The sequence below is a fragment of the Athene noctua genome, chromosome 1, assembly GCF_965140245.1.
Source record: "Athene noctua chromosome 1, bAthNoc1.hap1.1, whole genome shotgun sequence".
Taxonomy (NCBI): domain Eukaryota; kingdom Metazoa; phylum Chordata; class Aves; order Strigiformes; family Strigidae; genus Athene; species Athene noctua.
This window is the reverse complement of record NC_134037.1, coordinates 218,343,139-218,487,317: the sequence shown is the minus strand read 5'-3', so window position 1 is coordinate 218,487,317 and position 144,179 is coordinate 218,343,139. Positions and strand designations below refer to the sequence as shown.

Sequence of the window (144,179 nt, the reverse complement as noted above, 5' to 3'; positions counted from 1 at the left end):
GAAATCCATAGCTTGGTGGCAGTAGGTGTACATATGCTGGTACTGGCATGTAGATCTACACATCACAACCCAGACAATAATTGCATTGTTCAGACAATCACAGACAGCCTTTCTGGATGCAATTTATCCTTTTATTTTTCTCATTATAGCAACTAACTAAATATTTGACAAAAGATGGGAGAAAATTTAAAAAACAGATAGTGATGATGAAAATTACATTGTTATTTTTCCAAGTACTAAATGCTACTAAGTCCAGAACAGCTTCCAGGGAGAATAAATCCTAGCTGCATTTACAGCAGTTAGACTTGAAGAGATGGGACTGAAGCAAACAAGACACTTTCTTTGTCCACTTTATTAATAATGTAATCCTTTGGAACAGTAGAAATTATTAGAAAATTAACTGAGAGCAAACCAGATACCACTGTTCAGTCATGGTATGAACCTGTTTTGCATATCTTGAACACTGCATGTAGCATTTCACTTATGTGAAGAGACTACAATAGAACCAGAAAAAACTAAATAGGAAGGTAAGAAAGGATGACCACAGGGATTGAATAGCTTTCACGTGCTGGATGTCTGAAGAGACAAAGATTTGTCAGCTTGGAAAAGAGTGATATAGGGAAAGTGAGTAAGGAAGGAATATTTTCTGTTTCTTGAGCTGTAGGAATGAGGAGATATTCTATAAAATGTTTAGGTAATGATTTCAAGAAAAAAATATAAAAAAGACAAAAAAAAAAAAGAGAAGAAAAGAAAGAAATAAAGAACATTTGTTTTTCCCTTAACATATGTATTAATTATACAAGCCAAAACCACAGGATGAGGCCAGAAACTTAAATTGCTTCAGAAAAACATTAGATAGGTTAATGGATCATTGATCTAAAGGTGTCTGTTGGAGACAGCATTCTGGGTGCAAAGAGAGAATATTCTTTGACCACTGCTTATCAGAAATTGAAAAGTTTTGAAAGGAGAAGTTAACATAGTTACCATTCTTTGAATTTTTTTAAAAGCTTCTGCTACATTGGGCAGCAGTGGAGTAGGATGCCAGATTAACCATTTAAGTCTTTAAAATAAGCAAATGCAGAGCTACTTAAAGTATTGTGCTGAAATTTGAAAATACGAAGCGAAACGTGAAAGAAATGCTGGTTCATTGTATAGTTGTGAATTAGAAGAAATTCTCATGTTTGCAATCCAAAGTAATGCTAGAAAGTTTAGTGAGACCTCTAGTGATCTTTCGAGTAACTGTAACTGCCGGTCACAATCACAAGCTCCCCGTGTCATGACACAGTTATTTGCACAATTAAACAATTTGAAAAAAAGTCACAGAGCACATGCTGGTGCAGATTGTATCCTACAGCTCCTTTGAAGGCTTTTTATTAAGTACAACAGTATTCTGTGATACTTGGCTGAAGGCAGGATACAAAATGTTTTGCACATAATATTGGATTATATTTCTAGGATTATTTTGTACCTTCAGTTTATATATGTTTGTAGCTTCAGTTTATAGATAGGAATAGATAACTAAAATTAGGTAATTTCTATATGTAAATGAAATGCAGCTCAAAATATATTTCAGCTGTTTTAACCAAATATTTAAAATAACCCTCCCAATTTAGTATTTGTAATCTACTTCAATGTACATCACTTTATATTTGAGCTTTTCAGAATCCCCCTGTTCTTACTAAAGGATATTCCATATATGGGAAGAAAGTTGAAATAAAATCAGTATTTAAGCTTTTTCAGCTACTATAGCTACATGGTGCTTTCTGAGAAAAATCAGAAGGGTTTTCAGAAGGGTTTTAGGCAACAACTGTAGAATCTGTAAAAGGCTTGAAAAATCACATGGTTGCTTCTTAGTGTAGATTTCATGGCTTAATGAAATTAATTCAAGCACAAATACGTTCTTTGTTATTTGTTATTCCTTAGGTCACTACCGTGCTTTATCTGGGATTTTACATGAGTATTTTCAAATCACATTAATCTCTTAAACCTATAAATAAAATAAGACTGTTGCATCTCTCAAGGGATGGTGAGGGAGAGGAAAAGGGGATAGTTTTATGTACTGCTTGACTGAGCGTTCTTTTCTTTCTAATATTCTCATCTAATTCAAAGGAGTTGCAATAAATTGTTAACGAGACTTGATACAGTATGCTAAATAGTGTTTGAACACAACCTTTTAAAACAGTTCTTTCCAGTGAGCTAATTAGACTCTTTAGATATTAATGCATTAGACTGTTATTAATTCAACTTTTGTTCTATAACTATCCTGATACTGGGGAATTTTTAATCTGTACACAGGGCAATGTGGTGCTCCATCTTTGAACTTTATTGAAAGTGATTTTGTTTAAAAAATGATCTAGAGTGTATACTATAAATAATTTATGTGTTTCTGACAGAATTCCAGCCAGAAGTGATACTGATAAAACAAATAAGTCCCCAACTCTGAATAATAAGCAAAGCAACAGGTATGAGTTTTGGAAACTTTATCATCTAAGTATCTTATATTATAATTTATCACGTATCACATATCATTTATCATGCATTATCATCTGAATATTATATATTATCATATTTTGGATTACATATACATACCAAGAAAATACAGAGAAATTATTTGTGTCATATGGCCTAATATTAGGCTACATTTCACCACCTGACATCTGGAATGCAGATATCTATATCTAGGTTATCATAGATTCTCTTTATAGCCAAGTGAGGAGAGAAAGGGTCTTTTTGGAGGACATTTCATCTGATGTTTCTCATGTATTTTCTTTAAAATAAGAGGAATTTTTCTTAAAAATGTCTATTTCTCCACATAGATTAAAAGAGAGACCAGCTCAGATTACACATTTACTCAGCATAGCAATTATTTAAGAAACAAAGTATTTTACATTCAGAAAAGAAAGAATGAATGTTTTGAAAACAGTTCAGTGTGATTATGTTCTAGAGCTCTACATTTCTCTGCATGAATTCTACCCAATATAATATGTATTTCTGAGGAAAGACCACATGAAAAAATTCTAATTAAGGTTTCCAGTGTAAGATGCCATTGCACATTGGCAGTGGAAAAACTGAGTACCCAAACATAAAAAATACTTTTTTGATACACAGGCTAACTTATTTTTCCAGTGGAAAGCTTTTCTTTTGTTAGAAGGTCAACGTTTTTATTAAACCAGGTTGAAACAATTTTTAATTTAAAATAAGTTAGCACGAAATGATTGGTATGTTATTAGAAAAGCTGCTATGATTCAGAGATGGCCAGTCTATATAGGTAATATGACTACACAAATCTGAACATTTATTTTCTGAGGAACATATAGCTCTTACCTAAATGAAATTTTTACTTAAAAAATGAAAGTCAGAAGAGTTCAGCCACTATATTTATGAATGTAAAGCGACAAATATATCACTTTGTGCCTTCATCAGTGTCAGTAGTGTTCTGTCAGTAATAAATTACACAGAATATGGTTGCTAGTAAAGACTGAGCACAGCAATTAAGTGTCATTTTGTGGAGTGTTGAGATATTGCTCTGAAGAGCAAATGAGTATCTCTGGCATTTAAAGTTCAAGTGAGGTCATCCTTTTAAATTATGACTTTGCACCATTATGCTGTAAATCACAGTGATGATGACACATAAAACATCATATAAATTGGATTTTATGTAAATTTGTGTGGAGATTATTTTTTAATAGACCCACCATGAATTCTGAAGTGGGATTTAAGTGAGACTTAAATGGTATATACTTTTTTCTGCCAGCAATCAGTAAAATGATTTGTAAAGCTCTGTTCTTCAGTTATTCTCTTTAAGAATTGAAGAGGACAAGACAATAACTTTTTTATAAACTTTGTGAGACAAATCACTGGCTTGGAATTTATAGTTAGGTGTATGAGGAATACCAGCTTCTTTTACAGGCATAACATAAAATAGAGTAGCATTGACATAACTGAATAAAAAAAAAATAAGGTTTAAAGTATGAAAAATAAGGATAATAATATTTTAGTGATTGGAGACTGAAGTGCAGGTACAGAAGTCAAGATTTTAAGAAATAAGGAATTACTTTGCATATCAAGTAAAAACACATCTGTACTCTAAGCATCGGAATCCCTTAAAGTGTTGCAAGTCTTGTATCCTCTGAGGTATTTCCAAAATTTAAGTTGGCATATACAAATATTTACCATACACGGTTGTATCACTCTGATAGTTGAAATACTTTTTTTTTTTTTTTTTTTTCATTTAAAATGATACAGTTATTAAGGATTAATGAATTAAGTATATTTCCCTAACAGACAATCATGGACTCCTAATGCAGCATCCACAAACACTGCTGTGACTTCTCCAATCAAGAAAAAAAGGTATTCATTACCACCATTGCTTTATTGCCAGTGGATATATAGCACTCTGTTAAACCTCAGTAATGTATCACATAAAAAAAAACATTACCTACTTTCTCCTCTAGCACACTTTAACTCTTCAGCAAGCTTCAAGAATCAAACTTTTATGTTCTCTGGCTTCTTCCATGGAGTACTGTATTGCAAGGCTGTCTCTGTAGAACCATTTTTGTGAGCCTGGTGGACATAGCACAACAGATGCTAACTCTTCGCTGCAGCCCCTAACTCAGCTAACGTATGCTTTTTCAGTGTCTAAATTTAAAGCACTGTAGCTCACTAATTGCGACCAGCTGAAATTTCTGATGCTGAACTTGACCCTCTGCTGTTACAGTGCATATGAACCACACAGTTTTCTGCATGATATACAGCTAGCTTTAAACATTTGGATATCAGATAGTATTATCTGGGCAAGAATAAAAACAGAGTGTAGAACCAAGAACTACATTTTAAATTTAAAATATAGCACTGGTGATAGCCATGTTTTTATGCATCCTTCCCAGCCACAAATTCTATCTCTTTGTGATTTTCTCTTCCATATTTCATGCGTAAAAACTGTGATCAGTAGAAATATGAAAATAGAAATTAAAATGTCATTGTTTTCATATTAACAGCCCTTCTTGTTCAGTGGAAGTTTATGGTTTTTTTCAGCCCAGTAGTTCTCTTCAGGCTCTATGAAGATGTGAAAGGCTATCACTGAATGATGAACCTCTGTTTATGGTGCAATTGCTTTTTCCTCACAATTTCTGGAGTGATAGTTCTGGAGTGATAGTTTTGTGAGGGGGGAAAAAAAAAAAAAAAAAGAACTGAGAGTGCTTGTGATGTTTATGTGAACTCTAATACCCGCCTTAAAGTGGTTTTTGGGTTGATACTTGACACCCTTTCCTTTGTGCATTCTATTTGGTTGTCCTTCCCATGAATGATCCATTTATTTATACCATTCAGGTTGCAAAAGTAACACCTAGCATCAGAGAACACGTTTTTCACAAGAGTAATTAAAATTACTGTATTATTTCCAATTTCATTTAATTGTCTGGAAAATAATGGTCTAAAAAGTATCTGTGTGCAGTATTTCAAAATACTAGTAATTTAAGAAAGGTTTCAGGTATTTCTACATCACTTCTGACAATCTAATATTCACAGTATGCTGTTCAGCCCCATAGCATGAAACTAATACTCAAAAATTTGTTGCTTAATACTATCAGGCAATCTTGGATGCCTCCCCCGGTTTCAAGTAGTAAGACAACAGAAACAGTGGAAACCAAACAGTAAGTACTGATTGTTAGTTGTTTCCTAGTGCTTGGCTAGAGCTGATTTTGGAAGTGAGCCAATAGGGTAATTCTTTGAGGGACTTTGAGAGTAAGATGGCATGGGAAGAGAAAGCATTCCATACCTAAATACTTGTTTGGGCTCCTAGCAGCTTGATGCCCAGCATTAACTGAGGTCTGAGTGCATGAACTGCCAGAGACTTGAGTTTACATAAGTGCTCCCAAAATTTTGCTACAATGCTTTTTGTTGCATTTCATGGTTTTGCTTTGGACTATTCCAGATAGCTCTCCACAAGACAAATCTGCTACAGAGCAACGACCCATGAGGGCAGGAACCTATTGGTGCTATTTGGTCTAACAGCCAGGGACTAACACTGGGCCCTTTTGGTTAACAGTGCAGGCAAAACCTCAAGATCTCCTTAGTCAGCTCTCAGTAAGGTGTCTAAGAAATAATTTAGAAGAAAATCTCAGACTAAAGTTACTTGCAGATGAATGTTTAATGTTTATTTCTAAAGTTGTGGTTGCTTTCTGGCAGATCAGAAAGAGAACAGAGAACATTTCTTGTGCTCTCAACTAAAAGCAGAATATAGATGGTTTAAAATATTTATGAATGAACTTTCATTATATTCTTTGCTTAGGTCCCCTATTGGCTGCAGCATGGCCTTGTCCTTCCCTAGTTTTAATCTGGAAAATTTCCGACATGAGTGTCATGAATATCAATAATGAAAATTAAAGAGGAATGAATGGGTACATTGCAATGTTAGGTATAATTCCTTGGTAGACCACTGCCTAGGGAGTTTATGGAATCTTTGTCACTGGAAGACTATAAGATGAAGCCTTAAAACCAAGTTTAGCAATTATTTTTAATCTAATTCTGTGTTTACTACTGTCCATCTCTTTGGCCAAGATTCAAAGTCACTCACCACCCAGCAGAAAGATAGCTTCTAGATGCTAAAGTTTATTTTAAATCAGTGTTTACTAGATATTTTTAATATGTCACCTATGATGAATTTATCTGGTTTCATTTCAATAATCTCACTATGTTCATGGTAATTTTGAAAGTATAGGATAGGATGCATCTTCTATATGGCATTTGCCCAGCTTCCAACAGAAGCTGGGATTCCTGTGTCCTTCTCAACACTAATTATCCAGTTACTCCTCTACTCTCATAGTTCAGAGAAGACTGAAATACAGGCTTATTCTTTCTGAAGTTTTCACAGCCCTTCCTGGATCATCTAACAATGACACCAAGGACAGTTGGTTAAACAGTGATGTGCATTAAATAATTAATTTATCTTTTAAAAGTGTTTGAAAATGTGAAAGCTATTTCAAATTGTGAATATTGCTGAAACCGTTAATAGTCGCCAAAGGAAAACCTTCTACTCACCTGTGAGTTTCAGGAAATAGAATGTCAATAACCACAGTTTTAAAGGGTCACTATCAGTCGTAAAGATGAGTGGAGAAAAGAGCTGTGTCTTTTCTTCAAAATATGAGAATGCTGATTATTCTGCTGTCCTCAGGAAGGGAATTCAGCAATCATAGGGTTGTGGGGTTTTTTGATCAGGGTTTATTATTTCCTTACCTTTTCTGATTCTGAGACCTGATTCTAGCCTTCTGTACTCAAGCATGACATGTAAACTTCTAGAGTGCTTTGCCTCAGGTCCACGCTGATTTACAGAATGCTTAAAAAAATTGCAGTTGAAAACAAGAATGTAAGCAGCTCACTGTAACTGAGTTTTTGGGTTGTGAATTGTGTGCTGAAAACAAAACACTATTGATCAGAATGATTGACTGGAGAATGTTAATTGAAGAATGATTGTCTTAGTAACATATAAAAAATATGATTAGAAATTAGTATTACGCTACTGGAGTTAAACAGGTTATGTTCCACATTAAGAAACAAAGAAAAATAACATATTGGAAGGAAGGAAAACTAAAATTAATTGCTCTTGGCTGATCTGAAATCTTGCCAAGTGCTTTGTTACTAGCATTTTGCTACTTGGTTTCTGAAATGTTTATTCTTTTCTTTCTGTAGGACCACTTCAGAAGATTCAGAGGCTCCAACAATGTATGTTTTATTTACTTTGCTTCTTAGTAGATTTGGAAATGCAACACACTCCTGTGCACAAACCTTGATTATTATTTTACATTTATGTATAATACAAAACCTGTATAATTTACCTGGGAGGGTTCCTCCATAGCCAACGTCACAGAATTGCAGAAGAAGACTTCCTTCCTTGCAGAAATGTAATTATTTTCACATGGCTTAGAACATTTCACTGGATATTTATTCAAATTGAAAAAACAACTACAACTGCATAAAAAATTAAAAACTGCTCCACAATTTTAGTTCACAGTTATATATGTTGCTAATGCAAATATTCCTTTATATTAAATTGATACTTTAAAGAGAGAGTGAAAAACAGAGCCTGAGCAAAGTGAAGAAAAAGTAGCAAATTAAAAAGCTGTGCACATGCAATGGCTTGTAATAGAAGGCATTAACATAAGATGAATTGATGTAAAGTACTCTAAACTTATTTGAGTGTCTGCAAAGAGTACTCTAATTTTAGAAAATAAATTTATTAAATTAATTCATTAATTACATGTACATTTCACATTGTCTAAATCAGGAAAAGGTTACTTAACCAACCTGTAATTTCATGGATTATAATTAAGACATCTACACAACTTGTCATGGTTTAGTTGCCTTCCTAAAAGAAACATTATCTAAAGCAGCATGTAACTCTCACTTCTCACTTTATTGCCTACCTTCTCCCTTTCTTATAATACCTTATAATTTCAGTATTCCTTTAATGGCCAATCTGTCTGTTCACACAAAAAAGTAAAAAGAGGGAAGTGCAACTGATCACTTATTTAGCTTTTTAAAAATCAGTACTTTGTTAAATAAGTAATATGTTAGTCTTTACTAAATAAATAAAATTTATTTAATAGTTATAGAAAAGTATTTTAAAGTTCCTTTATTACTAAAATAATTTTGAAACAGTGAAGGAACCACTTCTTACTATATCCATACTAGCAAAACATCTAGTCTTGGAATACTAATTTTCAAAAATCTCAGTGGTTGAAATAATCTAGTCAAGTAAACTATTACATAACTTTATATATATTTTTAATATATATAATTCTTTATATATATTTAAAGAAAAAAAACAGAAAATACTTTCTCAAAGAAAATCCAAATTCACTGTAGTTACCCTTGTAAGAATTATAATATCAACAATGATAACCCATTAAAATGATATAATGTGTTTCCAAATATCTTCTTGTGCCTTAAGTGTGTTTTTACTATTCTTCTTGCAGGGATGCCTTTTCACCAGAAGAAGTGACCTCTCAGAAATCAAAGACTGATGTGGACAATAAAGATACAGCAAGGTAACATAAGCAGACATACTCAAAACAATGCTTTGATAAACATTGATAAATGTGATAAATGCTGTATTAAGTACGCAGTTTGTTTGATTTCCATATTTGATAGCTCATTTGGACACAGTGTGTGATAAATGGAGCACTTCTCTAGTCCTACCAATTGACCCAAAATGCAAACTTAGAGCTCCATCTCACTGACTTGCTAAGTTATCTCAGATGTTTAATTTTTTATTCCTTCAGTCTGTCTAGCCTGCATCTTTAAGAGCGGTATATAGATAGTTGCTGCAAATGTTTGGAAACAGATGAATTGGAGTTGTATGGATCATATAGTATATTTTCTTTGGTCTTCAATAAATTGTAGGAGAGGTAATATCTGCACACTACTATGTATATATAATAAACCCTAAGTTGTACACTGCACTGTTAAAATTTTAAATAGTACAAACCCAACACATACCATTTACTGTGACAAAATTAGTATATCTAAACAGATGGACTTGTTCTTGTAGTATGAGTTAGATGGCATCTGTACTAATGTATCTTGGAAAGTGTACAGGATACTATGAAAACTATTGGTGGAAAAGACATAGATTTTTTTTTTTTTTTTTAACTGAAATTCCAGCAAATTGTAAGGTTCTTTACTGATGGAGATGTTACATTTTCCAAAACAATCAGCAATAAACATGCAAAACTTTGACTCTGTGACCTTGACAGGATAAAATGCTTGAATATGCAATTAAAAAGTGAGTGAATTAGAAACAGATTTTTAGGTGTGTGCATTGAGAATTACAGTATCTCATTTTGCAGTTTTTACCTGGAAATATTAAATGGTGCAGACACTAAAATCAGTTTAAATTAGCTAATTTTATTTAATTAGATTCATAAAGTACAGTTTTCTGGAAGCCACAGTCCATATTATTTTGAATCGTGCCCCTCTCCCCTAAAGCCCCCAGTATATAAACCGAGTACAAAGTCATGAAGAAAAACATCCAAAAGATGTCTGACAGTTTAATCCCAAGGAAAACAAGCAACGTTTCAGGGAAACATTTTCTTGCCAACAAATGTGGGAGATCTTGGAGTATTAAATGTCACTCTATTAACTAGGGAAGTCACAGCTATTCTTCACTCCTACAGGCTTGTTAAGGTCTGTCTTAATCCCCACCCTCAATCAATTCATATTCATCATCCCTTGGTGGTTCTCATTACCATATCGAGCTTTGTATTCCTGTCCCTCCATTGGTGGAGAGCTGGAGGAATATTTTACTGGTCTACAAGTTTCTATGGTAACATTGTGCTGCTACAGCTATTTCTGTCAGTATATAAACTATAAGTAGCCTGTAATCTTAGTGGGCAAAATTCAGCCCTCTCTGCTCCTGCTATAATTCCTTTACATTTGACTGGTGCTTCAGATGTCATCCATCTTCTGCTGCTGTGTTAGCTTCACAGAACTACAGATTTCTGTTAAACTTGTGCTAACCAAAACTGCATTAAGCAGCTGTCAGCAGAAGTGCCTTTCTTCTATTAAAGACGTCATATAAATACTACACTTTTGGAAAAATTATTGTGTCACACAGGAAGTAAACAGTACATGAAGAGTATTTCTAGTAACACCGACATTTACTAGGATAATATTTCATCTTACGTCCTTTAATTTCCTATATTTTTACATAGAGTGGAAAGATTTCAGGTCACGCTTTTTAAAGCCATACTTAATTGATTATCTGTCTCTTGTTCAGGATTCTGGTAGGGATGTTAAAGGAATAATAAATTCATTTCAGTATAAAACAAGTGGAAAATGGCAATTTGTTTTCTCTCACACTGGTCAGCAATACAAGGAAAATCTTTTGGAAGGTATTTACCTGAAAAAGATGTCAGATACTATCTCTTCTGGCTAAAAGTGTAAGTTTCACTGTATACGGTTCCATGCAAGGCCTAACACTGATTCTGTTAAAGTAATTTTTGCATTATTTTCAAGTACAAAAATTAGACGTGGCACCCATCTTAAAACACAGAGTATACAATAATATAACTGGAGGCATGGATATATGGCTCTCCAGCTTTTGGATATGATTAACAAAATGGAATAGGTGTCTCATGATTAGTTAGGGCATCTATAGGTACCTTAGACAACATAAGTAGGCTAGGATCCAGCAAAAGTAAAGATAATGACTGTCGAATAATTGTGTATTTTTCGGAGTATAATAGGTCGCCCTCAAATCCTGTCTCTTGGTATCTTACCAATGCAGCAACATATGAGCACTGCACTTTAGATACATACAGAGACATTTTTTCTGATTTACTCAATGAGTTTTTTATTCATTGCTGGTCAAGTACTTTTTGTGCTCTCTTTCCATTTCAGTGGAGATCCAAGATTCTCTCTGTTACAGAATTGTAGCGAACATTAAATGCAGGTGTTTAAAAAACTGCGTTTTTTGAAGAACCATGTTCTGTGGGCAGTCTTGTTAAATCACTTCAAACATCCAGAGGGTGTTTAACACAGCTTTAGTCAATCTTTCATTAATGATTATAGTTATGATGCAGAAACATGTATTTGTATAAAATGCTTTTATATGGGATTCACTTGTATTCAACTACACTGCCTTCTTGCGTATAATCTATACAGAAAACAACAGTATTTGGCACAGTGAGCCACATTTACCATGGCAGTAACCAAGATATTACCACCAAAAGATGCAGAATAAGCAAAACCCCATATTTTCAAGAGTTCATAAATTATAGAAGTAATGAATTTATCTCTTATTTTGCATAGATACATCAGAATTTGTTTTGGATGTACTTGAGGAGAAGCTTTTGAGATAAGAGTAACAGGAGCTATACAAGAACTTAGAGATCTCACTCAGCTCTTAAAGCATCCCTAGTGAGATTATCTGCTACCAGTGAATGACTATGAGTCTGTAGGGGCACAGGCCATATTGTAGAAATTTTTACATCAGCATGTCTTATTGGTATGTCATCAACAGCAGTGTTAGGTTGAAGAAAATGTTTCAGCTGTGTATTTGTATGTATGTGGGTGAGAGAGTCATCTAAATTTCTAGAGAACAGAAACAAGGAACTAGAATATTTTTTCTGACATAATTAAGCAGCTACTATATTCCTGGCTCTTTAGGTTTTTGTCTTCTATAAAGTACAGTACACTGTATAATAGTTCTGTACAGGATTTTCCTATATTGTAGAGGGTAATTCACTATAATTACTCCTGTCAGTAGCAAATTTAGACAATGCTGTAAATATGTTTGTATTATGCATCCTTTAAATTATATTCTTATTTGACCTGAGATGTGTTGCCAGTTTTCATTATAAAAGATTTTGAAAGAACAACACATTAATTACCTGTCCTTTAACTATCTCTTGTAACAATGACACATTTTTCCATGTCTATCAACATTTGGAAACTTTTAAGTGTGGGAAAAATGAAATACAGATATTTTTTCAAATTATTTTATAAATATGAGTAAATTGGTATCAACTTGGAATTTTTCAAACCAATGGAATGAAAATCATCACGTCAGATCTCCTAAATGAACACTTATTGATAAAACTTTTATTACTCTAGAGCTGCAAAGAGCACAAAACTGAGAGAACATGTAGGTGCATTTTGAGGCATTGGCCAATTATGTGTTCCCATGACATGAAAAAGAATTCTGGTCTATGGAGAGAGACAGGCAATTCCAAGCAACCACTAGAATCATCTTAGAGAATTATCTAAGGTTGGGCTAAGCTTAGATGACCAAAATTAGAAGGCATGACTCCCACATAAGGTATTTCTGTGTGACTTTTCCATTATGATGTCTTTTTTATTTGCCTTCACTTTTTAGTGACACCTTCAGGAGACCTCTAAAATGTTCTGAAGGACACTTGTGTCACTCAAATGTTGTAAGCAATGATACTAAAACAGAACTCATGTAGGCATACTCATAATTCAGTAGCTGTGACAGCAGCCAGATCCTGCTTTGGCTACAATGATGATTTTTTCTTTATGGTAAATTGAAGTGGCTTTACACTTTCTAAATTGCTTTTGATAGTACAAATTAATACCGTCATTTCTGATGGTACATTTTTGCATTTCAGCAGAAGGTACTTCCTAATGACCAGGGACCTTCTGCCTCCCAATTCTGACATATTCGGCATTCAGTGGAATTCTGGTTTACAGCTTTTCTGCATGTTAATATAAATGATTTGCTGTTGCAGACCTTATGTGAAGAGACCCAAGCCCATTATTCCTAACTGAAAAGTTAATACAGTGTTTACAGGGTCATACATATCCTCCAAGCAAAACTGAATCAGTTTTTGTTCTTTTTCAGTGATCCTTCCTAGTCCACCTCCTATAAAACCTTCCGATCAACAGCTTCTTCCTCTGTATTTAACTCCAAAACCCTCTGGGCTAAGCATTACACTGGTTTTGGCACAGTATAAATTGGCTTTCACAGTTGACTGCAGACCTCTTCTGTTCCCTCATCCTCGGCTGTTATTGATGAAAGGTCTGAATGAGGGTTTCTGGCACTGATTAGTGAACATAGCGGTGTGGAAGGAAATACACCCTGCTTCAGAATAAATGCCATTCTCTTCTCAAAGAACTTCTCTATTCATTCTCAGTTATATATGACAAAGTCTGATATAGGGACTGTAAAGTAGCCATGGATGGCAGATCAAAATTCAGTCAGGTCCGTGATGTTAAGCTTTATCCAGTGAGATGGCTGACATACTTAATATACTCTAGATCCACTCTTTTAGTCCAGATTTGGAAGGTCCAATTGGCAATCGGATGTTTTTGTCTTCTTCTGTGCTGGCATGACTAGATCAGAAATGCCTTAAGGTTTTAGCCAGACTTGGTTAGTGTGGTCTTTGCAGATTACATCATGTCAGAAGAAGCAGCTGTTGATCAGAATGCTTTGTAGGAGGTCGACTGGAAGAGATCACTGAAGAAAGGACAATAGACTCAACTTGTTCGGTATCATGTTTAGGAATATTATATATATATCTTATAATATCATCTGTTAGAAATAGGGAGTCACCTCCGTAGTTTTTATAAACCTGCTTGGGGCTTTTAATGAGAAAACAGATGGAGACCTATTGTACTGTGCATGACTCCTTTAATAGATGTGCCTCTGGATTGCTGACAGCTGATTGCTGATTGATTGATTCTGGATGATGACAGAGTGAGTAGATCTGAAACCTCACTGAGTATTCGGGAATTTGACAGGAAGTGCTCCACTGATTAAAGACATTACAGCAAGTCTTCTGAAATTTGTTTGGTCCTTCAGTATTCTGGTCCATAGACCAACATCTACAATATCGGTGCTTTGCTGATATACATGTGTATATGTATATCAGCAAAGAGGGCTGATGAAATTCTAGGTAAGAAGGCAAGAATGCCTTCAAGAATTAGGGAATATCTCGAACTAGAAATGGGCTCGACAAGACTTTTACAGGTTAAGTAAACACTCAATGAATGACTAGGGAGTTACGGGCACATACTCTCCTGCCAGACACTTGAGGTTCAAGAGCATGGCTGAGGTTTGTTTAAAATTTAGTTTTGCACTGTCTTTCCTATACCTGTCCAGGATCAACTTCAGTTTGGCCTCAGCATAACAACAGTCAGAAAAATTTGATCAGACTTTTTAAAACCTATTTTTCTTGACTGTTTTCTTCATTGCCTTCAGAATTTTCAGATACAAACATTAGAAAGGTTTTAGTTGCTTTTATCAAACAACCAATGACACCACTCAAGCTCTTTTAGTTCACATTTCCTGTTTCTATGCCATTTGAAACTTTATCTGAATGTTTTCAAGTATTAAAAAACAACCAACCAAACAAAAACGATTAGCTGTGCTTGAATGCTTGGATGCGATTCATTTGTGTTTTCCATTTTGATGGTGATCTGACTTGTCACCAGTTAAACCAGAATTACAGAACTATTATCCACCAAGAAAGTGAGATTCACAAACATATCTCACAGAGCAGAAGGGCTGAAAAGTATTAGATCTTTATCTCAAGTGAACTGAGTTAGAAATCAAATGCAGACTGAAAGTCAAAGCAAAATGTAGACAACTCATATCTCTGTTTGTGTCTGAGAGCCATAGAGGTCTAAGATATGGCAGTATAAGAGTGTCTGGTTAAACTAAACCACAAATTTTGCTTGCAGCCTGCCTTGACAGCTTTTTTTTAAACCTACTTTACTTATCTTCTTTGCTAGCCTTCTATTTGCTGAACTATATTCATTAGCTGTCAAATTTCTAATCCTATTTTCGCAGGCAGCTAGAAGCAAAATAGCACACAGCAGCCGCAAGATTCATGGTTAACAAGTTTATAGTATGAGGCCCACAGTAGCTCAGTTGCACATAGGTTTTTCTGCCCCTCAGAGTGGGTCTTTCTTGTAGATTCATAGTGCTATAAGCATTTTTCTGCAATTAAAGGCAAAATAAACTTTTTTTTCTGGAGGTGGTCACTCACAAAGAGAAAGGTAAATGAATCAGTAGAATAGTCATCCATACTTTTGTGATGATAACAAGCACACCTAAGTCTTAATCTAGGTGTTAATGTTTTTATTTTATAATAAATTCATTAATTTTTTTCAGTACTTGATCCTTTTGTATGAAATGTGATACAAAATCCTCTGTACTGTTGTTCCAAGTGTTTTTATACAGAATACAAAAATATATATTTATTATCCTGAGTCAGCTGCTCCTAAAAAAATTCCAGTCATGTCCTGTGGCTGTATTAAAATATCTCATCTTCTTGAATTCATGAGCAAACTATATATTCTCCTCCTGGCAGGCTGTCTAATCTAACCTACCTCATTCTCATCCATTTTGAAAAATACTCACCCTAGGCAGAATGTTCACAGTGATGTAATGGCTGTCTCTGAATATACTATGCTTGGAGGTGGCTTCCTTTGGAATGATATATAAAAAATGTCAGCATCTATTGCAAGCCACTTACCATATTTGAAAGATATTTCCCCAGATTTGTCTAAACTGCTTTGTGTAGAAGTTTTATGCTACTGTTTTCCATCATCATCTATGTTTTAAAAATTTTTTAACAAATTTAAGAAGTATGAATTCAGTTCAGCCAGCCTTGGACACTGAAATAGTGTATTTTTGCAAATGACAGTTATACCTGCAACTGGAAAGGCTTCACTGCACCTGATATTTCAATATTCAAGGAGCTTCTTTAATGTATGAATATATAGGTTAGTCTCTTCCCCACTTTAATACTTGACATCTCTTGTAGAAGTATTAGAAAAGGTATAAATCTTATTGTTGATTATTAGCATGCTAACAACTTTCAAATGAAACCTAAACTGAAATTCTGTTTAGGCTCTGTACATTCAGTCTAATTTTTAATGTGAGACTGGGTTATATGGTGATATCAACACCGGTGCCCACTGTGTGCTATTGCTAAAGTAAAAATGTAGCTTTGTTAACAATGACAGATTAAAAATATCAGTGGAAGTATGCCCTGAACCTAATCAGATAAATTCTGACATATTCACTATGTCATATAGCTTGCCCTACTTTACATTTTATCCTTTTATAAGTAACAGCTCTCAAACTTTAACTTTAATTGTTAATAACCTGAACTATGTTTGAACCAGTAGTCTGAAGTTGCTTATCCCGTGACCTCTCCTTTGCACTAGCCAGACACCTCAAGGCAAAGAACTTTCAAGACGTCAGCCCTGATTACTTGCTGCAGTCATGTCAAGCAGATGTTTCATGAGGGTGAAAGCTTGAGAAGTGTTACCAGTGCAATAAATTATACATCTTCTACAGGTTATGCTTCACAGAAGTTTTGTTCCATAGGAACCATAAAGTGTAGCTGAAAAGGACAGTCAGCATACTTTTGTGCTATAATCTGCAGCTGCAACTGTTTCTGTTCACTTGTTAGCACTCTTCAGTGTTGGCATTCTATAAATCAGGTTACTAGCTGACAAGGAGTGCACATGCAGCCTAGACTTTTATTACTTTTATTAGTATCCCTTTGGATGGCAAGTAGCATCTTCCTCTCAAGTCAGTCGGTGCATTGGGATACTCAAAGCACTGAAAATAATGTATGACGAAGTAAAAAAATGCTGTTGGCTGCAAAGTCATGATGTTTTAAAATCTACATAAGGGAACTAATTTCTTTGAGTTGCACCAAGGATTAATCTGGGCCACATTTCTGAAGGAATAATTCTCAAGTTATCGGAAGTCTGTAAATCTCATGGGCTGTTTTTGTTTTTTGTTTTTTTTTGTGGTTTTTTTTCCCATTATTTCCAAATAGGCAGTAGGTCAAGGTTGAACCATTTTAGATAACTTTTTTTTGTTTGTTTGAAAACTTGGTGCAAAGTGAACAGAGCAAGCTAAGGTAAAGTAAATCTGAAGTTACCTAGGAAGAGTGTTAATATACATGTGAAAATTTTAAAAGATCATGTTTTAATGTCAGAATCTTTCCTGCTGATCTTGAGGGAATTTCTTCCTTCCCTGTTGGTAGAAAAATGTTACCTACAAGTATATAAATGACATAACTTCCCAGTGTCCTACAATCAATTTCTTATCATTATTAAATCAATTATGTAACATTTTTTACAAAAACACTAAAATATTTTAACATATCTTACAAAGATTAAACCAAAAATTTCTAGTATTTGGTCCTTGCGGTGTAAGCATATTTTATAAGCATTATAGTTGGTTATTTTTATAGGAAGATGTCTTTAATGTATCTGTTTCTGAAAGAAGAACCCCACTAGGAATTATTAAAAAATATGAAGCTGAAAATTGTAAAAATGTGAATACAGTATTCTATATCTATACCGGGAGTAAAAATTTCAAACATCTGTTATACTGAGCTAAGTCTCATAAAAAGCATATTGTAATTTGGTTTGCCAAATGCTTATACTCCTTGAAAATCAGACATAGGAGCATACTGGCTTGCAGGACACAGCTTTGCTGCTGTATTGTGGTTTAACCTCAGAGAGTAGCTCAGCCCCACACAGTCACTCTCACACTCCCTTCTGGTGGGATGGGGGAGAGAATTGGAAGAGTAAAAGTGAGAAAACTCATGGGTTGAGTTAAACTCAGCGCAAATCCAAAATGTAGCACCATACTAGCTACTATGAAGAAAGTTATCTCTATCCCAGCCAAAACCAGCACATACTGTTTCAGCCTTTCTTTTGCTCCATGCTGTGAAAGTCAGCAGAAGTAAGAGAGGCTACTGATAACCCTGATGAGTAAACTGTATATAACCCCGTGATTGCAGCCAGAATGAACAGGAGTCCTAGATCCTCTGCTTTCTATGTTTTGGATGAATAATCAACACTGAGGCCAATATATATGTGAGGGTTGCATAGCACATAACAATCATAATTGAGGTAGCTGGAATTGCAGGGCTTCAGTAGGCTTTATAGAAGATTTGAGATGCGTATTTTAAATACCTCTAAGAACATAAAGGAATGGAGGATGCAGAGGACAAGAATAATAATGTATATTTTACTCAAGCCACACACATGCACAGCTGGAGATTTTTTCTTAATGAAATTGAAAAAAATGTAAGTTAACAAAGTAACTACCTGAGGTCTTACTAGACTTATCATTTTAGTGTTGCTACCTTCAAGTACTGAGCAACCTGCCATCCCATTCATAAAGGAAAAGATGTTTTTGGGTAACCACAAGACTCCAGCTTCTGAAGGAAAAGTGTGAAAAGCCTGAAATCTGTAATATAAAGAGAATTTGCCAAAGTACTTAATGTGTAGATTTATTAATGATTGGTATGGAATTCTAGCTAAATGGTAGTAGATACTCCTTGCATCCAACTGGTTTTGTTTCGTTCCTAAACAAATGGAGATTTTAATATATTATCTCATCAAAGGGAGCCCCAAAGCTGACAAATGTGACCAAGAAGAAATCTGGAAAGACTGTCTTTATCTTTCACTGAGATATCGTTTCATGACAAAACTGTTCAGAACGAAATGTCAGTAATGAGATGTATCGAACATTGTTGACTACCAGGTTATAGAACAGGTTCTACAGCTGGGGCACTGTCATGGCATCATGGGCATCACTCTTTTCCCATTACTTTCTTTTGAGGCGTCAATTTTTCAATTTTTTTTAGTGAGTCGGGGTTAATAAGTGGTTACTTTTTAGGTAAAATTGCTGAAAGTTTTTCAGTAGAGGAGTTTGCATCTGGAAAACGCATTTCCATGGAAATTAAGTGTTTTATAGAAACATTCACACCAGTGCAATCCTTTGAAGGGATATAAAGGCGGCCAAAACAATGCTCCATGTTTTGACTTGATAGTACTAAATGTTCCATTGAAAGAGTATAAAAGACATTGATTTACACTTTTATTTTTAACAGTTATGTTACATTAATATATATTATGTTTATTTAGTATAAATTATTAATTAGTATACATTAATATATTAATGTTTAATCTTAGTATATTGAAAAATAAATATACCAACAAGATCTAATTTAAGGGATTTTTTTTTTCCTTATATCAGATAATAATAGTAAATTACATCCTATCTCTTTTATGGAAGTTCAGGAATCAGTAGATGCAACCAGTTCTCAGCATCCCTCAGTTTAAATGTGAGATATCTTGTGAGCAGGAAGAGTTTATTTGGGAAGAATCTGGTCTAGATAGCCTACCAAATAGACTAATGGATTTTTTTGACTGATTTAGCCAGAAAGACTTAGTCCATAATTACATTTTAGGTAAGAAATTGTCCATGCACATATCTGGAATATTTGCCTGGTTGTATTATCTAGTAAAGATTTTTGCTATATCATAACGTGTTAGAGGTCAGGCACTATTTGTGGTTGTCCATGATGCATGTTCAGGAGGAATTATCTTTTTTGATGTAAATATTAGGTATAAAATGTTTCCAAAACATAATTTGGTCCTCTTATTCCAGGAACAGCATGGGCTTATGTGCATATGAGGGGCATATGGCTGTGTCTGTGAATATCTTTGAATTACTAAAATTATGTATGCTTTGAACTTTTCATCAGTTTAATTTTGTCTTTCATAAAGAATGTGTCAATTATAATTTCTTTTAAAGTGAGTATTTAATTTGGCTAATTGACAGCTGGCTATACTAATTGTGATTTGATCTAGTTTTTGTTGTGTCTCTAAAGGAACCAAGATCTTGATAACCTCATCAAAGTGAATCCAAGTTCTTTCACAAGTGACAAGAAGTAAGTCTTCAAAGCTTCTCATGCACTATGTTTTAAGGCAGTGAGTAGTTTGTAACTATGAGAACGTCAGGAAAGGTAATGATGCAAATCTGTAAAATGTTTATAGATTAATAAGTAGCAGTCCTTTTACAGAATGCTGGATAGAAAAATACATATTAATTAACTGGTATGTGCACTATCAGCTGAAAAAATAGTATCTGTGGCATGCTTCCATACATGCCTTATATGCTTGCCCAATAAAACTATTAAAGAAAAGTTTTAATATAGTTAGAGAAATGGAATTATACAAAATATTGTTGGACTCATAGATGACAGGTCTTGTCCCAAAAGGGTGTAGCAAAGCATTTCAGTCAGCAAGGGCACTGATCCATGAAGAACAGCTTGAGCTGACATTTTTGAACAGCGCATCAGTTCAGTGTGTTTCAGGCCAAGTATCTTGCGGTCTGTACATAGACCTTCAGCATACAAAAAGGGAGGAAGTGCCAGGGTACTGTGATAGTAAGAGCTGTGTAATATTTGTCACACCTAACACTGAAATTCTACAGAAAACTTCAAGAACAGTACAGGACATAAATATTGCCTACATGTGATCATCTATTTTACAGTAGACAACCTCACATATATGCATACATACATATTTGTATACGTACACTTAGCACTAACCCATAAGCTGAGTATGATGTTTTCATTCACAGAGAATTTATTATGTCAGAGTCCAAGACTTTGGGACACTATTGAATTTTAAGAGACATCCAAAGTTTCAAGATTAATGTCTATTACAGACAGAAGTGACCAAGTTAACAGTTTCACAGAGCTAACAGCCTTTTGCTTTTGCTCCCTACTTTACCTAAAGAGAATCAGGATTTTTTTACATTAGTTAGAGTGCTTTTCAGAGGTCATTCCATTCTCTGATTCACTGAAGCATTTTAAAATAATTAAAAAAAAAAAAAAAAGGAAAAAATAGCCACTAGTTTAAATGTATTTATGAAATTAAAAAAATATTTCCTCATACGTAAACTTTGTGAGTCTTTGAATGCTTGCATTTTCAGTATAAGTACAGGCATAATCAGTGCTTTGTTAACTCTGGTGACACAGGGAGGTAATTTCTTGTAATTCCAGAAGCAAAAATACGTGGCCATTTTGACATATGGACATTTTGACATATTTTTAGGTGTCATCTTAAGAAGCACAAGTTTCTTGTTTTAAATAAAACTTTTTTTTCCGTTGTTTTTTGGTTTTTTTAGTTTTCAAATTAATGATGCAAACAAGGATTAAGCTGCTTTGGAGCCTGTAAATTAATACCAAGTTCTTTGAAAGTTCATGATTCTCCTTCATTATCTTCACTGGCAAAGAACAATCTTAAACTATGGCATTGATGTGATTAATCAAGGCCTTTTTATTTTCTTGGCTGTACTAGATAATATTTTATAATAATATTTTATATTTAATTGTACAGAACTTTACCTTGTGAGTGGAAAATTTTAAACATATTTTCTTATTATGGTCAATGATATAAGTATTTGCAAATTTTTAACATAAACAACTATTTATTTTTTCTTTTTAAATGTGTGCATAAATATATTTATTTCTTTTACCTATATTTTCCCTCTCTCCAGATAGGAGGAATATTTTAACAGTTTTATTTGTCTGTTGTTTCAGAGGAAAAGACCTTGAGGATTTTACTGGAATAAATACTGCTGGTCAGAAAAATAAGAGGCAAGGCTGTCATAACCTTTCCCTTACATACTTATAAAATATTTGTGGTTGGTTGGATACTACTATTAATAGGTTCTATTATGTAAAAATCATTATAGGAGTCAAAATTACTATTTTTATTTGATTGAAACTCTAGAATTTTAACTTTTTTTAATTTCTCATCAAATGCAGGCTAGTAAGCATAAATAATTCAGGGCGGAAGAAGGTAGTACTTGACTTTATCTTACTGGAACTCTAAACAGCCAGTGCATGGCCATTCAAGTTCTTTAAATTAGAGTGAAATTGTCTGTCAAACCAAAATTTGTCCTTTAAATACAAAAGAGGAGTATCATAAATAAATTTTTTAAAAATCCTTTTTTTGTCTTAGTATCGTTATTCATTTTCAAATGAGAAACAGTGTGGCTTTTTCTTAATCTTAAACAATTATTCAGTGGATAACATTATTATTTTTAATTACAGACCATTTAATATAAAATATTAATGTACATTTAAATGAATATATTATATAGACTACATCTGCTAATATATTAAAATATGAATATGGGAAAATATATTATATCAAATCAGCTTTTTCACAGCCAGTGATTTACAAGTTACTAGTATAAATGTGGTCATATGATACTAGAGATTGTATACAACCCTATACAACAGCAGTTATAAGAGGAATCTTGGCTGGATATAATGACAAAGCAATTAACACACTTTGATAGCAATTTCCATAGCTCATGGTGCTGATGCCTGTACTGAATGATATTATATTATCACATTAAAACGATGGAGCCATGGTCAGTTTAGGTGATGTAGGCAGGCCGTTTGCCTGTAGCATAGCAACACAATGCAACACAGTGACCATGAATTGAAATGAGATTCAGACGATATAAGGAGGGCTGTCCTGCGTGGAGCAGGTTGCATGGAGAGGTTGTGCCTTCTCTGTCCTTGGAGGTTTTCAAGACCCAACTAGAAAAAGCCCTGAGCAACCTGGTCTGACCTCGTATCTGCCTCTGCTTTGAGCAGGAAGTTGGACTAGAGACCTCCCAAGGTCCCTGAATTCCATCCTGAATTATCTTATTATATTACAATAAAAGTAGCATTTTTTAGTCATTTATCATTCTTTTGTAGTGTCACACTGGAGAGAAACTGAAAAATATTGAAGTTTGAACTGATAACTCTTACTTCATAACTAAATACTTATGATATGAATCAGTTGTGATACATCCTCAGTGTAGTTAGGAATCTTCTTTGTGAAATGCATATAATGTTGTCTTCTTAAACATAAATAATTCAACACATTTATTATGTTTTGGCTGAATAAAAAAAAATTAAAATTATTAATTCTGAGGTCTTTCTCACTTTCACAGAGACGAGGACCTTGGTGGTCACACTGAAGTAAAGTCTGATGATGACCAAAGTAAAAAGTGGTGAGATTCGATTCATAGTTCTCTATAAAATTTAAAGAGCCAATATAAAGAGTTGTAACTGTTTAGTGTGATACGAGAAAATGTGAATTCCTAATACAAGCAAGCAGAATTTTTATAACTTGAGTAAGATATCTGTATTATTTCTAAAATATGTCTGATTAAGCAAATATAACAATATAGATGCATGCATTTTGATAATAAGCAATGACTCAAACCTATAATTTCTTGTAGTGAATAAAAAAGCCTGGTGACAAGATGCTCCTAAGTAGTTTTGTGCTTATCTAGGTGTTTTGTGAACTCAGGTGTTCAAAGCTTTCTCAAAGAAAATAAAGTAAATGCATTCATACTTTAAAAGTTTCACTGCTATTATGTTTCTTTATTTGCAAAAACTAAGATCCATTTTTGTCAATTAAAGTGAAGTTAGTATTACATTTTTAGGTAATATTCTGATGGTATCTTTCTGAGTCTTCCATTTAGTTTTATATCTAAATGAAGACAAAGAACATAGCTATCTGTATACATAAGCAGTTTTGCTATCCTTTATTATAAAATATTTTTATCCTAGCAGTCCCATTTGACAGTCTGACCAGAAAAGAAAATACTGAATATCTATGGTGAATGAGCTTCTCTTTTAGTTCTGAAAGGGGGCCTGCCAGATTAGGAGTCAAGCACAATAGAGGGTGCTGCTTCATGCAGCATGCTATGCATATAAAACAGTGACCAGCACTGAGCAAGGTTCATTTAGCAAAGCTTCAGACACTGGCAAGCTCAATGAAATAAATCAAGCTGCAGCCCAAACATACAGAATTAAGGCTTATAATCATCAAGTTGTTTCAGATATAACCTTTGGCAGAACCAAACAAGAGCAGCCTTTGTATGAGCTGCTTTGTAAAATCATCAAAACCATTATTAGCACTTATTCCTGAAATCCTATAATTTGTCTGACAAGGTTTGTTTTTATGTTTGGTTGCATGTCATGTTTGTGGCCGGGAAAACCACGGGAAACAAGGTTTCTTTTGCTTGAATCACAATCCTTCTTTTTGATAAGTCTATGTATCTGTTTAGCTGGTCATTTCTAAAAGAAACATAACTGTAATATATCTAAAAAAAAAATTGGAACTAAAATACCATAAAAGCCAAGAACAAAACATTATAGAATACTGCCAAGAAAATGCAGAATGTTATCAACCACTGAGACAGATATTAGGAAGCATTTCTTTACAGGATGGGTTGTTAGGCGTTGGAATGGGCTGCCCAGGGAGGTGGTGGAGTCCCCATCCCTGGAGGTGTTTAAGAGTCGGGTCGACATAGCGCTGAGGGATATGGTGTAGTTGGGCACTGTCAGTGTGAGGTTATGTGTTGGACTGGATGATCTTCAAGGTCTTTTCCAACCTAGAAGATTCTGTGATTCTGTGACATTACTGCACAGTTGAAAACCTCAGTGGGCATTTTGAGGAAATTAGAGTTCAGTTACAGTTAGATGAAGTTTCTGATATGAATATATCTACCAGCAGAAACTGGAAAATTTAAAATTATAGGTCAGTAATTCCATTATTTTTCACAAGCAACAATTTAACAACAGTAAGAAAATGATACATTTCTTTTACCTACAGTTTGCAGCCCAAGCTTCTACATTTATGGCTGTAAGTGTAACTGAAAGCTGCATAGATGAAAATTATTTCTGAAAAGTGTTTGTTTTCTTGTTGTGCGTTTTCTCTTTTTTTTTTTTAGGATAACTGAGCAAGCATATGAAAATCATCCAAGGGCTCCAAATAATCTCCCAGAAACAAACTACTCCAGTGACAGCGAAAGAAAAACCAGGTACTGTGGACAATTAATTGAGAACCGTAAAGTGCCCTTTCTTGCAAAAAATTAAGAGAAACCATCTTTATGCAAGAAATTTCAGGGACGTTTAGAAACCTCCCACTGGTCTCTGGAATCATGCCAGCCTGTTCCAAATCCCATGCACAGAAGCCCACAAAGCATAGCTCTAGTGCACAGAGCAGGGAACACAAGACATGCCCTGTAGCTCTAGAGATGTATCTGAGGCATGAAATTTAGGAGAGTAGTTAAGACACAATTCTTACATAACCAATAGAGGAAAGGCATTTCCTGCATGTTAGATACACCATGCTCTCAGGGAGCTTATTTCTTTCCAAGGCTGTAAGGAAAACATTACACTCTTCACTCAGGTGCTTTGTTAAATTCCTAAAACTATATGGGATTTATCTGAACCCATGTATCACGTATCATGAACCCATGTCTTACCCTAGTCATTGAAACTGTAACATGGGTTTCTGATTTTTTGACCAGGTAGAAACTATTTTAAGAAACATTTCTCTTGCAATATTCTTTCTCTAGCTGGATTCTGTCTCTACAAGCACATGTACTGCAAATTTGAGTGAAAAATATGATGTAGGGGTATTTAATAGAATAAACACCAGGTTTGTTGGTAACAGAAAATCATTGAAAAAAAGGGAAACAATATATTTTTCTTCATAGTTAAAATATATTTTCAAGAAATATGACAACAAAAAATATATAATTCTCGAATAAAAGATATTTTGGGATTAGGAAAACCTCTATTCAGTACCAACTCGCCATCTATGTGGCATAAGTATTAATGTAGACAGGATTGTTTAAAGATATAGTCCTATGTGTGAGGTACTGCTGTATAGGGGTCGTGAACTGCCCGAGTCAAGGCTGATTACTTGGAAGGGATAGGAGAAATCTTTTCTTGAACCTTACCAATAGGGAAAATAGCAGTCACACTCTCGTATTTTATGGGAATTATGGCCAATGTCCCAATCCTTAAATTTATGCACACCTGAGCCTTGGTGTGGGTATGACTGGGCACAGGGTCTTTGATCTCTCATTTTCTTACATTTGCTGTAGGAGGTTGGAGTACAGTTGAAATTTGTGTATTCTGAAACTCCTGCATGGTCTTGAAAGCCAAGGCCATAAATTGGACGAGAATAAAAGCAAATCCAAACAGCATACAATTTTAAGATTCAAAATTCATGTTCAGCACAAAAATTAATTAGCATTTTGCAGACATACGGCTTCTGAGGTGTAATATTCTGATTATCTTTAAAAAATAAAATATAGAACAATAATACAGGAATGGCAGGGCAAAGGATGCACTTCAATACACAGTGTTACTTTACACTTGACAAAATGTAAGCCCTACCTGAAGCTTTAATCCCAATTTAACTCAAGAAAGTTTACTGAATGAATGATCTTTGCAGGTTATCCTTTCAGGGTTTATCCAACAGGATCTACAGAGTATATATTGTTAAGTAGTTTGCTGTATAAACAAGTCACACCATAGCAGATAAAGGGGAGGGTGATATGAAATGAAAAAAGGGACTTGATGAGATATGCAGCTATCAGGCTACATTCTAGCTCAATTTCAATTTAGTGTCTTCTCAAGCTGTCAGACTATGCATTTATTTGAAAAGTTTCTGAGTTTCCTCACATTGCAGCTGGAAAGACTAGAAACTGATGCTTTGGAAATATTTTTGCTGTAGTTTCATAGATTTTTGTTCTATACAGTACAATTTTTTTTTATTTTTTTTTTTAAGATGAGTTTATATATGTATTTTTGTGTATTTCAACCATAATACTGTAGACAGTTCTTAATATCCAAGAGACACTGTTCTCTACACTAGGACACTAGGAAAATATTTTCTCTAGACAACTTTCTAAAAGATAAACAGTGTTATTTTCAGGCATGGTGCATCTAAATATCCATATTATGTTGAGTGTGCAATGCACAGTATTCACTTTGCCCTGATCTCAACCTGCATTTAACTAGATGATTTGAAATGTCAACCCGACTCAGCACTAGATTCTGTAGCTAAATACAATGACTTATATGGAATATTTGGGAAAAATGAGCTTAACGAAAAAAAAAAAAAGCACAGACAGACCCTTACTTTATAGGAATAGAGAGGTGATATTCTTATGCCACTTTTCACTATAGGCAAGAAACTTTAGGTGCTTACACCAGCAATATACTCCACCCTGTGATGTGGTGTGCATGTGTCTAGCTTGCTTGGGGCAAAAATAGCCAGAAAATCTCTTTCAAAAGGCAATCACTCAGCTTCAGTTTGCTTTCCTGCTTAGTAAGCTGACTTTCATCTTGTAAATGGAGTGCTGGATGCTCATTTGAGGAGATGCTTTCTCTGTGGTGAGCAAACCCAGTTTACTGCATTGCCATTGAATAAAAAGCATATTGTTATGTTCTATGAAATATAAATAGAACATTTATCATTTAAGGTTCTCACTGAGTGTGCAATTTTAATAAATTTCTGGTGTTACATAGAAATTAGTCATATATACACATTATGAAAGACAGGTATGTAGAAAAGTGTATCTGGGCCATGTAACACCTTACATGTTATCAGTTTGTTATACTTTCCCTGAAAAAAAGACATGTTCTTCAAATACATATGGTTATCAGAAGTTGTTCTTGACATTGCTAAACATTGTTCAAGAGTGATATGAAACATGTAATAATTACCATATACCTTATGAATTTCTGGAGGAATAGGATAATTAAATCAGTTCAGAGATATTCCAAACATGTAAGGCAATGTGACTTCTTCAGCTGTCACATACATGCTCATTCCTTCCATGCAAACAAAACTGACAGTTATGCAACTAGAACTTGAGACTGTTAAAAAAGGAAGTGCTAGTTAAATTCAGTATATTCCTTCCTACTCTGATACGAGGAACAATATAGTTACTTTAGAGAACACAAATCTCACACTGAACAGCGTGTATTATAAAAGACCCTTGCTCTACTTCGAAGGGACATGTTGCAATTTTGTTTGGCTTTTTGACAGGTCTTTGAGGACTAGTGAAAGAAGGGGAAAAAAATAACTAAAAGCAGCGTGTCACCACTTCCTGATATGTATCATTTAGGCTGGGATATCAGCACAGGCAAACACAATACCGTCATGCAGATTTTGCTTTATGGCCTTGTGGAATTAATTTTGAAATGTTGAAGAATTAGTCTAAGAATGCTGTATTTCTAATTTATGCTTTTTTATTTCATATATTTTCCTTGACGGTTGTGAAAATACAGAAAAATAACACCACCAATTATGATGATTTTTTAACGAGCATGTCTCATTAGTTAAATTTACATCTTATCATCAGTGTAGTGAAACCTTTAAAAAGTACCATTTAATGATTGCTATGCACTCATTGCTTTACAGCAAATCATCATATCGTGCCTATGAAGAAAATATAACTGGAAATACTATCAAAACTGTTTACTCTACTTCTGACCAGTAAGTACACATTAATAACATTGTAGAGTATCAAAGGACACAGACATTTTGCATAAGCGTTCAAGTGTCCAGACAAAAGAGTGCAGTGGAAGTCACCATTAGGTTTGTCAGACAGCTTTACACACAGAACTGCCTTTCAGTAGGATCTTGCCATCAAACCATTACCACAGCTCAGCAGCCTAATATTATGTTAGGCTTGTCAACGCTGACATTTTAAAATATCTATAGAAACAATAGCCAATGCCTTAAGTGATAGAGTTGGCTTTGTGATTCTGTAGCTTTCTACTTCGGGCAGCTGCTTACTCTGCAAAATCTCCTTCCTTTGTGAGAATGGTGTCTGTAATGACCAACTTTATGTACGGATGTGAAAGAATAGGTTCACATGACAATGCAGCTAAAAACTCTATGTTTTCACACCAGTTAAGATATTCCCAAATATAAGAAGAATATTTGTTCAGTCAGTAATATCTTACCTCATGGGAAAAAAAAGTTAAATATGCCTACTATTTTCAGTTCAGATAATTTGGATAGTCCCATTACTTGAAAATACTTAATCAGAAAAATTTGTATCCTTTCTAACATAAGTATAAGGAACTCTGGGAATGATTAAATATTAGTACAATGGTTTATCATTGAGTGGAAAGGAGAAAAATCAACACCAACAGGTGTATCTAGAGACAGTACAGATTGATGTCACATAAGAACACAAAAAGAGCTGAGAAAATTTTAAAAAATATTATTGTTATGAATACCAGGTAGGCTGTTCTATACATGTGTTCACTATAACTTCCATGAAGGTAGGATTTCTGTCTGCAGTGCAGAAAATTAAAAATGTTTTCAGGCACTTCCACAACCTAGAGGACAATACTATATCAGACTGATCAAATGATGGCAGTTTAAATTCAACTACCCATTTACTTCTGTGATTAAAACGTTAAAATCATTACCCTCCACTTCATCCCCATTTAGTGTACATTCTCTCAGACATTCAGCAGCTTAATACGGTCTCATTGCTGTTTGAAATCATTCAGTTCACCAAAGACCATTCTTTTTTATCAAGATATTTTTGCTATTTGACAATTATGCTCAGCAATTTGCCCATCACAGGAGATATTACACCTGTCAACTAAAATGGAGGGAATATACACATTACATTTCTCCATTTATGCCCATTGTACAGTATACAAATGTCTTTCTCATGTAGTGCACTAAGCTTATCAATTTTCTGCTTGAGATTTCAATGGTAGCTCTTTTTCTGACAGCTGATGTTTTATTATATACACAGGAGTATAATTGGAAAAGATATATGTACATACTGCAGGAAGCCTTTGGGCATAGATGCCAAAATGATCTTAGATGCCCTGCAAATTTGCTGTCATTCGACTTGCTTCAAGGTAAGAAGATTTCACCTGCTATTAAGAAATATAATTTGAATGTAATACCTGCATTATATTACATATATGATAAGAGAGTATTTAAGCCTTAGGCCGCCTCCACCCGGAAGAAGAGAGAGGCTTGCACATTGGAGAAGATTTATGTAGTCTCTCTCTCTCGCCCCTATACAATACCTCTTTCTTTCCATCTCCCTTTTCTTCTACTCTCCCTCTCCCTGCCTCTTCTTTTCTCTTGCAACCACAAAGAGGATAAAGGATGCAATGGAACACGTCCTGAATGTTCTTACACACATGCTGAATGTCCTTACATTTACAAGCCTTCATTTATATATGCTTACAGTCTGATATAGTGAATTATATCATACTTACACTTTCTTCATATTATAAAATTTTATTCAATTTTTTTAATGAAGTTTTGTAGATGTTCTTGATTAAGTGACATCTAAAACCATGGCTTGTGCAGAAGACACAGTCAAGGGCATTAGTAAGAGGTATTTAAGCCACAGAGGTGAAATAACTTTAGTTTTATGAAAGCACAGATTAAAATTTTCTTGCTTGTCATTCCAAAGCCTAAGACTCAGCCTAAAATTCACACCTAACTTTTTTCAGGGTATGCCTACCAGTGCTCAGCCCTCTAGTCTATTTTCCTTCTGCCTCATTTGTCTTAATGCTGCTTGCATCTCCACACAGGGTTTGTTGTTCTAACAAACAATACTCGGCAAAATCCCACATTAGCACAGCTCATTTGTCTGCCCAGTCTTGCATAGTTTTTACTTCTGCTTCTGACAGCAGTTCTTTTACCTAGTTAATGCATAAAACCCAAAGGCAGAATACAGCAGTAAGGTTGTACTTAACACGTATGAAGTTACATATGCTTTTTTGTCTCATATGGACTTTCTGAGCTCTGTGAGCACTAGAAATGCAATTTCTTCTATGGAAATCACTATGTAATACCTCCTCAATACTATTATTGCAAGTAAATACAAGTTCTGGTTTGCTTCCATTCTGAAAAGATAGATCAACCCACATAAAGAGAAATGGGGTTTTTATGCATTTAGGAGTGTTAACATGTTAGTGTTGTCTGAATTATCTGTTAAATATTCAAGTTTATTTTTAAAATTATATTCCTTTTGCTACATATTCCCAAGTAGGGACCTGTCTGGCCAGCAAAATTCAGCTTAATTTTTGTGTAACTACACATTTATGAAAGCACTGGCAAAAAAATTAAACAACTAATGTAGGTCTGTGGTTGTTGCTTGTAGTTATGTATTTAGCTAAGTAGTGCATTTTCTCATCATTAATATTCATTTAGCTCCTTATAAATACCCTGCATCCATTAGAGATTTGCATGTAGATGACAGCAGTATAAGGTCTTTGTTTCCTTGTAAAGGTATATACCAAATGTTTAGTGAGTAAATAATCCAAATTGTACCATTTTTCTCTATATAAAAATGTTAGCTAATCTTGCTGATCAAAGCTTTGAAAATGTGCCCATCCCTTTGCTGATTTATACAAGGAAACATAAAAAAAAAAAAAAAAGAGAGCAGACTGTTTTAAGAGTATCTTAATACTAACAACTTATGTAGAAAAGATATAGAAAAAACAATTCTGGAAAACTGGAAAAAGAAAAGTTCTCTAGTACTCTAACATGTTATGGTAATCAATACTGAGTGCTCAGTTGCAATTACATACTAGCCCTAGTGAGCATGTGTAACATAAGGCAATTGTATATTGTCTGGATCCTAGATCTAATCATTTATACTGCCTTTAAGTCCATGGTGCTGACATCATACAATTTCTTTATTCATTCAGCTGCAAATGGATGTTCAGGGTAAGACTGTTAATTTTTAATTTTTATAATTAAGATTTTCGGTCCAAATTTATCTGAATAGACAGCCATTGTGAAAATTATGCAAAGGCTTACAGCCTTTCTGGGATAGTGGACAATGCGGTTACTGAATTGCACTGTAAAAGTAATGCTGATTTTCATTTATCTGTGGATAAAATATCCAGAGAAACCAGAATTTGCTATTATTTTATTAGATTAAAAAAAAAAAAATCTGGATGTAAAGGTTCTGGTTTATAGATTGAATTACTTTGCTCCTTGATCCACTGTAGGCTTTCCTTGTGATCTTGGGAATTAAACCTCTGTGTTTATCTGTGTATTTTCATACGTGGAACGTAGGTGATGCTTCTCTAACTCAAAAAATAAATTTTTGAGACATTTGTGAAGGTGGCATCCAGATTCTGCAATAATGGGAGATTAAGTATCATAAGATTATTTTGAAATAAGCAGGTTTAGATTCTTTAAGATCTACTCTGAGTTGAATGATTAAATCTGATTATGTTTCTTTTGTGCAATGAAGAAAGAAAAGGATCTTAAAGGGGTGATTCATCTTATTTTAGAATAAATTTCTAAGCTAAGACAGAGAAAGTACCCTTTGGAAATTTCTGAGGGAAGGAAGGGGTTGGTGAGTATAGCGAGAATGTGGGGAATGAGTTGAGACTTAGGTATCTGATTTTCAGATGTCTAAAGGTGAGATATTCAGATGTCTAATTTACTGTTCATTAAAAATACTCTTTCAGAGTTCAGATTTTATGATACTGCAGGACTCGTAACCCCTGTTCAGTCTGGGATTGCTTGCTTCCTAAAAGACGGCATGCTGGGAATGAATATTAAAGAGTTTCATTTTAATTTTTCTTGTTACTTTTACCTGTGTGTTGAAGTGTGAAGTATGTAAAAGACCACTGGAAGATCTGAAAGCAGGAGACAGCATTTGGATTTACAGACAAACTGTGCATTGTGAGCCTTGCTATTCCAAAGTTAAAGGTAAGATGCAAGATGTATTACAGTGAATGTAAGAAAAACGATGTAGAGAACTTCATTCAAATAACTTCAGTATATTACAACAGAACTACTGCTTTTGCTCGTTTCTGTTACTTAGACCTTTTCAAAGTATTTCATTCAGTAAGAGTGGTCTGCTTAGGATCATATCCAACCTCATTTTCTAGACATGATAATTAGCCATACCTGTGAGGGAGATTTCTTGAGGTCTCATTGTAACCTGTAAAGTCCTACCTGTGCAGTCAATGGAGACACCTACAGTGGGGCAACAGCTTCTTGTCCTGAAAGTGACAAGAATTGCAAGGCCGTCTGAGAATCAGGTTGTGCTATTGAAATGAATAACCAGGGTTCAAAGGTATTTTCATCTAATGTGGTCATTTTGACCAATAAAGTGAAGATACAAAATCTGTTAAATCATAATGAAATTATTATACTGTACCATTTTCACCTTTATGAGGAGCATGGTGAGTAAACAAATGTGCAAGACAGCGAAGAATGATGTTTTTGCTTTACTAATTTTTAAGAAGTTGCTAGATTTTAAGTCTTCTCTGTTCACGGCAATTATTAATTCATAATACTATAAATAAGTATCTCTGTACCATATAAAGACAAATGGAAACATAGACAAAATGCTCTGATAAGCTTGTGTTCACCCATGTACTTCTGAGAAAGGATCATGTTCACTAAAATTAAATTAATCAATTTGTTTTATTAAATACTTTGTGTTATTATGCCATTGCAAAATTTGATGGGAAGAGTGAATTTTTCAATTAATCAGATTATAAAATTAATATGGCGTTGTGACAGTTGTAAAGCTGTAGGAAGAGATACCAAGGGTCTGTATATTAAACATTATAAATTGACATCTCCTATTTCAGCAAATGACAAGATGGGACAGTCAGACTTCAGTACTTTTTCTAAAAAAATAAACTGATCTGGAGTTTTCTTGTGTGACATTTCGATAAAACTGTTTTGCTTGGCATTTCTGATCAATCTTTTCTCTCTTGCAGAAAAATGGATCTACTAATTCTGACATACAAAAAGCCTGATAAAGAAGTTCCACTAGTGTTTAGCTAAGTGTATTGGCCTGTTAATTCAAACCACTGTGGAAAATGATTTATTTTTATTGCTAGGAACAAACACTCTTAAATGCAGTCCTACTGCATGGTTCCCAAAGGAATTAATTTCATGAGAATTTAGATGCCTTTTCATACACATTCCAGGAAGCAAAATAAGATATCATTCACATACTCATCAGTGAAACGGCTAAACTGTATGTAAAACTAACCATAATTTACTGAAATTTTCTGAACAGCAAGACATACCTACACATATACTTTGAAGGGGCTGTATTCTCTTTACTGAAAAAACATCTCCTCAGATATAAAGATCTGTTATCTTTATAGACCATGTATAGGATTAATCATCTCATCAAAGATTAGACATTTAAAAGACAGCTATGAGGATTTAAACTACTATTTTCATACAGAGTAAGGTGGGTTCACTCTACCTTTGAGGAGAGACATCAATCTCCAGTGGAAGATTCTTTCCAAGTAACTTAAATGATAACTTCAAGATAGAACAAGTCATCTCTGGAAAATGCATCTCTATTACTGCAGAGGGATTCTAGAGAAAAATTGTTAGAGGGTTTTAAAGTCCATGTTTGTATAATAATTCTGGGAAATATTGTCTCACCATTTTTTTAAGAAGGGCACACTTAATAGTTGCCATGAAATAATGAAATACATACTTTGCATGACATTATGTTGTTGTATTTATCTTTCCTACTTTATTAACCTAACTATCTAAACACCTTGGATGGATTCATCTGGCCTAAATTTAAACATCTACAGTGTAGACATCTACTTCTAAGTTACTTGCCATATTCTGTCTTTATAGTTGTATAGAGAAGTACACATTTATAGGAAGTGATTCAATTGGTCAGATTGCAAACATTTATTTTACCATGATGTTAACCATGCTGTGAATGTATGTCTTACTTTCCATGGTTTGAAAAGGAACCTGGAGTAAATAGTTGAGATTTCTAGACATCTACATTAGGCCAGATAAACTCCTTCTTCTGAGACTACAGTGAAAACATTTTTCCCTTTTGGACAGCACATGCTTATTAAAGTATAAAAACTGAAAGAAGAGTTTGTGTTTTGTTATATGTTTCCACAACACTAAATAGTTACCTGCCTTATTTGCCTAAAATAATAAATAGTTCAGTAATTTACTGGACAAACAAAGGTTTTGACTACTGGTCTCTGTCATGAGATGTTTTAGATCATCTAGGTTATTCAGAACTGATTTTTCTCCCTTACATCTCAGCTTAAAAGGCATTCTTGGATATGACCATGACAGAGTTAGAGTTCTCAGAGGCTGCTGGACCTGAGCAAGATCTTAGAAGGGTGAAAAGTGCAAAAGCCATAGATTAATATTAGACTGTTGAATGGCTGTCCCAGCCAAATGTTCTCTCCTCATCTGCACTCTCAGTAGTGGAGACAGGAGGTATGGATGTCTGTGTAATTTAAACCACTGGGCCTGCAGCTGAATAATAATGTAACCTGTCTTGCCTGTCTTAAAGGATGCTTAGACTGAGATGCAAAGGAGCCAGGAAGCAGTAGATAGTTTGTTAATTTTACGAAAAATTCTTATGAATTAATGGCAGTAGCTTTAATAAACCTGTTATTATAGATATTTTTTTCTGGTGTGTGTCTCTTGATGATGACATATTTTAGTTAATCTATATCTATTATTACCCTGTGCTTTACCAGCAAACAATGAGACCTGCCCAACAGGTAAAGAATAACAGTGGTGAAATTTTAATGTTGGGGACACGAATTTGGTCCTATTCAGAGGCCAACAGTTATTGCTAAGGCTTAGTTACAATGGAAGATGTTAGATGTTCATCTGAGCCAGCACATTAGAATCCAGGATTTCCTAGTGTTTGAGGGGATGAGAGATTTTAGTTCACTCCACTAGAGACCAAGAGCAAACCCTAGATCCAAATTATCTGCTACTTAAATGCTTGACAGAGAAGTAGCAATAAGAAACAACAAATAATAATTCTGTGCTCGTTAATTCATCCATGCTGAACAGTCCTGGTAATTTTGCCATGTGTTTTTTTTGTTATTTTTTATTATATGCTGTAAGTTTGCTGAAAAGAAACACCGGTTTTGTGATGCTTGATATTTACCATATAAAAGCTGGCATGGCAGTACTCATTAAAAAAAATCATATTAACATCTCAATACCAATGTATCAAAACTTAATTGTTTTTTGTCCTTTTTGCATATCATTAGCATGTGGTGTTTTATTTCTCTTTGAGTACTGCTTCCATGAAACAATCCAAATGAACAGTTTGCTGGCAGCTGTTTTAATGAACGCGTTATCTTCAATAATGCATTAAATTAGACTGAAAAGCTGTATTGAGAGATGATGTACTAAATTATGTGGGGTTTTGTGATTCATCAGGACCATTTTTCCAGTGTGTAATGGATACTTTATTTTACAAAGCTGGGGCATAGCTCTACAGGGGGGACAATCAAGCAATAAGAGGAAAGGAGTGAAATAATGCATATAATACATATTGATGCATTTAAATATGTAGATGGCTTCAAAGCTACTGATATTTACAAGAACAATGGATGTCACAAGAACAGCTCTGCTGTATTAATGTATTTTGTTGTATCCTGTATAGGTTCTTACAGAATGCTCATCCTGAGCATCCCATCCCTAGCAGTGCTTGACACATGGTGACCAACATCTGTAATATTGTCCTCTCATCCTCCTCCTCTTGAAATAAACATCTCTGTGAGATTCACAGAATCATCTAGGTTGGAAAAGACCTTGAAGATCATCTAGTCCAACCATTAACCTAACATTGTTTGCCAAGATGTGCTCTCCATTTCTTTAGAGACCCTCCTTAGCTAGGCTTGTAAAAAGCAGTTCAACATCAAAGGGGTCTTGCTTTCATTCAGTAGCTCAGCTCAATTCTTTGCTCCTTGTATGAAGATGCGTGTTGTGTTGGGATAGTTTCATGTGTTCAGTTTATTTACTCACAACATATATAGGTCAGAACTCTGTTACTCTGCTTGCCTTCCTTCATATTTTAACATAACCCTGTCATTTAGAATGAAAAGCATCCACTTTCCTGGTTAGCTTTGCTTTCTGATCATACTTGCATGTTGCTCACTTTAGCCACTCTGTTACACCAGGAGGTGTTTTTAGCTTCCAGTGAAGTTGGTGTCAGACTAGGAGGGAGAAATGTAACCTCCTTTTCTCCCTTCTGCTGCACCAAAACACCTTATTTTTCTTCACAGCAGCATAACAGCAGAGACATCCTTCATTCCATTAAGACAAAGGACAAAGACACTTAATACTTAGGCAGGTTTGATGTGCTGAAGTCTGAAATTGTTGACCAAAATAGCTCTGTTTAGCTGCTAAACAGATGCAAAATCACTGAGGTCTTAAACTCATGAGATACTTCCTTTTTTGACTTCAAAGGTTTACTGTCCTGATTTGTGCTTTGCCTGGTCTGAGCAACTCAGCTCTAATCTCCTGCATCAGAAAAACTGGGACTTAGAAACATTCCTTACATTTCGGGGAGAAGAATCTGCAGATATCCTCAAAACATGTTTGCCACACACTGCTAAGATCAGACCTCAAAAATTTCCAGATAACTACCACCTTTAAAAATCATGGAGATCTGAACAGATCACTGGCCCAGAAAGTGGGAGGACCAAGTCCAATTTCTCCTTCAGCATACCTATGTTTTAACCAAGTCATGTAACACAGTGGAACAGGCTGGTGTGCGGAATAAACTAGATGTTCCCCATTAACATTTTTGCCGTGGTCCATGACCTGTGCAGGGTGAATCCTTATGGCCCACAGGATAGCTGTGCTGCCTGAACATTCACTGTGTGTCTCCTGACCCCTCAGGAATGACTACTGAATAGACAACAGAGACAGTCCTGGGAGTAACGACCAGACCCTGGAATTTCTTCATCTCATCTGAGTGGTCTAATTCATAATTAAAAGCAGTCAGAATGATTCTCTGTTTACCTCTGTTAATGTCTGTTCCTTTCTAGCAACATTAGAGTTGTCTGCACTCAGATTTGTCTGGAGTAGGATGGTGAAGGAGGGGAAGTTTGGGGATTTTTCATCTGAGAGTACTAGAAATGTCTTCATATGATAATCTCTTAGGATCTTCACCTTAGGATGTTTGCCTTCCCTGAGCTCTTTTGGAGAGAAACTAACTCCTGCTGCTTGTGCAGTGCCCAGCACAGCAGTGGCCTCTGGGTGGTACTGCTGCACCTGTGTAAGTGCCTCAAGAAAAAATTCAGATTTCACCTCCCTTTCCAAGCAAGCCACTTGTAAATATACTATATTTCATGGAGTTTTTGTAACTGTGTCAGTTATAAACTGACAGGTACAGTCTCATAGCCTGTGCCAAGACTTAAAACTGGTCAGTTTCGTCCTGTTAGAGTCAATATCTGAGTATAATCATGCCAAAAGTACTTGTCTGAGTCTGAGTCTTGGCATTGCTGTGCAGTCACCAGACATCTGTTTAGGGAACTTAGACAGCTATTGTGGTCAAAACAATGGAAAACCAACACTTTAAAACTACCTACTCAGAAAAAAAAAATAAAATCCAACGAAACAGAATAATTTCTGGAAAGAAAATGAAAATTTTTCTGGCATTCAAGTAATTTTTCCTAGTGGGGGTGGTGAAATAGTGTTCACATGTCAAAATACCCAAAAGAAGCAGAAAAAGGGAAAATACTAAGATGAAAGTATGCAAAGAAGCCAATTAAGGACAAGTAGAATCAGTGATATTGAAAACTGGGGCTAGGAAATTAAAAAGTAATAGTGTTACCATAAATAATGGTGCTGTTGAAATCAATAGTCAAACTTGACTGTAAGATGAATATACCAGAAAATTTTGGTCTACGTATCTTCTGGTTTCTCTAGGGAGTTTCCACCCATGGAACTTTGAATTATCCCCATATGTAGTTCAAATCTTGGAAACAAGAATGAGAAACCAGCTAACCCTACTCAGATCATTATAATCTCAAACAGCCAAATATTTAAAATGCTAAAATTTGGAAGATCTACAGGAGTATATGATTGAGAAATTTGAACACTGCTTTTGTCTGCTTGTACAATTGATAAAGCTTTTGAACATTGCTTTTATTCGTTTACCAAAGTAACAGATAAGTAAAAGTAACAGTAAAGCCTTTTGTAGGAAAATATAATTTTTCTCATGACAAAATTCTCCATGGGAGCAAGCCTACCAGTTTTGACATGAATGACATCTGTGGAAAGCTGAAGAAGGAAAGCAGGGAAGAAGCAGTATTTTTTCTGTCTCTTCCACTATAGTGTGAGACACCCCAGACACTCAGTCAGAGGAGAGCACATGCTTTGAGAACTCCGCTTTATGTTTTTTAACTCGGAGGTCACCAGGGCTGTTTAAAAACTTCCCTGCCTTTGAATTCAGAATCAGGATCTCCTCAGCAGGAACATAAATGAAACAGGGCAGCAGAGGTAAGAGGGACTTTGCTTCTCATAACGAAATTGGAACAAATACAAGGAAAAGATCTAGCTGAAAAGAATATGCTCTTTGTGTAACACTACAATTCATACACCCTTTATCAATCCAGCGAGCATATTCAAGACACACCTTTGCTGCACCACTTTTCTTCTCCTTCCAGATTGTCCCAGAATGGGCTGATGATAGAGCAGCTCTCCTCCAGCCTTGGAGAGGTGTCTGGCACTGACTGGGACATGGACAAAAGGGACCCAGAGGCAGAAAGACTGATAGATCCGTCACTACCTGGACCCAGGAGACCTGGCATGGCGGAGGAATGGCAAAGGCTTTTATGCTGGACTAATGATCTTTTGCAGGAAAGGTCTCAGGTACTCTGCAAGTTATATAGTATATGGAAGAGAGGGTCTGGAAAACAAGTTTGGATTTAGATTTTCTAACTGTACCTAAACTCCCCTCTAGGTATCTTTACCATTTATTGGATCTTTTGTGACTGAGTGGATTATAGATAGTACAAGACAGGTTTTTGCATGCTAGACTTTTTTTTTAGATCCTACCTGATGGGAAAAAAGACATCACAAATATATATTACTGGGGCGTTTATGGATATTCAGCAAAGATTTTTTTCTTGATCAAACTGAACTTAGATAAAGTTCAGGTACTTATTTTTTCAAATCATTCCCAATCTGAAAATTTTAAAAAATGAACCCTCCATCATATTCATGTCATCATTAAATAAAACATTTTTCCTATGTCAACGGCCACTCTTCCCTGAAGACAAATCAAGCTGAAATGTGGATTCCTGGCAAAATGTGTGGCATGCATTTTTAGCCTCCTGAAGCTGTACTTCTGCCATTATGATCTTCAGCATTTTACACTCAAAACAGCCTATCTGCTATTTTAAAACCTTTAATATGATCAGCTCATTTATTAATAGCCTTGAACTCCACATCTCCCCCTCTACCTTTTCCTTTTTATTCATCAGTGGTAAGGTTCTGTGAACCAAATTATACTCTCTGATATACTGGAGACAACACAAATGTTCATGCTTCTTTGAAAGAATAATTAGTCTTTGTTCTCAATGAAGACTCATTAGAAAGAAACAACCCATTCTGATTAGTAAGATTCAGACTGATGCTTTCTGAGGGAAGGGAAGGGAAGGGAAGGGAAGGGAAGGGAAGGGAAGGGAAGGGAAGGGAAGGGAAGGGAAGGGAAGGGAAGGGAAGGGAAGGGAAGGGAAGGGAAGGGAAGGGAAGGGAAGGGAAGGGAAGGGAAGGGAAGGATGCATTTGAAAGTCCTAGAGATTTGATATGGAATTGATGAGTCAAAATAAAGTAACAATCCATTGAATTAGAGCTGTCATGGATAGTTGTCTAGATGCATCTACAAACTAGGAGACCCTAAGCTTAATGCACATACAGTATCTTTGATCATCATAAATACTGATATTCTGGAGCAACTGGGGCTCATGGGAAATTATGCCATTTTGGATTTGATGCTATAGAAAATGCATTCTAATAGTGATTACACTGAACTTCAATTTAATATTACTTCAGTAAGGAAAAAGCCAGATGAAATTATGGTAGTTTAAAAAAATAAACTGTATAAAAAAGAGAAAGTCAATTAGCAGGAAATTAGCAACAGCTAGGAAGTCAAAATATTTGCAAGAGACATTGAGAATGAAGAATACATGCTATAACTCCAGGAAAATGTTTAATTGCTCAAATATTTTAGATCAAATTTATAAATTTAACAATACCAAATTGCTAGGACCAGGTAGTATCTGTGCAAAAACTCTACAGCAGCTCAAGTGTGACATTTGAACTTCTCACAGACACTTACCCTATCATTCAAAGTAGGCTTGGTGCCAAACATATTGGAAGCATCAGCTGGGACATCAGTCTTTAAAAAACATGAAAGCTGCTCTGGGGAACTACATTTCAGTTAGTCTGATTTTCTATCAAGGCAATTTGTACAAATTATAATAAATAAAAGAATATAAAGGCATCTGGATATGTATGAGTCCACACAGCTTTTTTAAAGCAAGGTATGCTCATGAATATATGAATATTTCTGAAGAAGCCAATATGTTTTTGGCTAAGGTGATTTCTTTAACTGAGTATATTTGGATTTACAAGATTTTTTTTTGTCACAGCCTTTCCTTAAGATATCATGAAATAAGAAAACATGGAATATTAATAAAAAGGAAACAATGGGTTGGAAAATTCCGTTTTCATTATGAAGGGAGACAGGAAACAATGAGAGGTTCAGCCTGACTTCTGCAGGGGCAAGGCTATATAAATTAGGGCTTGTCAGCTTGGAAGTAAAGTGACTGAGTTTTATACAGTCATGAATGACAAAGAGAAGCTGAATAGAAAATGATTAATCATTCTGTCTTTCTCAGAAAACCAGAACTAAGGGACACCCAATTAAATTTCTAGGCAGCAGATTTAAAGTAGATAATAGGAAGTAGTTTTTCTTACAATACGTAATTAAATTGCAGTGCTAATTGCCACAGGGTGTTGTAGAGTCCTAATGTTTAAATGGTTTAAAAATAGGGCTTAGCAAATGTAATATTATTACACATTGGTGGCTATCAAAAACAAACGGTCCAGATGTCCCGATTTGGTGACTTCTGAAAGCTGGAGAAAATCCCTCAATATTTTTCTTGTTTCCGAGATATTTTCCTTACGAAGTTACTATCACCCTTTGTTGAAGGCAGAATACCAGATTAGATGGACTTCTGATGGCATAGTAGTGGCTCTGGCTTTATAAAACTACTTTCACAGTAATTTTTCAGACTCGAATTGCACTTTAAAACAATCTCACCAGACTTGGAGTTTACTGTCCGTGCTCTGACCTTACTGTAACACATCTTTTGTATAACCCAGACTGGATTACCGCAATTAATTCTCTACTGGCTTGCCTGAAAGGCAGGTCCAGCCTGCAGCTATTGCTGCATAAAGCAACAGGCTTATTACCAGAGGAGAGCAGATGGGATTTGTAGACTTCCTGCTTCTTTGTTCTCTGCATTGGGAGCCTCTTAGCAACTATACTGATTCAGAAATTTCTACTATAGGATACCATGCAAACAGCACCCTATAGTAGATCTCTGCTGATTTAGGGCATATAATTTCTCAGGTCTAGGAAACACAGGTTTCATATGTTAGAACACTTGAGGTTGGTGTTAAACACATTTTATCAATTCATGGAACCATCAAGTCTTTGTTGTGATTTGTAAAGAGTCCATGAAGTTCTGGGTTGATCAAACTCATCAGCCAGCACTGGGATACTGAATGGAGCTCATTAACAATTTATTAGTAATGTCAACATTGGGAGGAGAATAATGTGTTTAAAAACCAAACAAATGATGAGGTAAAATATTTTAATGACTAAGACATTCAAACCATCTTTGCAGAAGACTAACAGGCCAGCATGAAGACCATGAGACGGTGTGTTCATGAACACACATTTTATCTGCCAGCATCTCTACATGAAGATACATTGTTAATGAAATTATGAGTTAGTGAAATTATGTGTACATGTTAAATTAAGCAAGAAATACAACACAGTGAAATACATTTTTACCCTCTACTAGATTCACCTGTCTAGGAAGTGCTTAGGAAAAAGCAGGGTCTCTCCCACTGACTGTGAGTGTGGTAGTTGAAGTGTGTGCAAGTTTAAGCTGTTTTCTACTCATACTGCTGGGTGGAAATTAGGAAACCAAAGCAGTCCCACTCAAGGAAAGGCCAACCTTCTGGAGCATTTTATTGGGGACAAGATGTAATGAGCCTGATCCTGCCTGTGATCAATTCATCTGAACTGCCTGGAAAAGCTTTTGTACCCATGCCAGGGCACTATGCTCAGTTCTAAGGTTTTTTTCCCCTCAGGAATTCAGTTCTGAAACAAGTGTGTGTGCATGCAACATTTGCATAGGTGACACAAACAGCAGAGGGCAGCTGAAAAATTGCAACTGCTTTTTACTCATAACTGAGGACAAGCATTTCCATGGCGACTCTTAAGATCATGTGCGACGATGCTACATGCTCTAGTGTGTCTCCTGATGTATCTCCAAACCAGTGTCTGCATTTGATTTTTTAAACGATACAATGTCCTGACCACTGTCATGTTCTTGTTCTGGTAACTGAAGAAATTAGATGATACCCATTTCCTGGGTTTTTGTTGACCTGTTAAATAACTTGGGTTGCCTGGTTCAAAAAGAAAAAGTAATTCCTCAATTTTGAATCTCTTTCGGCTATTTCCTCTGCCTCATTGAATCACCCAGCCCTGATATTATCATGAACTTCTTGGCTTTTTTTCATTGTGTATTATTACTGATGCCTAACAAACTCAATATTATATATGCTCCAAATTATCTTTTTTATTACTTCACAATTTTACTGGATTAGCATACGTGTTTCTAAGAATTAAGGCTAGTACCATTATTAGTGATAACAACCTGAGGCCTTTTGCCTGGGGCTAAACACGTAGAAACTCAATTCTTCTTTTACTTGTGGGAATAAAGATTACAGCTATCTATAGCAGTGAAAACTGGATTATGTTACTCACTCTGATGACGCATGGCAGAATTGGGGCCAGATGGTTTTTACACTCTCAATGTTTTTCCACTTCTTTCTTCCAAAGAGACAGAGGAGACCGAACAAAAGTTTTGGATTAAGTGCTATCCAGTTGCCATGTAGTACACTGAGGGCTGCACTTACTCTGTTCAGTGATAAAAGTTATGTTACCTGTAAGTCAATGCTTCTGTCTTACTCTATCTTCCTTTTAAGCCATTCTTGTAGTAGCAGTTTCTTTATTTGCACTGTAACAGTGCTTAAAAGACTGACAAACAATAGTGCTGTTGTTCTGTGCATGTGCAGAAGAAAGTTTCCAGACTATAAATAAAAGAGAGAAAACTGTGATGGGCTGGAAGATTTCAAAGTTGATTTATGCCCTGAAGAGAGAATTAGCGTCTGTCCATCCTTACATAAGAAACCCGAGACAGCGACGAAGCACGGTGAAGGCAGTAGCAGCTGCTATTGCTACTACTACTCTGTCTAAAGCTGATGCTCAAGAATTGGGTAGCAACTGACTGATCGCTATTATTAGTGGGTGGCCAAGCAATTTACACGCTTCCCAGAGATTTGCTCCCTATTTCTTATCAGAGCTTTAGAAGACTTCAGGACGGTAACTTGGGAGGTTGCCCCTGACAGTTATAGCTAGGGGAAACGAACCCAACGAGGGTTGTGCGATGGCTGAGCTGCCTTGGGCAACGCTGGCTCACCTGCTGGGTGGGGGGAAGGGACACAAGCAATGATTTCTTTCAATCCAGGGCAACGAAGGACAATGTAAAGACACCACCACGAGAGAACGTTATTCATCTCTCTCTCTCACAGACCTGAACGTTACAAACCTTACAAACCTGAACGTTACGTGTATCTGGGCTGTGTTAAAGAAGTCATTTCAATAGGAGGGCATCTTTCATCGCAGGGGTTCTCATATACCTAAACAACTGTGTCGTTATATAGTTTTCTACTATGCCCGGTTCAGTCTTCTTGCTTCACCGGCAACGCATCGTCAAAACCACGCCGCTTCCCTCGCTATAAATCAAAACTCCTGGAATCAGCACGTTTGAAGCCCCCAAACGCCTGCTTTTGGCTGAATTCGTTCCTTTCAAGCCCAACAAAGCCTCTGTTCGCGATTCCCATTCCCATCACACTTCGAATCTGCATAATTATAACCCTGACACCACCAGGCTCTAATTACACGGCTCACGAGAGGAGCGGCGTCCTGGGCCGCAGCCAGCCCGCGGGGGGGGAAGGCACCTTTGTTTAAAGACCCGCGCGGAGGCAGCCCCGCCGCCCCCGGGGCTACCCGCGGAGGTCCCCGCGGAGGCGGCCCCCGCCGCCCTTCCCCTGGGCTGATGGCGGGGGAGCCGGGCGGCTCTTTGTTCCCGCCGTGTGCCTGTGCGCGGCGCTCCGGCTGCCGGAGTGGGAGGGGATCGCACCCGCGTCCTCCGCGCCGCTGACGGGAGGCGCAGGAGCAGCGGCAGCGCAGGGCCGAGACGGGTCGGGTCGGGCCGGGCCGGGCCCCCAGCGCGGCGACCGGCGCCCCCGCCTCCCCGCCGCATCCGCGGGGGCCGGGCGCTGCCCTCCGGCGGCGCGGCGGAGCAGGTGCCGGCGGCGCGGCAGGCCGGCAGGATGGAGGCTGCCTTGCTGAAACCGGCGATGATGGCGGAGGTGAAGGGGAGCGGCGCCGGCCCCGCCGTCAGCGCCGAGCTGGAGGTGAAGAAGCTGCAGGAGCTGGTGCGGAAGCTGGAGAAGCAAAACGAGCAGCTCCGGAGCCGCGCCGCCGCCGCGGTCGCCACCGGCCCGCCCAGCCCGCACCTGCTGCTGGCCCCGCCGCCGGCCGCCGCCGGGCTGCGCCCCGCCAGCCCCCCCGCCGTGGCGGGCGGCGGGGCCGCGCCCTGCCTGCCCAGCCCGGTGCCCACCCTGCTCTGCGCCGCCGCGCTGGGCCCGCCGGAGCCCCTCGCCTACTTCAAGCCCTCGCCCGGCCTGGCGACGGCCGGCGGCGGCGGGCAAGAGGCCGGCGGCGCTCCGGGGGCGGCGGCCACGGTGCTGGACGAGGTGGCGGTGCTGGAGCTGGAGGACGGCTGCTGCGGACAGGACGAGGATACATGGTACTTGCGGCTCGGCCCGGCCCCGCCCCGCCCCTCCCCGGCGGTGCCCCCCGCACCCCGGTGTCCCTCGCCCCCCGGTCCCCCGCCGGGCCGGCGGCTCCCGCCGCCCTCCGCAGCCCGATGGTGCTCTCTGGCTCGCGTTAGCCCTCCAGTGCACGCGATCTCCTTCTGCTTAAGCTTAAACCTGACATTTTTTAAAATTTATTTTATTTCTTCTGAAAGGTGGCATCAGTGCGGGGGCCGACCCAACCGACGGGAAGGGGCCCGTGGCCGGGCCGGAGTTCAGGTGGGGGCTTTACGCCCCCCGTCTCGCCCAGGGGGTCGCGCCCTCGGCGGAGGGTTTCTGCTTGTTTTCCCCTTTGAGAAAGATCGTCACTCTTTAATTTCAGGTCTCAGCCTAGTTTCAGCCTCATGTTTACATAAGGATTTAAAAATAGCGGAATTGTTCTGGGAAAGCCTTTATCTGAGCAGCGCTGCCTCCCCATCCTAAAATCGCTGCCCGGTTGTCTCCCATCATCAGGGGTTTGGGAGGGCTTTTGTCGTTTAGAGAGTGATTTAAATGGCTGGTTGTGTATCTTAAGCGCCCGCATAGATCCAAAGGCATGGCTGGGTGCTAGTAAATTGAATAAAACCAGAAATGAATAGCAAATGAATATAGCAGACAGTAAAAGCGACCTAGAGGAATGATAACGCTCACTTAAAAACAGAAGGGGAAATTACAGACTAGAGATGCAAATAAGTAAGGCTGGTGCCTCAAAGCTTGCCTTGGAAACGTGGATGAACATCGTAGGGACACTGCTGGAATACTGTGGAAATCATTGGCTGCGTAACCCTGTTAAACGTAATTGATAATTGTTTCAAAGTGTCAGTAATTTATATTATCTATATTTAAATAACTGTTTTAAGTATTTACCAAAGCTTCACCATAGTTTTTTATGTCATTGGTTTTTAAATCGAGCTGAAGTTTGCGTCAGCTGAGAGTAAAATACAGTAAAATGCAGCTGTGATGTGTGTAAATATCCTTATTTTTGGTAGCAGAGAAAGGATTTAAAAATTAATCCAAATATCATAAATATTTCTTGAATGATGGCTGTGTGTACTTTGTGGTACAAATAATGCCATGCTGCAGTTTCCGAAAATTGCTTTTTTGAGAATCATCAACAAATAGTATGGAAAATTTTGTCGGTGTTGTTTCATTGTGTGTGCCATTAGTCTGCGCAGGGCTGTTCTGGGCTTGTTGATCCCGGTTTGAATCAGATTTTGCCTTGGTCCTAACCCCTAGCTTCACATAAAGGAATAGCGAATTTGTTTGATCCTAGCCTGTTAAACAAAGTGTTTGCCCTGGGTGTATTTCAGGGCGATACAGTGTTATCTGATGTGTCTCAGTAGAGTTTCCTGTTTGATTTGCCCCCTGGAAGCAATCCTAAAGGCTTTTTGGGGGCCAAAACTTATCTGCATGTCACACACATATGTGTCCACAGGAAGAATTTGGGAACAGGGATTTCTTAACACGTTTATTCCACTGAGAGTGAGTTGTTTTAGCCGTTCAGTGTTTTTAGTTCAAGGATGAATCTCTGTCGTTGTCCACAAAAGGTCAGCTGTGTGATGCCACCTGCTTGGGGCTTTTTTGTAGTGTCAGTCTTTAAAGCAAACTGCTATCTGGAAAGCCAACAAGTAACGGCTTAGTTGTTGATTAGTAATTTTAGGTCTTAAATACCTTTGCGCTTTTTTTGTCATAGCAAAACCACCAGAACTGGCATCATAGCGGACAAGTCAAAACCTTTTTTTGCTGTTCAGCTTTTTACACAGGCATCTGATCACTGAAAATTCATCAGTCAGATGTTTAGCTTTTGAAGCACTTCTGCAGGTTAACAGGGTAGCTGAAAGTTTTTTGGTTTCCCCCCCCTCCCCCCCCCATTTTTCTTCGCATTTTTTAAATGTGTAGCCAGGCACTGCAGGAAGTCAAGGAAATGAGTTCTCTCCTCAGAGAAATTCAATAGTTGATCTCTACTGGGATTGATAGCAATCATAGTGAGGATATTTATTTCTTGTGAGCTGGACAGAGAGTGCTGATTGACTTCAAAGGAAAAAAAAAAACAACATTGAGCAGTTGCTCTCAGGGGACTTGGGTAGCTGTTGAGCCAAAACCCTGAAGGTAAAAAGGCTGCTGCTACCTGTTAGTGTTCTCCTGAGGACCTCAGTACTTTTTTTTTTTTTTTTTTGATCTTGCCTTTTGCACCCCCTGTGTGCAGGCCAGATTCCTTTGCAACCCGTGGAGTGTTTTGCTGGTGCCTGAGGATCTGCCCCTGACTGTCTGCAGCCCGATGGATCAGAAGTGGTCAGGCCAGGGAGTTGCGAGCCGTCTCCAGCGGCCGAGAATAGTCCCCGGGAGATTTGTGCTCTCCCGGGTGAACCGGCATCAGCTTGTGTCCGTTAATCTGCAAGGACAACAGCAGCTACGCAGATCCCAGCTTCAAGAATTTCCCTGTAAAATCTGCTTTGATACCTGGCTTCCTAATGTGCTTGACCATCTAGTTGCCTACTCTTGTCTGAGAGTAGCACATATGCCCAGACTTTTCTTGCATGTTTTTTTCTTCTGGAATTGAATATTGAGATTGGATTTTCATTGTTTCTCACCAAATGTTTTCTAATCTTTAAAAATCTGACTTGTTATAACATTTGGTTCATCTGGGTGAAGATACTGTGTATGAAAATTAAATTATAATCAGCATTCTGACAACCTGATTAAATTGTTATATGTAAAAGAGTGAATAGATAACAATGAAATTTTGATTTAAATGTAAAATTAAATACTGGAATTATCTAAGCTCCGGTAAAGATAAATATAAAAGGGAAACCTAATAGCATTTTTGGTGTGTCTGTAGCACCTACTGCATTTCAACTTTGGGCGCTGCAGAAATTCAGACAGTGGTAATGATGAGATGCAAGGTTTTTATGAGAAATGTACTTCACTTTTGTTTTGATGTGCCAGATATGTAGAGTTCATATTTTGCCACCTACTTTTCTGAGAAGGGAAGAAGAAAACTAGTGTAAACTCTTCTACTTTGGAATATATTTTGTTATTAGAATACCATATTGCAGGCCTTTGCACTGTTATAAATTATTAGTGGGCAGGAAAGTGAGAATATAAAAGTAAACTTCTAAGTATTACATATCTTGCTGATATTTTTGCGTATTTTGCTTAAGGTTGTACGTCTTGCCTACCAAGACTCTCACTCCTCAAGAGAAATCCCTGAGTCCTCTGCAGTGGTGCAGGCGTGTTCTGGATCATCCGAGTCCTGAGATAGAAGCTGCAAAACGTTCACTATGCTTTAGACTGGAACAAGGTAATCTTATTCTTTGAATTCCTTTACTAGTAAGTCAGCATTTTTGGTCTGGCATTTCACTCGTATTTGGTGTTTTTCACAATTTAACAAGCTTTACAAATGACAGACAAGCAGTTTTGTCCAGTGTACCCAAGTCTTCCTCCAATACATAAATGCTGACAATTGTTTGAGGGTTTTTTTTCTGATCATGCATTTTTAAGTCTTCTCCTCCTTTGTTATTCTTTCCTTCCCCTGCATAGCTTGTGTCTTTTAAACTTGGCAGTTTTCATCTATTGCTTAATATAGTGTATCTCTTGGCAAGAAAACTCTGATGCTAACTTTACTATTGGTATCTCTGAGATTTGAAAAACAGTGGGTTTGGTTTTTTGTAAAACCAAAATTATCGTGGTGCTATAAAATTTTAAAGGTCTGTTTGTCCACATCTAATGTAGTATCGGGACTTTGCTAAGTACAGGACAGACCAAGAAGAGCTGTAACTTCACTGCTAGCACTGCTTTGTTGGGCTCTCAGTCTGAAGTACTGGGATCGATCTGATGACAGTTCAGTGCCAGTGAACTTGTAGAGTTATATCTGGGTATGCCAAATTGTGTTCTAAATAAATATGAGCCAGCATTATTTTTACTTTTTTTACCACCTGGGGTCCCATTAAGATTGTATATGTGTTGCTGAAGAAAGTCATTAAGGTAGGATATTACCTTAAGGTTTATAACTCACTAGGAAAGAAGAAGCAAATGAACAATATAGGAAGATGACAAGAGAAAGAAACAAAGCTAATGACAATATGAGCATATGGTTGTATAAGCTAGCTACAGCTGTCATTAAGAGAGATTGAGCATGTTCCTATATGCTTTGGAGGATATGGGTAGCTGTGGATTAGTCTTACACAAAATCAGACTTTTAACTGAATCAGTCTTTGGAGGCATCTGTCCCTTAACATTGACTATAAAAGATCCTACAATGATTACTGTCCTAGAAATATTTAGTTGAGCTCATTTGTCTGAAGTTATGTTGACCAAACTGTGGTTCCTTTGTTGATAATCATCCCACTTAGCTTTAGGGCAGAATTTGACTGGTGATTTGGACACCTAAGGTGTCTGTAGGGTGAGTGGGTGTCCATGCTTGGCAGTCAATGGGAGTTTTGTCCGCAGAGTCAGAAGAATCAAGGGAGCTGCTCAGGTGACAAGGTGTAGGTGTTAGCTTTCGAATGAAGACTCTCTTGAGTCCACTGACAGTAATGGGTGCTTGGTCCTCTGCTCCCATCTGGTCCCACCAGAAGGTATGTCTGTGTGGTATAGGCCATCCCACTCTGGAGCTGAATCTTGTTTAGAAGCTCCATTTAGGTTCCCCATGTAGGCATCTAGTGCTATTTGAGATGGCCTTGGTTACCCTGGTTTCCACTCAGTATGTACACAGTCCTTCCTTAGGTCCCATGTCTTATCTGCCATTCCTTTGATGATATCTTGGCCTCCCAAGGGCCTCTCAGATGAGCAAGTGCATCTAGATATGGGCAACTTAATCAAGTCCATAATGTGAATATAGAAACAAGCCAGAAGAGTGTGTGACCCATTTCTCCTTTACAAGGTATTACTGAAATTTAATAGGCAAATTGAAGGTAAATTTATTCTTTCAAATTTAAATCACTCTATGGTTATCAGTTTAATTTCCCTCTGTGAAGAAGTCACAGCAAGTGACATATGTCACAGAGTTATGCTGCCGATGAGTTGCTTTGATCCATATGTTCTACTCGTGATTGGTTCATTAATTTCCTGGGCTCTGTAAAAAGTTTCTGAGAAATTATATACCATGTATAAAACTCATTATGGGAGCAGTATGTTCAAGAAAGGAATGGATTCATGTTTCTACTGCAGCAATTCTATGCTAAAATTGTTTTCATTAGCAATTCATTTAACTTGATTAACTCTTATTTCTAAATAAGCAGATGTCGTATTTCTTACCCTAACTTTGTAGAAGTTGGTTTCACTATATTTATGTCTTCTCAGTTTTGAAACCAGATGTGAGGTATTTCCAAGGATCTAATAATTCTGTCTTAAAAGTACAACAAGCCTTCTGTAACCTGGCTTTCCTGGGTTTTGTTTTGCAGTGCACTCTGTCAGTAACTACATGTGTATAAACATGTACATAAAATTTTATCCTAATTTTAAAAGTGACTCACTAAGAATGGCATTTTTCCTTTCTGGTACTAGAGTTTCAAAAATTGTACTTGTAAATTGAACAGTGTTTTCCTGTTTTAGCCATATGCCTTGCAAGGGCATTTTAGAGGGATTTTGAAATCTGTTGTGCCTCTTCTCTTTGGCACTGAGTCAATTGTGACACTGAAGTACTTGACAATTATTAAATGTGTAGTCAAACCCCATTTATATTATACCAATGTGTGATTTCTGAAATGGCTTGTTTGTAGGTAGAATTTGCTTAGTAATTTTGTCCCTGGTGCATTAGCTAAAAATTTATCCAGGTTGTCATAGTTCTTTAGGCGCTATAGTGCACATAGAAATAAAAAGCTGTAAAAATTGATTTTTCTCTGCAAAGTCAGCATATCTGAATAAATGCATACAGAGGGGTGTGAGCCAAAAGAAGTAAATTTTGCCAGGCTATTTTTCTGAGTTTTAACTAATCCCTGATCTCCTCTTCAGATTTTTAAATCTGTGGTCATTTATTCCTGCTCATGTAAATTTTCCATATTACATTATCCTCTGATTTTCATAAAAGTATTAGTTGTCTGAAATATCCCAGCAACAGGACAGCTCATACCAAGGCTAAAGGTCTTGTGAGAAACTTCTGCCAGAGCAGTCCTATGTAATGAAATAATACAGTGACTGCTTGTGGTCTTTCAGGCTGAAGAATCACTTGAATAGTGCTATTCTACTTTGCACCTCACTGTGCTCCCCAGCCTGTTTATTTTCTAGTGAAAATGACTGTTTTATGTATTTAATGGTGGAAGTAAGATTTCATCTTGGCATAAATCTTTAAGGGTGTAAGCACAGTGATGGTCTTCAGCAGGTGGTTCTTCTGTGAACCGCTGTGAAGAACTTGCACCAGCTTCTCAACATTCCTTTGGTCTGCCACTAAGTATGTAAAACTTCTATTGTGTTTATAATGAACTATGCTTGTTACAAGTCCTGTTTCTGTGGATTAAGCATGCTAACGTTAAGGAGGATGAAAGTTAAATGTAACCTCCTATGATAAGACTTTTGTTTGGAATGGTTCCTGTTTTCCATGAGCCATTACAATGTTGAGGTAATATTTGTGGGTTTTTTTTGTTTTTTTTTTGTTTTCCTTCGTGGCCTGACCTGTATCACTTCTTTCTTTGTGCTCTTCTTCAGTCATCTTTTGTTTGAAACCTTTCTGGTTGGTTTTATTTACAGCAGTTCTACCTACTGTACAATCAGTTCCCTCTCCCTTTGGTTTTTAATCTTGCTGTCTGTTTTATTTCTTCAGGTTATTCAAATCAACAGGGCCACATAACAGTCTTAACAGTGTAGTGGAGTTTTCTCTGTATTTTCTTGGTAGTACTTGGAGATGTTGAGACATGTCAGTATTAAGTCCAGTGACCAGAGAGATGTGATGTGTAAACTTCCTAGCTGGTGCAGATGAGTATAAATCCTCTGAAACTGATGAAATGGTGTTGATTGACACTCTGGCTGAAGAAACCCTGTATAGATTCACTTCTTTAAAATGCTCTGGAGGAGACAGGTGGATAAACTGAGGAGTTAAGAGGCTTACCAAGGAGTCAGTCTGTAGGAGCTCAGCTTTTATGCAGGGCTTCAAAGTGTATCTCATCCAATTCAGCTTTCCAGACAGAAAACTCCTCTTTCTTGGAGAATATAGATTTAGAGTTTGGCTTAGATGAATTCTTATTCTGAAATGCTGCTTCAGATGCTTAAAAAGAGTGGGTAGCAGAAGTCTGTAGGTTTTGCAGTTAGCTGCAGTAATTTATAGTCTTAAGATTAAACTCTGCTTTGTTTCTTAAAATGAATAATGTACTTCAGGATTAATCCTGTTATGCTATCTGTGGATGGTAAAGTATGTTGTGAAACAGATCCATTGTAGTTTCTCTCCAATTGCTTATGATTTCACAAAATTAAAGAATCTTATCAGTGAAATTTTAGCCTTTATTGTGCTGGATCTCAGTGTCACATGTCAGTTAAGTCTGATGTCCAAACATATACCCAGAAAAACTAGGGGAGGGAAGAGATGTAATTTGACAGTACTATATTGTCTTTACCTGTAAAAAAAAACAAAAAACAAAAAACCCAAAAAAACCCCCCCAACAATTAAATCTTATAGCTGGTAGGTCCCCAGGTAGAATGTTTTACCTGTATATGAAACTTGTTGCTTACACAAAGAGGCCAGGTTCTGTCCTATTCTCCTAATTCACTTTGCCTTCCCAAGGGTTCATGATGAAGTCATTTACTTTGAAGTCTTTAAGATATAAAATACATTTCATCAACTGTTAAGAATTGCTGTCATAGGGAACTTTTGCACTGTAGTCTGTTAACAGCAGAAGCAAACAGAAAATAATGTAAATGGATGAAAGCTTTTATTTTGTATGCTTGAGCTGGATCCCGTGCTGCACCAGCACAGGGTTGGGTTTTTTTATTCTAAAATAGGTTTATTTCCTGGCCATTGATGCATCAGAGATGTATGTTATAGCACTGAGAACTGGATTAATAAGATTTAATACAACTTTCTCATCCTTATTTTTCATATGTAATGAAAATTAAAGTTTTATGTAAAATGCTTTTGGGGTAGCAAATGATAATGTTCTGAAGCTTGCAGATAATTGGATTGTTGTTGCCTTCATAAATAATAAAATTTCTAAAGCTCTAGAAGGAATGAAAGAAGTGACACGACTGATTTGATTTTTTTCTGCATACCTTTCTGATAATAAAAGGTGATGAGTAACTGTAATTCCTACCAGCATCTGAGCACCTTTTGGGGAATGCAGCATCTCAGAGGGCAGGATGCATAGCTGTCTTCAGCTGCAGTACAAACTTAGTGCTCGGAGCGCACATACACATGCACAGGACTTATTTCCTATTGGCTTTTATATATCTGATGTAACCTGTTGTAACAGCTGCATAATTCCAAGCAGATTTGCAAATGCTGAAATCACTGGATTTTCTAACACAGCTGCTGAGGATGATTTGTATATTTCAACTGGGAAAAACTTGGGTTTGATAGTCTACTTGCATTTCAAACAAAATATTTCTCTTTATGACTGCAGCATTTCTACTTTGCAAGTAAACTTCAAGATAGAAATAATTTGGTTGAAAACCCTTATGGCAGCAAATGCATAGAAGATCAGACACTTCACTTTTTATTCAAGTCACAGATAACTCTTGCCTTTTTTATATAGCTCTTAGATATGACTTCTGCTTTTTATTAAAGCTTTTAAGCATTTTATTAATACCATTTAAGAATTTAATTTTATATTTGTGATTTGATTGTTGTGCAGCTCATAGTTAAATATTTTCTTAGAACTGATTTCTGGTTGTCATTATACTTACAAGAAGATGCTGAATTCTGAAGTCTATGTAAAGTTTGGTGGTGTTGAGTCTTATCTCAGTTGAGAATATGCCCATCTCATTTTAGAGTATTAGTGCTCTATTAACCCATGCTAACCACTGATCTAGGATTATCAACTCATCATGAGTGGTTAAACAGCTAGAAACTATCAAATTTTATGTAAGGATTTCAGCAGACTTATTTGAAATAATAACGTATGCTTGCAATATAGGCTCAAAGTCTGTAATGCAGCATATATCTAAACGCAATAGTAGTAGCAACATTCCTGAGACCTAATGCTAAAATAAAATTAGTCTTATCTAGCAGAGTACTATCACTGGTTTTGTTTCCAAAGTATCTAAGTGCTTTCCTGGATAGAAATTAAAAAGAAACCTAGGTTTTATTAGTGGACCTGGGGGCACTTGAAAGCTTATCCTCTGAAGATATTTTTTTCTATGGAAAAGAGGATCTTTTCAAAACTGGGTTGTTCTGGAAGCTCTCATTTAATTTTTGTTCCTGATAGTCTATGTGTCTTGCTCGTTGTTTGCTAGTCCCCAAATTATTGTTACAGCTTTTGTCTTACATGCAGACTTTCTTTTGCTGCCTATTTTTGCTATCTGCAGAAGAGAGCTGGGAATAACTTTACAGAATGTAGGCTAGCCTCCCCCATGTGGTATATAGAGGTAGCGCTGCTTCTTTACTAAAATGTTTATTTCTGTGTTTTCACTTTAAGGGAGCACTTTGGTTCTTGCCTTAATAGTACTGCATCTTTTGGAAAGCTTTTGTTCAGACTGTTTATGCCATGGCCCCTAAGTATCTTTTGGTTGGTTACCTCTGGTCCACAGTCCTGTAAATATGCCAGTCTTTCTCCTTGGCAGCAGACCTTGCATTTTAATATATTAGAAAAGTTAATTATCTGCACTTGCTTTACCAAGTGTTCCACATCCAGCATATCTCTGTTCAAATTTCATGGAAATACACATTTATACCAGTAGTTTTCTTTTACCTAGTCATCGTAGAAAACTTCTTATAATAAAATAAAACTTTTGATTCTACCTGATAACGAAATACAGTCAGTAAGCTGTAATTTGAATACTTGTGAGGCATAGGCATTCACAGATCTGCTTGATCTTTTTTTATGTTTCAAGACAGAAGATAAGTTTATACAGATGATGGAGAAATAGGAGTTTATAAACATCAAATTGCTGAGCGTTTTATATAATTTTGCTTTCATGATCCTCCCCTCAAATACTGTTTTCTTAATTTTACTTCTAGAATGGGATCTATTTGTAAAATTTATAATTACAGAAAATGTTTTCTTTTGGAATATTCTCTTTTGGTGGGGTCACTAAGCCATTCTTAAAGTCTTTGAATGTGGCTTGGTCAAACACTGTAATGAAATACTTCATTAAAAGCCTCATGCTTCTGAGAAGTCTGAAGGAGAATAGTATGCCTGTGGGACAAAAAATTGCTTTTCTCAAAACAAAAAAGCTGAAACCTAGGTAATTCTTGTTCTGAAAAGCATTTTCAGTAATTTAAAGATTACATTTTTACTAATTTTAAAGAATCATAAGAAAATAAGCCACAAAATATACTTCAACGTGTTCTTGAGTATTTTATTTTGATTGAAGTATTTGGCTATGAGATGTTACAGAAAACTGATGTGGTGTAACAACTGATTTTTAAAGTGATATTGAGCTGATAATGTAGACATTATTTATTTATTTCACTGTTTTATTTGTTTTATAAATGTTTAGAATTTGTTTATTTTATTGTGTTACCACAATAAAAGTCATGTAAACCAAGACAAAAGAGGTATTGGATCACGTTCACTGATGAATTTGGACCAATGTCACCACTTCTACAATGTGAAGTACCTGTAAACTGAGTCCACACAGGTGGCTGAGATTGAACCCACTTTGTAACACCAGAGAAATCGTATGAAAACACTACTTGGTGAGAGCTTTTTTCTTGAGAGCAGATGGCTAAGCATACTCAGCCCTGTGTGCCCTCTCTACCTCACAGGGTCATTGCAAATGCATTCTGACTTGGAACAAGTAAGTTTTCCCACTTTTGGAAAGAAAGACAACTTCTCTGGTATTCACTTGTCTACCACCATTATGTAGTACCAATGTTGATCTTCCTTCCTGTGCTGTATTAATTCAGGGTGAGATGACCTACCTTGAAATGCACATTTCTGACAGGGTTACACAGAGGTAAGGATGACTAACCTTGGTGAAGGTGTCCTCATGCAGTCAGATAAATTCTACTAGAAGAGTTGATGAGTTGTATCCTCTGCTGCATAGAAGAGAAGATCAGTTAATTTTTCTTCTCACTTAGTTTTGTCTGCAGCTGCTGGAAGACAGATTGTTTCTGACTAAGTATGATACGGATTTGTAACTAGAGGGCTGTTTTTGGTACTAAAGGATATGAATAATTTCACCTATCTGTAGTAATTTAAGTTAGATGCCTGGGAAAAACTAGCTGTTGGTTGACTCTGAAGAAGCCAAAGGGCAATACATCAACCTGTCTTACTCCATTCTTAAGCAGTTGTCTGTAATGAGTCTGGAGATACTAATTTCTCTCCACTAATTAGATAAAACTTTGGAGTACTTAACATTGGAAGGAGTTAGATGTCACTATTCCTTTATACTTTTAACAAGGCTTGAATACCCTCTGCATTTTGCAAGAATAGCCCTGATGACTTTCATTCAGAGGTGGTTTCTGATTGTTTCCTATTTCTTCAGTCATGACACTTAAGACCTTGCTCATAATAATTTGTTTAAGTGCCTAAGTTCATTCTTCAGAATGGTTATACACAGAACTCTTTGGGATTTTTTTGGTGTTTTCACATGCTAGTAGCTGGTCTAAATCTTTATATAATAGGCACAAAAACGTTGTGTCATAGTCCATACACTGGTGAAATAGTTCATGTAAATACTATAGTATGTGCCCACTAGTCTTAACTGAGACATATGGGGTATTGATTTGTGTTGCATCTGAACCACAGAGGAAAATCTGGGTGACTGAATCTCCCTTGGAAAGATTTTTGTTTTGTCTCAGTCAGTTACCAGAGCCAGACATGGAGCTGTTTCTATTTTGTCTGACTGTAAAAGTACCTTGACCTTTGGTCTTGGACATTTGTTATGTGAATTCATAGAACATGGTATGTCCCAGATATATTTCACCTAGTTTTAGGCATGTGTCTGGTATACCTAATTTAACAGCACAATCACTTTGGCCATGATTAATTTTTCTTAACAAGGATCCTAAGTGTAATTTGGCATGTTCTTTGATCCTTGAGATAACTAGATGGGGCAGATGAGTATGATACAGGACTTGCACAACAGCCTCACTTAAACTGGACCAGCTGGAGCACCTCAAATGTCATTACAGTTTGGTTTTAGACAACTGAACTATGTCCCTGCTGTTTTGTGCTGTATGGTCGGCTCTGCTCCAGACTTCACGTGTTTAAGTGAAGCTGTGTAAGCATATGAGATGTGTTTAAAGTGGCCAAATCCAGTGGACTTCAAGATGCAAGGGAGAACACTGATCTGTTTCTCCAGAGCTGAAGCTGTTGGAGTCTCAGACCCAGGAGATTCCTTCTCTCTGGTCCACTGGATGTGAGACTGTTGCAGTTCCCTATTCCCATATCCAGCCAGTTGTAAGACTGAGTCTTGCTAGCACATCTCATACCCACACTTGCACATATGCAGCCATGCGGGTCTCTCTGGTGCGGGCCCAGACCTATGGTCACTCCAGTGTTGGGCCCCTGGCCCCCACTCCCTGGTAGCTGACCCCTAGATCCATTGCCCCTGTGGTATCCAGCCCCCAAACCTCTAGTTCCATTCACTGGCTAGTCTGACTAGATGTTTCTTGGTATCTCACATGCGTACTCATATGGACCTCTGTTAGCTGGCCTAGACCCAAAGTGCTCCAGCGTCAAGCCCTATAGTTGCTTGGTAGCAGGTTCCCAGACCTCGTGTCCTGCTCGCTGGCTAGCATGGTTTGAAGTTTGATGGAATCTCTCACACACACATGTGCGTTTGTGCACTCAGACGTGTCACAGAGAACACCCTCTGTGCAGAAAAATAGATTTCAGTAAGAAGTAGAAAGACACTGATCAAGTGCAGGGTGGGCTCACACCAGTGGCCTGACCAGCAGGTGTTTGGCATGGATGGCCCTTCTCGTCCCCTTTCTCTTACCTCCCATGTCTGTTACCCATTCATCATGATCTCTCACTTTCTTTGCCCTCGTCTCCTACTGAATAAGCCACTTGTCCCTAATTCCCTTTCCCCCTTAGTCCCAGTTTTGCTAAATCTGAACCCAGATTTGTTATTTCTGTTACTTAGGTTGTCTCTACCTTACATAGTGTCACATATCAGGTTACCAAGACACTGGTGGACAAGACACTGCACCCCAAAAGGTCCCTGGTGCTCCCTTGCAGCTGCCTGTGATGTTCGGCTGTTTCTCCAGTAACCCCCCCTGCTCAGACCCCTGTGAAACCTGGCCATCCCTTGCTCATTTTCAGTCACTTTTGTCAGCGTCACAGTCTGTTTCTTGTTACAATGAACACCATCTCATGTCTGGTCTGTAGGTCCTCATGTTGCATCCAGTTACCTTCACTTCTGGACAAAGAGAACAACCCATATTCTGGCATACCTTCACACCAGCAGTATTTAAATTTCCATTATAGCCAATAGAAAGACAGGGCTAGGTTTGTTTGTCAGCACTTTTGAAACGGCTGGAGCAGAAGTCTGAATGGTGCAAGATGGCTATGTAGATCTCCATTGACTGTAATCAGAGCTTAGGTGCAAAACTTACTCGTGTATATTGTAGACACTCAGAGGAAACATCTGCAGGTTAGTAGTGAATGCCTGAAACAACCCTAAGAAAGAAGGTTGATTTCTTTTTCTTCTTAGGGTTATGTGTTGGTGTCTTAACATTTTTTTAATAAACATCAGTTTTATTGTTAATGAAATTGCATTAATGTATTCAATTATACATCAGCAATGATTATTATGCAGGTGACTTTAATATGTAATCTGTTAATTCAAAGGAATTATTTTAAGAGTTTTGGAAGGAAAACTTGGAATTATTTTCAAACTAATTCTGGATGTAGCTTTAGGCTTTAGCTTTTAAATTATTAGCATGTTGGCATATGGCTCCCAGGGTTTGTCATGTGTCATACAGTAGTATGTATTCATTATTTTGTCTTTTCCATTTAGAGTTGCTTCTTACATACAAAGAAATTCAGTACATGCTTTATATTGGTGCTATCATATCACTGTAAAGTTACCAGCACACAAGAAAATAAGTCATGCAAGATAACTTGCATATTTTTAGCACATGAACAGACTTTAGGCAGCATTAATTGCTCACCACTTCTTTTAAAGTCACTTGAAAACCATGTAAAGATTTCTGTCAGAAATGAATGTACGCTGTTAGGGCTAGGGGCTGTCATTTGTTTTATCCTTCAGGAGTGGCTCATATAACATAATTCCAATTTTGTTGGGCTCAAGGTACTACCACAGTATAACCTTAGTAAAAGGGCAGGATTGAGTATGAAGTCTTAAGAATTTGCATCTGACTGGTAGCATATCTTTCTTTTTTAAAAAAATTTAGAGTTATTTGGCACTTGATGTATTTGTCATATTTGGCTTCAGGCAGTTTTTGCTTCATAACATGTCTTAAGCCTGTTACAGGTGCAGGGAAGGATTTTGTAGCCTGCAGTATGTGTGTGGTAGCAACAGTCATCTGTTGTGTTGTTGCCTGAAAATACAGAGGACTCGGCTCAGCATCCTGACACCTTAAGGTCTGTCCTTTCTAGAAGTCCACCATGTCCTTCAAGTAGCTCGATGAAACACTAGCAAACCTTCTCAGTGCTCTTTGTTCCTCCTTTCCAACCCACAGGAAAGGCAGGGGAGAGAGCAATTTGTAAGCCAGCACGAAATAGGCCAGAATGGAGTCATGGAGAGAATCATTGCTTCAGCTGTTCCTCCATGTCACCGGTTTTCTTTTTTGTCATTTCTGCTTCATGTGTAGCAGTTATATAGCCAACATTAAGAGTGCCTCATGGTTGTTTCTTAATGTCTTTTGAAACACTGGGTGTGAAATACTTCACTGTAATCACAAATGGATCTTCATTTATTAAAAAAAAAAAAAAATTCAGTTTGTAAGTAGGCACATATGTTCTTGTGTTGGACTTAGTCCAAAAAAGTTTTTGTTATTTTTGGTGTGTGTGGGTGCTGATAAATCTGAGATCATTACTTGGAAGAAACAAAATGTTTTTTGTGGAGAAGCTTTATATTTCTTTAAAAATATTTCCAACTATGTTGTCCAAGCCCATTTCTGCTGGCTGTGGACATGACAGGTTCTGGTGGTGGAAACACGTAAATGATACTGTAGTGTGCGTTTTATCCTGAAAATACATGGGCAGAAGAATGGTACAGCAGTGTAATAATGGTATTGATGGTGCTTCTGCAACCACTGTAGTGTGCGTTTTATCCTGAAAATACATGGGCAGAAGAATGGTACAGCAGTGTAATAATGGTATTGATGGTGCTTCTGCAACCACTGTAGTGTGCGTTTTATCCTGAAAATACATGGGCAGAAGAATGGTACAGCAGTGTAATAATGGTATTGATGGTGCTTCTGCAACTTGTGTGCCTTGACTCTTGTCTCTTGTGCCATTCTCATGCTTTCGCTGTTGTACTGTACTCTTGGTTGATAATGTTATACCCCTCCCTCCTTCTCTGTCAGCTTATACCTATGTTACTTGTTTGCAAGGAGCAAGGATTGCCTTTTTGTTAAATGCTTGTACAATTCTTGCTGCAGTGTTAAATACCTCTGGGAGGTGCTCGCAAGGTGAAGTTTACTTAGGGAGTCTCTCTTGAGATGTCTGAAATCACCCCACGAGAGCTTAAATTCAGGAATATGCTCTGAGTTAGTGCCAGGAGAAATCAGTCTTTCTCTAGGGAGTCTGAAGAGACTAGTCTGCTTAGGCTAAAAATTGTCATCGCAGAAGCCCTGACCCCTGTGACAGTAATGATAATGGTAATGGTATCTATATCGAGCATCTGTATGTCATTTTACTCATTTTCCTAGGAGTAACTGTTTGGTTAGTACTTCTTAATTTGACTCTATGTTGGTGTTGAACCTTAATTCTACGCAAGGATAAGTATTCTGAATACTTTATTACATTTGTCAGTCATGTATACCTCTATGAGAACTTTTCTTAATCCTAAAATGTCATCATTTTTTCCCTGTTTGGTGTTTTAGAAGTATGAAAAACCTGTTTTACAGTATCTTTTATTTTTGAAGGGGTTTGTATCTTTTTTCCTCTTTGGGTAATAGTGTTAACACTTCTCATAATAAGCATGTAACTGTGCCACCTGCTATATTTATCCAAAAGCCACAGGGGTCCTGGAGGGTAACTACTGCTTTTGACCTTGATTTGAGCCTAACTTTTAGCTTTTCCAGTCTTGATTCAATATAGGCAGCAGGTATACTTACACAAAGAAAAAGCAGTCTGACGTCTTGCAACAGGGTGTCAGAACCAGAAACTATAGACAGGCTCTCTTGCAAAACCCTCCTGCCAGAGGTTTAACGTGTGAATAAAGATGGCAAGTAGATACAGTCATAGGGGGAACTATAATGTGTTTATGGGTGTTTCTTGGATGCAGAGGAAATTCAGGACTAACCAGTAAGGTAAGAAAAAACACAGTTTAGGGTTAATGTTTGAATTATTTTATCTTTCTTGCATTATGATAAATTATCAAGAGGCTTATATCCCAACAGACACGTATATTTGAATTTCACCATGTATGTAGTTATGATTCTATACTGTTAGGAGAAGCATGGGAAATTGTCCTTCTCTGAGTCTGTTGTTTACAGAATGGATCCCTTACCCTTTATGTTTACCTTCCTTGGAGATGGTAAGGTACAAAAGAAAAAAGAATTATGTATGCTACCAGAAATTTTAAATTTAGGAAATGTAATTAGCTGTATTTTTCTTCCAGCCACCATTCTCCTGAGCAAAAAATTACATCTTTGATCTGGTTAGCAGTATAACACATGTCCACTTAGGAGAACTGTCATACATCCTGTGTGGCATGTAGAAATGAAGTTCTCTTTATTAACTGGAGCAACACCCTAGCTACTTTCTCTGAAGTAGTGCACTAACCACTAGGTAATAGTTTGGGTTTTTTTGTTTTGCTCCAGTCTAATGAATAGACTAAAGGAATAGGATGTCTACAGAAGGAGAGCATGAGAGCACCTACTGTAGTAGCTCAGGTCTGATCTGCAAGGAGACTTGAGCTAATACTCGTTCTTTGAATCAAGCAGAGAAGGGATAAGTAGTAGCTTTGCTCCTCACTGTAGAGGAATCCCCTAAGCATAGACTTACAGAGTGAAAGGGAGAAGGCAACCTTCCATCTTCCTCAATTTTGTAGCTGGCAGCTGAGCCCTTCTTGAAATCTATATTAAAAAAATTTGGTTTATTCTCTAAAATCATCCTTTCAACATGGTTTGTTTCTTTTTTAAAAAATAAATTTGGTTACGTTGTGGTTGAATGTTTGCCCTAACTAATAAATATTTGTGAAGAGTTTTAGTCAATGTGATTTTATTTTTTTTTCTGGAATGATGCTTTTACTATGGTCTCCTCCCATCTTTTATTCAACTCCTGAGACCGAAGCTGCAGAAAGGGAGCCTGTCCTGCACAGATCTGTGGGAATGCTGTGATTCTAATGACTCAGCTCCTCTACTGAATGCACAGGAAGATAAATACGATGGCACTGACGATCTTAGACCTACCAGTACAAAGACACAAAGACCCAAGAGATCACAAAGCAGCTGCTGTTCTCTAAGTGATGAAAACAGCATTTCCGAAAGAGTGTATGCACTGCTATCATTGGGGTTTTAAAACTGCTTTTGGCTGATTAAACTGGAGATGTCTAATGTACAGTTGCAGGAGATTAGGGAGATTTATTTCTGCACAAAAAAGCCTATTAGGTTAACTAGTTTGAAAATAGGACCCCTTCTCACACTGGAGTTAAGAAAATACAGGAGACCTTACTTTTTTGCTATGTAGAAAGCAGGTTGCTGACAAGATAAAAGCTTCTTCTGTTTTTAGTGGCCTTGAAGGGTACGCTTGTATACATGTCATATACAGACATACAAAAGACCTCTCACTCCTCCTTGCTGTGTTATCAAAATAGAATAGAATCAAAATATATATGAAATATGTAAAATATAAAATTATATTTTATTTAATATATATGTTATATACAGTATGTAAATATTTATATGAAATATATTTTAAAATACTTATCAAAATAGAATAGAATAGTAGAACCTAAGAGTTGATTCTTCACTGTGTTGATCCAAAACCTATTGAAATCCCTGTAAGTCTAATTTTCCCGTGGTTTGTGCATTGTCCTTATGTTAGTTCCTTAAGGTATTTCACCTACTCATTGTATACTTTCGGGGATAAGTGTCAGAACTTTGAGAGGAGTCTGCCACTTTATATTTGAGGTTAAAAAATTATAAGCTGAGATTCAGTATTTATTAGTTCCCACATGACTGAAAGTACAATAAATTTATGCTCTTGATTTGACTGGCATCAATGAATACAAACTGTTTAAAACTCTGGAGGTTGATTCCTCATAGTCAGAGATTTTGCTTGAGGAGGACTTTGCAATGCTTGCCTAGGTGCCACGGGGTTCTTCTGATGCACATTACAGAGCTACACATGGTGTGTTGCACAAGTGTTGGGAAGGTCAGGTCTGTTCTGGAGATGTGAATGCAGTATAGTTTTGTTCATTAAGAATGTGAAAACATGTGAATCCATGACCTGCTTTGACAGACATCCCTGGTATATACATGTCTGTTTGGAAAGTTTTCCTTGTATTGATACAGATTCTTTAGTTCGTGGCAATGCTTGTAGACTGTTTTGGAAAGAATAACTTTCTTCAGTGATGCCATTTACAGGTCCTACTGCACTATATTGGCAAAATACCCCTGTACCAACAGACTTACTTGGTCTTCATTAAGTAATTCAAAGAATCAAGTGGGTGTGTGTAGAGTGGTTTGGGGAAACAAATATCTTTGAGCTGCGAGAGAGATGCCCAAGAAAAGCATCATTGTCATAGGTACTAGTTCAAGAAGTAATGTAACAGAGCCCAAAAATGAATTTACCTTCACCAGATTTTACTGCAGCTGAAAAAGATTTTCACTGCACCTATGTGACTTGTACAATGTTGGATGAAGCCCTGCTGTGAATAGGGGACATGAAGCTGCTTCTCCTTCCCCTTGGATGCTGAAGCAAACTCCACATGTAAGGGTAGTCCCAAGGGACAGAGCTGTGTGGCTGGGGAAGAGGAGGACCTGTAACAAGAGTCACATATCCAGTATGGTGTACCAGATGGATTAGTAGATTGAAAGCCTGCTCTTGAATAATAGATAACTGTGTCCAAAGAAGTGGCAGGCCAGATTTCGCTAAGTCAGCTTTACCACCAGATACTTTTTAGGATGCTTACTTAAGTGCACAGATTTATGATCATGGGTCTATATTACAAGCAACCCCTCTGCCCCAACATGCATTATTAAGCTTATATATGATACTAGGTTTTTCTCTTCATTGATCCAGATTCTTGGCTAGTGAGAGTGGTGAGTTAAGAGGGCATAGCATGCCCCAGGGGACATACCCAGGAAGGGTTGTAAAACTACAGCTCCTCAGATTCTTTCTGTAAAGTGATTTGCAGAGTCTCTCAAAATATCAATTCTGGTAACTACTCTCCATCTCAAAGTAGAACAGCCCATCCTTGTGGTTTGGTACTGTGACAACAAGTGCTGCTTCTGGGGTGTGAGGAAATTCTGCCTCCTCTCCTCATTAAGGCAGTTTAATTTGCATTTTTTTGGGAATATCTTGATTAGATTATGGGCATGTCTTTAGACTTTAAACTCTCTTTGTTTACAGCAGATCTGAAACTGGTGACATAATGACACATTTTATACAGAAATAGGAAATATTAACTGTGTGTATTCTGGTCAGCATATAGCTGTATATAACCTTTGCACAGGGACAACTGTAAAATACAAACCCTGCTAACAACCTAATTTTGGGTGGGGTTGTCAAGACTGCACCTCCTTCCTCCTCCATGAGCCTATGTTGTTGATCCCATTACAGTTAAAGGCACCTCTCCGAGAGATAATGACAGTATGGCAGTTTTGAGTCAGAGAAATCAGATTTAGGTCCTCCTATTTTTGATAATGCGATGCTTCACAGAACTGTCCTGTTAATAACCTAGCATGGCAGCTATCAAACTGCTGGTCACCAACACTTTACTGTGCCAGAGCTGCATCCTGGGCAGGCATCTCTGAGGATGCTGCAAGTGTTGAATTATGGAGGTGGCTCCTACAGCTGCGTAATCTTTGCTGCTGCTTATCTACAGACATGCCTTCAGACCTAGGGGGCATATGTCGTACTGGTCTGCAGAGAAAATGTCCATGGGATTGAAAAGGTATGAATTATATGGCAGACCAAGGTTATCAGGGCTCTGCAAAGCAGTAGGCAGTCAAGAGATGTCCTGAGACCCAGGCACACAGTTTCTCACACCGAGGAGAGGCTTCAGACTTGAGAGCCAGCATTTAAAGAAAAATACACAAAAATATGGTTTTCCATTCAAAATTTGGTTGGTTTTAGTATTTGTGGAGTATTGTGGCAAGTGGAGCATTTAAAACAGTGCTGAGTGATTGCAAAATGTGCTACCCACAGTACCCTGCGGGATTTTGCTGTATCACACTGTCACTGAAATACAGACAAAACAGTTACCAAAGGTAATGAATTCAAGAAGGAAAATACAAGATTGGGATGAGTTTTACAATGCTTATGCAATGAGCATGGGAGTTCAGATTTTGCTTATGATAAAGTTAGATTATATGAATGTCTCTCTCAGCTGCAGTGTTAGAGTGTCTGTAATCAATGATAGGCCTGTGTTCTATAAAGGAAAATGAAATTATTTCACAAATTGTGCCAACCAGAATGTTTTCCCTTTGGATTAATGGGCAGTGAGTAAAATGTGATTCATGCTGATCATGATGCTCAAACAATATTAAAGTGGTCTATGTGTCATGAATTCAGACACAGCTCTGCTTAAATCTAACACTTTGCCATGCAGTGGACTGCCATCACTCCTAAATTAGTATGGTGTGGAGCTTTCTGCAAGGTTATTTCTACTACTTAAGACCAGATTAGTTATACCCACCAGGCTGTGTGCAGCTAGCTGCTGGTGAGGGTATGCTGATTGTGGAAGAGACGTTAATTTCTTGCCACAGTCCTACCTTTCTCTAGGTAGATGCACTGGCCACCTCAGAGCTTCTTCAGGGCTCTTGGACAATTTGCTCTGCTGTATGGTATAAACAAACCTAAAAGTCTCTTGTGGATCCACTGCATTTAGAATAAGATGATCTTAGACTGCTGTGGTTGAGTTTTCCTCTCATCCCTTCACATGGGCATGTAGCTTGCTTTCTCTTTGGCAGGGACATATGTCCTGTTTTGACTTCATTTGTGCCTACAGGAATTGCTGCCCCTTCAGATCTACTATCTGAGATGATTAGATGATGGCTTCCTTGCCCATTTCAGTTAAGACATGCTGGATGAGCCTAACGAGAGACCTGATAATTTACAGCCAGAACTGGCAGAGGCAGGAGGTCTATCCACCTAGCACAGCAAGAATTGGAGAAAGATATTTCTGTGGACTTCTGTGCATTCTCTGCACACCATGGTGATCGATCTTTACCCTTTGAGTGACATTGTAAGGTGGTTACCGTTTAGTTCCCTTTTTTATTGCTAATTGTTAAAATAGGATGAAAGTGCTGTTGTTCTGTTCTGCACTGTATATGTAAGCAAACAGTGTCAGACACAGAGTTCATCTCACCTGCCTTTACATGCATCATGGAGTTCTATGATAAACATTTCTTTTGGAGGCAATGTTGGCTTCAGCAGCCTCACCTTCCTGCTGCTGTTTTCTGCTTCTCCACCTCTCCCTTAAATGATCAGGTACAGCTGGGATCCATCTTCCTGGTAAAGGGGATTGAGAAACTCTTCCTTGCTTAAAAAAATAAATTACAAAAAGGTCTTTTTAATACAGATTGGATAATTGATCTGATTTCACATGAAGTCTTGCCAGGATGGTTGTACTTGCTGGTACAGTGTACCAGTACAACCAAGAGGATGGCATGGGGAGGTCTGGGATAAAGCACTAGCCTGGATGAAGTTAGCAAGGGTTCCCTTTCAACTGGAACTGCTGCTGAGAAAGATGTTCAACAATTTTTATTGGATATCTACAGCTGTTTCAGTAGGATGGATGCAAGCATTTCAGTGCTCCAGTGCTTCAGAAGAGTTGTCTTTTTCAGTTGCTTAGAAAAAGGGAAAACTGAATGCAGTCTCTGAAATCTGTTTTTAAGCTCTTTTTATTGTTCTCTGTAATGAGTGCTGTCAGAGTGAGTTTTATTTGAATATATGCAGAGATCTGTACTGGAGCCAATCACACTGGGCTGCCTTTGTAGGCAGTGCAGACAAATAGGCACAGCTCATGTCCTTTTCAAGTGGAGGTGAGGTGAATCATGCCCCGTCCTTTCTCTTGGAATATATTGTGTCCTGTGGTGAGTAGGTCAGGGATCAACGTCTGTACATAAGAGCATCTTCATTGTGTCTGTGACGCAGGACTGAGCATCTTAAAGTGCTGTAAATAGATACTGGAAGAGAGTGAGAATATGAGAAAATAGCATACATGCCAGCTTGACACCCTCCAAGCTTTATTTCCAGTTCAGAGACTGAACCAGTTGTGAACTTTGATTTAGATGTGATTTATTAACCTTGGGTGGATTCCTCTTCTGTGAATTTGTGTAGTTTTCCCATGTAAATTTTTGCATTCACAATTCCCTTTGGTAAGAATTCCTTGTTTTGGAAGGCTCCTAGTTCCTTATTTAGGTTCCTAAAATTAAGTGGAGTAAACACTCTCCTTAATGAATGAAATGCTAATAGTTTGGCAGAAGAATCTGGGGCTATATATTTTATTCCAGGTTACCATATGTAGTAATACATGAGAATGAGTCTTCTGCTCAGAAAGGTATCTCTTAATTCAAACTAGCTGAAATGTGAGAGTTTGTATGCTTATTGATTCTGGTTAAGAATCCACCAAACAGATTGAAAATGCATCAGACTGGCAGTTTATATAAAATAAACTTGCTGAGTGTGGGAGCTGGGGAGGGAAGAGACATTTGGACCCTAGGTCATGCCTAGGGCTTAATGCTTCAGCATAGTATTTGGTCAATTTCTTAAGAAAGGGAAGCTGGGAAGCCAGGTTTTACTACTGCCTCTGCTCAGGAAATGTGCTTTTGGTACTGTGCATGCAAGGAAGAGTTGTGCACACAGAAGGAAAAATGAATGCTGAGACAATTACATTTTTCACAAAACCTCTGTGTTTGTTTGTATAGCTTGTTCAGTAAAAAGTTTTCCTTAAAAAAAAACCAAAGCAAGTTAAAAAAAAAAAACAAAAAACCAAAAAACAACAAACAACCAAGAACAGAAAACCCAACCTTCCAAATCACAAGCTAAGGCACAGTACCCTTTCTTGTAGTTTTGTAGGATGTTGTTCATACCCCTCAATTCCATTTCCTTTCTAGTCTTTTGAATACTTTGATGTCATAAAATAATTTTTATGACGAGGTTGGGTCAGAGAATAGTGGTTAGAGCCTCTCTGCCCTTCAATACATTGCAGCTTGAAGGCAGTGTGGTTGTTTTTCCAGTATGTAATGTGTTTGAAGACAATTTTCAGGTCAGCCTTTTACTGAATTACATTGAAATACAGTAGTTGTGGATCTGTCTTGAAAAATATGTAAATCTTCCCTGCCTACACCAATAAGTAATCATTGGCACAACTGGAATATGTCAAAGTGTGTCATTCCTGAATCTTACTTAGTTCTACATTTTTGTCACCAATTGCAGTATGTCAGACACCACTGCTGATTGCATTGCTTTGCTGTACTAGCTGAAAGTCCTAGAAACTACTACAATTTAGGTAGGCTTTCTGACTGCACCACTAAAAGAGGTCTGTGCTGTTTTTGCTAGGTCAGCTCTTGAGGTATATGAATTGTTGCAGCTCTGTATATGAAATAGTGGTATACAATTCCAATATTCCAACTGAACTGCGTTCTCATTCTACGCCAATATTCGATCCTTTTATATCAATCATTTTTCACAAAGGATGTGCTTTATGTGAATGGATTGGGAAACACTTTTTCAGTTACTCCCAGTTCTCACATACTCTTAAAACTGAAGTTGTCACATACTCTTAAACTAACACTGTTTAGTGGGCTATCTTTGTTAATTTTCTCAGGTCCTCCTGATCTATCACTGTGTATCTGTGTGATGGGTTGACCCTGGCTGGACACGAGGAGCCCACCAAATCACTCCTCCTCCTCAACTGAACATGGGAGAAAATATAACAGAAGGCTCATGGGTCAAGATAAGGGCAGGGAGAGATCACTTACTAGTTACCATCACAGGCAAACCAGACGCAATTTGGGGAAAATTAATTTATTGCCAGTCAAAATAATAGATAATAGATAATGGATAATGAGAAATAAAACCAAATCTTCAAAGACTTTCCCTCCACCCTCCCTTCTTCCTGGGTTTAGCTTTACTCCCGATCTTCTCTACCTCCGCCCCCCAGCAGCTCAGGGGGACAGGGAATGGGGGTTGTGGTCAGTTAATCACACTTTGTCTCTTCTGATCCTTCCTTCTTGGGGAGGACTCCTCGCACTCTTCCCCTGCTCCAGTGTGGGGTCCCTCCCATGGGAGACAATCCTCCATGAACTTCTCCAGTGACAGTCCTTCCCATGGGATACAGTTCTTCATGAGCTGCTGCAGCACGGGTCCCCCGTGGGGTCACAAGTCCTGCCAGCAAACCTGCTCCAGCGTGGGCTCCTCTCTCCACAGGGCCTGCCAGGAGCCTGCTCCAGTGTGGGCTTCCCAGAGGGTCACAGCCTCCTTCGGGCATCCACCTGCTCTGGTGTGGGCTCCTCCCCGGGCTGCAGGTGGAGATCTGCTCCCCCGTTACCCTCCATGGCTGCAGGGGCACAGCTGCCTCACCATGGGCTGCACCGCGGGCTGCAGGGGAATCTCTGCTCCCGTGCCTGGAGCACCTCCTGCCCCTCCTTCTTCACTGACCTTGGTGTCCGCAGGGTTGTTGCTTTCAAATATTTTCACTCCTCTTTTCTGACTGCAGCAGGGTTGTTTTTTTTCCCCCCTTCTTAAATATGTGATCCCAGAGGTGCTACCATCATCATTGACAGACTCAGCCTTGGCCAGCAACATGTCTGTCTTGGAGCCAGCTGGCATTGGCTCTGTTGGACACGGGGAAAGCTTCTAGCAGTTTCTTACAGAAGCTACCCTTGCAGCTTCCCTGCTGCCAAAACCCTGCCATGCAAATCCAATACAGTCCAAACTATAACAACAGTTGTTTTCATTAGACATTTGAAGCCGAGCTTGGTTGCTTTTTATTATTTTAAAGCAGCATGAGCTGACTAATATTTTACTTTACATGGCAATTCTGTATATTGACTCTTAAAACCATTGTGAAAACAGAATTCTGTAGAGAAATTCCATTCTTGCAAAAGAACCAAATGAAGCCATTTCATTGCTATGTAGTTTCTTACTAGCTGACCTATGTTAAGAGCTTGAAGTCATGGGATTTAATGTAGAAAACCAAAGAAAAACATTAGCATATATTTGTTCAGTTGTTATAGTCTAATTATGGAGGTTCAAGGGTGTGTATGTACACTAAATTGTATTTTGGAGACCCCTATTTACTGACTCTTGAAAGGAGTCCCTCTGTACAATCCGCACTTAGGGATTTTTCTCCATTATCATTGCAGATTGGAAAGAGAGGGTGCTCTGCCTGTCTTGACCAAGAAATCAAGGGGCAGAAACAGCAGACAAGCCGCTAGAGCATTTTATGAGCTGTGTGTGACAGTGCAGGTTCATAGTTTGGGCAATGACAGATTCAGTGTGACTGAAAAAGTGCATTAAGCATATGAAGTGTGGTTCAGAGCTGATGGCAAAATTTCTGCCACTAGTGGGATGGCTGAGGAAGCTACAGCTGTGGTTAGGAAATCATATGTGCTGGAAAAATCTGTTGAGATGACCACGGTTGATGTCTCTGAGAGTCTGGAACTAGGAGTGTGCTGCTTGAAAAGTCAAGAAGTTTGCTGTACAGTAACATTCAACAAGATATGAATGTGTACACGCCCCAGACTAACTTCTGGTTTTACAGGTAAAACTCAACTCTTACTCATGCTGTTTTGGGCCTGGAACTTGTAATCTTGTAACTAATAAACATGCATTTTTCTGAAAATATAAGTTATTAGGACTTGTAATTTCAAAGGAAAGTTTGAAGCACTGGGTTCAAATAAACCCTGGAAGATGTTAGTCCTTCTTTTTTGAGCACAGAAGCTGAAAATCTCACCCCATGAGGTAGACTTAAGGATTGTACATACTTCTAAGATCCTAGTGTTTGGGAGCTACTGAGGTACTTGAAAGACAGTATCTACTTAGTCCTTGCTTTGAGAACTTACCTACCTGAAGATCTGTTCCTGGGTGGGGACACCACAATGTTGACTGCAGTTGAGTATTTAGCACCTCTCTATCCTCAGACTGCTTCAAGTTCTTACAGGAGCTCTGAGTTTTCCAGGGACCTCAGTAAATCTCTTCAGGCTGGTGAGTAGTATGAGCCCACACTTCCTGCTTCTTGAGCAAGTGTCCCAACAACAGCACTATTCAGTGAGTAGTAGGAGCTGCCTTCATGTCCTCTTCAGCTGGCTGTCTTTTCAAGCACATTAGACACGTACCTGTTCCCAGATGTACATCTGACTGCAGGAGTAGTTTTCAGGTTATGAATCACTGTTTTACAGGGACCAAAAGTGAAGGTTGAATACTTAGCTTTGGGAGTAAGATATTAGATATGCCTCACTGAGGTGATACCTCTTGGCTGGTTTAGACATTCTTATCTGTGGTAAAGGAGAGAGTTTTGAACTCCCTTCTTGCACTCTTCAATTTCTCCAGTGATTAATGAAATACTTCTGTTTCCCATGCAGGACTGTGCATTTCACTACTGAGACAGGTATTCTGCTTTTAAGCATGAATGCTGTACAACTGCATGTATGCAGAATGCACCAGGGAAGTGGTTTGAGTTTCCTGCTCTAAAGAAAGTATGTTGTCAGGAAAGTGCTGGATTGATTGACAGTGTTGTAAATATTCCTCCAATATTGGCTCAAAAGAGGGGTTTTGTTCAAGCTTTGTAATTAGTACCCATATTCAAATGTCTGCATATATGCAATTAAATTATTTTTAGCTTGAGCTTAGAAAGCATTTTTGCCTCTGGCCTGAAGGCCTATATAAAATTTAAGGTAATTGAATGGATAAGCAAGCTAGATAATGCCTCCTATAAATTAGTATGTTTAGTCAGTGCTACAACACAATTATTTATGACTCTATTGTTTTCTATCTTTATAGCAAAGAAATATTTTTTATTTGTGTTGTGTAGAGTGGAAGTTCCTGTTCTGGCAAACTGAGTTCACTGAGTTTCATCATGGAGTTAGAATAGAAGGTGCACATACTTCTGTTTCTTGGAAACCCTGATATCCTCAGCTAATATAATGTCCTAGGTATATCTAATTCATCAAGTAGAGGACCTGTATTTGATCTGTCCCTTTTACATCAGTGTAACCCCACCAATTTAAAACAACATACTAAGAATTTATGCTGATTTTTTACCTCATTTCCCAGCTTATGACCATTCCTATTAATTTGAATAGCAAATTTAATCTTCACTTTCAAAAACAAGCTTCTACATATGTTTAGAAATTGTGTACCCTATGTAGCTTAAATGAGAAATTGCTTTCAGTAAAGAAATTGCTTTGGATATAGTACAACATGCCGTGTTTTTTCAGGGTGCTTTGTTCCTTTTGAGCCACACAGCTCTGTAGATGTTCACATGTTCAGGCTTTCATGTGAAATTTTCCACCATTTTTTATCAAATGATTATTCACAGGAGTCAGTATGGTGAATATCTGTGTTTATGTAGCTGCTCATATTTTTCTGTGTGAGTTACTATTTGCATCTATTTTAGCATTTTGATATCTCTAAGAAAGTTATAAAAACAAAGTCTTAATTTTTAAACCTTCAGCTGTATTAGTAAATATTTTAAAATTATGAACAGTCTCACTTGTTGCTGATTTTACTTTTTAAAGGAAAGGTTTTGTTTGATTGCTTATGTAGTCATTTTGACAAGTCCTTTATAAAATATTGTGTAATGCAGTACATCATCAGCAGTCTGGTTACTAAGAATTGATCAAAACCAAGGAAATAATACCCAAAAAGTTGGGCACTCCCAAGCTAGACTTTGGCTGGGACAATTTGTGCTTATTGTATTACGCAATAGTTGTGCCAACATTTTCATGCTTCAAGATGTCAAATTGTTAATTCATTTAACTCTTTGCTGTCAGTAAATAAAATTGATTTTTTGGCTATTTTCTTTTGATGGTTCTTTAGATGCCCCTACTTTCCTTTCTAGGGCTGATACTTTTTCTTCCTTCAGTGCATCTTCAGTATAAGGTAGGCAGAGGAGGGTTTTTCATGTTTCTATTCAACTGCAAAGGTTAGAAACTTCCTTTGTTTTTAAAGGGTACCTGAGTTTCTTATTTTGTCTATGGGCAACTGGAGTTAGGGATTTAAGAAGAAGCCACAAATATTGTAAAATTCGGAGCTTAACAGATGGGCTTTTAAAATAAAGATCTTAACAACATTGTCTCATCCATGCATACCATAGTGGTGTTTTATGATGCTAACCAGGGCAGCCTCAGAATTGGTTTGGAGTGAAATAACTATCCTAAAATGTCTTATCTGTTGCAGTTTTTACTTAATTTGCATATTTGCCTAGATTGTAGCACTTGCTTCCTACATACCTTTTTATGTTTTTTAGCATTAGCACAAGACTTCAATAAGTCTAATTTTGCTGTCTTTTTTAATACTGTAGAAGTGCTCAATATGTACTTTGATATTTCCATTTGAAACCTAAGAAAAACAGTTTTCTATATTTGATCCTAAACAATGGAGTTAATCATATGCCTAAGAAGTGTCAATCCTTTGACATTTAAGCACTACAAAGTTTTGTTTTAGGCACGGTAGCAAAAGTTAGAATTGGGAATATTTTACATTGGTTTATTTAGAGATTTAGTATATTGGGAGATTAGTGGAGAGTTTCTTGGCTTCTTCGTCCATCTTTCCTCAAGAACACATACTATTTGAAGGAGGAGTTTGAAATCTAGTTTGCCATAAATACTAATTATATTCTTCATGTGGGTTCTTGCTTTCACAGTCGCGATAACTATTGCTTTGTGCTTAGTTGGCCAGCTCACAGTGGTTATTGTAGAGGGTAATGAATGATGTTTATTTGTGGTGTACAGTTGACCACATCTGGGGGTGAGAGCATGCTGGCAGCTAATTGGCCTGGCAGATGATCAGGCTGCTACAAAACAGGATCTTGTGTTAGGCAGAAAAATAAAATTGCAAGGAACTGCCATCCTTTGCTCCTTACTGATGGTTTCTAGTGGAAATTACAAACGTTACCTGTGGATACGATATCAAGATCTACTCTATCGCATGCATTTCTTTCAATTAATGCCTCAAATCAATTTGCAGTTAATCTCATCTCCAGCAATTTCTGTTAATTACTAGTTTATAGAGTTGTGTCCATCTGTGTTTGATCTCCTTTTTGTCCTGAAACACTTGCGTGCTTGACTTCTGAACTGATCACCTTAGTGAACATTAAGGACAAATAGCCCTGCTGGGAAGTCTGTGTTGTGTTGCTTGGCATAGAGACATTTCATAGAAGTGGTGCTGGTGCTGCTCTTAGTTAAAAACTCAGACCTTTAGGTTTCTGTAAGCTTGAAGGAACTAGAATCAACAAAAATGAGGGTATTGCAATAACTCTTTATGAGGAGACAAGCAAAGATCATGATTTGCATTTTTATATTTTATGTGTAGTTTAGCTCCTTTCCACAGAGACTGAGCCTTGCGGGTACCCACCTTCCCCAGCTGACTGCTTTGTGCAGGTGGTGGAACCAGGCGGTTGCCTTCGCTCCAAGCTCAGTAGCACTAGTGGGAAGAGCAGAAAAGGCTGCTTATTTCCCTACAAACCCAGGAGTACTGCTGAATGTGGGTCAAAGCAAAAAGGAGTAGGGGGAAATAGCATCTTTTGGACTGGTGATGAACCGATTACTCCAAAAGGTTGCAAGGATGTGATTGACAGACCAATGACGAGTAGGCTTCCCTGCTGTTCCCATGGCCACAGTGTTGATGTTGGCAAGAAGGAATAAGTTTGTATGTCCTGCTAAATCACTTTTGTGACAGTGAGGTTTTAAAATACAGAGGGCCTTAATATTACTGGAATATCTGTGAGTTTAAAATGACTGTATCAACAGGTCCAAAGAACACGGCAGATTTGGGGTATTAACTAGCCGTGGGATGGAGAATAGCTTTTTGAGGGCTTTTGACCCTTCTAGTTTTGAAAACTGGTTTGCAGAATCTGACCTTTCAAGAGTACACCTGCTAAACACCAAGGTTATGCCATTGATTTTTAAGCTAGGTATAGGCATGTTCCTAGCTCTCTTGTGTCACTGTACATAACATCTGTCAGTACAAAATAAATTCTATCACAAATAAATATGTGATACTATCATTTGGTTTTCATCTGTACAAACTTTTCTTGTACCTGAATGGGTTGACTGAAATTTACTTTTTTTAAGTTTTGCTTTTTCCTTCTACTTAAAACAATTTTATCTTTAATATTTAGTTATTTGCTGAAAAGCATGTGGATATTATTTATTTTACCTTTTAAATGCATGTTAAAAAACAGGCAAACCAAAGGACAGTTATATTTAAATCTTACTGGATGAACTAAGAAAATGTAAAATAAGTAAGCCTTTAGCTTTCTTGCCTACTTTGAGCTCTGTGTGATGTTACTGAACAGACAAAATGCTTTGCAAGCTTATTGTAAGCAATATGTAGAAAAAGAGAAGCCCTGTAGTGTTATTTGGTTGATCCTCCAAAAGGAGTGGAAAAAAAAAATTTGCACACTTATGTAATCAGGAGTTTGATGCTGTCAAAAGAGAAGGGAAAATATGGTATCTTAAAAGCTTGCTATGGGATTACAGTTATTTTTAGCACTTGAAGGTTAAGCGTCTTTTACTGCTGTGTCTCCGCACTCCCATAACTGATAATTTTAACTGCTAATTCAATTGTGTGATGATTGATTGCCATGAACGAGTCCTTGAAGAGCACTATAAATTTAATCTGTGTTTCTCTATTAACTGCAGTGGTTTTTACTTCCTCCGTTACTTTGTATGTTGGCACCCAGCGATGTATGTGATGAATATATACCAAAATGGTGTATACATAGAAAATGGTAAACAAGACATATTTGCTAGAAATCTTTTTGGAGCACACTTTTAAATGTAGAAGGCTGTGCTGATCCTCTGTTTTACTGCTGAATTTTGACCATTGTTTTTCTTCTGCCATAAGTAAAAGTGTATAATGAATAGATTAAGATGAGATTATTTTTCTCTCTAACAGCACTATTCTATTTATAATGATAAATCTTTTTTTTCCCCCCTCCTTCCTCGCATCTGTAACAGCTAGCCGATGGAGGAACCTCTTCTCTACACCTGTCTCCTTGGCTTTTCCCTATAGTCCTGTTGCGAGACTCACCCCATATACCAATGGCTTTAATAGTCCCAGCTTCTCTAAAACCTCCAGTAAAGCAATACTAACACCTGAACGGACAGGTAATGCTTATCTTTTTATTGATTTACAGTGCTTACAGAATTGCTTAATTTAATCTAATCTTGCTGGCATTTAACAGCAGTACACTGTTAGAATGATTGTATATAGACTGTCATCTCAGAGATTTTATTTTTAATTACCTAAAATCTGGCAATTAACTAGCAGTGTAGGTTATTACACAACATGTTACAGGAGAGTTATGCTAGTAAACAGATTCTGTATTTCAGTAATGGTTTACCTGAGAGTACAGTTGCAACCGTGTCATCTTAAACAGTCCCCAGCTTTGTCTGCCTTTCCCTGCTCATTTCTGCACCACTATGCCCCTTCCTTGTGTCTACAGAAACATTTGTGCAGCTCTGTAATGAAGTTGCAGGGAGAATTCCTCTATAATAAAAATAACCAGCAGAATCATGGCTGTTTTCAAGCTGGCATTGTTGCTACCATCCAAGATTTATTTTATGTTTGCCACTGATTTTCAGGGGATGCAGGAGTTTTAGGAAAAATACAAACTTTCTATGGGCTCTAAATTGCAAAGAGTTGCATTTTTCTTTCTTCACTATAGGTATGAGGAGTCAATTTATATCTGTGACTTCTCCTAAGCTACAGTGGTGATGGAGAAAACAATCTTCTGGGGAAAAAGCATTAACGTTTTATTGCTGGTGGGAGCAGGTGTGGTCGCAGGAAGTTAGCATCAGTGTCACACTGATCTATGCATAATTTTCTTTACAATGCGTGAAATCAGTGAAGAAAGCCGTGTTAGGGATATGGATGAGATACAGCTCCTGACTGAACACCTGGTGTAGGTATCTATGTGAACGAGATGTCTTAGCTCCCCTATTCAATGGTATGTAGTTTAGTCCCTAAATGAAGGCATCTCATGCTATTTGAAATACTCCCAGCTATCTTGTCTAGCTCCCCACTGCTGCTCCAGAAGGGCACAGCTGTTACTACCTCTGCAAAACCTCAAGGACCATTGTAACTTGCAAATTTTAAAAAGCAAACACATTTACCCTTTACAGTCCCTCCAAAGCAATCTTCTGAGTGTATTTTTCTGTTAGAGATATTATTAGAGAACAGCTGAATTTAGGATTAATTTTAAGTGGCTGCTTTGATCGGTGCTAGGGGATGCATACACATCTGTGGTACAAGCACAGCTGATGAGCCATAGTCACAGCGGTTCTCGCCCTGTAGGCTGTGGGCCTCTGGTGGTCCAGAGGATATTAGAAAGTGATTTACTGTTTTATTTGAAGAATTTTTCTTTAAAGTTGGACAACAACTTGCTCATGCAACTAACCGCAATTTAGTTTATATTTTACTATCATGCAGGGAAGAAAGAATCCAGAGCCCTCTTCGAAAGGTAGCTCTGTGCAGGAGGTAGTGCTTTCTCTGTTGTTGCATAATGTTCAGTCTTAATTGTTATTGTCATTGATTTATTTTATTTTCATAAAAAAACAAACCGTAAAATTTAGCTAAATGGCTCTGGTATGGAATCTGAGCACTGAGCAGAAGTTGGTGACACGTACACACTTGCTTTCCAGAACAGAGCAGTGAGAACCACAGTCCCATAAATAAGAAGGATTCAAATGCAGATGTGTTTAGACTACGCTAACTAATCTGAGCAGTATCAGAACTGTATTGGGTAAATTATTAATTATCTGGGCTATGTGATGCTATTTTGGGAACAAGCAGAGGAATTCATGATCCACTACTACACTTACGACTTCTCACAAGTATCAAAGCCCTTTGCTAATTGTTGGTGGATTGCACTACACTTCTGAAAATTTTTATCTGTTGTATAGAAAATATTTGAAGCTACTGTAACATAAACGGCAAATAGTTACGAATGAAAGATGGCCAGATGTATTCCGACTAAAAGTTATGTTTTCTTACATAGGTTACATTTCTAGAAGTTCCCCTTTGAGCCCACAGTCATCAATAGACAGTGAACTGAGCACCTCGGAGCTGGAGGATGATTCCATCTCCATGGGATACAAGCTGCAGGACCTCACTGATGTTCAGATAATGGCTCGTCTACAGGAGGAGAGTAGGTGTCTTTTTTTCATTTTTCAAAGTAGTCTGAGGAAGATTTCCCGTAACAGTCAAAACTATTCCAGTCTGGTCTCAGTCAAATGGCTCTTTCTTAAAAAGTGTCACCTCTTGAGGGGCAGATGGAAAAACTCTTCATCTGCTTGAAGAAGGTGTGCACGTTGTTGGGTTCAGGTTAATGGTACTTATTCGTTCAAAACTTTATGATTATATTTTTCTGAATCCCAACTGGCAGCTCCATACTTGTTGAGTAGATGTAGATTTAGAAGATTTATAATGTATTACCTCATTAATTAAAGTAATTTTATTTCTGTGGAGGGAAGATGCTAAAGCATTTTTCTCGTGTGTACGTTTCATGAGAAAGGTAAAAATAAACAGGTCTCCTGGATTTCTTTGCCTCTACTTTGATTTTCTTAATTGTCAGATGAATTTTGAAATTAATTCCCCTAAATCCTGAATTGGGGCATTTCATATTTTGGTTTGAGAGTAGTGGTTATGCACAAATCTGAGCCCAAAAGCTTGTTTGACATAGATTACAGTTTGACTTGATTATAATTTTTGGAAAATATTTTTATTCATCAGTAAAGGACGTTTGACTTAGAAGTCACTCAGTAGGTACAGTATCTTTCTCACTTCTTGCTAGTGCCAAGTGAGACATCAAGGAGGAAATGATGAGATGAAAAAGACAAGAGAAATTCAGAGATGGTGGCTGAAGGAAAATGCCAAGTAATAAGTGATTAAATAAAATAAAAATAAAACGTGAAGAAAAAAATTAGAGCTCCGATCTGCTGCGGCAACCAGACTGAGCAGGCTGGAGTGATCACTTGTCAGCAGTTGAACTTGCTGAGCATCTGGTAGCACTCGTTATGTGCAGCATAGAAATTAGCAAGTGTGAGACTTACCAAGATAGCTGAATTCTCAGCTGACAAATGTGTGTGGTCACAGCTCGGAAAATTTCTGATATTATGTGAAAGTGATAAGAATTTATTTTTTTTTTAAAGAAAGACTATCAAAGGTACAAAAGATTGCATTACTTAAATGACAACTGCCCTCGTCTCCTTTAGAGTGAGGTTCCAAAAAAGACTTCAGGTACTTGGTGCTTTAAAGAATCAGGTCATTGGTAAACTGGAAGGAAAACCATTTTTTGTTCTAACTGATGTCAGATGTAATGTTTGTATCTCATCCTTGGAGAAGCAGCTGGTACAGAATGTTTGAGCACATGATAGTTATTGTCCACTTAATCCTGTGGAAAGTGGTAGTATTATACGTGCACGAAGGCACGCTCTCTTCATGGCCACAAATAGAAGCTCCCACTCAAAGAGGAAGGGGGAAGCATATTAAGAAGTTTACGTTATGAGGCAAAGACATCTGTCAAAGCTAAAGGCTTTTTGTAAATCTAGGAAAGTTGTTATGCGCAGCTATTGGCAGGATTACTCAGCTCCTGGAAACATGATGTACATCCCATTTTTCCCTGGCTACTGTCCAGCTGGGTAAAGGGAGGATGTACGAGGAATGGGGATGATTCCCTCTCACTTGACCTGGAGCAAACATGCTCTTCTGGGGCAGTGCTAATAGTGGGATGTTTTGCAAAACCTGGTGTTCTGAGAAGGGTGTGGAAGGATGCGTGCCTGTCTAAAACACAGCTGTGTTACCACTAAACCTTGTCCGTGACAGTGGTTGCGAGCAGGAACTAATTCTGGTTCAGGGAAGTTAGAGAGCCAAAATACTTACATAGGTTATAAGTTTAGGAAATGTCATTGTCAGCATTTTCATTGTATGAATATAAAAGTTTAATAGCAATAACTTGAATAGAGTGAGTGTTAATTCCTTTAATTGTTTAAAAGTTAATACTTATGTAGTCTTTCTGTTGGCAGAGAAATAGGTGCCTCCTGAAGGCAATTCAGCTTATGTTGAAAGGTGTCTAATACATCTCACAGGTACTGCCTTTTTTAATTCTTATTAAAAAGGGATCCTGAGGAAGATAATTCAGGCTTAGATGCCTGAAAAGTAGACACCAAAAGCTAGATCAGGTTAGATCCTACCTCAGATCTTCAGCCTGGTGATGTTGCAAATCCAAATCTTGCTGTAAATTTATGTCTGCTTACCTGCTTAGTTTTCAAGATTGAAGTGCATGTTAAGAGTTAACAACTTAGCAGAAGCTGAATCATCCTCTGTTTGGAATTTACAGGCCTTAGGCAAGATTATGCTTCAACTTCAGCATCTGTGTCAAGGCACAGTTCAAGCGTCTCTCTGCATGCAGGAAAGAAAGGGACATGTGGTGACCAGGAATATGATCGCTATAGTCTTGAAGACGAGGAAGAGTTTGACCACCTCCCACCCCCGCAGCCACGGCTGACTCGCTGCTCACCCTTCCAGAGAGGGATTCCTCACTCACAGACTTTCTCCAGTATCCGGGACTGCAGGAGGAGCCCTACCTCCCCGCACTTCCCTTCAAGTGCTTATCAGCAGCCCTACTACTCTCCTCAAGCCCAAACTCCAGAGCAGCAACCAAATAGAGTGAATGGAGGTGGGTTGCATGCTTTTCTAAGAAGTGGCCTTTTCTCTGTGCAAAGTGCCAGTGCCAGTTTAAAGATCAAATTGTGTCAATAGAATGAACTTTGTTTAGTGTATGACATCTAGATCAGTCTGTGAATTGTGACAACAGTTTAAGCCTGTGCAAATGATCAAAGTATGTTATTGTTAAGTAATTTGATACAAAATGTAATCTGTGACCTGGTCATGAAAGTTGTTGCGTTAGGCTAGTTTAAAGTGCTGCAAGGATGACCACAAGTGAAGAAAGCAAAAAAAGGAAAGAGCATCTTTGCTCTTGGTTGGTTAAAAGAACTGATTGGGTTTTCAAGTTTGGACTGTGTGTTTCCATCGTGGATACAGTAAAATACAAAATGGGGTTTTCCGATTTTAATTCCCTTTCTTATTCTTGACTTTTCTGTTAATACAGCCATGCTGTGAATCTGCGATGAGTGCTTACGACGGGGGTTAACACTCTGCTCCTGTTCCAGGTCTGGTAGGGCAGACTGTTAAAAGTAGTGGGAGATAATGTCACTCCCAAACTGTCCTGAGCAATTGCTGCTTTTTGCACTGCATTTGACAAGTATTTCAGAGTTTCTGGCAGATTTGTCTCTCAGTGCTTATTCAAGACTTAAGTTTCCCTCCTTTGTTGCTACTGCCTTCCTTTCATTTCTTATTACGATCACAGTTTTCTTCCTCATACTGCATCTGACTTTCCTATTCCTTCAGTCTTTTCCCCAAGCTAATTCAAAACAGTTTTCAGTCAGGGTCTTGTTTGTAATGTTACAGGTTAAAGGTCACCTTAGAGCACGAAAATAGATGTGTTGTCCAAAACAACACAAAGTTGCTATTTATAGAACACTACAGGTATGCAAGTTGCTTTCCTGACAAATAAGACATGACAGGTTGGTGCCAAAAGCACTTGCATTCAAGGTAAGACATGGCATGGAAGTATAATCGACAAGTGGCAGTATATAAAGAAGAGTGACATTAAGAGAGGTCAGAGTGACGTGGGTGTTTGTTGATACAGCATATGTGCCATATTAATTTCAATGTTATTTTTCTTGCTGGTGAGTTACAGGAATGGGACACCACTGAAAGACTTGCAGAAATGTTGGGGAGATAGAAAGGAAGGTTATGGGGCGTTTTTGACTCAGGAATAAGGGCAAGATGTGATGCTGCGACCTTTTTATATAGCCACCAAATGCTTTTCCAATGATTTTTTTTGTGTTCCATGTCAGTGGAAATTAAGCATTGGATTCCCATATGGAAACCTCAGAAAGTACTTACAGGGCACTGAAAACACTAGACTAATTGATTAACTAGGAAGCATGTAAATGTAAAAGGCCGCCAATTTTACCACCTGGTTGCCTTTTTTCTCAAGAACTGTGAGGCGTTGAATAATCTGTTTGGTGTTGCTCAGATGGACACATGGGACTTCAGTTACCTGCTTGCTGGATGGCAGACAGTCCTCTAACAGCCAGTATCACTATGTTTAGAGAGGAATTATCTCTTCAGCTTCTGTACCTTCAGCCTCTGAGTCATGTAGCGCTGATACACTTAAGCGGCAAATACTGATGCTGAGAAACATTTTACTTTGCCTGTATTCTGTTGGCAGACAAGGAGTCAAGTGTTCACTGTATTGTGTATGTCTGAGTAGTATTACGACAGCGTTGTCTTATCGGCACTTCTCATCATCTTGGCAGCAGTTTCATTGTCCTTCAGGAACTCCTACACATTGAAATGGAGGTAGACTGCAAAATAAGAATTTATCTGAAGCTCAGTGTGATGGATGGTGTCTTCCACACTGTTACAGTTTACCAAGACAAATGAGAAAGAGGGCTGTGATAGATGGAAGGACTAAACTGTTTAGTTACTGCTTTCAATATATGTCGAAAGCATCATCCATAATTAGTCAAAATCACACACAGCACATGCTGTGCTGCTTGTGGCCATTCCAGCAGTCTTCCCAAATCTCTCTTCCACTCTTTTACCCCAAAGAGGTCACTTGTGTTCTTGTATGTGCAGTCAGCAGTCTGGTCCCTGGTTCATCTGATCATTCACAGAGCTCTCTGTAAGAAAAGAGTAAGTGGTAAGTAACTGTTGAATTTTGGCACTCACTCTGGGGTGAAGAAACTGTGTTTAACTTTGACACAATGTCTCCCCAAAACTAGTCTTAGGTGTTTAGCTCAAGTACAATTTTTTTCCTTTAGGAACAAATGGTATGAGGGATGCTGTCCTACCTGCTTTTAGTGAAGTTTGCTTTGTATGGTATGCTAGTTGAGGTTCTTATTCTAACTTTAACTATCTGTACTGTAACAAATACATTGAAGGTGTGATAAACTTGGAAAGCTTTAATAATTCCTTTAAGAGTATAATATTGACTGCTTGATGAGGAGGGCCTACATTTAAATGCTGAGATGTGGGTGCCTGCATATGTATGAAGGGTCCAGTTCAGCTGCCCACATATAAGCACGTAGTGCTATATGAGGTAATTTGATGCACCCTGCTTGGCTTCACCATCACCCTGTTCAGCTGCCACAGACAACCCAGAGTCTCTTAAATGGCATGAGGTACCTGTGCATAGGTGCTGACTTGTGTACTAGGTTTTTAGTCTCTTTCCAATGAGCTGCTTGTTCTCCATCCACAGGACTGCAGTTTAGGTAGCAGAGAGATTGTCTGGGGTTTCTGGCACCCTAGTAATCTTCTGCCTGTGTTTGGGGTAAGAATACACTCACAGATGTTTTCCAGCTGTGTCTGAGGCCATAATTTTGAATTCACACATTGTTCTTGCCAATGTATTGTAGCAGAGTGCTTCTCCTGCTATAATTTTGACACTCTGCCCTGTTTTAAATTGCTGTACATCTATTTTAAGATAAAATACCATACATTTGTTTTAAAATTCCACACCATCTAGCCCCCAATCTCAGGCTCAGGTTCTTTCCCTCACCTTATCCCACCCATGTCTGAGTGAATGGTAGCAGTCCCGTTTACTGCCAGTCCCCAACAGCTTGCTGTACTGAAACGCTCCTGGTAAATGATAGCATAAAGTGGCAGATGTGTGCAAATGTAAATATGTAAATGTGTTTAAGGTGGTGAATAGCTTTTGAATATCTGTTGCGATTAGCTAAAGTGAATCTGTCTAGTTAGTATGTATTTTATAACTTAACAAAACTTTTAATATGTTGACAGTGGAAAGATGTGTATTTACAGCTTTCTTCCTGTCCTCTAAGTTCATGGTTAGCAACTTAAAATGTTGCTAACTCTTAATATCAAGAATACTTTAGTCATTTTCACATAAGAAATACCACCATTTCATGTTTTATGTTGTCCATAAATGTACACTTTTTTACTGTGACACAGAAATTATCTCTTTTATTTTAACTTTTTAAAAAAATATGTTTTTATTTCTGTTGGGTCACTTTATTCTTTTTTAATAGATGTTAATATTTATGCCCTTTGTTACTTCTGATTTTCTGGAACCAGATGTAACAGAATTATAGACCTATGAAATCAACTAGAATAGTCAAAATCCAGGATACACAAGATACTGAAAATGGGATTGATCTTGTGTTCAGGCCCACTTTCCAGGTTTTGAGATAAACCTACTCATAAACTTTTATCCTGACACACCTTATTTCCTGTGCATTTTAAAGTGTCCATTTTTATAATACCTGAAAATTGGAAACTTCGTATTTTGGACAAATTATTCTAGCTAAAGGAGTTTATTACAATGCAGTAAGGAGGGGCAGCTATAAAATATATCCTTCATTGAGTAGTAGTGCAGGCAACCTTGTTAATTTTTATGTATATTTTCCATTGCCTTTTCATGTTGATTTTTAGCTTGGTTGATGCCTTCATAAACAGGCCCCAGATACCATTCACTTGAAAAAAATTACTTTTCTTTTTCAGAAATTACTAGTTAAGTTACTTTATTGTGTACATTTCTGGGAAATAACTTTTCTCAGGCTAAATGTTATGAACATCAATGGCTGTTGAAACACCCTTGTCTCATTTGGAAAGCTGCAAATGTGGTTTTTGGTTGGTTGGTTTTTTTAAGCAAACTCCAGGCAGATACAGAAGAGTAGCATTTCAGGGGCAGCAGGTTGGTGTTTAGATAGCAGTTTAGTATAGACTAACACTGATTTGTGTATTTGGAGAGGTGGGAAAAGGACTGTTACTGATTTACTGATGTACAGAGTGTTTTCCTGCTCATAACCTCTCTTGTTCGATAAGGAAGGAAGAATTCACTGTAGGAAATTGTTGCAGACTTCATTGAAGAAAGGAGAAAAAAAAATCCTACTTTGTCACTTTTGAAGTTATGTTGAGAATAGTGATAAGTGGAGAGAAGTCACAGAAGAATAATGGAAAAATCTTTGATTTGCTGGAACTATCTGTGGTGGGAAACGTGCCTGTGAAGCCAGGGTGAAATGAAGTAATAATTCTGAATAAAATATGAATAAAAGTGTTCAACATTAGCAAAATGTAGGTGTTGACAGTCATGAAGAACGGTGTCTCTCGCTTAACTGAAAGACTTGCTTTTATTTCTTAATCTGTATTTGTGTTTTTGCACACTGATGTATCTGTTGTATCAACTGATGATTCCACAGACCTTTAATCAGACCCTGATGTATTTGGGATGTCATAAATTTTACAACCATAAGTAGTGTAATGCAGATACTGAACTCAGGCCTTCAAAGATGAGGAAGAGAAATCCCTTAAAGCGAAGTGGTAACTGAGTCTGCAAGTTTGTAAGGATTTCAGAACAAACTCTGAATACCTACATAATATAGAACATAGTGTTTAAAATAGAAAAGCACAGATTTTTTTATGGTTTTTCCCCAGTTTATTTGTGCATACAATGCAGACAAGACAGTTGAATTTGCAGGGTTTGTGTGAAGGATTTAAATATGTGTAAGAAACTGCAAACATAGGTTAAATGGTGGTATAGATTTCTCTGAGACACTAATAATTATGATTCATTGATTCACATTCCTTAACGATAGTGCACTTTTGGCAAGGCTTCTGAGTTCTTTTGTTCAAATAAAACATTGACAACACTTGCAGAGTATAAATTTCAATGAACGAATAAATGTGTTTGAAGAAACTTCACTGTAGAGGCAACTTAATCCTTCCTTGCAAGGAGAGCCTCACTGGATGAGGCGTTTTGGGAGAGAGAAGATGATACTTACCAAGAACCCCTACAGACCTCCCAATCTGGCAGCCCACCAAGAGCACATCTTTTCTGGGGCACTTTTGCTCCAAGGGCAAGGTCTGTTTGCATGCTACATGGACATTAATCTTCAGCCGGTGATAGTATTAGGTCAGGGAAGGAAAAAAAACAAAGAGGTGGTGGAACAGGGATGGCAACCAGCGCTGCTGGGACCAGAAGACAGAAGGCAGGTGCTTCCTGTTCTGGTGTCCTGCCAGAAAGAAGCTGGGCCACCGATCCCAGGCTGACTTCAGAGAAGAAATGACTTCTGGGGAAGAACTTCCTGGAAGAAATCAGAACTGAAGCAGCTGGGTAAGAGGCAAGCTGCTGTCTTTACTGTAATTTTGTGCAATGTTTGACAAAATAAAGGACACTTTTGCCTGCTTTTTGACCCATTTCTCTAGTGAATATGATCTGTGCTATGTGGTGGTCTTTTCATGCACATTTTCAGTTGAGGGCAGAAGACCCTGTATTTTGCAATTCCCAGTTTTTCGTGTACTTTAGGCAACAGGCAGTTCAGCATGGATGCCACATAGGGGAAGAACTGTAAACATGCAGTAGGTGATTTTTGGTGTATCTTTCTGCTGCAGATATGTGAAACAAGGGCAATGTATGGCACCCAAAGAACACTCATGAAGTGACAAGCATGTGTGTATATGCATGAACTGTTCTGAGAAGGTGATAATAACCAGGAACTGATTATTAACTCCCTTGGATGACCTGTCCTTGCATTTTCTTCACACTTGCAAATATCTCAATAATAGAATGCCTGTAGGTCATGCTATTACACCTCAAAGAAGGCTGGGGAAAGAAGAAGATACATCTGTGATGCTTTATATGGCTGCATCCTACTTAGACATCATATTTGCTTTGGCCTAGGTTATAGTTGAGACTAAGTAGTGGGTCACAATAATTATGGATGCTGTAGAAGGTGCAGGTGTCCTTTGGAGTTCCTCAGTGGTGTTAATGTCCACATCTTTGTAACAGAACTAACTGAACACCAATGATCTTTTTAGGCTTGCCACTGAACCACATTAGTGCAGAAGAGGCCGCAGAAACTCTAGCAAATTTCAGCATTCATCATAAACAGGTCTATTTGGGGAAATTACTTCTCACCTGGGAATGTATCTCAGCTCTACTCCCTCACTACTCCTGTCAGTTTTCTCATCAGTCTTAGGAAAGCAAAGAGCTCTAGAAAGGGAAGGTTTGCTACTAGCAGCTTGGAGAAATATTTTTATTTTCTTCTCCTATATTTTCAGCAAGTTTGTATCTAGACACATCTCAGTGGCCTGAAATAATATTAAAATGACATAACTCCCACCTTCTGCTTCCATATATCAAGCTCACAAGAGCCAGCATTTCATTTACAAACAAAACGTCTGTAAGACTCTTTCTACTGTTCTTAGGAGATGAACAGGTGACAGAACAAACTTCAAGAGAGAGATGAAAGAGGATGCATCATCTAAGGAGATGAAAGCTGCAAAATGCCATCAAGATGAACGTTTCTGGGTTTTCCCCAAACACAAAACTGACCTGCTATTTTCATTGCTTTTCAGGGCCATTTATCTCAGCAGACACAAGGACCCATCAAAGAAGTAACACAGATGCTCGATGGATGAGAATGTGCAGGTGCAGCAGGAATCTGCTGCCTGAGGACTGAATGAATCAGCAGCAGAGCAGACTGCTGGAAGGAGAAGGGACTAATGAACAGGAGGCAAAAGATGTGGCCACCCATGACATGGAGGAAATCCAAGCTACTTCTGTACCTATCCTTCCTGCTATTGTGGCTGCATCCACTGGACAATTCAAGGCGCAGATCATGCCTGTTGTGGCTGATGCAGTCCTTAGTGAAAGAGCATGTTGTAGAGTCCAAGGAATTCTGCTTATACAACGTGATATGTGGATAGTATTAGAAAAGCTATTTTATGCAGTCCCATCTTTCCTACCACCATCCTGCTGCTCAAAACTTTTTTGCCAAGTGCTGTAATATTGATTTAGGCTTTCAGGATTAGGATTTTAAAGGGTATGCTAGGGCTCCAAAATTAACAGTAGCTACAGGTATCCCATATTCATGAATTTTCTGCCGTTCTGCACCAAGGATTGCATCATAGGAAGAAAGTTCCCTTTCCAGTTTGCAAAATCACGAGTATTTCAGAAATAGGGACATAAAGTAGCTGTATGGATGCCATTGTTTGCATCCCCAGAACAGTTTTGGAAGCCTGAAAACCTTTATCACTGTTATATCAGTGATATTAGTAGTACCTGACTGAACCACAGTGGTAATCTCTTTGCTAATATTCATTGCTGTACCACTGCCAGTGTCAGTGGTGAGTCAGTGAAGCACAACAACTCTAACTCTTTGATGAGGGATTCTACTTCTTTGTTAGGATTTGGCTGTACTGTAATTTCCAGGAACTCAAACCTTGCATTTTCCTTTCCTGCACTGAACTCCTCCCTATCTTACCTCCCATACCTACTGTTTGATTTCAAAAATATGAAAGTGTAGTGTATTTAATTCACAGGAATATTTAAACTATTTCCTAGACAACAATGGTTTTCTGTCACATCATCTATGGTAACTGAAAGTCAGCCTTGGTTGCGAGGGAAGAGAAGAAGGTCTCATCATTACAGGACTAGTGTGAATGGCAGGTAGAAACTAGTAATTGGGACTCAGGACATGAGGGTATTAAAAATGCTGGATCTTTGAAGGAGAAGGATATTTTGACTATTTGCAGAGTTCTGCACTAGTTCTTTTTTATAACAGCTAGCGTTGTAGCTTTGCTGCGATACAGTTTGCTGGAGTTGCATAGGCATCACGCATATTGAAGTTACTGTTAGTGACTACTAATACCTTGTGTAGATAAAACTGTATTGTCACTTCTTATTACTCATCAGTTGTTAGCAGCTTTAAGGATTGAAGGAGCTCATGATGGCGCTAAATAGGTTATATATTTATATGGACTGATAAACAGAGATTCCTAAGTCAATTCATTGTTTCTGTGGACTGAACTTGCTCTGTGTGAGCTAGGAGGTCGACCAAAACATCAATTCCAAGCTGTGTGTGATGTGTCATTCCGGTGCATAAATCCAAAATGTCAATCCTGAAATGCCCTGCTTGCCATTGGAGAGCAGTCTAGCTGCCTGTCAGAAAACAAGTATACCCCTGTTTTCTGTTGCAGTACTGGAGGCAGACATCTGCCAGGAGCTGGAACCTACGGCAGGGGCAGGACCTGGTGGCCTCAGTGGTGACAGCAGTACCAGGAGAAACATAGCCACCTCAGCAGGGCCCAACACTTGTGCTCCAGAACCTGGCCAGGAGGCCACAGCGTTAGTGGTGGTGTTAATGACAGTTCAGTGAATTATTTGTTATTTCCGCACAGCGGTACTTTACTGAAGTCTGTCATGTCACATGAGGCAATTAAGACCACATCATTCAGTGTGTGCCTTTCTGCCCTCGCCAGTCTCTTCTGGTTATACAGAACTGAGTTATCTCCTTTTGGCTCCACAGCAGCAGAGACCAAAAGAGCTTAACCCTAGGTTACCTAATGCTGTTGTGGTTGGGAAGTCATCTTGAGATGCCAGACTTGGTTTCGGCTTCTGTCTCCAAATCAACTAGTGTGAGTGGGGTTGCAGACCTCTTCTGACCTCTTAGCTGTTGGACTTGCCCCAGAACCATTTGGGGCATTTACAGCTTTCTTTTTGTGAAAGGCCTTACAGGCCTGTTCTGAAGATACCCACAAATCAGTCATCACGAGTGGGGTAGGAGGGAGAACCACCAGATTTGAAAATCCTGATGCCAGTCCAGGGCTCCAAGCAACTGAACAGCGTCAAGACTTAGCAGGTTTTGCACTTGGCCACCTGCAGAAACTTAACATGCTAATAAGGTTAGGTACTGAACAGAATATTTTGCATCTCATTGGCACACGAAAACAAGACTTTAGTCACTTAGGATGGATTCATCTCACCTGTCTTTATACCCCCACAGTGTAGATGCCTGTGTCTGATTTTGTCACAGCAGCCTTGCTTTGTATTCACCGCAAAGAAACAGGCACATTTAGGGCATGATTCATCTGACCTACTTTACACACTTATGTGAAACTCATCCTTCTTATGACACTTCAGTGTTTAAATCCTTGTGATTCCAAAAATGTAATTCTTATTGGTGTCTTTAAAGTTATTTGTGAATAATCGTGTTGTTACTATAGTCAGAAGGGTTCAATTAGTAAGCTGTCAATAATGTATTAATATTCTTCCTGCAGAGCAAAACCTTTCTTTGTGTTGAAGTAATTTGTCTTAATTTTGATTTCTTACAGAATTTATTCAGAGGCTACTTGTGTTTTTTGAAAATTCTGACATGACTGTGGATGTTATCTTCTTTTGCTTCAGATAAACTTCGAAGAAGCATGCCTAACCTCGCTCGGATGCCAAGTACCCCCACCATTAACAGTAACGCTGGCTTTGCTAGTTCTCCAGTCACTGTGAGGAACAGTCAGAGCTTTGACTCCAATTTGCATGGAGCGAGTAATGGGATTTCAAGGATGCAGTCATGTAGTAAGTACCTGTGTTCTTTGGCTGTGTGAAAGGAATCGGTAGAGTGGTAAAATACATGTCCCAGTCACTGATCCTCTGCTTCATGAAAAATTAAAAGCAGACTGTATTCCTTTTGCACCAGATTTTAATATAGCTCAGGATTTTCAAAACTTCTCTTTTGGAAAACAAAATCTGCCAATCTTGTTATGCAGTATTGAGTTTCATCCTTTTTTTTTTTTTTTCTTTGCCCATTGATCTTGTGTCAACTTTAAAACTAAAAATAATAGTTAGTAGTATTGCAGAAGCACTGATAATACAATTAATTCATATAAGCTTACACTTTTAGTTTTGATACTAGAATTGATAACTGCTTTTCTTGGTAATTAATACAATGCTGGTTTTACGGTACACTGTATAAATACTATTTTAAACGCATGGTGACTGAAGTTAAGCCACTTTCTTCCAAGCAGATGTGATAAACTGAGGGCTATATCCTCAAGTATAATATACTTGCTGAGTGGGAGAATTAAAATAACTCTCTAATAAGTTAAATTTAGGTGAATTCTTGATGGGGGGGATGGATGTTCCATTGTTAATGTAGAACATGAACAAGACAGGTCAAGATCCAAACTCATGTTTTCTAGCACAGTGAATGAAGTACTCTGAGAGGAAATGGAGTAAGTGGATTTCACTGGACACAGGCAGGAGAAAGGATTTAACTTCTGCCTCCCATATCCTGTGAAATTTTGGAGGGAGAAGGCAAAACTGTTTTCTGTGGGTGTTTTCTTTCAAATTTAAGCAGAATTTACAAGTGTCTTCAGAACTACTAAATTGCATCTTTTCTGGAAAATATACTAGACTGCTGATTTGTTTTTTTATTGCTCTCCTGTTTGAATAGGAGACTGGAAGTCTTGTTCAGGTTCCCACTTGAATTTGCATGGTGGTGCATTGAGAATTTAATTTTATTTACTATTTTAGAAATATATATTTCTCTGTGTTTATATATATGTGTGTATAAAATGTGATTTTTCTGAAATAATTTTTTGAAAAGCATTTCTAATAATTGGCTGTGCTGTGGGATTTAAGGAGCTGTGTTATGAGAAGAGTTCCATAGCAATATATTGCCAGCATTGTTTAATGGAATCACATATCAGTATTTTCTCCTGTGTCTTTAAATGATTTTAAGATGTCCTCTTTCAAGTCTTTGAAAAAGGATTGGCCTGCATGCGGTATGTTAGTTTATGCGCTTCAGGCTTTTGAGAGTTTGCTTTTGATATGTGGACTCCGAGACAGATGTGTGTCTGATGTACACCAGAGGGCAGGATTGTGTAGAAAATCTGTATAAAGCTTCTGGAACCCATAGCATTGATTTAAAATGACAGTTTACATAACATTGGCCTTGGAATATGCTGTTATATTCAAGACCTTTTTATAGCCTTTTTATTGGTTTTATACATAAAGCTTAGACTTCTCTGATGTTTTATAATGCTTTAATGTGATGTTCCTTAAACAACATGTGGTTATTACAAGCAACCTTACAAAAATATAAATGTTCTAACAGTAATTAATTTATACTTTTAGCAATTTCTCCTGTTTAAAGCTCTAATTGCATAGGTAGAATTAGTGTGCTTGTAATGGCTAACGAAACCTCTTTGAAGGGAGAAGGGATGAGAATGTGGTGGGATTTTTGTTCAGGATGGGAATGGAACAGGGTATTTTAGTTCAGTGCAGTGTTACTGGACACAATACTGGATCCAGGGGTTTTTCAGCAGTTTATAATTAGCAAGTAAATTGCATAATGATGTGTTTATCCCTATTCAGACCTATCTAAAAATGAGCATTACTAACTGGCCTCATCTGTTGCATACTGAAATTGTTACTTCCTTTTCTACCACTCTTTACAGTTCCATCACCAGGACAGCTTCAACACAGAGTTCACAGTGTGGGACATTTTCCAGTGTCTGTCAGACAGCCTCTCAAAGCTACTGCCTATGTAAGCCCAACCGTACAAGGTGGTGGTAGTAGTAGTAGTAGTAGTAGCAGTATTCCAGTGTCCAACAACTTGCAGTTATATTCTAACACTGGGATCCCAATGCCAAACAAGACTGCCAGTCAGGGAATTGTAGGGCGCAGTGCTCTTCCAAGACCATCGCTGGCCGTCAATGGGAGTGGCATACCCAGAAGTAAAATTGCACAGCCAGTTCGAAGGTAAGAGTTAAACAGACCTCCTTCCCTATGTGGGTGGCTTTGGTTTAGATTGTGTTGTGGGTTTTTTAATCCTCAGTATGAAGCTGGGCTATAATACAGAAGAGTTTCTAGCTCCCCGTGCTGAGTCACTGAATGGGTGAAGACTTCTTTCCAGAAATAGGGGTGGACAATGCTTGCTGGTAGTTCCTAGTAAACTATGATAACTGATAGAATGTAATCACATATAAATAAGAATAGCTTTCCGCCCATCAGTAAGAAATCAGAACAAATGGAAACCTCATAGCATTAACATATGTGGCTTGCCTTCTTCCAGACTTGTGCCAGCTGCTCTTCCAGTGTCACAGGATGAACCAATCTTAGAGTACTCACATAGAAAGAGTTGCATTCCTGTTGTAAATGGCAGTAGACTGTAAGAATGCAACTTGTGACAGTACGGCATTGTGAGAAGGAAATATCCTGGATAGTACAGTCTTGGGTTGAACCAGCATCTTTTCAATTCTAGCTTGGAGACAATAGCCAAACAGGGAATCCTGGAGTGTAACATTCTTGCAATGAGCTATACTGTTAAGCAGATGCATTTTTTTGCATTTTTCCAAAAGAATTTAATCTCCAAATGATTTTTTGGCAAGCAATAAAATAAGCTTGAGGAAAGACACCGTGAGACTGTTTTAATCACTTTATCACAGCCATCAGTTAAACTCTTATCTGTGTGTTCCGTGATTAATAGGTGATGAAGTTTCTCAAAGAGAAACTTCTATCAGCTTGTGTCAACTCTTCCAACTATTTATTTCCATCACACGCATCCTTCCTCTTGTGAGAGTCCACCGTGTGGCCACCTGGTTTTCTATTGGATGAACTGTCACTATTAAACTCTCACCGTTTTTACACTTTTAACTACATACTGGCTAGATCCAGAATGAGTTCAATTGCTCACATTCTCTCTTTAGTTGAGTTACTTGGGGATTATACCAATGTGACTGACAACAGATTTTGACCAACCGCAGTGAAACTTTGATAAAGAGCTGTCAGGTTTCTCCTTTGATGAAGGCTGTACCATGAGATTTCTGTTATAACCTCCTTTGCTCTCTGCTGGAACTCTCTCTGTTAAGAGTTCTTTTATAGTAGAGGGTTTCTTTCTTCTTTTCTTTTTCCTTTCCTCCACTTCATGTTCTTCTGCAGAGCTCTTAAATCTTTCATAGCAACATACGAGAAAGAGACTTTCTGGTCCATGAAGACCAGTCCCTTGCTATTTTGTAACTTTTCATACAATAGACAATATTAAAGAAAAATAAGAAGTTTCGGGACACATACACACACACTATACTCTCAACACTGTTTTTATTAGAAGCTGATTCAAATCAGTAACAAAGCTATTTATAGTCCAGAAAGTCTGGGTTCCTGTCTTCTTACCTTCAGATGTACCTTAGCAGCATCATATGTTGCCATAGAGCCAGACCAATGATCCGCGAAGACTGATGGTCTTTGCACTGTGGGAATGACAAGTTTATAGAACTCTAAAAGCACGGGCAGATTGGAGCTTAGCCTACAGTTTTTTAAGACCCTCATTTCATTTTATTTATGTATGTGAAAAATAAGGGCTGTTTCAGTTCATATGGAATTTTCTTGGAAGGAGTTTAGCTGTCAGAAGCAGACTTTGTCCCTTTTGATGACTCTGATCATTTCTAAGTGATTATCTAACTGAAAATAATTTCTGATTATCAGTTCAAGAGTCTAGCTTCTTTCGGTATATGGAAAATTAAACAATGTTTTTAGTCATGACTTGATTAAAAAGTAGAACAGGCCTTTTGTTTTTTAAATAAATCTAATGTTCAGGGAGAAGTGCACATTCAGAGTAAAGTTGTGTCTTCATATCTGTGGCCAGACAGTTAGGCAGCCAAGTTATTGGCATTTTATGTACTTAAAATAGGTTGTTAGACACTTTATATAGGGCCTGCATTCAGGAACTTCAGTTTTTACTGCATAGGATCAAACACAGGATGAGGGAGTGCTTTTGATAATTTGTGAAATAAAATTGTAATGGCCAAGATAACCAGTTTGACTAAATATTAACTGCTTTTCTCCTTGCTGTCAGAGATTCGTGTATCCACAAGCGGTATAAATAAATTCTGGTGTAACTAAAATATGGTTGTGGCAAATTAGAAATAGCCTGCCTCATCACCAGCGAGTTGGCAGTCAGACAATTTTTTTTTCCTTTTTTTAATCTTATTTGAAACAATTACCTCAGTAGTACTTGGAGGGTTTGGAAGATGGTCATCAAGCATGTTATAAGTTGTCCTCATTGATGAGTGAGACACATAGGTCAGGTGTGAGGGTGGAGGCCTGGAGGACAGCAAGTTCCCTGCAGGAGTGGTGGTGCTGGGGCTGGCAGCTCTTGACTTCAGCTGTGGGATGGAAACACGTCATCACGTGTCTTGGGTAAGAGGGTCTGGAGCAGGACTTAGTAGAATTCTTCAACTGATAAGATGCCAGAATTCTTCAGTGCCTGCATAGTGTTTTTATAAAAGTGCTGTTTTTTCATGAGCATGCTGAGCACAACAGCTTTTTGGAGAATATTCCCCATTAGATCTCTGCTGTTCGTTGTGAGACAGTAGGTTTTTATCATCTTTAGGCCTGAAAAGCCAAATCTTCCCATTCAGAGAGGTCTCATGCATCATGACAGTTATTCACCAAACTCCTTTTTACAAAACTTTGGCCCTGTTAAGACCAGTAACAGTAATGGGGTCTCACTGGAAGTGGCCTTAATTTCACCATAGATATTTACATTTGTATTAGCATGGAGCCAGAAATATACCAATAATGTGTCATAAGTAAGCCACAAAGCCAGTGTCAGTGCAGAAGGAAATTAATTGATACCTTGATCTTTCACATGAAACATGACTTCCTTTACCTTTTTTTGTCATTCTGTTAATACAGTTTTCTTCAGCCTCCAAAGCCACTTTCGTCACTCAGCACGATGCGGGATGGGAATTGGAGAGACGGCTGCTATTGATGAAGGATGCCCATCAACGCTGGAAAATAAATAATGTGGATTCATTACCCAGCTGGCTGGGTAACAATGATTTGGAAAAGGAGGGTCATACAGTATTATTTCCCCCAGGATTTTAATATGTAACCATCCATAATGCAGTGTCATTTCTAAAAAATGAACATCTTAGCAAATACTAAATATTGCACTTAATCAGTTACATGAACAGCTGCACTCTTATCAGACTAACAATAGCAGTGTTGGCATTTGGAACTGAAGAAAGTAGTATATATGTGCAAAGTACCAGAATATTTCCTTGGAAAGAACTAGGAGATAATGCTTTTGGGCAGCTTGACCGTACTGAAATTCTGAGATAATTTATTCAGTGTAAAGGCATCATGCATTTTATTTTGGATTTGGGGGGACTTATGTATGTGCTTGAATTTTTTTCTAGTGTTTCCAGTACATTTTATTTTGTATACTTAAGTTCATTTAAACTTGCCTGAACCTTGAATGACAGAGAGATAATTTAACTTTTCTGTGCCATAAATAATATTTTTGGGGTAATGTACTTTTTTAGCGCTAGGAACATATCTTACAAATCGTACCATTGGCAATACAAAGCAGTATATTTATGTTGCAGAAGCACACAAAAAGTAGCATTCACTGGAAATTGCCATCCAGCTGGGTCAGCGTGGTTTTGTTGGTCTTTCACCATTTGTTCAATTGTTAATTTATTGTCATAGTGTTTTGTATTTAAAATGGCAGCATAAGTCACATTGCACTTACAAAGATACAGTGATCTCTAAAACTACAGTTGATTTTCAGTACTTTATTACAAAGAATTAAATTGTAATGTTTTATTAACAGTTGCTTATGGAAAATGAGTTTTAATGCGAATAAATCTTTTTGATAGATCTTTTACAAAATCCAATTGCACTAATCAATGCTTTCTTATAATGGCATATGACTTAATATTTGATTACAACTGTGTATACTGCTGTTTTGGAATGTTTCAGAAATAAAGAATCTATTTCAGCAATAATGCTGTTCTTGAGTGTGCAATGTAACCATTGTCAGAATTTAGCAACTGACATTTACTTGGCTCCTGAAGTTTTTATTACTTAGCATTTTATAAAGATTATGCCGGATTTTTGCAAATAACAACTAAGTTCATCTGAAAACTTCTGAATTGTTTTTTTTTACTTATGTTATGAAGCCATAATATGCATAGAAGACAAATATGTATTATTTTTAAATCGATCTTGATAAGATCTTAAGAATTTTTTTTCAATTTAATGTTCAGATTCTGCAAGTGCAATGGGAAACAGAGATTTTGTACCAAGTGAGTCTTCCACCGTGGCGCTGACTTTCCTCTTAATTTTGCTCAGAATTTGTTCAAGGACCTGCAAGGTAAAGGGCAAGCTAAAATAAAAAACAAAATAGAAGCATTTAGCGGTGAGTAAAACCTTCATTGCACTGAGAAGTGATTGTATAGTAGTGCAGCAGTGTCCCTGCACAGCATAGCATTGTTTAACAGAGATAAACAATTCATTTTTCGCACTTCAGTTCTCTTAGTCCAGTTAAAATCCATTAAAAAAAAAACCAACCAAACAAACAAACAAAAAAAACCAAAACCACAACAAACAACTGTTGAAGAGTATCAAGAAATATTCCAAGGAAATTACCGCTGCATAGGTAAGTATGTCAGCAGGAGTATGCTAAACTCATCTTCTTCATCAGAAACTTTTAATTGGAAGGAACCAGAAACTGCTGGTTAAAGCAGTCTTTTTTGGACAATCTCTATGGTCTTGAATGGTTTATTTTACCGTTTGTGTCAGGGATGCAGAGCCAGCTTCGGGTTGCTTTGCTATTTGCCTGCAACAAGGAGGGCTGCAGAACCCCCCAAATTAATAAGTTCTCCTGGCTTCTGGTGATAGGGAACCAGCGTGATGTTTTTCCTAGAAGATGGCTGGAGTGCAGTGGCAATGATCAGCTTCTGCTCATTGCTGGCCCTACCAGCCCTGGTCGGAGCTGTCTCTTCACGCTGTTCCCTAGTGCCGGGATTTTATCCTTGTTCCTCCAATTATCAGGGACACTACAACCTCACATTACTCTAGATTTTTGAAATAGATGAAATAGAATGAAGTGTTGGAGGTAATACCGACATGTACGCTGGGGGGCAGTATATACTTTGAAAATGTTTCTTTTTAGTAGCTAAAGCTGTTCTACTTTCCAGGCTCTTGGTTTGAACCCAGTGCATATGTTTCTTCCCAGTGCTGTTTATGTATGATGACAGCATGATAAAGGAAGGTGCCCAGCTGTTTGTGATTTGCATTTTTTAATTTCATGCTACAAAATGTGTCATGAACTGGAGAGCCAGGCATTTTGGATATAATGAGCTCTTTGAGAAGATGCAGTTGTTTTTCCCTTTTTAATTGTCCTGTTCCCTTGCAGTACATTCTTTTATCATGTCAGGATTTGGTAACCTTATAGCTTTGCTGTTTGAAGTGATTTTGTCAAGTATCTGTCATGCTGGATGCCATCAAACTTTCAAGGAAACCCAACGTGTGAGCAGCTTGATCTCTCTACACTGAAAGAATCAACGTAATCAGTCATTTCAACCATGGACTGTGGTACTGCTGCTGTTTGCCTATAGGTGAGGGAGCTGGCTGTCTCCCCTTCTCCCCTGAGAGTAGGATCGAGGAACCAGATACTACTGCACAGTGCCCAGGGTGTCACATACTTCACCACAGTCTCACTGGGAGCAAAATGTGGAATGTGCAGCACAAAACCACTTCTGTCATGCTCAGTTTTGTGAGAGGCAGAATCTCCTCCAGGGCAATGGGAAGCAGGAACACCACACAGTTATGTTTAAAAATACTCAAGCTTATTTTTCACAAAGTTTAATTTCTAAATATACAGAGCATTTGAGAACTCTCTCTCTCTGCCCCCACCTTCCCCCCCCCCCCCCCCCCCTTTGCCCCCCCCCCCCCCTTTGTTCTGTCTCTCTTTTGGTCCATGACTGTATATCCTACTGCTGTCTCCTTGTTACTCTCCATCCCAAAACTGGCCTACCTCCTGTCCAAATTGTAGTCTTTGCTCAGCTCTGAGTCATGACTCTCAACCTTTTTCTCTAAGGCTTTTTCCCCTCCTTTTTTGTCACTGGGGATAAAACCTCTACATTTCCAGTCATTCAGCCCCGTAACTTGGGCACTGTCTATGACTTTTCTGCAACCTAATCTGGTTAAGTCAAAGTCCTGCATACCTTGCATAATAAATTGAAGATACACATTTCCTTTTCATCTTTACATGTGGTGTATTCATCCATGACCTCACCCAAAGTCATCTTTGGCCTTGTAGTGTCTTCAGCATGTGAGATCTGTCCAAACTAAAACGGTAAGATCCTTTTCCTGTCTTACTTTGACCAGTTCTTGTGTATTACTACAGCTTTCCTCCTCTCGGTGGAATACAGTTAAAAAGAGTTTTAAGATGGTTGTACTCTTTTACAAAGCCATGGACATAATCCCATCCCATTGGTTTCTCATTGAGAGTTGAAGTGGATTCCAATATGTCCGGTAGTCTATGATGCCAGCCTGTGCTGTGCCTGTTGCAAGCAAAGCACCTCCTAGCTCCCTTACACATTGTCCCTCACTATGGGGGGAGTTACCCATAACCAGAAGGGACTCAGTTTTTATTCACTCTCCAATCCTTCCTTAAAGGCTTTTTCTTTGATGCAGTACCACTAAAAGCAGGACTACAATTAAACTGCCAGTGTCTTCTGACTGCTCTTGAGCCCATTAACAAACACTGCCTTGTCATTTTTCCTTTCTCTGATTGACATTTTTTGCTATACCTAAATCACAAGTTGTTGGAGACATGGATTTCTGTTTTTTCCTTTTGTGTTTGTACAGCAGGAAGCCCAGGATCTCAGGCCCAACATTACAGTGCCTGTATGCTTACACAAATACTAAATATTGGCATCTTCCTATGGAAAATACTCTTTAAACATCCAGTATGAATGATGGGTAAGGCTTCATAATTAAAAATAAGTGAGAAATAACACACTCTCTCTTAAAAACAGATCTGTGGTGTTTAATCCTCAGACATGGCTTATCAATTCAGAAATTCTGGATAAAAAGGGAAATGACTAAGTCAGATGACTTTCCCTGTCATCATTGTGGTGAAAAGGGTATGTCCTGTCTGGTCTGGTTTAATTTTATTTTCTGAGCTGATCGGAGTCACGTTTCATTTGCAATACCCCCTGCAGCCCATCTATTCAGTCATCTTTTTCCTTTTGTCTACACTTCCAACTCTCGCTCTCCCCAGATTCCAACCTTTCTTATGACCTCTGTGAGTGGTTACGCGTGCTGTTGTGGCTGGTGCATTTCCTAACCATCCACCTGCAGATCCCACAGATACCAAAAAAAAAAAAAAAAGGTATGGGGATTCCTTTGGTCCCTAAATGCTGATTTTGGGATAATACTTATAGCATATTCATGGCTGCCCCACTGAAGGTTTGGCAATACCACACAGTTCATGTAGCAGTGCAGCACTCATTGCAGTAGAATATTTTAAGTATCCTGAGCCCATAAGTGAAAGGGGAGAGGTGGAAAGTCAGCAGTTTAGATGTCTTGGTATGAAACCTGTTGTAGCTGCTGTTTCCAAACAGTAGCTCTGTGTTGTTACGATATATTTTTTCAGATCCCAGCACTTTCTGGTCATGACTAGCTTATGTGGCTCCCCAGTCCATTTGAGAGCATGTGTAAGTGCCAATCACTTGTATTTCATGTGTTTCATGCTACATAATATTTTTAATAATCTGGGCATAGTAAGAGGCAAAACAGGGTATTCTGAGCATAACATTAGGTGAAAACTACTATCTGGTTATATGTGTAAGATTTAACTGCTGTTGAAAATCTGTCCTGAACCATTCATGTAGAGGCACATCCTTGTGGCTATCTCATCTTGCACTGTGAGCCATGTAGTGCTCATAATGAGTGAGTGTGATTATACTTTTGAGTGTGATCCTGACTTTAGCAGCTCTTATTCCTCAATAGAAGAAGCTGGGCTAGTGCAGTGCTGTTTATGACTACAAATAGATGAGTTAGAAAAAATACTAAATTCTCAGCTGAGATTGATAGGTACAGTGAGTGACAAGCAACATACTAACCTCAATCTGGAAAGGTGAATGGCACATTCTTACTTTGTTTTTTAAGGAAGTACTAAACACATTTCTTAATTAGTACATTGCCTTGAGCTGAGTATGAAATGATAGCAGGCATAGGTACATGCATACAAAAGCAACTGCTCATCTCGTTTTCCACTGATTCATGTGAAAAATGGATAGACATATAGATTGGGCTCTCTGAATCATGTTAAGAAATTTGGACAATGAACTGTGATCGAAATTCAAACTTTCTATAGAATAATATTTAAAAAGTTAATCTCTTCAACTGACAATCCATCTTGACTTTGTAGGGGTGGAGAGAAGCTTGATACCTAAAACAGTCAAAAGACATGCACAATTCCCAGTTGCAGCTATCAAAATTGTATGAAACTACAGGCAGATAAACAATAGATATCATTCACAGACCATAAAGTGACTCTTAAACCTGAAGACAAACATACAAAATGAAGGCGGCCGTCACTGCCATCACTCTCTCACTAGGTAGTGAAGCACTATTGAATTCAGCCCTCTTAACACAGAGGGACTGGACGTCTGAAACCAATTGAGCCACGTAAATTGCTCTTGTGGCTGGGCAGAAGAAACCCTCGTGGCTCCCACGCACAGAGTAGGTTTGGCTATGCAGTGTGGAACTGCAGTGTGGATCCACAGCTCTGCAGCAGCCCTGTTGCTTCTCAGGAGGAGCGCGGTGCCTGCTGCACACGTACGCAGCTGTACAGCCATTGCTGCCCGCTACCGGCCGTGGAGGTACCAGAGAGCAGACGTTCCTTTGCTCGCAAAAGTGGAGTGCTTAAAAGAAACTAATTACTGGGGCAGAGTCCAAGTAGACCATGATACTGAAACGTGTTGTTTTTGTACTGTGAACATAGCCAAAAGAAAATGTTTTGCCTCTTCAGACATGATCTTTCTGCTCTGCAGAGCTCCTTCTCTGTGTTTATGCATTTAGTATTATATTTTTCTATTGTGAATATTTTTGATATAAAGAATGAAAACAATATTTCTTCTTTGTTAAAAAATGAAAATAATATTTCTCCTTTGTTTCTGCACATTTCACTCCTTGCCCCAGAAATTTCTGTTGTTCCTATAGAAAAATATTATTCCTTTGTCCTTGTGTTCAGACCTATAGAAAGATTGTGCCTGCAGCCAAATTCCCAAACTGAGCTCTAGCAATACAGCCAACCTTCATACTTTGGAGTGTGCACACAGATGTTACTAAACAATGTATATTATATGTATCCAAGACTGAACTTTTCAGTAGTAGAAGCAGCAGAAAACATGATGTGGATGTCAGCTACAATACATCTGAACAGAACTGTTTGCAGCACTTTTCTGCAATAAGAGAAAATAGAAGAGGTACCAATATGTTTCTACAACTTTGCTTTTGAACCCTTCCTACAGGAGGTTTTAATAACTTCATGTTTGGATACCCTTGATAAGTGCTTTTTACTTTCTGATTATGAATTTCACTGAGCCAATAAAAATGTGTTGAATTAATTTTCAGCAAAATGTTTCATGACTACTGACCTCTTTAGGAGACTTATACTGATTTTAAAACAGGTATTCCAATGCCAGCATCAGGGTAATTAATTTTTTTTTACATAATGTTGCTAATATTCCATTCAGTTCCTTTAAAATGTAAATAATTGAAGTGAAAATTCAAGAACTCAGAAGAAAAATCAACTTAGAAAAAATGATTTTTTTTAAAAGACAAAATCATTAAATGTGTCTAGATTTAGTACATGTTTTTCTAGGCAGTCACTGACTGCACTGAATTATGCAGTTCTGATTATATATATACACAACACGAAGGATTTTTCTATGTATGAGAGAAGGAAAAAAGCATCAGACAAAATGGTGTTGCTGTATCAGTGACTTGCTATTCATTGGATCAGAATTCACATTAAATAGCCTACTTCTGCCTCCAAAAAAGGAACACTTTTAGCATCTGTTCTTTTCAATCAAAGTGAAGTAGCATTGATGTTGTAAAATGGGCCCTATCCCCCTTAATTTACAGATGCAGCTACTTGGGTAGATGTAGATAGGCTCAACTCCTTTTAGGTATGGTTTCAACTGGTTGATATAAGTGAAGTCTGATCCAGAAGCTATGCTGAGTGTTAGTGGAGCTTATTTTGCTTCTCAAGATATCTTACTACTTTGACTACAGTCTCATGAAGATGGAGATCTGCAGTTGGGTAGAAGGAGATCGTGCATCTGCCTTACCTAGTTCAGTACTATCAGCCTGGTAGCTGATAGCTGATAACAAATCCGTGGCTTTGTTATCTAGGCCTACGATTTCTAAGCAAACTACTGAGTGATGTTCTTTGATGAAGAGCCAAGTGTAATTATGCATGGACTTACAATATGGGCATGTTTTTCTGAAGCACTGAGTACTTGCAGGTTCCATGGCATCCAGTTCAAATGGTACCTCTGAGATTAGACACTGGGCAAATATTATCTTCCTGATATTCTCTTACCCTGTTTAAAATGAGGTTTCATGATTGTGTTTTCACAGGGCAATATCTTAAAGTGCATTTTAGAAAGCAGTTTATACAACGGCATTGAGTGAAAATGGCTTGGTATAAAATTCCTGGTCTGGACAGCCAATTTTGGATATCGTGTATTTTTCTGAAATTCCAAACTCGGTGCACAGAACTTTCTGTTAAAAATAATGGTTTAGATTATTTTGCATGATCGATGGTACATTATCCAAAGGAAAGAAGAAAAGTGCTATTTACTTGACAAGCTATTTCAGACAATTGGAGTGACAGATTTCCCTGGCACTCCATTGCTTTCTACAGAATTGAGTGAAAATGCCAATATTCATTAAAAAGCTTCAGGTATTCATAAAAGTCCCAGTTACCTATATAATGAAGCAAAAACTACACCCGAGAGGCATTTACATAATGGAGGACTCCATCATGGTAAGTCTTAGTACGATTCCCAAGAGTAGGCTTACTGCATCCATACAGACTAAACCAACATTTTGCTTAAGAAATTAATGTCTTGTTCCAAAATAAATCACAGGTGCTTGTCAGGTTTACGTAAGCATAAGTATACTTCCAAGAAAGAAATGGAGATGTGGAAATCTTGGAGCATTTCAGCAGTGGTTCAGAACATAAACTGCTGAAAAGAGTTTTGTTTCCTTCTGCATCGTTTTGTAGCCTCACTCAATATCCTGTCTACTTTATATCCTCACTGTGAACAATATATGATAAGATGAAAGGCAGTTTACATAAAAGCAGGCCATCTCCTTGAAGAGAACTTACAAAGTATATCTCTTGTATATTCCTTTAATCCTTTGTGAAGCAGTAAACTGCAGTTTTGCCCTCCATTTTGAAACCTTTCCTTAGTTTCACAGAGCAGATAAGTCTGTTGTGAAATAGGTTTTTTTTCCCTTTCCTCTGGGAGAAAACAGATACAGGGAAAATTGTCTCGTGTCATCTCTTAGCCTGCTGGCAAAATCACAAAAGCAGTGAAAATGAACACATTTTTCTAAAAAATCTCAGCACTACCAGAAAACTCACCTGACATGTCAACACTTGTGTAACAGGATTAAATGTTTGTGCTGTGGTAGTGTCTGTCGAGTGGAAGAAAATTGGACTTTATTCAATAAAACCAAAAAGCCTTGTCCAAAGCAGCTGGCAGTGTAGGTGAGGTCATTGCCTTAGCTCAGTTTGTGCACTTTGTTGTATGAAAAAACCTCTTTCAGCTGCAAGAGAATTGCAGAACCAATTCTGAGACAGGAGCAAATAGCCAGGACAGTGAAAACCTGGGTTGTCTTCCCCAAACATTTTCTGTAAGGCTGATCATTTTTGTGTTCTTTCCTAATTGAATCTCTGCTTCAACAGTCACTGCTTTAACAAATTTACCAGGTACTCACAGAGCCTAGCATAAGATAGTTATTGTTATAACTATCATTAACTACAGTGAAGCAAATAATTTCTGATATATTGAACACAGGTAACTGTTTAGCAATGGAATAGTGGAATAATAGAACTTTCTATTTAAATTTGAAAACAAATTTATGTACAGGTATATACTGTGGAGATGGGATTATTTTGTGTTATTGATGCATGTAGTTAATGAGCAAAGGCTCTGTAGCAAGTATAGGTGCCCATAAGAAAATATTTATGTACAATTTGCTAAGTTTTGTTCTTTATTCTGTGGGCTGATGAAGGTTTCATATCTTCTAGTCACGGAACAAAATAAGACAAACACAAGGAAAGGGAATAAAGAGAAGTAGAAATAAAGCTAATTGATGGGAATAATATTTCCATAGCGGGTAGTGATCTGTCATGTGCACAGTCTGCATTTTCCTCACTAGCTTCAAATCCCAGCACAAGAAAGGGTGTTTAAAGCAACCCTTCTGTTCTCTCCCCTTTCCAGACCCTTTATGTTTTTCTGTTGTTGGGGGAAGTACATATTTCTGAGAAGAAATGTCTTTTTTGATGTTCTGTAGCAATTTCATAGCTACCAAAGTAGTTCTGGATGGGGAGAAAAGTAAAAATTTTCTGTATCAGTATTCCCTAAACAGTAAGAACCAGTATGGATGGGGCAGGAAGTTGGTATTTTTTTACATCACAATCCATATTTTGTGCTGGCTTAGCTTTTTCATTTGCTTATTCTAAAATCTAATCAACAACCGTGAGCCAGTTTATTAGCCCTATGCTGTTTTCTTTGAGCTGTAAACAGAGAGCTATCTTAAAAGATCTCCAGAGATCTTAAAAGTGTATAAATCATACTATATATCTCCTCTTTCTCTCATACTGATTGTTATCTTGAAGAACAGTGGACTTTCCTGGGATGTTCCAGAGACAAGATGATATAGGTATGACCAGAATTCAGCTAGCAGAAAATTTATGTCTAAAATGAGGAAAAATTTGTGTCCTTTAGTGTCCACTGTTAAATATGCCAGCTGCTAATCCAGATCTCAAGATTGAGGGAAGGAGAGAGGATGGTAGAAAACTGAGACAACTGTGGTTCATCTGTATTTATTATTATCTTTATATTAAGGTGGTTCACTATGTAATAGTGAGCCAGAGCATCTGGAGCTAGGTTCTGATGGTATATATTGGTTATGCATGTACTTTCCATCACAAACCAAACACTTCAGTATTTCTGTGTGTGGTTTTCCAATGACTAAATAAAATTAACATTCTGTTTTCTGATGTTCAGTGCAGTGTACTGAAGAATCAGGCCTGTTGTTCAGCTGCTATGTATGTGGCATTAGTAAGGAGGTAAAACAGGGTCAAATAAAGAACAAGTCCCTGTCTTGAAGAGTCCGAAAAGCAAGGAAAAAACCAACATGATACTAAACAAAACAAACCATGTGTACTTTTATAGAGCAGTTCAGATAAGTTTTAGATTGTATGTACTTGAAAGGGAAATGTCTCTGGCAACTTTCTTTGGCACCCTCTTTTTCTGGATTTACCACAGAAACTGGTCTTGAAGTATTAGTTCTGAGGACAAGGACTGTGAGAGTCAGTAACCACACGACTCTGGCCATCCCTGAGCTGGTGTTGACCCCTTGAAGGGGGAAGAAAGAACAAGAGTGATAGCATCTATGATGACTTGAAAAACAGAAAAGGAAAAGGAATATGATGCTGTTATTTGATGTTTTAAAATCTTGTGACATGCTTTTTTTCCTAGCGTGTGAACTTCTGTCCTGCCTGGGCTCTTAACCACTTCTAAGCAGTTCCAACCAGGAAGCTTCTGTTCTTCGTCTAAATTTGCATCAGCAGAGGCTGCATGAGCAGAGATTAATTCTAAGCCTGGTGAAAACCTATAAAAGAAAAACTCTTCATGAAGGAGTGTAGGGGTGGGCCTGATAGTGGAGATGGGTGCCTACACAGTATGAACTGTGATGCCTACCTTTGACATTCTTGTCCCCCTACGAGGTAGTCCAAACTCTTGAGTAAAATAAGAAAGAATCCTAATTGCTGAAGGAGAGAGAAACACCTCAGAGGAGTGCTCCCATTAGGGCTAGCTAATAAAAAACGTTAATTAAATCCTTCCCTTTTCTAGACGGTAGGTGCTTGAACTAAGGCTGCAACAGGAATGACTCTGCTCACTTGGGTTTCACAACCGCAAATCCTCTAATGAGGTTTGACACCCACATATGTTCTTTGAAGCTATGTTTATGCTGCTAATTAAAAAGGGGCCATGAGCCAATCCCCGACCTCAAAGCCAAATGGCACAAACTGGCTTGTAGCTATGCAGCTGAGGGGTAGCTCACTCTGGAACAAAATTTATCCCGAAGGGAGTTACCTGAAGCAGTCCAAAAGGGAGCCAGGGTGTGAACTAATAACATTTAAATACTGTGGGGACTTATGGGCTTTCTGCTCAACCTAAATTCCTGGCTCTTATTTAGCAGTAAAGATGTGCCTTGTAAGAACTGGGCAAGACCATCAGCCTTAAAAGATAGCCTCCTGTATATAGCTATCAATGTTTGTAATACTTGCTGAAGAAGCAGTAGACCCGGTTTCTAGGACATCACAGCTTGTGTCCCAAAGGAGTGCCAGTGCCATGAGGCTTTCTCAACCTCTTCTATTAAACTGGACAGAAGTGACCTATTAGAAATTTCAGGGCAGAGAGACAACACAAGCTGCTGCATAACTTTGAATACTAGTGGTTAAGGGAAAGGAAACAGTGTGTTGATTTGGTTTTGTTTGTTTATTTGTTTTTTCCTGTGACTATTTCCATGCTTTAGATTAAACTGTTCTTAAATATAGGAATTGTCATGCAGTTAAAATGCCTCCAGTTCTTTTTATTTGCTCTATTTCTAAAAATAAGCTTGGAAAAATCACCAAATATGCTACCATAAAGCAGTCATGACAAATGTAGATACAAGATGTGTACAAGATGTAGATGCAGGCTGTGTATATTAGCACAGAAAGGATCATGTTCTGCAGGAGGAAAATCATCTAATAGCCTTTTTGACTGCTAGTTTCCTGAAAGTGGCTGCAGCTGTTAGATGTACTCAGCATAGTAAACCTTTATGCAGATGTTAGTAACTAACATCAGCAGACAGAACCTGTGGTTTCTGTCTGTTGGTTTTGTTGTTTTTTTTTTTTCTGGACATAGCTTACAAGAGTTGTAATTATTCTTTCAAAACGTGACCAAAAGAGGGAAGATCATGGAAGGGAAAATTAGCAGTCTTAAACCCTAGGATTAATTGCCCCAGTATTTTGTTGCTGTACTTAAAGCCATGTACCAAATGAACATGTTCCTTTCTATTGCTCTGCAGATGAAAACTGGAATGTGATAGCCAAGGGCAAATACATTCATCCACAAATATTTTGCAAACACTTTTATGGAGTACTTCTTTAGAAGGGTTGTGCTGAGGCTTTCAGTATGCACTGGTTTTTGAAGAGTTTTCAGGAAAAAAAAATGTCTGCAGTTTCTGTCTCCTGGAAGAAATCAGGGAGCATTTTGCTACCTGCAGAGTCACCTCTGGATCCAAATCAGGCCTAACGTAATTGAGTTGTTGCTGATCACCAGTTTGTCATCTAGCACGATCCCAGTTTTCTTTTCTGAACAGAGTGGTGTGTCAGCTAAAATACCAGTTTCAATAAATGTTTCAACAGGAGAAAGAATAAAAGAACTGAGAAGGTTTTCTTTTTGTTCTCAATGGTCTGACACTACCAGCATCAGGCACTCTAAGGACATCAGGAAACTTTCTGTTTCTGAAAAGTGGAAGTTTCATAAGTAGAAGAACATGAAATGAATGTTGCAACTTAAAATGGTATGCTGTGCAATATCATTCCTCAGTTTCCAGGGAATTCCTGTTAGAATTAAATAAATAGACATGGTATCTACATTGCCCACCATCCTAGAGCCTCCAGTGTCTGGAGTATCTTTCATAACTGGCTCAGCCTCTTTTCTCCTGAGCAGGACTTTACATACCGCACAACATCACTGGAGTGACAATTACAAAGGTGGAAGGGCATGTCTGCCCAGTAGAGTCCTCCAATTGAACTGATTGCTTTTAAGCTTATTTAAAGCAGGAGTACTACTCTAGTTTTGTTCATTTGGCTTGGCTTGCTTTGCTTTGCTTTTATGACTCCATGTTGATTAAAATCTTTCCTGTTTTCTACAAGTTTACCCACTTACCTCACCATTGACCTCTATGTTTAGCTGAATGTTTGGGAAGTCATCTAGTCATGATTTGAAGTACTCAGGACAGAGACAGATACAACATTTCTTTCCTGATAAAGTTTTCTTTTGCTAGCAGCCCTCCTCACTGGTAAAAATATGCGCTTTGCTTCTCACTTCAGTAATGTAAAAGTCATTGACCGTCATCTTGATCATCTAGGAAAAATACTTCAGGGAGTTTTATATCCCATGTTAGTAATAAAGATAAATTAATAAAAATTATCACGTTTACCAAGACAGGCAGGAGGCAAAAGTTTGGAATTTTACTGTAAATGCAATCACTAGAAAGATGAAGAAAATTGGGTGTCCAGCTCCATACATTTAACTAGATTTTCTCAGTGGCAAGAACTGATAAACTGAGAACATCATGAAGTGATCTGTGTTTGTCATATGGCATGTCCTAGCATCATCAAACATTCTTTGCAGTATTAAACTTCTGCAGTTCAAACCATTTTATCAGACGCACGCAAACTAGATTTGCCAGTAACACAGGAAACTACCCTAAGGATATGTTTTTGAACATTTATTCAGGAGGTATTTTGAATGCTGTTTCAGCTTTCATTCTTAGATATTGGCAGAAACATTATTGCTTTTGCTGCAGATGAGCAAGGCTCTTTAATCATTCCAGATGCCAGGGAAATGAACACTGTGAAAATACAGTTGCAAAAATAAAGAGCTTGTAGTCTGTAAAATGAACATTGAATAGATATTGTTTCACTACACACAGGGGATATGAAGTTCTGTTTTGAAGCCTCAGAAATGGCCCTACCTATCTGATTCTTTTAATAATCACTGTATTTGGAACCTGACTGAGAAAGCTCTTAAACAACAGTGGTATTGATTCTATTTGGGAAAGCATGAAAATAGGTGCCTAAAATTAATTACCACGTATATTTAAGAAGCACTTAATTGCAATCTCGGGATGGGCTCTTCTTAATCTGAAGAGCCAGAGAGCTCATGTGTTCATTTCCAGTTCTCAAATGTTTGAAAAATGCTACTTCTTAAAAACTGAGGACCATGTCTCTTACTGAGATGCATCCAGTTAGTTCAGCAGACTTCAATGAAGCTGCTGTTCTGAGGATGTCATTCTGAGGGTCTTAATAGTCCTAAAATAAATTTTACTTTCTAAGATGGAATTGGGACTCTGCATTGTTACCTCTTTTTCTGGTTTTCTGTCCCAGAGAACCAAATGCTCATGCTGTGAGAGAGCCTCAGTGTACTTTATTAACAGTGATTAGTTAAGCTTTTTAGTAGCCATTCAAGGGAGAACAGTGGCAGTTCTTGCCATTTTACAAAAGAGGTCAGAGGTACAGATGGTAATGTTCAAGTCTCATGCAAGTCTCATGACTTTCGGGCTTGTGCCAAGTTCTCTGCCTTCTGGAAAAGCTGCATTCACATCAGAGGTCACCATCAAACAATCACAGTGTCTACCTGTGAGCCTCTGCATAGGTAAAAAACCAATGCCAGTCGTCTCTGGCAGGTGTGCTATATTAGCAGTACGGCTTTTACAGCACTAAAAAATAATTGTAGAGCATTTTTCTAGCAGTCTCAAATTTTCTTTTGCAAATATCAGTTTGTTTAATCACATGCTGGCTTCATTTTGAGCTATAAAAATGAATTTTGGAGAAGTGTTACAACAGTGTGTAACTTCATTACTGTAATGGAAAAAAGATGCCACTGGCAGCTCCTGTGGCTTCTGTGTATGTGAATGCACATGGCTCTAAATCTTCATTTATTTTGGTGGCAAGGCTGCAGATTTATACAATCTAGGTCCTCATTATCATGCAGAGATGAGAAGGGCTGTAGAACCTCCGTATTTTCTTTCTCACACTAGCTCTTTGTAGAAGAGTTGCTAGTTACACGATGGGGAGAAAACACATCACTGTGCATATACAACCTAGCACAGATGGGTCTGTTTTGCTCCTCCTTACTCTTACTGAACACAAAATCTCCTTAAATGGGGACATTTGCACAGCTATCTAAAATACTGGAATATCTTCCCCCTTCCCTGAAGGAAACAAATATATAAAGATGGAAGTTCTAAAACTATTTTAAAACCCACAACTGGAAACAAAAGCCTTTTTTTACTTGGATGCCAAGAACTTACTTGAACTTACCTTTTTTTTTTTTTTTTTTTTTTTTTTTTTTTTATTGTGAGCTATAGAAACTAGCTTTCAAAATCATTATAGAAAATATACCACAAAATAAGATTTATATACTCTGAATGCATGCACAGGTCACCTACAATCTTTGTGTTCATTTTATGGAACTTGTTTCTAAGAAAAATCTTTTGGACCAAAAGCAGATTATTGTTCTATGTAAGAAAAAAAATATTTTTTTGGCATATATTATTTCTTTTAAGTACCAGAACCTGGGTATTCAGTAAATCACCGTCCCTGATTTTAAGTGCATTTTGAAAGAAAGAGCAAGATTTTGAAAGTTATCTTTTCACAGCTCAAGGGGAAAGCTCCCTCCCTTCCTTTCACACCAGCTATTCTTGACTGCTAAATTGTCTTCCTGCTTCCTCTCTCTTAGATTTCATGTTTAAAGCTGCAGAAAGTTAAGATAAACAGGAGCTGTCACACTAACATACGACTCAGTAGTATCGCAAAGCTTTGTTGGGTTTGGGTTTTTTTACTAGGACTAGGACTACTAGTGCTGCATGATTTTTTATTTTTTTTTTTTAAATATAAGCAGCTGTCTGTGGATGCTTTAATTAAAATTTATTTACTCATAAGAGATCTTTACAGCTTTACTCTTTAAGTAGATGGTTGTCATTATTTACAGTGAGACAAGATATACATTATTCTCCAATTTCATTGCCTTTCTTAAAACTTACATTTATATGGTCTTTCAGATGATCCAAAAGCCGATATATATCTATGTATGTTACCACAGAAGAGTGAGCAGTCTGTTGTTGGCAAAGTATAAAGGAAAAAAGGCCTGGTTTTATGATCTGTATCCCAGAATCTAAAATGTCTACTCAGAATAAACAGGAACTTTAAAGCTTTGTGCATGACACAGACTCCCCAGAGCTCTGGTAAACTGCACTGCATTTTGTTTGCCCAGAGGATGGGAGGGAGAGTAAACACTCACAAGTTTGAAAGTTTGGATTCTGAGATAATAGGGCACTTTACCACCTAACGCTTAAAGTACATATCTCCTTCCTCTTTGGAGAAGTAAACTCCTAGTGTAGGGGAAATAAAATCTATAGGATTTGTAGGGTTGTGGTATTCCTCTAACCTTGTTGGTTCTACAAATGGTGAAATTTGCCTCAATGTATGTCTGCAGGTCTTTCATACTCAGTGAAATAAATCACATTTCCTTTAGCACAGGGAGTAGCTTGTTCTTCTCATCTGAGAAGAATGAACTGTATTGTTCCCAAAATAATATATACCCAAATGGTATCCAATTGGCTATAATGAAGCACATTTAGTCCTGAGCAGTAATAGCCAAAGTATACACATCTTTGAGGGCACCTAATGAGTGCTTCTCAATACTAAATACCACTAAGCAACACCCAAAAGCAGAAACGTGTGTGATTCCTTATTTCCAGTTTAAGGAGTACTCCTATCAAAACTGCAGGAAAAGTGACTTGCTTTTGTTCTTTTTTTTTTTTTTTTTTTTAAATCTTTAATAAAACTTGTCTGCACTCCTGTCAACTCATTGTTCTGGAGGGTGTTTTCTTTACTATGTCAAAGAGGACTCATTTTTTAATTCCAACGGTATCTTTCCCCTTTACTTGCTATCACAAATGAATTTTCAGTGGCTCTAGGACTGTTTGGGTACAAGTTCTCTTGCATCCTTACATTTTTGCTTTACTGCAAAACACTCTGCTTGTACATTCAGTGCACTTCCTTCCCTTTCTTTGAGATTTACTTAAAAAACATCTTATGCATTCCTCTTTTCTTTTTAATCTTTTATTTCCTCTTGTCTTGTGCAGGTGACTTAGATTTGGAGCACCTGATCACCACCACAGCTCTCTAGCTTTTCCAAAACTGGAGAGAAGTTGTACCACGGTGCAGCAAGGAGGAGTGCAGGTTCCTGTGTTAGGTCTGTGCTCCTCTTTCCCAAACTCTGGCTCCATTGCTACCCCATGCAATGGGGCTCTTCCCACTCCCAGAGCCTCCCTCCTGAACATTAAATAACTTAATGCAAAACCTGTTGCAAACTAGAAGCTCATATAACATTTCACAGCCCTGTGTTCATGCTGCTTCTTGTTACATCCCTTCCTGACAGGCATTTCTCTGTACTGACTACTGAATTTCAGGTTGAGGAAATCTATATTCAGGTGTGATCCTTAATTCAGGCACATATGGGTGTGTTGCTTTTTGGTTGAGGAAGACAACCCAGACGTCGAAGAGGTTCTTTAAATTAAATACTCATTTATTATTCACATTAACTTACTAAGGGTTTTACTCAGTCTCATTTGCCCTTGAAAGACTGTAAAACAATGGTAAATTGTTGTGGAAATGTTTTTGACTTTTGTGCCTCAGGTCTAATCTGATGCCACAAAATCAAAGGAGATACTCTGTTTTCGGGAGGATTGCCAGTTTGTTTAATTTTGGTGCAGTGATCTAGCCACAGCAATGCCCTTTTTTATTCTGCTGGGCTGTGGTGCTGGAAAGCTCTCTCAGTGGGTATGCACTGAAAAGACCGCCTGGGAAATTCAGCTAGAGCGAAAGCCAGCCACTTGCTGACCAGGGATCCTATAAGGGAGCGCCTAACGCTTAGCCGAAGCACAGCGCTCACAGCTCTGCTCAGCTCAATTGTTTCAACTTTGGTCACAGGTGAAGAAAGAGTGGTTTGCAAGAGTGCCCTTGGGAATCTGGGGTGTCTTTTGGATGGCTCACTCCCTGTTCTCGGTGGGTACGCAAAATGCTTGAACTGCTGCACCTGTTCCAGGCACAGGATTTGGGATAGTGGAACTCACTGATGGATCTGGGTCCTGTGCCTGTAATAGAAACACGAAGGAATCAGAGGACCTACAGGTCTGCAGTACCATCATGGACTGACTACTTTTGATTTAACAAAAGCAATGTCTTCTGCATTTGCAATGTCTTCTATATACGTTGCGAAGCAGTGTTGGATGTGAATAGCCTAGAGTTTACAAGCCAGACACAGGAAGGTAAGAAATTAATTGGCGGAGATAACTTAGTGCTTATTATCATTGCTTCCATGTCTTCTGAGGTTGTTTGAGTAGTATTTATTTTTATTATTTTATATGGAACAGTGGCTAAATTATACTTTGAGAAAGTAGCTTTTTTGCGAATGACTGCTAATACACTGAGCAAACTGCAACCGCACTGAAAAAAACCGGACCCTTAGTTTAAATACAGTGCAGGTTTTTATCTGTACTTTTTAGCCCACCCATTCAGTTCTCCAGACCAGGTGTGAATCACTGCCTCAGCAGTTTGACCTAAATCTGTCAAGATGATCAGCTTGCTGGTGGAAATGCAAACTAGTTTTAGCAGTCACCAGCAGTAACATCTGAACTGCACTAGGGCACAAACTGTCTAGTTAATACGAGAAGGTTTTTCCAGCGGCGTATCCTGCTTTATTAAAATGATTTTTTTTTTGTGGGAATAAAAAAGGGACCTTTCTCTTTTGTTTGATTTTTAATGTTTGCCTACTGGATATGTCTGCTCTTTCGTTACTTTCCTGCATTCACAGTTCAGCACCAGCAAAAGCCTAAAACATTACAAAGAAGTAGTAAAGCAAGAAAGGTAGTTTGGGTATTTGATTTAAGTGGAGATTAAAACTGGCAAATGGAGCAACTGATGAAGAACAACCATTTCGTACTCACTGCTTGCTCCTGTTGGGCCCACTGCCTTCTCCACTCCTTCAGTGTCATTATAGGTGTGTCGATGTTTCTCTGCAATCTGTTCTTCACTGTTTCTGAAGCATAAAAAATATTTCTTGCCAAAATATAATTTCTAAATGTATGATTTATTTAAGCTAACTTTAACCATCCAAAAGTTAGATATCTCCTCCAAGTCAGTCATACAGTATTTCCCTATATTGAATATTTGGAGCAATTCTTCTTTTTTACTGAGACATTTATTCATATCAGCTTCAATATGGACTTGCCAGTGTCTCTCTCCCTCCATTAAAGCAGAGAAGACCTAGACAACTAGATCAGACTTTGTGGAGAGAGAGATCATGCCTCCAGTCTAACAACATATACCTGTCATTTCCTAGGGCCTCTGGGACAGTTGCAAACACTGTTATCCACATGCTTTCAAGATTCCTGCCAGTGGAACATCAACTTTTTTACTAAGTGATTTACAAGACTATTTTGGTGTCAAAATTAAGGTACATTTCATCCAAATGCTGCTTGTATTCCTGGTGACAACTATGAAATGTGGTTTTATACATTTAAAATAAGTGATTCAGGGTCATTTGATATGTGCCCATGAGCAACTTTAGAAAGATTTAAATGGCACCGGAAGATAAACTTTCTCTGTCTTGTCTGTACACATACTCACATATAGTATTTCTACTGCTTGTATAGTAAACATTTTATGTCTGAAGCACCACAATTGCTAAATTACTCTAGACAGATTAAAGCATATATGACAGACTGTAGCTAATCAAGTAACCACAGGAGTTTGTGCAGAAATAAGGTGCTGATAGGCTACAGGGGAGGAACCCATCATGCTAATTAAGTAGCAGTAAGACATTGGTCCTCAGTTTTTTGTTCTCATCAGGCTCTTGGTTTCAATGCTCTGCCAAATTATGATTTCAGGTTCTTGATTTCAGTACTCACCAAATTACAATTCTTATCCTTAAATGTGCATTTGTCATCACTTATTGTTCCTTTCCACTACACAAGTAGGCTCATCCATGGTTTCTGCTCTCAGATTGTTTACTTCTGACTCCTGGAGTTCTATGAACCACTTGTTTCCCCAGTAAAGTCACTCACACTTCATACGTTCCTAAACAGATGCAAATGGAACAGATCTTATTTTGATGTGTAGTGGCTTTACAAGGTAACAGCAATGTACAAGAAGCAGAACTCTCTTAACACATACAGAGAAGAAAATCAGGTTGACTGTCTTTTGTCCTTATTACAAAAAAAGTTTTCTGGGAATTGAGTTTTCATTTCTACCAGAATTCAGTACACAAAAATAAATTACTCATTTCAAAATTTCGTAAAAGGAAGAGTCAGACAATAAAGGAGTCTAAAGTTTGTATTGAAGTCAGTAACACTCTGAGGAAATGATGCAAGATTTAATTTTCTGCTTTTTATACAGAGATTTTTAAAAGATTTTCAGATCTTACCATGAAATTCAAGGCTTGACATTAATCGTACTAGCTACCTCAGCCTGACAGCAGTACAATCACTTTGGTTTTACTATAATATATGTAAAATAAACTGGGGTACATACACAAGAGGTTCCTGGCTTTAACTTGACCAATTTGCTTTACGTTAAAAGTATAAACTTTTTATTTCTTGGATGTATTCCCATGAAAGTCAGGCATCTAACTACAGTATCTAAAATGTCATCTCCTTATGTAGTCAAGAGAGGGAAGTACATATCAGGAAGGTAATTTAGTCTTTCTGAAATGCTTACTTCTCTTCATTGACTATAGACAAACATCAGATATTTACATTTCTGTCTCAGTTTCCTCACCTAGGTATTAATAACTACAGGTGATGAATCTTGGCTCTATTATTTGACATTCAGATTTTATGTTAAGTGACACATTTCGACAAAGTGCTGGATCTAATGCAGACAAAGCACGTCCTGATGAGAGAACGGAAAGTGTAGTGGCTATCATATCCTTTGAAAACCTGGAGAATTCAGAGGAACTAACAGCAGATAGGACTTGGGAAAGAGAGTTTGCAGAAATACTCTACATTAAGTTGCTACAGATGAAAAAGACATTGATTAGAAGACTCTGAGAAAACAGAATCATTTTTAGAAAGCCAAGAAGCAAAATAAAGGCAAATTCTCCATGACAAAACAGCTCTAGAGTGGGAGGATGGCCCTTGACATTTGACTTGGAGCAATGTAAAACAATAGATTTTCCAGCATAGTAGGAGAAAATGAGGGCTCAGTGATTTTTAGTGAAAAGATAGTGTTGGAATTTTAACTCTTCTCAAGAAGACAGAGGTACTTCATACATTGATTTATTTTTATAGTTAGTCAGATGGTATTCTGTGACATGACAGTACACCTTGTACTTGCCAAAATATTGCAGAAAGGTAATGCCTGAAGCATGATAAAAATATTTTTAAAACTCACTAGATCATGTTTGTAAGAAACTTCTGCATGAGGAAAAATATTTTTCTATCACAGAGGGCAATTAATAACATCTGTAAGAAGTATAACCAACACAGTAAAGGGGTGGTTTTTTTTGGTTTTGTTTTGTTTCTTTTTTAAATGGCTATGTCCCATGTCCAAGAGAAAATACCACAGGATACCGATTTACAGCTGACTGTACATGTAACATAATACTTCTAGCAGCTTTTGGTCTGGAAATGTGCTTTGTCACAGGCTAGAAATCCTTTGGATGCTCCATAGTGCTTGGAGCATTTTTAAAATCTGCATTAAACCCAAAGAGTGTGAGTATAGCACAGGCTTTGAGGTGACAACTCAGTCACTTCCTGGCTTTGACAGAATCTCAAAGAGAGATTATCTGGATAAACAAATCATCCATCAAAAATCGACCTGGAAAGACAAACACAATGGGATCATTCCAAGCCAGCTCTGGGCAGGGTGGCTGACAGTCTTGAGATCCCTAATCATAAGACCCTTCCAAAGAGCTGTCAGCACCATCCTTGCTAGACACAGGAACTTCTGTGTTGGTGTCAGCTCCTGCAGAGCTACTTGCAGGAGACTCACTGAGATTTTGCTGTATGTCCTTGTGAATGGAGCAGCACACTGCACACAGAGGACTAGACTATGATGCGAGGTTGTGGTCTGACAGCCTTAGTTAAAAGCCATGTCTAGGATCTCTGTACAGGTAACAGCTTGGAATAACCAAAGCTTTCTGAGGAGCAATCCAAAACAGCCGGCAGAGCTACCTCCTCTATTCTGTCCTAGTTTGAGTGACTTCATCTGCTTTCTTGAACTGTATTACAGCAGCTCTTTACAATTGTCATCGATACCTGAAAGTGTTATGAGCTCAGAATCAACCTTTCCATATCGCTTGGACAGACTCTGGTCTCTCTTGCATCTGATACACTCCAGACTTTGTTGCTGGATTTGTTCTGGTTTCTGCTTAACACCTCAGGTACAGCACTTAACTGTGCTCCCTCTGCACTCTTTGCTTTTCTGTCCTCTAACACAAAATGAAACCGTATGACTCAAACCCTGCCCAATCCCCCAGGCAGATTGTGAGACCTACTACCAAGCTGTTCCTGAGCCTCCTCTAAAAGGGTGCAGGCACTCCTTAGTTGTATGTTGGTGCCACCTCACTGCCACGGTAGATGTTGAAAGGTGAGGGGAGGGCTCAGTCATCACTGTTGAACAGAATAGGGATGTCAGACACTGTGTCTAAGACGACCTATATTACCTAGTTCTTAGCTCATTCCCTGCCTTTGTTTTGGACTGCTTCAGCTAGCCATCTCCAAGACAAATCTCTAGGAGATTAGTCCTAAACCAGTTTGAGGTAAGCAAGCTGGTGCCACCCAGCCAAAGTGGCATTCTTTGTTGAGCAGTTTAGATGTAACCTCAGGGTCTGTGGTAATGGATCGACATCCTTTGTGATCAGTGACACACTTCCCAAGATGGACCTCTTAAAGGTAAGGTTTCACACACCGCAGCTTATTTTCCCAGATAAAACTTAATAACTATAATCATTTTGCTAGGCCTTACTGGCAGCAACAAAAGGCTTCTAGAAGCCTCTTTACTAAAACCGGTTTGAATATTCACCTAGAAACCTAGGAAAATAAACCTAATTTGTCTGAACAAATACTTCTGCAGATGTATATGATGAACCAAACAAATGAATAGGTTAATTAAACAGTGCTTTGTGGAAAGAGGGAAGGAGGAAGGGAGGGATGTGAAGCAAAGAAGCAGAAACAGTGTACAGCTCCTTCCTTGAAGTACACAGCTACTAGTTTGAGTCCTCTTTCTAGCAAGAGAAGTAGAGCTCGAGTTACTTGCTTCTTACCTTTGGTTATATCTCACTCACTGTTGGACCATCCAGGTGTCAAGTCCAGAGCTCTATTGTATCTCCCAGTTTAGGATGAAGGATTAGGAAGTCTTTTAGGAGAGTTGCAGTTATATAATATTTTTGTTTGCATGAATTTTTAGATAAATATACAACATGAAATGAACATAAACCATACTTAAGCATGTTCAATGGTTCATTTCTCCAGCTTCCCCTCTTTGCTCTCTGTGCCAGCAAGGGGACATAATCTAAGAGAGCTTTCATGCATGCAGAGCTGTCTTAGAGAAATTGACCTTCTTTGCTCAGCCTCCTGACCAAAACACTTAAAATATCAATCCTTAAACAATATATATGGGTCTTACTTCCAAATATTTGTAATCAACCTACTACATAAACTGATTATCATGTGCTGAGGATAATAACTGGTTTTGACTAGTCTTTGAGGTGCCTTTCACTGCCAGGTCTCTCTTCAAATATCAAAACTGCTGTTAATAGAAAATTGTGGGGTTTTTTGAAGTATTAAGAACATGGGATTTAGCTGTCTTATCTCTTGTAACAACTGCCTAATCATGACTAGATCAAAGAAAAAAATGTCAAGCTGAATGACTCTTACCTTCTCTCCTGAAACTGGAGATATTGGCATTTGTCTATTGATGCCAATCTCATAAGCATGTGGGACAACCATATTGGAGCTTATTTGAGGTTTACAGGGCTCAGTCTAGCTATAGTATAAATAGGAAAAGGTGGGAAGTTGGGGAAATTTGGTCAACTGTGATATGATAAGAGTGTATGACATAAGACACTTTTCATTGGACTTTGTGCTTCCTCCAACTCTTTTATTTTCTGATCACTGATTTCCATCATGTGCATATTGGTGCTTCAAGTCAATGGATTGTTGAAAACTCGATGACCATCAGATCATATTGCATATAGCTGTATTTATGCTTCCACAAAATTCTGGCATCAACTTCTATCATCAGTTAAAACGTTATAATTCTCCCTGTCTACCAAAACAAATACCTACAGATGGCAACCTGTATTTAGTTGTTATATCCTGTAATTTAATTGTAGTAAACTTTTTCAAAGTCACTGCTATATTATGACTAAGGGCGAACCAGCAGTAACTTGTCTATAACCAAACTTCACAAAATACCGCTTCTTAGTAAACTTAGTCAGAAAAAAAATACATTTATTTTCTTGGCCAATCTAAACAAATTTATGTCTATGTTGCTCCAGGGGAACAATTTTTCCTGTGCCACTAATAGGGGCTCTTTTGCTTGACTTGGCTTGTTCTTCGGGCATATACAACACATCTCGAAATTCCTCAATATCTCTGTTCAGATGAGCCAATATAAAGCACTTCTGATTCTCCTCTTAAGTTTCTTCTTAGGTTTTTCAATCCTTAAATGACCTGTATAGTCTTTTTAATAAAAGTAAGAGTGCAAGAATGACCTTTTTTCTGTCTTTAAACCAAAATTCCATCTGGGTCTGAAAGCCCTTCTTGAACGGGCTGATGAGGCCACCCTCTGATAATTGCTTTTGTTACTTTTTAAAAGTCTTAGCTAGTACTCATCCTTTTTGTTCATACTCTGCATAGGCAATTGATGCTTAAAGATCCTTGCAAATCTGTATAACTTTCCAAACTGAGAAGTATGGTCTAGTTATCACTAAGGCTGTTTAGATGACCAGGGCTAGAGTGCATCTGGGACTGAGGTGATAAAGATACAGAGCTTTTCCAGTTTACATTGACATGAAAGCTAGGAATAAGGGCTGAACAGAAGTTACTGTGCTTAAACAAGTTGTGATGTGAACATCTGGGAGTACATCACAGCCCATCCAGATGGTAAATTGGACAGAGCTTAGATGTCTTCCTTCCTTTGCTGTACAGGTTTTAAAATCAGGCAGACCTGAGCCAACCAAAGAGAGCAAAGCTGACACATCCACTGCAGAAACTGTGGAAGCTGAAAGCGTTAAAACAGTGATGACTTTAAAAGCTTATTTCTGCTGTCTTAACTCTGTATAGACTGTTGTCCATACAGATTTGCCATTTGCTGTCACAGATTTCTCCTATCCTTTCATTTTTCCACCTATCTAATTCCTTTCTGAACTCCATTGAAAAGATTTAAACAACAAATAAAGACAATAATAACAATGCTAACTGAGCTAATGTTTGCTACTACCACGTTGTTTGCTGTGCTTGTATGTTCTTCCTTTACCCCTCATCTGTCTTGTGTATGTATTTTTTGAGTTCCCGTGGTCCTGAGACTTTCTCTGATTGTATACTTATACAATTGAGGTAGATTCTATGTTCCCTAATTGTTCTTATGGGACAGTGTGAGCTTCTATTAGGTGTGCATAGTATATGCATACCAAATATATGCATATCAACATCAAACTTTGAGGGAGAAAGAACAGAGCCAGAGATTGTGATGACAAGGGGAAAGCAGCACTTTGCTATGTGCGGGACACCAGAAAGTTGCTTCTTTAATACAGGTTCTTGTGTTTGGATACATGCTTAAGACTATCAGTAACACATCTTCTATTTGAATACAGCTGCAAATACACTTTGGCCTTGAAAGACAGACTACAGAATAGTATTTCATTTTAAGTGTAAAGATAACTGCATCCTCCTTTGAAAATTAGTTCAAGAGGTAGAGTGTCATTAAAAGATTGTAGTTGCATGCTGCATATAATGTTTTTCACAATGTGTCTTGCACAGTGAATGATTTACCACAAGGAAGACTACTGTACATAAAAAGTAAGTTGAAAGTTAGTTCATACTGTCTGTTATCTATATTTTATTTATCACATATGTAATGAAGACAGGGAGAAAGAACTTATGTTCAGCCTTTGAAGAATGTTCAAACTTCACACTTTACCATAGCAGTCGCTAGCAATGATTCCATTTGAACTCTACATTGGTCTTTTAAGTTTGGTGATTCTTTTTCTCTTACAGTTGAGTGTAATGATATTCTAGCATAGGTATGTGTTAGAATCACTGAATTAAAGAGTAATTTAAATTGGAAGAGATCTCTTGATGTCCTTTGATTTAAGTCTCAGCTTGAAGCAGGGTCAGCTTAGATCAGGTTCCTCAGAATCTTGTCCAGTTGAGTTTTAAATATCTCTAGGCTCTATATGAGACAGGCACCTAACCTCTTATTTGGACTTTCTACATAATTTGTCCATTGCTGTGGCTGCCGATGTTGTTAGTGGCTGTGTTATGCCTTTGACTGAGAAGAATATTTCAGATTTGTCCACATCCCATGTGTTGTAGAAAAGATGTCTAGCACAGGATGAGTAGGTCCTGACAAGACAAACCTCTCTCACTTCAGATGCTATCAGACAAGGCTGTTTTAACTGGGACATTATCCTTTATCTCACTTTATCAGGGAGGCAGACACAGTCTGTTGTTGAGCAGTAACTTTTGATGAGGGGAGCACTCTCTGATGACAGCATATTTTAGACTTGGGATGCTCAAAGTACCTCCAAAACTTTAAGGTAGGTATGGGAACATACAAAGTTCTTTGTGGGGAGCTCATTCCTGCCATGCAGCAGCAACATACCATCATCAATGCCTTTCTGCCATGAACAAGAAGTGGCCCTGTGGAGCTGTCCACCCCAAGCCAGTTTGGAAAGAGAAAGTTCCCTGACAGTAACTCACAGGAAAAGTAAGCAAGACCTTTCTGCCAGCTGTCCATGTCCATGCTTTGCTGTGCTCTTGGCCTCTCTGAAGCATTAAGTGCATCTTCCCACTGTACATTTAAGTCACTAAAGGGATGCTTTCCCCCACATTTCCCAGTGTTAGGACCTACAAATGTGAATGGGTAGAGGCATCACTCGCTGATCCTGCAGGTCATTGTTGATCAGTGAGGAGATTCATGAATGCCATGACCACATGCCTGTCCAGTTCTTCCTGGGGCCCTAACTACTGTGGTCACCACCATCTGGAGGCTACTCCTGTGTGATGTTGCACAGCTCGGCCCTGGGGTGTCTGAAGATGCTGAAACACAGACCTATCTCTTGGACTCTGGGACCTCTATACAGAGCTTGGCCTGAGCACATGGGATCGTGGGCATATTAAATAGTTAGTTCTCCATTCAAGCTGTTGTGAGTATTTTGGAAATAGATACTCAATTTTCGTAATTTGAACTGGTAAAACCATGAGTTTTGATCTCCTCTTGACCGCTGGCACTTCTTTAAGTGCTGTTTATCACCATTCTATTCAACAATGGACACAAAGGACAGCTGCCTCGCAATCTAACACAGGAATGTCTTGTAGCATGTTGCCAAGGCTATTGCATGTTGTTTTGGTCTCTAGCATGAGATTCAGGAAGGGCATGCAAGTTCATGAAGCCTGCAGGCTGAAGAAGCCAAATGTCCCAATTTATTTTTACATTTCTTATAGGAATTAAACCATAGCATGCACTGCTTTCCAGTTCATGCTTGCATTTTTTCACAAGGTATCTGTTTAGGCTCCTGCCCTTCCAACATCACCCCACAATGGGATCTTGGGTGATAAATAACATGTATGTAGCCAGAAAGATCAGAGGACTAAGACCTGAATGTGAAACATGGGACATTGCAATGCAACAGTATAGACATAGCACTATTTGGAACTCTGCAATGGCCAGGTCTCTATATTCAGTGCTCTTCTAATAGGCACAGAAAACACAGACCATGTCTCAAAATTATATGAGACAAGAGCTGAGAGAGTGATATGAAAAAATGTGGAGATAGACCAGACTGTGCACAATATTATCCAGCATAACAAACATGCAATTTATTTCCCTATCATGTAAGAGACTGAGAAAAAATTCCTAGTATTGGATTCAAAGACCAGCACACACAGAGCATCCTGTGTGAGACAGTCATGCAGAGACATTTTTGGAAGAAGACAAGTGAGCATTTCAAGCTACTATCTGTGCAGAATCACTGGCCAATAAATTAAAAATTTTGAGATCTGCAGGGGCATGATATGTCCTGGCAAAAAAGGAGGACTTCACATGAAAAAGAAATAGTAACAACATATCAGTAGTAAGTACAAGACAGAGGGAATAGAGAAGGACCGAGCTGTGAAGGACCAGGGTAATAAATGTTTGTGTTTATACCATGAAAAAGGAACATAAAACCAGTTTTCTGATTTAAAGTGGTTAACTTCAACATTTAGTGAATATTAGTCCAGAATACCCCAGCTCCCTTTATAAGATCCATTAATACAGTGAATTGCTGTAAAATCCAGCATCTAATACCAAAATGGTTAACTTATCTGCTTAAACCAACAAATAAATCATCCTACAAGAAGCTCTTTCAACTACTGTTTTTTTGGAATAACTCCCAATAATATTAAAGGCATGAGTTCTTTCAACTTAATTATTTTGGAAGGGTTCCCAATAAAGTTAATGACACAAAGCTCTTTCAACTGGTGTCTTTTGGAATGGGTCCCTCTAATATTAATGTCACTGCCTCAACTCATTCGTCATTCAAACATCTCGGTAATTACACATTCATTTTCCTATATATTGAACTACCTTTCTTTGTAATAAAGTAAAATTTTAGGTAATTAAACAGCATTTTGATCTAAACTATACTCAACATTAATACATGCAGTGTTTACAGCCAAACACAGAGAACTGAATTAGTAAAACAAAAATTTCACTAAACCGGAAATACTGAATTTTTCAGATGCAGTATATACTTTAATTGAGCGACTCTATTATAGGGTAAATTCAGGTATGCAGAAAGTAATGCAAAGAAGACTTGTTGCATAATTTACCCAGTAGAGTTGTCAAGCTAATTGACATAACAAAACATTCTGATGTCTTTGTGTGGCTACATGGAAAAAAGTCATAAAAAGACAATTTATCGTTTAACCTTTTATAAATTACTATCTCTGAAATGCCTATACTGTTACGAGATGTAATTATTCTTTGACATACTTTTTCATGCTACAATGAAGTTGAGTCTTTTGGACTCATCCACACTGAGTTGGATCTGTGGGTTGCTGTGGACAATAGTAACTTGCCTCTAAACTCTAAATTACAACTACTGAGAACATACTTCTTGCTTTCTTCAAGAGTGAATCTCCATTCATGGGCCCCTCAATGTCCCCTTCTGTGTACTTCTCCTGTATCTTCACGTGTCCCCTCCTGTGTCTCTTTTTGTGTCTTCTCACATGCCTCCCTTGGGGCCGGCAGCAGTTACTTGTCCTTTCTTAAGTATATGTCTGAGCAGAGACATTGTGTGCTTCTCTAACCAGCTGAGGTTTTGACACAGGTTGGGTTGGTTGTTGAGCTGCTGGAACTGGCTGTGATTGTGCAGGATGGTTCATGGTCTTCTACCACACAAGGCACTCCTGTATCCCCCTGCTACCCAAAACTTTCCAGTTATGTGTGCTATAGCTTCCCAGGATGGATTTTGGCCTAGCTCTGCTCTTGCACACACACACACACACACACACACACACACACACACACACACACACTCTTTTTCTTGACAAAGCAATTCCCTGCTCACACAGACCTCAGATATACCTGTAGGCAATGGGGTCACCAAAAGTGGAATGAACAAACATCCAGAGATGGGACTTGCTTGTGAATGGAGCTCTTATGCTGTACTCATGTACATTTTATAACTACCTTCTTCTGTCTTCTTCCTTGGAGTCCCTTGTATTCTGAGATCCTGTGGTTGAAAGGAAAGGGGGGAGCAGAAAATGCCCATCTCTCTATACTTGTCTGCATGGGACATAAGAGAAGACGCACCCACAGTGCTGGGACTGCTAGAGAGAAAAATTCTTTTGATGCATTTGTGTACCCAGAGGGAAAAGGTTTTCAACCAACACATCTTGGTGAACCCTACTTAAAGGTAAATTTAGCTTACCCAGCTCAAAATTTAATGTTTCATATACCAGACAAACATCAGTGGCAAATATAGAAAAGAAAAATTATACACAAACAATAACAGTATTATTAGCCCAAAATTGAATAGCACTGTAGGAAACACACCTACATAATAGTGTCTGGCACTGATGAAAGTTTCAACATTTCTACAGTGAAGATGAGTTTCATTTCCGTCTCCCGGGGTAAAAACTGAAATACCAAGAAGTTAAATGACATAATAATTTAATAGGTTCATAGCTCATTCAAGAATAAATACTCTGGAACATCCCCCATGTCTATACCTAATAAACGATCTGTCCTTAAAACATGAAAACTACTAAGTGCCAAATACAGACCCTTATCTGCTCTTGACAGGTATTTCATTACATCAGACTTCAGAGCAGCTGAGCATCAAACTCTTTTTCTTCAGGTCCTCTGTTTGAGGGGATATAGACATGATGGTCTGATTGTCAGTTGGTTGTCTAGACTTAATTGTTTTTACAAGCTATATGTAATTCAGTGGTGTGGACTTCCGAATAAGATATTTTATTAGTAGGAAGGATTGGATTGTTTAGGAACATGGAAAAGACATGTAGGGCTTTTAACCTTGAGGTCATTGGTTTGAGCTTGGTCCAGCCTGATAAGAAACCAAAAACATTAAGTCTGTATATTCTCATGCAACTCTTCCAAACAAGCATTTCCTAAAGTATAAGAGGGAGGTCACTGCTGTTGGTTTTCGTTCTTTTTCCTGCTTTCTCATCTGAGTTCAGACTTGAACACTGCCTGGTATGATGATCTGCTTCTGCTTTTAGAAGAAATGCAGCAGGGTTTTTAATAACATTTTTCTTCCATAGAAAGAATGTTTCTGCTTCCCACATACATATTGTATACAAATAGTACTTTATAATTACCCAGTTGACTTCACTAAGATATTATATGGAGTCTCAGCTAGATATTGTTCACTCTGAACAGCCTTTTGTCCAGGCCATATGTTCTGGATTTATTTCACATAGATTCAGGCACCTACTCAAATCACATAATTTAAGGGAGGGTTTCTCTAAACTCCGTCATCTTGGAAGAGAGAAAAGCACCACCAGAATATGCCTGAGGTTCTTATGAGTACCACCTTCTCTGTAATAGCAATGCTTTTGTTCCATTTTGCTTCATACATTTTGAGAACGGGTATAATTTGAGATTATGCTCAGGTGCCGAAAGACACTCTCAGTGTCAAATTAGAATGTTCACACTGGGATTTGAAATGTATTCAGCTGGATTTAAATTGAGTTTTGATGCCAAGATTCAAAATACAAATTAAAGATGTCTACAATACACAGCTGACAGACCTTGAAAACATCTAATTCTGTTAGACCTGCAGTGCAGAGTTCTATGAGCACTGAAAATGCAGTATCCCATGTATCCTCACATTTCCCACTCTAGACCTGTGGGCATCTGAACTCCAGAATTTTCCTCTGATCAGGGCTGATTTACAGAGATCAGACTGGTTAACATACATGGAGAACACTAATTTCACTTGAAAACACACAAAGAAGAAGGTGGTGGCACTACCTAAAGACTTTGAGGCTGAAGTGGTCCCAGGGTTTGGGTACTCTGTTCCTGGCACTACTGCCAGCTTCTTGTGCTTCAGGAAGCTTCCTCTCCCTTCACTGTGCAATCTTCAGTTAGACACCAGGACAGGGATGAACCAATGCTGTGGCTTTCTTATTAGCTACACACTCATTGCTCAGGGTCTCAGACTGTCTAAGATCCTTGTATAGTGAATGATACTGCAGAGGTAACTGTCCTTATCTCTTCTACTGTTTTTCTGGATGTTTTATTTTTGATATCTCTTGCTCTATGAATGTTGCTTCTCATTAACAGTAGGTCATTTTTTTTTATATACGCCTAAGGGTGTTTTGTGGCTACTGCCACAGTGACTATACTATGTACAGTCCTTGTTTCTGAAATAAATACATTTTACAGGTCCCATGTTAGAAAAACTGTTCTCCCTGATGCTGAACATCAGTTAGACCTTCTTCCACCAGAACTCACTACTGCTTTGATCAGGGTCCTGCTTAATTTTGAACCTGATTGTCCCAGCTGACCCACAAAATAGCAGTACTCAGGGTGACCAGCTACTCAAAACTGCTTGTGAGCCTTAATCCAGAGAAAGTATTTGAGGAAAAGTTTGTTAGCAGTATCTAGGTCTTCAGTTCCATTTGTTTTCATGGTCAGGAAGCAGCATAGACACAGTGCTGGTACGAGCTAATGCTGATCTCTCTTTAGTCCAACTTGTATCTCCATACTGCTCAGTTTCTCTGAAGCAGCTGAGTGTGTCTGCACTACTGTTTTCCTAATGCCATGCAAAGGCATTAGCTTTATACTCTATAAAAATGCCCATAGCATTCAGCTGGCCTCCTTTTGTCATTTTAGCAGCTGAGTAGAAGGGAAACAGAATGAGGAAGAGAATATGTCCTTTAGTGTTCAAGCAGTCAAGTGAATGGGGTGTGTGTTACTTGCAACTGTTACCAACAACAGGGTACTGTTGATGTTACCGGAGTCTGTGATATTTTTCAGAGATCTGAAAATGACATTTTATTTTCGGCAGCAGAAATACATCATTTGAATTGCACGTACTTTCCCATGTAGTAAATATTGCTGATACGAAGAGGAAATAATTAGCTTCTCATGGGATTTGCAACTGTTAATAGTTAAGCATTCAAATAATTTTGCCTGTGAGATTTCCAGCATTGGTGGTGCACTGCTGGCATTGTATGCAGCTGTGGGAAAGCTGGAGTGGTCTTGAACTGGGCATGGGAGAATGTCATCGAAGCCCTGTCTGTGTAGCAGCCTTAAGCTACTTCATATCTGAGTTAGAGCACTGCTTTAGACAATTGTAATCTGTGTCTGTACCTGTCATGGCTTGGTCACAGACACTGAAGCTATATTTGAGCCATATTTTAACCCTGATCACTGTACTGAGCAGTTATTGCATTATATAGCATTACTTCCATATGCATAAGCATTCAACTTTGTATAGATAGGATAGCAAGTTGTTCATTGCTGTTTATACTTGAGGTGATCTCATATGTATAGTGCTTCAAATGTTATTTTTATAAATGAGTCTTCATTCCCTCTATCCTCACATGGAAGTACAGTATTGAGTATACAATGGGTAAACTATTGCCAAATAACATTTTTCAGCTGGAACTGGCTGCCAACACTCACTTCTCAGAACTGTTAGTAGTAGCTCTCAGTCGTAAAATAATCTCCACATACATGTAAGGGCATAGGAATGGTTCAGACAAAGAGCCTCTCTAGCACAGTACCCTGCCCTAGCAGTCTCCATATGTGGATATAGAAGGAAATGAAAAAACAGAACAAGCCATTGCCAGTTCCTAATATCCTTTCTACAATGAACGTATCAAAGCCATACACAGTATTTATTCAAGCTTTCAGTGAACAATGGATTTAAACAATTACATAAAGATGTTTTCTGTTATGTTTGATATTTCTTTACTAATATTTCCTAATATTCTACCTGTTTTTCAGCATCGAGTTGGTGCATTCACAGTGTTATCTAGCCTAACCCCAAGATCTTTCCCCAGAATATATCAGCTCATTTTATATGTAGTCACCTTTTACATGTGATACTACGTCTGTTTATCCAAATGGTGTCCCCCAGGACTTCAGATTTATCAGGGTTGAATTACACCTGTTGTTTTACTGCTCGGTCACTTGAGGTGCTTCTGTGCTTCTTTACACTTTGCTTTTGCTTACATTACCTCGAATGACTTCATGTCATCCACAGGCCTCACCACCACACTGTTGGGTCTCTTTGCTAGGCTGTTTACGAATGCCTTGAACTGCACACACATGACCCAACTTGTACGGGCTCTGAGACTGTTACACTCCTTGTATTGAGGAGGTCATCTAAACCAATCAAACATCTGGAAGAGCATTACATGTAGGGAGAGACCATCTTCTAACTATTCGTTCCCTGTGAACTAGGCCAATAGACATGCACTGCACTGTTCTTGATATAGGAGATTTAAATGCTTCCCATATAGCCATATGCTTTTTAAAAAATCATATTTACACATTACAGATTTATTTTTTCGGTGCTGAAATTGTCTTGAAAGGTTCCTGTCCACCCACAGCTGCTTGGTCCCACACTTCTTTTTCCAAAGCCACAATAGCTGTTTGGCAGAGGGTAGGGCTTTTTTTTTTTTTTTTTTTTTCAACCCTAGACCATTGTAGAGACCTGGTACATTCCTGTGATGTTTCCTGAGCACAATGAAGGGTGGAGAACTATAACTGAGAGTGGGAACAGGTGATAGAAGGGGATGGGATTTTTCAGGAATTAATTTTGTTACCAAATAAAATGGAATGTTTAACCAGTGCTCTAAGAAAAAGCTAGGCTAGAAGATACCACTTCCTGGATAAATTGTGCTTAAGTGACTTTAACTTTAGGTTTCATCATTCAGACACTCAAAATTTCTTAGGCTGAGAGCTCTTGGCTTTCAAGGGGTCACCAAAGTTTTTAGTCCATCAGCATGATGTACTGGGTCCCGTGTTGTGAACTCACTTTTTAATGTATGTGTCTCTGGTTTTCACCATCCCTTTATGAAATTTTGAACCAACAGATATTTCCACAGAAATCTAGAAGTGACTCACTGAGCCTTAAGGGAAAGATCTACAGCTTCCTGCCCTGAGTAGCACTGCTGGATAGTTGCTTATGATTCATACTGGGAGTTGTCTCAAATTCATCAAAAGTATTGCTAGAATTGTAAAAAGTGGCAAGTCACTGTGGGTGCCTGGATCCTGCCAAAGGCAGAACTGAGGAAGCTGAGGCTCAGCTAGTGTTGAGTCAGCCTGACTTTGCTATCATCAGTCGAGAAATACTATTTTACACCAGCTGACAGGCTCATGACAGATATCAGATTGCAGACCCAAATGCAATAGGATTAGAAGAAATCACAGTAAATTAGTGCTTTGTGCAGGACAATCGGGGCTCAGCAACGGATGTGCATAGGTAGCATAGAAAGAATTAGGCAGCAGAGACAGAAAGTCAAAACATCAACTAGGCAAAACGATGATGGTTTCAAATTATCAAGATAATATATCTGCATATTACTGAGGTTCACTTTCGTTTGTTGAACAGCAGTTTGCTTTATAAAAAAGTTGTTCGACACTCAGACATATTCACTGTCTTGTTAGCTGATTTGGTTCTTTGCAGGGAGACATTATTCTGTCTGCCTTTTTTCAAATTCATTTTCTATTTAGTATGGAAACAGTCACCCTGGATCTGGGTTAATCCATCTTCTGGTTGGACATGATGAATATCTGAATGAACTGAAAAAAAAAAAGACAAATTGCAGCAGACATGTAACAAGTCCCTCTTCTTTCTGTTAAACCTCTGTTAATAACGTGTGAAGGAGTGACAACAAAGAGCTTCTGTCCTCTTTATAAAAGACCCTTAAGGGCAGAGGCAGGCTGTAAGAAACTATTCTTTTGCTAATGATAGCTGAATTACTGAGAAAGCTCAGTGTTAAAAATCCACTACAAGGATCTTGTACATGGAAAGGAAGTATTTCCTTGGATGACTTTCTAATGACTGTCAAACATTTGCAGCCATCAGACAAAAGGAAGCATTGTAACGACAAGGCACAAGCAACCTAGAGCTAGTGCTGTGGTTATTACATCTGCCAGCTGGGTAGCTGTGAGCTGTAAGCTCTCGAGTGGACCCACAAACAAATTAAAAATTGAGTCTGGATTTTGAATTTACATCACTCTTCCCACTTGTTTCTCTTCTCTTTTTTCAAGGGTAGCTTCATTGATCATGACTTTACTAGAAAGATTTTAGAGTCTTTCAACCGCACATAACTCTTTTTTTTTTTCCTCATTTATGGAGAAGTCCTTTTCATACCAGCAAAGTTGTTCACTTTTTCAAGATCCTTAGGTTTCTATGTCACTGCAACTCCTTCCTTAGGTCAAACCATACCCATTAATATATACACTATATGTAAAATTTAGCTACTTGAAGAATACTCTTGCTCAAACACAGCTATGTACATTTTCTATGTGACTCAAAGGTTTATGCCATATCCTGTGTTTTGACATGTGTTCCAGTGTATAGTTTACAAGCTGGAATTTAGTCCTAGGCACTTATTTTTATACTGTCAGAAAAATCCACAAAAATCTGACCTCTCTCTACTCAATATAACTTTAATATTTTGGGGGTTTTTTTCTCAAATACAAGGCAGAAAAAGAACAAAAGAGTTCATGGTTTGATAATTACATCATATATAACAAAAAACCCTCATCATATAGTCCACAACTGAGCTGTTGGCCAGCAGAGCAAATTCACAGAATCTCTTTAGTGGAGAGAAGCAGGTTTATAATGCAGCTAATTATGAAACATTCACTGTAGAAAAAATCAATATAGACTATATTCAGGGATATTTGCCTTGGAAAGCAGCATGCCTAAAAGCACTAGGGAGTTTCAGTGAACATCAGATTATCTATGAGCACCTCACACATTGCTGTGTTTAAAAATTTTAATGCAAGCCTTGAACGTATGGACTGTGAACTACAAAATCAGAGAGGATTTGCATCAGATACTAGAGAAATGATGATGTTTTACCAGAGCTGAGATAATGTGTTTAATAATAAGGATGATTAATCACAGCAGTAACATAACAAGGGATGTGATGATAGCTCCACAATTAAAAATATATAAGAATATAGTATATAAGTATATAAGAAAAGTTGGGTTTACTAAAATATGTATCCTAGTTTGTTTGGGTTTTTTTTTAATATTAACTTTCTTATGCAAGTCAAACCAGCGTTTAATGCTCCTTGCATAGAAATGGAACTGAACACCAGCCCAGTACTTACTTTCCAGGTTTAAAGGATACCTCTTAGAGTTTACAAAAAAAATCCAGCAAGGGGTGAGATATATCTGACTTTATTATAGATGGCTAAAAATCAGATATTTAAATCTGAGTTATCCATTCAAGCTTCCCAATATAATCGATGGTGAGAAATAAGCATCAGAAGAAGGCTGTTCATCTCAGCTGAAAATATACATCTCAGACAGATCAGATGAATTGCTCTCTGGAGGTGACTCTTCCTTTTACTGTGAAGGGAACCTGAAGGATTAGCTTCTAATTTTTAGGCAAGTTCATTAAAGCACATTAATCCCTTCAGAGGTGTAGATTCAGTAGAGTGAAGGACTTCAAGATTTTACATCTTAAATATTTACTCTGCTTTAGCTTTTCTTGAAAGATCTTGTGCACTCATCAGTAAGAAAGATACACAAAGATATATTTTCTCATAGTAACTTGCACTTATTGCTACCATTCACCTCCCATTACAGCAGTATCTACATCACAAACCCACATTCATAATTTTCTCTCTCAGTGACACAGCCACCAAGGATTAAAGGCTTGATTTAGATCCCATTAAAACAGGAGAGACTTGCATTGACTTTAATGGGATTTAGATTGAGTGCAGAGGAGGCTGAATGCTGAACGGCTGTCAGGTTTGAAGTACAGGGGGTATTAAAGGGCAAACTAATAATGCTTCTGTTAAATGTTAAGTACCCATTCTTCAGGGAGACTTGTCAGACTGGTCATTCAGTCTCATTCAGGATGACTAAAGTAACTCAGTAAGCAATAAACAAAATTATTAATATAATTGCTAGTTGTCTTCATGTCTTCTAATCTTTATTACATTCTAGTAAAGTAAGACGTGATGTGTTTACTACATGCTATTAACAATTTATTTTATAAGGTACTTTTTTTCCATTTGATACTGTCAAGGAATGTCTGTCTTCTATTGAGGCATTCTTTGACCATTTACAGGCCAATGAAAACACACAGGGCTACCAGTTATGGTACCTAAGTGACTCCCGTGGACTGTAAGCACTTATATATACGGAAAGACCTTAGATACCTGTATGAAATGAAGAGAAACTCATTTGGAGTTGATAGGTGGCTATGCTCCACGGAGTAAATGAACAACATAGGGTTCAGTTCATTATGTGGCTGGAGGCAGGACATGGTTCTCATGAAATAGTTAGGAAGTGGGAGCTTTGGTTTTCAAGTCCTTCTTTTTATAAAGATCTTTGTATCCATAGTTGATATTTGATACAATCACTGCCAAAGTAAACATGCAGAGACAGTCTTCATTTGTTGTTAAAGCAGACTGTGTAGGGATGAAGGTAAGAGGCAATGGCACAAACCGAAACACCAAGAAACAGTTTTTTACTGTGGGGGTGACTGAGCACTGAAACAGGTTGCCCACAGTGGTTGTGGAGTCTACCCCATTGGAAATATTTAAAAGCCACCTGGACATGGTCCTGGGCAACTGGCTGTAGGTGGCCTTGCTTGAGCAGGGGTGATAGACCAGGTGACCTCCAGAGTCCCTTCCACCCTCAGCCATTCTGTGATTCTCTGATTCTGTGATGAAAGAGAAAGTCTGTGAGGTAATGGGATGTCAACCAGGTCCCCGATTCTGAATCTTTGTGAGAAGACACATTGTGGAAGGAGGGCATCCTGGCTTCAACTCTTTTCTGCTGGGACTGCTCAGCCACTTTTTATGAGTAAATTATGAGATTACACCAGTGTTTGATTGCATAGACCACAACACAAACTCCCCTTAGCAGTCCTTGTGTCCATGATGTACTGAACAAGATATTTTCTTTCCTGTACTGTCTCTGGCTGCATGACTCTTGTTGTCCTTTCTACAGAATGGTCCAGTTTCAACATGGAAAACAGAAGGCACGATCTTCTCTGGCTATGTTACGGTCTGTTGTTTCTCTCAGGCTAAGATACTTCACATTATCTTCCTGTGTTATACTGCATATGAAGAGTATCTTACTGACTTTTCTGATACTGATTTGTAGTGTGTTATCAGGTATTATTAGTACCCCCATCATACCTATAGGATGCTGATGCCCCTAAGAAATTAAGGTTATACCTTAGTTAGTTAAATTGGGCCATGGGCTATTTCCCAGTTCTCTAGTGACAGACATGGTCAAGCATTCAAACTACTTAGGGTTAGCCCATCTCTAGAGATTTGTCTTGAAGAGAGCTAGTATGAGCAGCCCAAAACATGTCAGGAAAGCTAATAAATAGGCAACAATAAAAGGCTATCATGAAGGGGTCTAGTGTTTGATCCCACTCTCTGTTTCTCTCTACTTAGTAGTATAGATGTAGCCATATGCTAGATTTAGACACATAAACTAGGCGTGCCTGTAAGCATTTGCTAGCGTGGAGTGGTCTACATCCAGAGCTGAATTCCCTTAGCCTGCAGCTAATGTGGCAGCATTATATCTAGGTGGAGTTGGCCCTGGCCCATGCTAACATCTAGTAAATGTTTGGAAGAATTCTGATTTGCATGGGCCAAAACTGTAATGAAGATCTGCTAATATTTTACAAATTTACACCTACTAAGTATGGGGTTTAGTCCTATTCTTGGAGGACACAATGAACACCACCTATTCTTTTTGTGCTATTCCATTAATGTGAAAGTAAACACAAATTGCTGCATATGGGACATATTCTCAGCGAACCTGTGCAGTTGATTTCTAGTCATGCTGCAATTAAATCCGGGTTATATAGACAGATCAGGATATCATTCAGACTTCCACACTGAATCTTTTCTGAATATTCAAAATTCTCTTAAATATGCCAGAATTAACTTTCCAGGCATAAAATTAAGCTGTGGACAGTGCATGAAATGAAGCAGCATGGACAGTGACAACTATGTGTATTTTCAGGAATTCTGAGAAACAGTAAGAATCCAGCATACTTCTCTGTTTGCAGCCTGGACCAGGCAGAAGTTGTGTAATATGTAGCCTGGGAAGTAATGGTCTTCTGCCTTGGAGTAGAAATGCTGGCTGCTTGCCTGTGGACTGCTCTGTGACCTTACTGAGAGACCAGATGCCACTATAGATAGGGTTTTGCTGGCTTTACCAATACTGGCTTTACCAACATGGTGTTAAGAGTACAGTTTCCCTTGGTGGCAGTGGCTAGGTTTTCCCAGAGATTTCACACGGTGTTCTGGAGAGATATGCACACAATATATGTATTGACTACATTTGGGATTTTGGACTGAAAATACCCATTATATCATACTGTCAAATTAAGCTAATTATTCTATTTAAAAGAGCCCAAAGAACCTGTATACTAAGAAGGCATAATGCTCTCCGCAGTTCTTGTTAAAATATAAAACACTAAATAAATTTACTTAAAGAAAAATTCTAGGTTTGAAACTTAAGAAAGGCTTTATTGTTTATTTTGGTTTAGAGTGGGAAAAAAGAATATATGATACTGGAAATTAAATTGAATTTAAATATTTTTGTAAAGGCCCAAGATATTAGAACCCTCAGGCAAATTTTAGAAAATCTAAGTGTAGAAGAACAAATAGACATGAATACAATGACAGAAATCCAAGAGTTGCAAGGCAATCTTTCACATGACATTCGGGTAGACTCAGTCTTATTTATAGTTTGTTTGAAGAAAAGGAAAATACTTTGTCCATCAGCAATCTTAGATCTGTGGGTATCTGTGCCACACTAAAATTCTGAATTTAGAACTAATTCCTAGCCTGCCTCACAAGCTGCATCCTAGTGGATTTCTGCTCTTTTTCATATATAACAAGAAATACAAATAGCAATCCAAAATAATTTGATTTCTGAGTTAAATACTTCTGATGACTGACTTGCAGTGACCTCATTCTAAAAAAAGACTTGAATAGACACTATTTAGTCACAGAAAGCAAATCCATCTTTTTCGTGATTACTTTTGTAATGCATTGATGAGGCATTCTCTTTCTGGTGAAGAAAGATAGATTTCATTGGGTTTTTTTCTTTACATTCAGGGCTTTGCATAATTTAGCAAGAAAAGGAAATCATGAATGCACTCAGTGCTCATGCTAGCTGGTGACTGCTTCATGTCAATTGCAGGCTTTGGAGTAGGAATGAGAATCCCACATTTGTGAGTGAGTGTCCTAATTGCTGGAGAAGAGGAATCAGTTTTCTACTTGTTCTCCAGACTAATCAATCTTGGCTGTATTTTAAATTTTTTTATAGCAGCACAGATGAACAGCAGGGATGGATAATCTTTGCTTCTTGGCGCCAGCGGCCTGCACCCCCATGTCTGGTACCCTTTTTAGAGGTGAGAAAAGACAAACTGGCATTTCAAAACTATAGTCCCTTCCTGCTTTTTAGAAGGTACTGTATCTGTTGAATTATTCTATAAAGGGCTGGAAAGCATAATACAATGAATAACATTTTTTTGAATAGTAAATAGCCTTTTTTGAATAGCAAATACCCTGGTTTTGAATTTTAGAAGGAAGGTGTTCAACACTGCTGTATTGTTCATGGAGTTTATGCCTTAGCAGTGTGTTATGTGTGCACAGAGTCTACCTGTCAGACTGGGCTTCTTGGAAAACAAACATAATTTAAAATCCTACTTGTGTATAACTATGAGATATATGCTGAGCTGCTCAGCTGTGCCAAAATGGTAGCAATTTTTTGTGTGCTTAGAAGCAGTCTATCACAGAACATCCACAGGTACTGGGACTGTATCCAAAATGTCACTATGGACATAGACTTGTTAGGTTGGTCAGTAAGTGTCGGGGGGAAGATCTGTATGACATGACCCGGAGACCTCGAGGAGGTTTCTCTCCACCCATCACGCTGAACACATCAACTATGGCAAACGAAAAGAGACACCAGGGAGAGCAGGCAGAGTGTAGAACATTTCACATTATTCTAGTCACCTGTGTTTAGGCAACTGAAAACCTCCACTTTGGACTTTAGCATGGCTAATACCTGATTAGAGTACCCATCAATGTTTTGTTCCTGATTTCTAGCATAGCTCAAAGTACCATGTTATGGTATGTATATGCAAAACCATGGATCTAGATTTGTCTCTTAGCCCTTGGCCTTGTAAGGTATTTTCACAGCTTCTTAAGGCAAATGGTTTAAAACCCCCTGATTTTAATCCAATTATTCTCATGTATAAAATGATTATACAAGTTCTCATGGCTTCCTACAACAAAACATAGGCCTAGTCTGACTTGTTCTTCCTCTTTTCGATTTTTCTTTTAAGTGTCCTAGATGGTAGTTGACACTAGAACCAGGAATCCAGACACGTTGACATCAAAAGCAATTGTAATATGTATGTGGCAACAAGGGTGGGGGGCAGAGTGGAAGGAAGAGGAGCACTTTGAAGATGTCATGATAACTCAGGCATGTTTAGATTCAATAAGTAGGTGTGCCTTTTTCTGTATCCTGCTCATGTGCAGACTAGGATGTTTGAAGAGAAGGAAAAATGAAATGTTATTTCCAGTAAAGGGGAGGGGATTTTACAGTGGTAAAATCATTATGAAAAAACAAACAGTGGAGAGAACATTAGAATTTTTAGCCAGAGAATAACTGAAAAAAAATGTACATATTTGAAATAAAAAGGGAAATTGCTTCATTTAACTGTTTTCCAAAGCACTGGTGTTTATAATTTCTTTGTGGCTGATTTTTATAAAAGCTGTTACAATAAATATAAGGCTGGAATGGAACAAATTTTTTTTCCCCCTATCAGTTTGGCTATTTGCCAGAAAGGTGATTTAAATTAATTGGAAATGTACATTATATTTGCAAATACAAAAGTTGGTTGGTTGTTATTTAGTTGGTAGGAGACAGATCAGGACCCTGGTCATCTCGTGAGATTTTGGCAGAGGTATCTCACATGTGCCTCTGGTGTATCACAGAACCAAACCAAGGGGGACCAGTGAATAAGTCTCTCCCAGTCTTTGCCAAACATGAAGCCCTCATAGTCTTGATAAACTGAGACCCAAACCCCTCATGGAGAAGGTGCACCAACAAGGGTTTGATAAAAAGTGGACGTCACGTCTGATAAGTGTTTGGGAGAAGGCATTTCCCAAGTGGATCTCAACCACAAAATCAGCAGTGATGGTCAATAGGACACACCACTTAGTGACACATTTTTAGCAACAAGTCAGTGGCATGTTAAAGGCCAGGAACTGTGTTTTTGCACAATGACAAAGCCTACCTGTAACTGTGGAGAGTTTCTTCCAGCTCTACTATTCTTCAAAACTTCCAAGCCCACTGGCAGGGTGAGGACAACCAGAAGTCACCACAATCACTGCTGGAGCTGTCGTGCACTTAGCTCCAACAGTATGGATATCCAGTAGGACCACAAGGAGGGGACACAACTAGTTCAAGACCAATTAGTGACTATAAGAGTATTTTTTAGCTTACAGATGTTTCCAGGGCTTTATCTACACAAAAAGAAAGGAAAAAGTGATTGTACTTTTTTTTTTTTTTTTTTTTTTGTGAAAGCTGAGGATTTATCCCATAATCCAGATCATGAAGCTGTAACTTCAATATATAACTCTTGTCTGAGACCATCTGAACTCCTGCCACTCATCTGGCCTAAAATCTATGTTTGGAATTATCTGTATAATGTTTTTCTCCTGGGTGAATTAATATTGAAGTATTTAATACAAAATGAAACAGTGTCAAGAAGAGACATTGAGAGAAAGTATCAGAATGCCCCAAATATCTAGAGGTACATAAGGTATTTAAAATGTCAGAATGGATTTAAAATTATTTCTTCAACTATTGCATATATATATATACATATATATGTGTGTGTGTGTGTGTGTGTGTATAAATTTGTGTCTTGAGGTGGTGGTTCTGGGACATTAACTTGAAAAGAGTCCACTTTGGTTGGTGTCAGATCAACCTTTCCTAATTTTACTCCTAAGTATTGTTAGTTTGGGCTGAAGACATACATTTCATGGTCTGTTTCCCTCCGACAATTTATTACTTCCTTTATGTCATTTACTGACCTATATCCAGCCAGTAGAGTGATTTGTGAGTACACACCAACTCATTTCAGGAAAAATTACTTGGACTGATTTCTTTAGTTTAAGCAGTTTACCTGGCTTGCTTTGTCTGAAGTGAATTAGGAAACACTGATATAAACTGTTCTTCTAGCAGAATTGTAGAAATGCTAAAATCTTCAGCAGTACTTTCTGTAGCAAGCCCTCACTCAAAGGCACAGGGCAGGGCAGTGATCTCCAGGGACAAATCCTCAAAGCACAAGAGGACCATCCAGATGTGCAGGAAACAGCAGGGGTGGCAAGCGGCCAGCTTGGCCGAACAGGGAACGCCTGACTGAGCTCAAACGCAAAATGGAAATACACAGAAAGTGGAAGCAGGGAAGCAGGGATGGACTAAGGAACAATATGGAAAGCACTGCTTGAGCTTGAAGGGATAAAGTTAGGAAAGACAAAGCATGGCTGGAATTTAAACTGATGAGTGGTAGGAAAGGCAACAAGAAGATCTATAAGTACATTGGGAGCAAAAGGAAGACCAGCAAAAATGCAGGTCTAGTGCTGAATGGGATGGATGACTTTATGATGAAGAATGTAGAAAAGACAGATTGACTCTTATGCCTTGGTTCTTACTGGCAAAGTCTGCTTTCAGGCTTCCCAAATCTCTGTGGCAGAGTCCGGGGGAGAGAAATATTACCCATGGTAGAGGGTGCTGGAATTAGAGATCACTTAAGAAATCTGGACGTATTCAAGACCATGGGACTGGGCAGAATGCATTGTCATTGTCAACATGAGGGAGCTGGTTTATGTCATTGTGATGCTCCTCAGCATCATCTTTGAAAGGTGGTAGAGAGTGCGGGAGGTTGCTGAAGATGTGAAAAGATAAATGCCATGTATGTCTTCAAAAAGTACAAAAAAGAGGATCTGGGAGACTACAGGCCAGTCAGTCTCTTCTCAGCCTGTGGGAAAGTTATGGAGCAAATCCTCCTGAAGACCATTTCCAGGCACATGGAGGACAAGAATGTGATTTACCAAGGGTAAATCATGCCTGACCAAGTCTGTTTGCCTTCTATAATAAAATGACTGGCTGTGTGGAGAAGGGGAGAGAAGTGGGTGTCCATGAGTTTTGAAAAAAGAGGAAGGGATCTCTGGAGGTACTGGCACATAGACAAGAGGCATATAGAAAAGTTAAAAGAAATATGTATCATGTAACTTTTCTAAAACCTATTAATGCTTTTTTAAAATACATTATTTTATTGACAGATTTCATGTACCAGAAAAGATGAGAGGTTTTAGTTTGCTAAATTTATTATTTGGAGATGAGTAAGTGCTTATGTTTCACTTTATTCTCCATTTTTTGTATCAGCTAGTTGCTAAATCATTCTAGTAGTTAGTAACAATTATCACTATAGGTATTCTGTTCTAAGGATCTCTATATATCCTTCTTTCAAAATAAAACTTTCCAGGTTTAACAAAAGTTGTGGTTTTAGGACTTTAACTGCTGAAGGCATACCTCACTATAGCTGGAGGTATGAGAAGGAAAATACAGATATCTTTGAGAGATTATTGCAACATTTTAAAATTGTAGTGCAAAATGCTTTATATTATTTTAAACTTACACCCATGTGAAAAATTCCCAACATATTTTGTGCTCCTCTTCAATGTAAAATTCAAGCTCCACACAGAAGTTCATGTGCCGAGTTAGGCAAGATGTTGACACACTGGGGGAACAAGAGCTAAGGCTCACAGCTCTGTTGATATTAAGCAAATCATTCATCTACCTATACAGCAACTGTAAGTCATCAGTGATATTCCTTGAACCAAATATGAACATCTACATCTGAGCTATTCCCCTTAAACTCCAACACAGCTAAGATGGAGAATAGTAGGCCCCCTCTGGTCTTCTAGTACAGATCCCCAAAACAGGTAAAATGGACCTCAGTCTGAGGAAGCCTCTTCTTCTCCACTGACTAAAAAGCAAACCTAGTATGACTATCAAAAATGTAGGTATCTGCACTGCAGACATCTAAAGTTAGTGGAGATTAATTCCACCCGGTGCCTCTGATTTCTGTCACCGTGCTGGTCTTCCAGGAAGCCCGGTGCTGAGAAACCAAGTTGGAATGAAAGGCTAACTGGAAGAATGCTAGTGTCACACATCAAAAGACAACTGGGATTTGTAACTCCTGAAATCACACAGAGGTGCTACAGCAAATGTGCGTGATGGCAGCCTAGATATGTGGAGCCAAGAAAAACAACAGAATGATACTGAGCCCTTTCCTGGGATCAGACAGAAAGGTGAGTTGCAGACTTCAGATATGTGTCTAAGCATCTTCTTAACACAATTAGAATAAAACCAAAACCAATCCTGTATGAGAAATTTTTCTTTCTTTTTTGTTGCTTCTTCTCATTGCCTCAAAGCAGGCAATAAATCTAAATAACAAAGTTGCCATTTTTTTCCTACAGAGGTGAAAACGTGGCATGCACAAATAACACATTTTATTTTAAAAGATTACCAAGGACCACAACTACTTTTTAGTAGAAA

At 38.1% G+C, this 144,179-nt stretch overlaps 1 protein-coding gene and 1 long non-coding RNA gene across 2 annotated transcripts; both read left to right on the top strand.

Annotated features, from left to right (window-relative positions):
* Positions 1 to 5,620: 5,620 nt before the first annotated feature.
* Positions 5,621 to 20,215, top strand: LOC141972949 (uncharacterized). Its single transcript, XR_012635455.1, has 4 exons — positions 5,621 to 5,651; positions 7,687 to 7,719; positions 8,973 to 9,044; positions 20,175 to 20,215. It is a non-coding gene; the product is annotated as an uncharacterized LOC141972949 (long non-coding RNA).
* A 25,073-nt stretch (positions 20,216 to 45,288) lies between these two features.
* Positions 45,289 to 98,421, top strand: SLAIN1 (SLAIN motif family member 1). Its single transcript, XM_074911754.1, has 8 exons — positions 45,289 to 46,136; positions 49,344 to 49,483; positions 77,768 to 77,917; positions 79,810 to 79,959; positions 82,150 to 82,488; positions 92,089 to 92,253; positions 94,137 to 94,440; positions 97,375 to 98,421. The coding sequence occupies exons 1-8, from the start codon at positions 45,658 to 45,660 to the stop codon at positions 97,448 to 97,450; spliced, it is 1,803 nt and encodes a 600-aa protein (XP_074767855.1). The 5' UTR covers positions 45,289 to 45,657; the 3' UTR covers positions 97,451 to 98,421.
* The last annotated feature ends 45,758 nt before the right edge of the window (positions 98,422 to 144,179 follow it).

Coding starts and splice junctions, on each gene's coding strand:
- SLAIN1 (XM_074911754.1), top strand. CDS start 45,658: ATGGAGGCTGCCTTGCTGAAACCGGCGATGATGGCGGAGGTGAAGGGG. Junction 77,918..79,809: donor ACTAACACCTGAACGGACAG/GTAATGCTTATC, acceptor TTTCTTACATAG/GTTACATTTCTAGAAGTTCC. Junction 92,254..94,136: donor TTCAAGGATGCAGTCATGTA/GTAAGTACCTGT, acceptor CACTCTTTACAG/TTCCATCACCAGGACAGCTT.